This window comes from Hyla sarda, chromosome 11, assembly GCF_029499605.1.
Source record: "Hyla sarda isolate aHylSar1 chromosome 11, aHylSar1.hap1, whole genome shotgun sequence".
In the NCBI taxonomy this organism is placed as follows: domain Eukaryota; kingdom Metazoa; phylum Chordata; class Amphibia; order Anura; family Hylidae; genus Hyla; species Hyla sarda.
Window position 1 is genome coordinate 9,196,424 of NC_079199.1, and position 134,988 is coordinate 9,331,411.

Consider the following 134,988-nt stretch of genomic DNA (forward strand, 5'->3'; position numbering starts at 1 on the left):
AGTCCCCTGTCTCATGTGTCACCGCGCTGACATTCCTCCCTCATACAGAGAGATGTATAGATTGGGAACTATGGGAATAATTACAGATGACGGCAGCGAGTGAGAGTCTATGTGTCACTGCCGAGAGCTCGCTGCCACCTCCGCAGCATGTGGGCACGTATCTACATGGAGCTTATAAAGCCGATCTCTGCTTTATTACAAATACTTCTTCATTAACCAGTAAATGACTGGGCCCCACCAATAAGCAGAACATGAGGACCTGTGGAGGTCCCCACATTGTATAGATGAGATATGAGAAGCTGTTTGGTGGGTCCTCACATTGTATAGATGAGATATGAGGAACTGTTTGGTGGGTCCCCACATTATATAGATGAGATATGAGGGGCTGTTTGGTGGGTCCCCACATTATATAGATGAGATATGAGGAGCTGTTTGGTGGGTCCTCACATTATATAGATGAGATATGAGGAACTGTTTGGTGGGTCCTCACATTATATAGATGAGATATGAGAAGCTGTTTGGTGGGTCCTCACATTGTATAGATGAGATATGAGAAGCTGTTTGGTGGGTCCTCACATTGTATAGATGAGATAGGAGGGGCTGTTTGGTGGGTCCTCACATTGTATAGATGAGATATGAGGAACTGTTTGGTGGGTCCTCACATTGTATAGATGAGATATGAGGGGCTGTTTGGTGGGTCCCCACATTATATAGATGAGATATGAGGAGCTGTTTGGTGGGTCCTCACATTGTATAGATGAGATATGAGGGGCTGTTTGGTGGGTCCTCACATTATATAGATGAGATATGAGGGGCTGTTTGGAGGGTCCTCACATTATATAGATGAGATATGAGGAACTGTTTGGTGGGTCCTCACATTATATAGATGAGATATGAGGGGCTGTTTGGAGGGTCCTCACATTATATAGATGAGATATGAGGAACTGTTTGGTGGGTCCTCACATTGTAGAGATGAGATATGAGGGGCTGTTTGGTGGGTCCTCACATTATATAGATGAGATATGAGGGGCTGTTTGGAGGGTCCTCACATTATATAGATGAGATATGAGGAACTGTTTGGTGGGTCCTCACATTATATAGATGAGATATGAGGAACTGTTTGGTGGGTCCTCACATTGTAGAGATGAGATATGAGGGGCTGTTTGGTGGGTCCTCACATTATATAGATGAGATATTAGGAGCTGTTTGGTGGGTCCTCACATTGTAGAGATGAGATATGAGGGGCTGTTTGGTGGGTCCTCACATTGTATAGATGAGATATGAGGAGCTGTTTGGTGGGTCCTCACATTATATAGATGAGATATGAGGGGCTGTTTGGTGGGTCCTCACATTATATAGATGAGATATGAGGAACTGTTTGGTGGGTCCTCACATTATATAGATGAGATATGAGGAACTGTTTGGTGGGTCCTCACATTGTAGAGATGAGATATGAGGGGCTGTTTGGTGGGTCCTCACATTGTAGAGATGAGATATGAGGGGCTGTTTGGTGGGTCCTCACATTGTATAGATGAGATATGAGGGGCTGTTTGGTGGGTCCTCACATTATATAGATGAGATATGAGGAACTGTTTGGTGGGTCCTCACATTGTATAGATGAGATATGAGGGGCTGTTTGGTGGGTCCTCACATTGTATAGATGAGATATGAGGAGCTGTTTGGTGGGTCCTCACATTGTATAGATGAGATATGAGGAGCTGTTTGGTGGGTCCTCACATTATATAGATGAGATATGAGGGGCTGTTTGGTGGGTCCTCACATTATATAGATGAGATATGAGGAACTGTTTGGTGGGTCCTCACATTATATAGATGAGATATGAGGAGCTGTTTGGTGGGTCCTCACATTGTATAGATGAGATATGAGGAGTTGTTTGGTGGGTTCTTACATTGTATAGATGAGATATGAGGGGCTGTTTGGTGGGTCCTCACATTATATAGATGAGATATGAGGACCTGTGGAGGTCCCCACATTGTATAGATGAGATATGAAGAGCTGTTTGGTGGGTCCTCACATTGTATAGATGAGATATGAGGGGCTGTTTGGTGGGTCCTCACATTGTATAGATGAGATATGAGGAGCTGTTTGGTGGGTCCTCACATTATATAGATGAGATATGAGGGGCTGTTTGGTGGGTCCTCACATTATATAGATGAGATATGAGGAGCTGTTTGGTGGGTCCTCACATTGTATAGATGAGATATGAGGAGCTGTTTGGTGGGTCCTCACATTATATAGATGAGATATGAGGAGCTGTTTGGTGGGTCCTCACATTATATGATTGAGATATGAGGAGCTGTTTGGTGGGTCCTCACATTATATAGATGAGATATGAGGGGCTGTTTGGTGGGTCCTCACATTGTATAGATGAGATATGAGGAACTGTTTGGTGGGTCCTCACATTGTATAGATGAGATATGAGGGTCTGTTTGGTGGGTCCTCACATTGTAGAGATGAGATATGAGGGGCTGTTTGGTGGGTCCTCACATTATATGATTGAGATATGAGGAGCTGTTTGGTGGGTCCTCACATTGTAGAGATGAGATATGAGGAGCTGTTTGGTGGGTCCTCACATTGTATAGATGAGATATGAGGGGCTGTTTGGTGGGTCCTCACATTATATAGATGAGATATGAGGGGCTGTTTGGTGGGTCCTCACATTGTATAGATGAGATATGAGGGGCTGTTTGGTGGGTCCTCACATTATATGATTGAGATATGAGGGGCTGTTTGGTGGGTCCTCACATTATATAGATGGGATATGAGGAACTGTTTGGTGGGTCCTCACATTGTAGAGATGAGATATGAGGGGCTGTTTGGTGAGGCCTCACATTATATAGATGAGATATGAGGGGCTGTTTGGTGGGTCCTCACATTGTATAGATGAGATATGAGGGTCTGTTTGGTGGGTCCTCACATTATATAGATGAGATATGAGGAGTTGTTTGGTGGGTCCTCACATTGTATAGATGAGATATGAGGGGCTGTTTGGTGGGTCCTCACATTGTATAGATGAGATATGAGGGGCTGTTTGGTGGGTCCTCACATTATATAGATGGGATATGAGGAACTGTTTGGTGGGTCCTCACATTGTAGAGATGAGATATGAGGGGCTGTTTGGAGGGTCCTCACATTGTATAGATGAGATATGAGGGGCTGTTTGGTGGGTCCTCACATTGTAGAGATGAGATATGAGGGGCTGCTTGGTGGGTCCTCACATTATATAGATGAGATATGAGGGGCTGTTTGGTGGGTCCTCACATTGTATAGATGAGATATGAGGAACTGTTTGGTGGGTCCTCACATTGTATAGATGAGATATGAGGAGCTGTTTGGTGGGTCCTCACATTGTATAGATGAGATATGAGGGGCTGTTTGGTGGGTCCTCACATTGTATAGATGAGATAGGAGGGGCTGTTTGGTGGGTCCTCACATTATATAGATGAGATATGAGGGGCTGTTTGGTGGGTCCTCACATTGTATAGATGAGATATGAGGGGCTGTTTGGTGGGTCCTCACATTGTATAGATGAGATAGGAGGGGCTGTTTGGTGGGTCCTCACATTATATAGATGAGATATGAGGGGCTGTTTGGTGGGTCCCCACATTGTATAGATGAGATATGAGGGGCTGTTTGGTGGGTCCTCACATTGTATAGATGAGATAGGAGGGGCTGTTTGGTGGGTCCTCACATTGTATAGATGAGATATGAGGGGCTGTTTGGTGGGTCCTCACATTGTATAGATGAGATATGAGGGGCTGTTTGGTGGGTCCTCACATTGTATAGATGAGATATGAGGGGCTGTTTGGTGGGTCCTCACATTGTATAGATGAGATATGAGGGGCTGTTTGGTGGGTCCTCACATTGTATAGATGAGATATGAGGGGCTGTTTGGTGGGTCCTCACATTGTATAGATGAGATATGAGGGGCTGTTTGGTGGGTCCTCACATTGTATGAGACATGAGGATGTTTCTATTCATTGACAGCAAGCTGGGATCCTGAAATAGTTTTTCTATGTTTCGTTCATGATAATTTGCCATACTCCGCTCTTCTCTTCTTTGTGTGTCTCTGTATCTTTACATTTATGTAAATTTCAGCCATAAACATTACTATGCAGATTTATAGACTCCAGGCGCTGATGTAGTGCTGGCTCCCCGCGGTGTTCCGCCTTAAGCCTAGCCTGTTTATTTAGTAATGTCTTATTACGGGGTTGGGGGACTTTATAAGTGAGATCCACCACGGAGTCTATGGCAGGAGAATAAACGCATGTAAAGGACGGATGATCCCTCCATGGCTGTTATAGGCCTCGTCTGCGCAATTTTTATATCACACTGAGCTCTTAAACAAAGTCATATAGTGTGAATGAAGACGAATGAGATGATTCCTCAACACAAAAAAAACATGAGGGGCTTCATCCGAAAACCAAGAATCTTCAAGACATAAGTCATAACATTGTTATTCCCTTTGTGTATATTGGAACTAAACCAAAAAAGGGAGGAAAAAAGCAAATTGGACATAATGTCACCAAACTCCAAAAATGGTCTGGACAAAATTATTGGCACCCTTTCAAAATTATGGAAAAATAAGATTGTTTCAAGCATGTGATGTTCCTTTATACTCACCTGGGGCAAGTAACAGGTGGGGGCAATATAAAAATCAGACCTGAAAGCAGATAAAAAGGAGAGAAGTTCGCTTAGTATTTGCATTGTGTGTCTGTGTGTGCCACACTAAGCATGGACAACAGAAAGAGGAGGAGGGAACTCACTGAGGACTTGAGAACCAAAATTGTGGAAAAATATCAACAATCTCAAGGTTACAAGTCCATCTCCAGAGATCTAGATTTGCCTTTGTCCACAGTGCGCAACATTATCAAAAAGTTTGCAACCCATGGCACTGTAGATAATCTCCCTGGGTGCGGATGGAAGAGAAAAATTGATGAAAGGTGTCAGCGCAGTATAGTCCAGATGGTGGATAAGCAGCCCCAAACAAGTTCCATAGATATTCAAGCTGTCCTGTAGGCTGAGGGAGCATCAGTGTCAGCGCAAACTATCCGTCGACATTTAAATGAAATGCTATGGAGGAGATCCAGGAGGACCCCACTATGGAGGAGACCCAGGAGGACCCCACTATGGAGGAGATCCAGGAGGACCCCACTATGGAGGAGACCCAGGAGGACCCCACTATGGAGGAGACCCAGGAGGACCCCACTATGGAGGAGACCCAGGAGGACCCCACTATGGAGGAGACCCAGGAGGACCCCACTATGGAGGAGACCCAGGAGGACCCACTATGGAGGAGACCCAGGGGGACCCCACTGCTGACACAGAGACATAAAAAAACAAGACTACATTTTACCAAAATGAACTTGAGTAACCAAAATCCTTCTGGGAAACCGTCTTGTGGACAGATGAGACCAAGATAGAGCTTTTTGGTAAAGCCCATCATTCTACTGTTTACCGAAAACGGAATGAGGCCTACAAAGAAAAGAACACAGAACCTACAGTGACATATGGGGGAGGTCAGTGATGTTTTGGGTTGTTTTGCTGCCTCTTATTTACAATTGGTCACTAGGGTGACCACAAGAATCCATTTTTGCCATTCACTTACTATGTAAAACGTAACTTTTATTGCCAACGAATTTAAAAGATACCTAACACACAGTTCTCTTAGGAATTAGTAATTGAAAGGCAGCGGCTGTGCCGCACGCGGACTTGCGGTATTAAAGTGGTATAGCTGCAGTCTATATCTCACTTATTATTAGAGAACTGTGGCAGAATCAGAGACGCTTAACCCGTCCGACTTTCGCAACAGGCAGTGGCTTTGTCAAGGACTTGAGGGCAATACCATTGCTCATAGCAGCCGGGGACCAGCCGGTAATGGCCGACATCTGTGATCGCGCGGATGTCCGCCATTAACCTCTCAGATGCCGTGATCTGTACAGATCACGGCATCTGCGGCAATGCGCATAATAAAATAGATGATCAAATCGCCTGCAGCGCTGTCGCGACGATCCGATCATCTGTAATGGCGGCCAGAGGTTCCCTCACCTTGCACCGGCCGTCTCCCGGCGTCTCCTGCTCTGGTCTGAGATCGAGCAGACCAGAGCAGAAGATGACTGATAATACTGATCAGTGCAATGTCCTATACATAGCACTGAACAGTATTAGCAATTTGTCCAATTTGCTTTTTTTCCTCCCTTTTTTGGTTTAGTTCCAATACACACAAAGGGAATAAACATGTGTATAGCAAAACATGTGTTACTGCAATCCTTTCCTGTGAGAAATACTAAATTTTATAGAAAAATTTCAGGGGTGCCAACATTTACGGCCATGACTGTATGTGATCATATATATACACTGCTCAAAAAACTAAAGGGAACACATAAACACCACAATGTAACTCCAAGTCAATGACACTTGTGTGAAATCCCACAGTCCACTCAGGAAGAACACTGATTGACAATCAATTTCACATGGAACAGACAACAGGTGGAAATTATAGGCAATTAGCAAGACACCCCCAATAAAGGAGTGGTTCTGTAGGTGGTGACCACAGACCACTTCTCAGTTCCTATGCTTCATGGCTGATGTTTTGGTCACTTTTGAATGCTGGCGGTGCTTTCGCTCTAGTGGTAGCATGAGACGGAGTCTACAACCCACACAAGTGGCTCAGGTAGTGCAGCTCATCCAGGATGGCACATCAATGCGAGCTGCGGCAAGAAGGTTTGCTGTGTCTGTCAGCGTAGTGTCCAGAGCATGGAGGTGCTACCAGGAGACAGGCCAGTACATCAGGAGACGTGGAGGAGGCCATAGGAGGGCAGTAACCCAGCAGCAGGACCGCTACCTCCGCCTTTGTGCAAGGAGGAGCAGGAGGAGCACTGCCAGAGCCCTGCAAAATGACCTCCAGCTGGCCACAAATGTGCATGTGTCCACTCAAACAGTCAGAAACAGACTCCATGAGGGTGGTATGAGGGCCCGACATTACAGCCCAACACTGTGCAGGATGTTTGGCATTTTCCAGAGAACACCAAGATTGGCAAAATCGCCACTGGAGCCCTGTGGTCTTCACAGATGTAAGCAGGTTCACACTGAGCACATGTGACAGACGTGACAGAGTCTGGAGACGCCGTGGTGAACGTTCTGCTGCCTGCAACATCCTCCAGCATGACCGATTTGGCGGTGGGTCAATAATGGTGTGGGGTGGTGTTCCTTTGGGGGGCCGCACAGCCCTCCATGTGCTTGCCAGAGGTAGCCTGACTGCCATAAGGTACGAGATGAGATCCTCAGACCCCTTGTGAGACCATATGCTGGTGCGGTTGGGTTCCTCCTAATGCAAGAAAATGCTAGACCTCATGTGGCTGGAGTGTGTCAGCAGTTCCTACAAGAGGAAGGCATTGATGCTATGGACTGGCCGCCCATTCCCCAGACCTGAATCCGATTGAGCACATCTGGCATGCTGGCAGTTGTAGTTGTGCAACAGCTAGAGGCACACTGGTTAGAACAAGTTATTAAAGCTTTTTGGGTCAATAGACCAAGGTCCCTAGATCTGGACTACAATCAGTTACCTGAAGTGGCTACAGAGAGGTCTGGAGGACCTGACGCTGTAATACTGCATTTCTCCTGTGGGGGTGCTGTAGGGAAAATGAACAGTTGTTCCTAGATTGCCATAAAGACATCCTTTTTTTAAAGTGGTACACCTCTCCTATGTTCCCACTCGTATACAGCTCTGCTATATCCACACTCATATACAGCTCTGCTATATCCACACTCATATACAGCTCTGCTATATCCACACTCATATACAGCTCTGCTATATCCACACTCATATACAGCTCTGCTATATCCACACTCATATACAGCTCTGCTATATCCACACTCATATACAGCTCTGCTATATCCGCACTCATATACAGCTCTGCTATATCCACACTGATATACAGCTCTGCTATATCCACACTCATATACAGCTCTGCTATATCCACACTCATATACAGCTCTGCTATATCCACACTCATATACAGCTCTGCTATATCCGCACTCATATACAGCTCTGCTATATCCACACTCATATACAGCTCTGCTATATCCACACTCATATACAGCTCTGCTATATCCACACTCATATACAGCTCTGCTATATCCACACTCATATACAGCTCTGCTATATCCACACTCATATACAGCTCTGCTATATCCGCACTCATATACAGCTCTGCTATATCCGCACTCATATACAGCTCTGCTATATCCACACTCATATACAGCTCTGCTATATCCACACTCATATACAGCTCTGCTATATCCGCACTCATATACAGCTCTGCTATATCCACACTCATATACAGCTCTGCTATATCCGCACTCATATACAGCTCTGCTATATCCACACTCATATACAGCTCTGCTATATCCACACTCATATACAGCTCTGCTATATCCACACTCAAATGCAGCTCTGCTATATCCGCACTCATATACAGCCACGATCTGGGCAGCGGGACGCCGCAGTAACGGTCCCTGTTTACTATGTATGTTTATGGGGAAGCGTATTAACCTTGGGATGTGGCAGGATGGCGTTGCTGTTCCTCGGAGAGATTGCGGCTCCACAATTACGCACGTTTTTTTTTTTTTTTTGTCACGTCAGGCCCATAACCATTATCGGCTCCGGAACGACTGCGGGAGATGGATTTCACAAGGGTCATTAAGTTTTCCCATTTTATCAGCCGATCGATGCTACTAAATGCCTGAAAATAATTACGAGCGAGCGCAACTTATCTAATCCGTCGCCACCGCGCCATTCGCTGCGGGGATCCGATCATCTAACATGGTGGCCGGAGGTCCCCTTACCTGCTTCGGCCGTCATCCCAGGGTCTTCTGCTCTGGTCTGAAAATGTGAAAAATCCCCTCCCTCAATACAAATTTTAATGGCCCCTTTTTCCTATTTTATCCCAAAAAAGCGTAACATTTTTTAAAATAAATAAATAAACATATTTGGTATTGCCGCATGCGTACATCAAAATATAATGTTAATTATCCTGTATGATGAACGGCGTAAATGTAAAATAAAACAAAAAAAATGTCAAAAATTGTTGCTTTTTTGTCACATTTTATTCCAAAAAATAAAAAAATTATCAAAAGTGATTAAAAAGATAAACATAAGCAAAAAAGGTACCAATAAAAACTACAGATCTAGAAAAGCACATAACATGGGTGTCATTTTAATCGTATTGACCCACAGAATAAAGAACACGTCATTTTTACCGTAAAGTGTACAGCGTGAAAACGAAACCTTCCAAAATTTGATAAATTGCGGTTTTCTTTTCAATTTCCCCACAATAATATTTTTTTTTTTGGTTGCGCCGTAAACTTTATGGTAAAATGAGTGATGTCATTACAAAGTAAAATTGGCCACGCAAAAAACAAGCCCTCATACTCGTCTGTGGATGGAAATATAAGAGAGTTATGATTTTTAGAAGGCGAGGAGAAAGAAAACGAAAAAAACGAAAAAATAAAATTAGCCTGGTCCTTAAGGGGTTAAATCACGATGAAAAAAAGAAATAAATGTCCGCAAAATGTTCTATATCCCTTACAGCGACTGAATACATATTTGCATAATTATTCAACCTTCAGTGCAGTGTTTCCCTAACCAGTGTGCCTCCAGCTGTTGCACAACTACAACTCCCAGCATGCCCGGACAGCCTTTGGCTGTCCGGGCATGCTGGGAATTGTAGTTTTGCAACAGCTGGAGGCACACTGGCTAGCAAACACTAGGCTCTAGGATGGTTTTGCCCAGCCAGCGAGCCTCCAGCTGTTGCAAAATGAAATCTCCCATTGTGTCCCGACAGCGTAAAATGTTCAAGGCATGCTGGGAGTTGTAGTTTTGCGCCAGCTGGAGAACTACAGGTTGCAGAATGCTGCTCTAGGTAGTAGCATCTGGTTGGATGGGTAGGTTGGTGTAAATGCGCCTTATTTTCGACTTCCTATATGACCTGATAGTTTATTTACTTGGTTCTTTGGCTCTTTATTTTTATGCTTTGTCTGTTTTTATTGTCAATTTTATGTGACCTGACCTGGAAAATTGTCTCAACCTTTCATTATGTGTCTATTGTGTTCACTCCGGCTCCATTAAAGGTCTGACCTTTATAGAAGGACTGTAAATGTCTCACTTACCGGGAGCGGGATGGATGGTGCGTTCTCCCAGGATGACGTGTAAATGTTATATCGTGTATTATACTCCAGAGCTGTACTCACTATTCTGCTGGTGAGGTCACTGTGTACATACATTACATTACTTATCCTGTACTGATCCTGAGTTATATCCTGTATTATACTCCAGAGCTGTACTCACTATTCTGCTGGTGAGGTCACTGTGTACATACATTACATTACTTATCCTGTACTGATCCTGAGTAATATCATGTATTATACTCCAGAGCTGTACTCACTATTCTGCTGGTGAGGTCACTGTGTACATACATTACATTACTTATCCTGTACTGATCCTGAGTTATATCATGTATTATACTCCAGAGCTGTACTCACTATTCTGCTGGTGAAGTCACTGTGTACATACATTACTTATCCTGTACTGATCCTGAGTTATATCCTGTATTATACTCCATAGCTGCACTCACTATTCTGCTGGTGAGGTCACTGTGTACATACATTACATTACTTATCCTGTACTGATCCTGAGTTATATCATGTATTATACTCCAGAGCTGTACTCACTATTCTGCTGGTGAGGTCACTGTGTACATACATTACATTACTTATCCTGTACTGATCCTGAGTTATATCATGTATTATACTCCAGAGCTGTACTCACTATTCTGCTGGTGAGGTCACTGTGTACATACATTACATTACTTATCCTGTACTGATCCTGAGTTATATCCTGTATTATTGTTACGCCGAGCGCTCCGGGTTCCCGCTCCTCCCCGGAGCGCTCGCTTCACCTCCTCCGCTGCAGCGCTCCGGTCACGTCCTCTGACCCGGGGCGCTGCGATCCTGCTGCTAGCCGGGATGCGATTCGCGATGCGGGTAGCGCCCGCTCGCGATGCGCACCCCGGCTCTCCTACCTGACTCGCTCCCCGTCTGTTCTGTCCCGGCGCGCGCGGCCCCGCTCCCTAGGGCGCGCGCGCGCCGGGTCTCTGCGATTTAAAGGGCCACTGCGCCGCTGATTGGCGCAGTGGTTCCAATTAGAGTTATCACCTGTGCACTCCCTATATTACCTCACTTCCCTTGCACTCCCTTGCCGGATCTTGTTGCCTTAGTGCCAGTGAAAGCGTTCCTTGTGTGTCCCTTGCCAGTGTTTCCAGACCTTCTGCCGTTGCCCTTGACTACGATCCTTGCTGCCTGCCCCGACCTTCTGCTACGTCCGACCTTGCTTCTGCCTACTCCCTTGTACCGCGCCTATCTTCAGCAGCCAGAGAGGTGAGCCGTTGCTAGTGGATACGACCTGGTCACTACCGCCGCAGCAAGACCATCCCGCTTTGCGGCGGGCTCTGGTGAAAACCAGTAGTGGCTTAGAACCGGTCCACTAGCACGGTCCACGCCAATCCCTCTCTGGCACAGAGGGTCCACTACCTGCCAGCCGGCATCGTGACAGTAGATCCGGCCATGGATCCCGCTGAAGTTCCTCTGCCAGTTGTCGCTGACCTCACCACGGTGGTCGCCCAGCAGTCACAACAGATTGCGCAACAAGGCCAACAGCTGTCTCAACTGACCGTTTTGCTACAACAGTTGCTACCACAGCTTCAGCAGTCATCTCCTCCGCCAGCTCCTGCACCTCCTCCGCAGCGAGTGGCCGCTCCTGGGATACGCTTATCCTTGCCGGATAAGTTTGATGGGGACTCTAAGTTTTGCCGTGGCTTCCTTTCCCAATGTTCCCTGCATCTGGAGATGATGTCGGACCTGTTTCCCACTGAAAGGTCTAAGGTGGCTTTCGTAGTCAGTCTTCTGTCCGGAAAAGCCCTGTCATGGGCCACACCGCTCTGGGACCGCAATGACCCCGTCACTGCCTCTGTACACTCCTTCTTCTCGGAAATCCGAAGTGTCTTTGAGGAACCTGCCCGAGCCTCTTCTGCTGAGACTGCCCTGTTGAACCTGGTCCAGGGTAATTCTTCCGTTGGCGAGTATGCCGTACAATTCCGTACACTTGCTTCAGAATTGTCCTGGAATAATGAGGCCCTCTGCGCGACCTTCAAAAAAGGCCTATCCAGCAACATTAAAGATGTTCTGGCCGCACGAGAAATTCCTGCTAATCTACATGAACTTATTCACCTAGCCACTCGCATTGACATGCGTTTTTCTGAAAGGCGTCAGGAACTCCGCCAAGATATGGACTCTGTTCGCACGAGGCGTTTCGTCTCCTCGGCTCCTCTCTCCTCTGGTCCCCTGCAATCTGTTCCTGTGCCTCCCGCCGTGGAGGCTATGCAGGTCGACCGGTCTCGCCTGACACCTCAAGAGAGGACACGACGCCGTATGGAGAACCTCTGCCTGTACTGTGCTAGTACCGAACACTTCCTGAGGGATTGTCCTATCCGTCCTCCCCGCCTGGAAAGACGTACGCTGACTCCGCACAAAGGTGAGACAGTCCTTGATGTCTACTCTGCTTCTCCACGTCTTACTGTGCCTGTGCGGATGTCTGCTTCTGCCTTCTCCTTCTCTACAGTGGCCTTCTTGGACTCTGGTTCTGCAGGAAATTTTATTTTGGCCTCTCTCGTCAACAGGTTCAACATCCCAGTGACCAGTCTCGCCAGACCCCTCTACATCAATTGTGTAAATAATGAAAGATTGGACTGTACCATACGTTTCCGCACGGAGCCCCTTCTTATGAGCATCGGATCTCATCATGAGAGGATTGAACTTTTGGTCCTCCCCAATTGCACCTCGGAGATTCTCCTTGGACTTCCCTGGCTTCAACTTCATTCCCCAACCCTGGATTGGTCCACTGGGGAGATCAAGAGTTGGGGGTCCTCTTGTTCCAAGAACTGTCTAAAACCGGTTCCCAGTAACCCTTGCCGTAACTCTGTGGTTCCTCCAGTAACCGGTCTCCCTAAGGCCTATATGGACTTCGCGGATGTTTTCTGCAAAAAACAAGCTGAGACTCTACCTCCTCACAGGCCTTATGATTGCCCTATCGACCTCCTCCCGGGTACTACTCCACCCCGGGGCAGAATTTATCCTCTCTCTGCCCCAGAGACTCTTGCCATGTCCGAATACGTCCAGGAGAATCTAAAAAGGGGCTTTATCCGTAAATCCTCCTCTCCTGCCGGAGCCGGATTTTTCTTTGTCTCCAAAAAAGATGGCTCCCTACGTCCTTGCATTGACTACCGCGGTCTTAATAAAATCACGGTTAAGAACCGCTACCCCTTACCCCTCATCTCTGAACTCTTTGATCGCCTCCAAGGTGCCCACATCTTCACTAAATTGGACTTAAGAGGCGCCTATAACCTCATCCGCATCAGAGAGGGGGACGAGTGGAAAACGGCATTTAACACCAGAGATGGACACTTTGAGTATCTGGTCATGCCCTTTGGACTGTGCAATGCCCCTGCCGTCTTCCAAGACTTTGTCAATGAAATTTTTCGTGATTTATTATACTCCTGTGTTGTGGTATATCTGGACGATATCCTAATTTTTTCTGCCAATCTAGAGGAACACCGCCGGCATGTCCGTATGGTTCTTCAGAGACTTCGTGACAACCAACTCTATGCCAAAATTGAGAAATGTCTGTTTGAATGCCAATCTCTTCCTTTTCTAGGATATTTGGTCTCTGGCCAGGGACTACAGATGGATCCAGACAAACTCTCTGCCGTCTTAAATTGGCCACGCCCCTCCGGACTCCGTGCTATCCAACGCTTTTTGGGGTTCGCCAATTATTACAGGCAATTTATTCCACATTTTTCTACCATTGTGGCTCCTATCGTGGCTTTAACCAAGAAAAATGCTGATCCCAAGTCCTGGCCTCCTCAAGCAGAAGACTCCTTTAAACAACTCAAGTCTGCCTTTTCTTCGGCTCCCGTGCTCTCCAGACCTGACCCTTCCAAACCCTTCCTATTGGAGGTTGATGCCTCCTCAGTAGGAGCTGGAGCTGTTCTTCTACAAAAAAATCCTTCCGGGCATGCTGTCACTTGTGGTTTTTTCTCTAGGACCTTCTCTCCAGCGGAGAGGAACTACTCCATCGGGGATCGAGAGCTTCTAGCCATTAAATTAGCACTTGAGGAATGGAGGCATCTGCTGGAGGGATCAAGATTTCCTGTTATTATCTACACCGACCACAAGAACCTCTCCTACCTCCAGTCTGCCCAACGGCTGAATCCTCGCCAGGCCCGGTGGTCTCTGTTCTTTGCCCGATTTAATTTTGAGATTCACTTTCGTCCTGCCGATAAGAACATTAGAGCCGATGCTCTCTCTCGTTCCTCGGATGCCTCAGAAGTTGATCTCCCTCCGCAACACATCATTCCACCTGACTGCCTGATCTCCACTTCTCCTGCCTCCATCAGACAGACCCCTCCAGGAAAGACCTTTGTTTCTCCACGCCAACGCCTCGGAATCCTCAAATGGGGTCACTCCTCCCATCTCGCAGGTCATGCGGGCATCAAGAAATCTGTGCAACTCATCTCCCGCTTCTATTGGTGGCCGACTCTGGAGACGGATGTTGGGGACTTTGTGCGAGCCTGCACTATCTGTGCCCGGGATAAGACTCCTCGCCAGAAGCCCGCTGGTTTTCTTCATCCTCTGCCTGTCCCCGAACAGCCTTGGTCTCTGATTGGTATGGATTTTATTACTGATTTACCCCCTTCCCGTGGCAACACCGTTATTTGGGTGGTCGTTGATCGATTCTCCAAAATGGCACATTTCATTCCTCTTCCTGGTCTTCCTTCTGCGCCTCAGTTGGCTAAACAATTTTTTGTACACATTTTTCGTCTTCACGGGTTGCCTACGCAGATTGTCTCGGATAGAGGGGTCCAATTCGTGTCTAAATTCTGGAGAGCTCTCTGTAAACAACTCAAGATTAAATTAAATTTTTCCTCTGCATATCATCCCCAGTCCAATGGACAAGTAGAAAGAATTAACCAGATCCTGGGTGATTATTTGCGACATTTTGTTTCCTCCCGCCAGGATGACTGGGCAGATCTCCTTCCATGGGCCGAATTCTCGTATAACTTCAGGGTCTCTGAATCTTCCTCCAAATCCCCATTTTTCGTGGTGTACGGCCGTCACCCTCTTCCCCCCCTCCCTACCCCCTTGCCCTCTGGTCTGCCCGCTGTGGATGAAATTTCTCGTGACCTTTCCATTATATGGAGAGAGACCCAAAATTCTCTCTTACAGGCTTCTTCACGCATGAAGAGGTTCGCGGATAAGAAAAGAAGAGCTCCCCCCGTTTTTTCCCCTGGAGACAAGGTATGGCTCTCCGCTAAATATGTCCGCTTCCGTGTCCCTAGCTACAAGTTGGGACCACGCTATCTTGGTCCTTTCAAAATTCTGTGTCAAATTAATCCTGTCTCTTATAAACTTCTTCTTCCTCCTTCTCTTCGTATCCCTAATGCCTTTCACGTCTCTCTTCTCAAACCACTCATTCTCAACCGTTTTTCTCCCAAATCTGTTCCTCCCACTCCTGTTTCCGGCTCCTCGGACGTCTTCTCGGTCAAGGAGATTTTGGCTGCCAAAAAGGTCAGAGGAAAAAATTTTTTTTTAGTAGACTGGGAGGGTTGTGGTCCTGAAGAGAGATCCTGGGAACCTGAGGACAACATCCTTGACAAAAGTCTGCTCCTCAGGTTCTCAGGCTCCAAGAAGAGGGGGAGACCCAAGGGGGGGGGTACTGTTACGCCGAGCGCTCCGGGTTCCCGCTCCTCCCCGGAGCGCTCGCTTCACCTCCTCCGCTGCAGCGCTCCGGTCACGTCCTCTGACCCGGGGCGCTGCGATCCTGCTGCTAGCCGGGATGCGATTCGCGATGCGGGTAGCGCCCGCTCGCGATGCGCACCCCGGCTCTCCTACCTGACTCGCTCCCCGTCTGTTCTGTCCCGGCGCGCGCGGCCCCGCTCCCTAGGGCGCGCGCGCGCCGGGTCTCTGCGATTTAAAGGGCCACTGCGCCGCTGATTGGCGCAGTGGTTCCAATTAGAGTTATCACCTGTGCACTCCCTATATTACCTCACTTCCCTTGCACTCCCTTGCCGGATCTTGTTGCCTTAGTGCCAGTGAAAGCGTTCCTTGTGTGTCCCTTGCCAGTGTTTCCAGACCTTCTGCCGTTGCCCTTGACTACGATCCTTGCTGCCTGCCCCGACCTTCTGCTACGTCCGACCTTGCTTCTGCCTACTCCCTTGTACCGCGCCTATCTTCAGCAGCCAGAGAGGTGAGCCGTTGCTAGTGGATACGACCTGGTCACTACCGCCGCAGCAAGACCATCCCGCTTTGCGGCGGGCTCTGGTGAAAACCAGTAGTGGCTTAGAACCGGTCCACTAGCACGGTCCACGCCAATCCCTCTCTGGCACAGAGGGTCCACTACCTGCCAGCCGGCATCGTGACAATTATACTCCAGAGCTGTATTCACTATTCTGCTGGTGAGGTCACTGTGTACATACATTACATTACTTATCCTGTACTGATCCTGAGTTATATCCTGTATTATACTCCAGAGCTGCACTCACTATTCTGCTGGTGAGGTCACTGTGTACATACATTACATTACTTATCCTGTACTGATCCTGAGTTATATCCTGTATTATACTCCAGAGCTGCACTCACTATTCTGCTGGTGAGGTCACTGTGTACATACATTACATTACTTATCCTGTTCTGATCCTGAGTTATATCCTGTATTATACTCCAGAGCTGTACTCACTATTCTGCTGGTGAGGTCACTGTGTACATACATTACATTACTTATCCTGTACTGATCCTGAGTTATATCCTTTATTATACTCCAGAGCTGTACTCACTATTCTGCTGGTGAGGTCACTGTGTACATACATTACATTACTTATCCTGTACTGATCCTGAGTTATATCCTTTATTATACTCCAGAGCTGTACTCACTATTCTGCTGGTGAGGTCACTGTGTACATACATTACATTACTTATCCTATACTGATCCTGAGTTATATCCTGTATTATACTCCAGAGCTGTACTCACTATTCTGCTGGTGAGGTCACTGTGTACATACATTACTTATCCTGTACTGATCCTGAGTTATATCCTGTATTATACTCCAGAGCTGTACTCACTATTCTGCTGGTGAGATCACTGTGTACATACATTACATTACTGATCCTGTACTGATTCTGAGTTATATATCCTGTATTATACTCCAGAGCTGTACTCACTATTCTGCTGGTGAGGTCACTGTGTACATACATTACATTACTTATCCTGTACTGATCCTGAGTTATATCCTGTATTATACTCCAGAGCTGTACTCACTATTCTGCTGGTGAGGTCACTGTGTACATACATTACTTATCCTGTACTGATCCTGAGTTATATCCTGTATTATACTCCAGAGCTGTACTCACTATTCTCCTGGTGAGGTCACTGTGTACATACATTACATTACTTATCCTGTACTGATCCTGAGTTATATCCTGTATTATACTCCAGAGCTGTACTCACTGTTCTGCTGGTGGGGTCATGTGATCATCTCTATCTGAGTACAGGGATAACTTCCCTTCATCATCTCATCCACAGGAGACAAGAAACTATATGCGTAAAGCACCGATAACACTGATCAGTGCTATGCTATGGCGTAGAATTGCACAGTACAAGCAATGGAAAGATTGCTTAAAAAAGTTCCCTATTTAGAGCGAAAAAAAAACAATAAAAATAATGTTCTTAAAAATATAAATAAAGTGAAATCATGAAAACAAAAATATACATAAATATGTGGTATCGCCTCATGCGGAAATATTCAAACTAATAATTTTTAACATTAATGAAACCGCATGGCGAACGGCTTCAACGTAAAAATAACAAAAGCCAGAATTGCCAATGTTTAGTCACTTCATATATTCGAAAAAACTTTCAAAACATCAAAACAAAAATGGTACCAATAAAAACGATGGATCCTGGTGCAAAAATATTCCACATATAGAATAATAAAAACGTTGTAATGGTCAGAATACGACAATTTTAAGTATAACTAATTAAAAAAAAATAAAAAAATTAAAAATTAATAAATATATATATATATATATAAAAATAACAAAAATAAAAACATATATAAATTGCGTATCATTTAAATCGTATTGATCCACGGAATAAAAATAAGAAGGCATTTTCACCAAAAAGTGTAAAAACGGAAGCCCCCAAACGTTGCACTTTTTTTATGAATTTCACACCCCAAATAATTTTTATTTTGCCTTTGTCGTAGATTTTGTGGTAAAATGAGCGATGTCATTATTAAAGTAAAAATGGTGGCACACAAAAAACGAGCCCTCCTGTGGGGTCTGTAGGTGAAGAGTTAAAATAGTTAGGACTATTAGGCTTCAAAATCACGCGGAAAAATTGCAGAATAAGAAGTTCGTCCAGCACTCGGGATATGCAGATAAAATCAACGCTTTCTTTATTGAAAATCTTCGGACAGGAATCACAACGGAGATATTGTCTGACGCGTTTCGCACCTGAGTGCTTCATCGTGTACTACACCGAAAAATTCAGCTGGTAATTTCGCAAAATTTAAAGCACACTGTCCGTGTTTAATGGGGATCCCGCTGTCTTATTCACACGGCAGAATTTCCGCTGGAGAAATTACGCATTCCCGGAAAAACAGAACACCTGTTTCATTTTTGTCGAATTCCGCGGCGGAATTTAGGGTTTTCATCACGCAGAAATTCCGGCGAAAATTCTCCAAATCTGAAGAAAAATGGTGGCGTTGTCGAATTTCTGCCGTGTAAACATAGCCTTAGGAGGCGAGGAGGGGGGGGGGGGGGGGAAACAACAGAAATGCAAAAATTAAAATTGGCATCATTAAAGGGTTAATGGTTTTTTAACGTGAGATGCAACTAAATTAATACAGTTGTTTCCCAACCAGGGTGCCTTCAGCTGTTGCAAAAACTACAACTCCCAGCATGCCCGGACAGCCTTCGGCTGTCCGGGCATGCTGGGAGTTGTAGTTTTGCAACAAATTGCAATAAGGTTTTTGGCAGCGGTTTCTCCCGTATGATGGAGAGGAGGGGGCGGGTGCTGATGTTGCTCAGCATCCTTTCGCCCCGCCCCTTGATTTGATTGACACGAGAAGAACCAATGACCCAGCCCGAGCAGGAGGCTGATGCTGCTGAGCATCCTTTAGCCCCGCCTCACATCCCGCTCTAACCAATGAGTGCGCAGCGCAGGCAGGCGGCCCGCCAATAGCGTGTGAGCTCGGGGGTGTCCTCCCCGCTTCGGCTGCTTCTCCCCGCAGTGTCGCTGCAGCAGCAGCACGGGGCGGGTAAAGTACCCTATGGAAGAGATGGAGGAAGAGCTGAAGTGTCCCGTGTGCGGCTCCTTTTACCGGGAGCCCATCATCCTGCCATGTTCCCACAGCCTGTGCCTCTCCTGTGCCCGCAACATCCTGGTGCAGACGCCCGACTCGGAGTCCCCGCAGAGCCGCCGGGCGTCCGGGCTGTCCGACTACGACTACCTGGACCTGGATAAGATGAGCCTGTACAGCGAGGCGGACAGCGGCTACGGCTCGTACGGAGGCTTCGCCAGCGCCCCCACCACCCCCTGCCAGAAATCCCCCAACGGAGTGCGGGTGTTCCCGCCGAGCATGCCCGCTCCGCACCTGCCGCACCACCACTCCTCCGGGGCGCTGCTGCCTCCCCCGCCCGCCCGCAACCAGTGCCTGACCTGCCCGCAGTGCCACCGCTCCCTGCTGCTGGACGACCGGGGGCTCCGCGGCTTCGCCAAGAACCGGGTGCTGGAGGGGGTGATCGAGCGCTACCAGCAGAGCAAGGCGGCCGCCCTGAGGTGTCAGCTGTGCGAGAAGAACCCCAAGGAGGCCACGGTGATGTGCGAGCAGTGCGACGTCTTCTACTGCGAGCCCTGCCGCCTGCGGTGCCACCCGCCCCGGGGACCCCTGGCCAAGCACCGCCTGCTGCCCCCCGCACAGGGCAGGGTGAGCCGCCGCCTGAGCCCCCGCAAGATCTCAACCTGCACCGACCACGAGCTGGAGAACCACAGCATGTACTGCGTCCAGTGCAAGATGCCCGTGTGCTACCAGTGCCTGGAGGAGGGCAAGCACAGCAGCCATGAGGTCAAGGCCCTGGGGGCCATGTGGAAGCTGCACAAGGTGAGGGGCAAGGGGGGTACTGAGGGTGGAGGGGCTGCTGTGGGGGTGCAGAGGGTGGAGGGGCTGCTGTGGGGGTACAGAGGGTGGAGGGGCTGCTGTGGGGGTACTGAGGGTGGGGGGGCTGCTGTGGGGGTACTGAGGGTGGGGGGGCTGCTGTGGGGGTACAGAGGGTGGAGGGGCTGCTGTGGGGGTACAGAGGGTGGAGGGGCTGCTGTGGGGGTACTGAGGGTGGAGGGGCTCATGTGGGGGTACTGAGGGTGGAGGGGCTGCTGTGGGGGTACAGAGGGTGGAGGGGCTGCTGTGGGGGTACTGAGGGTGGGGGGGCTGCTGTGGGGGTACAGAGGGTGGAGGGGCTGCTGTGGGGGTACAGAGGGTGGAGGGGCTGCTGTGGGGGTACTGAGGGTGGAGGGGCTCATGTGGGGGTACTGAGGGTGGAGGGGCTGCTGTGGGGGTACAGAGGGTGGAGGGGCTGCTGTGGGGGTACTGAGGGTGGAGGGGCTGCTGTGGGGGTACAGAGGGTGGAGGGGCTGCTGTGGGGGTACTGAGGGTGGAGGGACTCCTGTGGGGGTACTGAGGGTGGAGGGGCTGCTGTGGGGGTACAGAGGGTGGAGGGGCTGCTGTGGGGGTGCAGAGGGTGGAGGGGCTGCTGTGGGGGGTACTGAGGGTGGAGGGGCTGCTGTGGGGGTACTGAGGGTGGAGGGCGCTGCTGTGGGGGTACTGAGGGTGGAGGGGCTGCTGTGGGGGTACTGAGGGTGGAGGGCGCTGCTGTGGGGGTACTGAGGGTGGAGGGGCTGCTGTGGGGGTACTGAGGGTGGAGGGGCTGCTGAGGGGGAACTGAGGGTGGAGGGGCTGCTGTGGGGGTACTGAGGGTGGAGGGGCTGCTGTGGGGGTACTGAGGGTGGAGGGGCTGCTGTGGGGGTACTGAGGGTGGAGGGGCTGCTGTGGGGGTACTGAGGGTGGAGGGACTCCTGTGGGGGTACTGAGGGTGGAGGGGCTGCTGTGGGGGTACAGAGGGTGGAGGGGCTGCTGTGGGGGTGCAGAGGGTGGAGGGGCTGCTGTGGGGGTACAGAGGGTGGAAGGGCTGCTGTGGGGGTACAGAGGGTGGAGGGGCTGCTGTGGGGGTACAGAGGGTGGAGGGGCTGCTGTGGGGGTACTGAGGGTGGAGGGGCTGCTGTGGAGGTACAGAGGGTGGAGGGGCTGCTGTGGGGGTACAGAGGGTGGAGGGGCTGCTGTGGGGGTACTGAGGGTGGAGGGACTCCTGTGGGGGTACTGAGGGTGGAGGGACTCCTGTGGGGGTACTGAGGGTGGAGGGACTCCTGTGGGGGTACTGAGGGTGGAGGGGCTGCTGTGGGAGGTACTGAGGGTGGAGGGGCTGCTGTGGGGGGTACTGAGGGTGGAGGGGCTGCTGTGGGGGGTACTGAGGGTGGAGGGGCTGCTGTGGGGGTACTGAGGGTGGAGGGGCTGCTGTGGAGGTACAGAGGGTGGAGGGGCTCATGTGGGGGTCCTGAGGGTGGAGGGGCTCATGTGGGGGTCCTGAGGGTGGAGGGGCTCATGTGGGGGTCCTGAGGGTGGAGGGGCTCATGTGGGGGTCCTGAGGGTGGAGGGGCTGCTGTGGGGGTACTGAGGGTGGAGGGGCTGCTGTGGGGGTACTGAGGGTGGAGGGGCTGCTGTGGGGGGTACTGAGGGTGGAGGTGCTGCTGTGGGGGTACAGAGGGTGGAGGGGCTGCTGTGGGGGGTACTGAGGGTGAAGGGGCTGCTGTGGGGGTACTGAGGGTGGAGGGGCTCATGTGGGGGTACTGAGGGTGGAGGGGCTGCTGTGGGGGTAATGAGGGTGGAGGGCGCTGCTGTGGGGGTACTGAGGGTGGAGGGGCTGCTGTGGGGGTACTGAGGGTGGAGGGCGCTGCTGTGGGGGTACTGAGGGTGGAGGGGCTGCTGTGGGGGTACAGAGGGTGCAGGGGCTGCTGTGGGGGTACAGAGGGTGGAGGGGCTGCTGTGGGGGTACAGAGGGTGGAGGGGCTGCTGTGGGGGTACAGAGGGTGGAGGGGCTGCTGTGGGGGTTCTGAGGGTGGAGGGGCTGCTGTGGGGGTACTGAGGGTGGAGGGGCTGCTGTGGGGGTACTGAGGGTGGAGGGGCTGCTGTGGGGGTACTGAGGGTGGAGGGGCTGCTGTGGGGGTACTGAGGGTGGAGGGGCTGCTGTGGGGGTACAGAGGGTGGAGGGGCCGCTGTGGGGGCACAGAGGGTGGAGGGGCCGCTGTGGGGGCACAGAGGGTGGAGGGGCCGCTGTGGGGGCACAGAGGGTGGAGGGGCTGCTGTGGGGGTACTGAGGGTGGAGGGGCTGCTGTGGGGGTACTGAGGGTGGAGGGGCTGCTGTGGGGGTACTGAGGGTGGAGGGGCTGCTGTGGGGGTACTATTGTGGGGTACAGTACAACCCTGGGGAGAATCTTAGAGCAGAGGACCTTACTGTGGGGTATAGTACAACCCTCGAGGGGGGGTTCTAAGAGCTGTGGTCACTACTGTGGGGTACAGTACAACCCCTGGGGAGCCTAAGGGTAGAGGGTACTACTGTGGGGTACAGTACAACCCCTGGGGAGCCTAAGGGTAGAGGGTACTACTGTGGGGTACAGTACAAGCCAGGGGAACCTAAGAACAGTGGGCACTACTTTGTGGGATGGTACAGCAGAGGATATTACTGTGGGCTACAGTACAACCCTAGGGGGTTCCTAAGAGCTACGAGCACCACTACAGAGTAAAGTACAACCCAAGGAGAAACTAAGAGCTGAGGGCACTACTGTGGAGTACAGTACAACCCTGGGGGCCAATGAGCTGTTGGGCAATGCTTTCCATGCTATGTATAGATAGGGTACACAGGAGCACATATGGGGTACACTGGGACATAAAGGAATGGGCATTAAAGAGCTGAGGGCACTGCTGGACATGTTATGGGGGCACAGGGGCACATGACATTAATGACTCCATAGGGTACCGTGGGCCATGAGGACTGTGGAAGATGGCAGCAGGTGGTAAATGGTGCTGGACAAGCCAAGGTCTGGGGACACCTAGGAGCTGATGGGCACTGCGGGTCATAAGGACTCTGAGGGATTACAGCTGGTGTGGCATTAGTGTTTATTGGTGGTACTCTACCTAGATGCGCCTAAAATGGTATTGGTTCTGATAATGCCACATTATATATGCTGAGCCACAGTGGTTAGACTGGCAGCACCTCATGAGGCCTGTGTTCTGCTGACCCAACCCCCTTTAATGGACCCTACCGCCCACTATGGACTGCCCCAACCCACTGTAATGTACCCTACCACCCAACATGGGCTGCCCCAACCCCCTGTAATGGACCTTAGTGCCCACCATGGGCTTCCCCAACCCCCTGTAATGGACCCTACCGCCCACCATGGGCTGCCCCGACCACCTGTATTGGACCCTACCGCCCAACATGGGCTGCCCCAACCCCCTGTAATGGACCCTACCGCCCACCATGGACTGCCCCAACCCCCTGTAATGGACCTTAGCGCCCACTATGGGCTGCCCCAACCCCCTTTAATGGACCCTACTGCCCACTATGGACTGCCCCAACCCCCTGTAATGGACCCTACCACCCACCATGGACTGCCCCAACCCCCTGTAATGGACCCTACTGCCCACCATGGGCTGCCTTAACCCCCTGTAATGGACCCTACCGCCCACCATGGACTTCCCCAATCCCCTGTAATGGACCCTACCACCCACCATGGGCTGCCTTAACCCCCTGTAATGGACCCTACCGCCCACCATGGACTTCCACAATCCCCTGTAATGGACCCTACCACCCACCATGGACTTCCCCAACCCTCAGTAATGGACCCTACTGCTCACCATGGACTGTCCCAACCCCCTGTAATAGACCCTACTACCCACCATGGGCTGCCTTAACCCCCTGTAATGGACCCTACCGCCCACCATGGACTGTCCCAACCCCCTGTAATGGACCCTACCGCCCACCATGGACTGTCTGACCCCCTGTAATCGCTCCTGCCCACCTGTTGAGCTGAGCTTCATGGTTTCCTGTGATCCAATCACTATAGATCAGTGTTTCCCAACCAGAGTGCCTCCAGCTGTTGTAAAACTACAACTCCCAGCATGCTCGGACAGCCGTAGGCTGTCCGAGCATGCTGGGAATTGTAGTTTTGCAACAGCGGGAGGCACCCTGGTTGGGAAACACTGATCTATAGAGGTTGCAGAGTCACATGATGCGATTCGGATACAATTAGTTACATGATTTCTCTTCCCATCCACAGGGATATTCTGCCCCGGCTGCTGTGGGTAAAGCTGTCACTGGCATCTGCCAGGCCTCAGTGGGAATGTAGCATGTAAGAGAGGCAGCCCCTGCAGCTACTATGTGGCCCCTGAGGGCCCGTCCCATTCTAACCTCATTTCTATATTCTATGGGCAGCATGAACCTGCCCCTACAGAAAAGATGGTGACACCCGGTGGGCCGCGCCACCCTTCTCTCCTGCACCCTTTGTGTCCTTGGTTGGTGGGATGATCCAGAGCAGTTTGGAGCCCCGGGGGCCCCTTTGTTCTATGTAGGTCACTAGCTTGTTACATTGGCTGTAATAGTTCTGGATCAGTGCCAGGAGTCTCACAATATGTGCCAACCACTGCCAAAAAGATGCCATTGGGGTGAATGGGTTCAGCTGGGTTTCTATACTGATGTCTAGTGATGAGCGGCAGGGGCCATATTGGAATTATGTTCGCAAAATTCCCATATTCGCTATGTTTGTTCTCTTTTTTTTTTCCATGCAAAAATTTGTAATGAAATTCGCAAAGTGCACATGCGCAATTATATCTCACCTAAAAGAAGGGAGGGGTCAGTGTCCAGTCTGGAAGTGACGATATTTGCATAAATGAATATATATCAAGTGCCGATATTCCCGGTAAAAATTTGCATAAATATTTGCATACATTTGTATTAAAAAACAAAAATAACATAAACGAATATTCGTCATTATGAGTATATATCACTATAGTCTAAATATTTGCGAAATCGCAATGTGCCGATATTCGCGGAAAAAATTTGCATTTCGAATATTTGCGCTCAGCACTATTGATGTCTAGGGGAACCAGCGTCTCTTTGCGGGGGTGACACTGGCGTCGTTCATGGGGCATTAGTGGCGGTTGCACTGTAAGGGCCATCAGGTGAGCCGCCATTTGCATTGTGCCCATGTGCTATGGTGTCTGTTCCAGTCTAGGGGGTGGAGGAGTGTCAGTGACCCAGGGTGAGGGCACAGGGGGTGTGGGGGAGGCGCCTCTTATAGGTGGTCTCTTGTAGTGCACCATGTTCTAGCAGTTTATCTACGACCAAAAGCCAATTTAGTTATTATATTATTGGAGAGCGCTGATCTGATGCAATCGCTCCGAGCAGCGACCAGAGCCGCGTCTCACCACGTACAGTCCGCGACCGCCGCGCTCTCTCCTGCCCGCGCTCTCTGGGAGTGATGGGTGATACTGAGGTGTGTTATGAATTATTTATACTGCAGAGCGAGGGGCCGAGGAGCAAGAGTCTCCCTGCTAGAAAGGGTGATGGATGTAGCAGAGCCCAACGTGTGTGTTATTCCTGATGCATCATTCATGCTTGACGTAAGAAAATGCTGAGATATCTGCAGTCCTATGTAAAATCAAAGAAGATCAAGTAGATATCTCAATTATCTTTCTATCCATCTCATATCTCTCTATCTCATATCTATCTATCTATCTCATATCTATCTATCTATCTATCTCATATCTATCTATCTATCTATCTCATATCTATCTATCTCATATCTATCTATCTATCTCATATATATCTATCTATCTCATATCTATCTATCTCATATCTATCTATCTCATATCTATCTATCTCATATCTATCTATCTCATATCTATCTATCTCATATCTATCTCATATCTATCTCATATCTATCTATCTATCTCATATCTATCTATCTCATATATATCTATTTATCTCATATCTATCTATCTCATATCTATCTATCTCATATCTATCTATCTATCTCATATCTATCTATCTATCTATTTATCTCATATCTATCTATCTCATATCTATCTATCTATCTATCTATCTCATATCTATCTATCTCATATCTATCTATCTCATATCTATCTATCTCATATCTATCTATCTCATATCTATCTATCTCATATCTATCTATCTCATATCTATCTATCTCATATCTATCTATCTATCTATCTATCTCATATCTACATATCTATCTATCTATCTCATATCTATCTATCTCATATCTATCTATCTCATATCTATCTATCTCATATCTATCTATCTATGTCTCATATCTATCTATATATCTCATATCTATCTATCTCATATATCTATCTATCTATCTCATATCTATCTATCTCATATCTATCTATCTCATATCTATCTATCTCATATCTACATATCTATCTATCTATCTATCTCATATCTATCTATCTCATATCTATCTTTCTCATATCTATCTATCTATGTCTCATATCTATCTATCTCATATCTATCTATCTATGTCTCATATCTATCTATCTATGTCTCATATCTATCTATATATCTCATATCTATCTATCTATGTCTCATATCTATCTATATATCTCATATCTATCTATCTATGTCTCATATCTATCTATCTATCTCATATCTATCTATCTATCTCATATCTATCTTTTCTTGGTATATATATATATGTGTGTGTGTGTGTGTAGGGGGTATACAGGGACAGGTCCCCTGATGACCTCAGCGTATACATTTGGCGGTATATTATATTGCTCTCCGCTGGATTAGATGTGACATCTGTCCCTCCAGTGTTTGGGGATTTGTATGAGTGACAGGAATAATTCGTAGTCTTCCTCTTGTCCTCGTCCCTATGGCTGACACATCCGGACCCCCAGCGATAGCCGCCCCCTCACTCCTGTTACCTCATCAGTCACCGCTGGGGGGGGCACAGAGGAGGAGGATGGTAAATCATCGTGTGTCCCAGCATCACACGGAGCGGCCGATCCCATCAGCGTCTCTGCTCGCGGTGGATAGACTATTAGTCGCTGCCTATAAAATATTCCGGGTGCGGCCCACCCTCCCCTGGAGCTGCAGGGAAATACATTTCTAGGTGTTAATTGAAACCTCCCCCCAGGGCGAAGATGGATCGGTCGCCTTGATTATTCCATCTTGCGCCGCGGCTAGTGACTTTCTTGCTTTGCTTTTAGTAGAACACATGTAAATGTCTTTTTCACGTACAGATGTAGCAGAGCTGGACTAGTTGTTCCTGTGTATTAGTTTAACTCTATGTAGATTTACCTGCAGTCCTATGAAAAACAGGTAAAACTTCATACGTATTGTGGGGCCTTACAACTAACTCAGCTCTGCTACATCTCATTTTCATTAACCCCTTAACAACGCAGGATGTAAATGTACGCTCGCGTCACGCGTGGCAGGTCCCGGCTGCTATCAGCAGCCAGGGACTTGACGGTAATGGCGCACAGCGATCGCGCTGATGTCCGCTATTAACTCCTCAGATCCCGTGATCAATACAGATCACAGCATCTGCAGCAGTGCGGTCACTAAAATGCATGATCGGATCACCCGCAGCGCTGCCGCGGGGATCCGATCATACAGAATGGAAGACAGAGGTCCCCTCACCTGCCTCCGTCACCTTCCTCTGCTCTTCTGCTCTGGTTTGCGATCGAGACAATCAAGTGATTGCTATAAAAAGTCCCCTATGGGGACATAAAAAGTGAAAAAAAAAATGTAAAAATTAAAGGAAAAAAATTTGAAAAATCCCCTCCCCCAATAAAAATGTAAATTGTCCCTTTTTCCTATTTATGCCCAAAAAGTGTAAAAAAAAAAAAAAAATCAATAAACATATTTGGTATTGCCGCGTGCGTAAGTAACCGAACTATCAAAATATAATTTTAATGAACCCGTACGTGAACGGCGTAAATGTAAAAAAAAAAAAAAAATAGTCCAAAATGCTGTTTTTTTTTGGGCACATCATATGCCCAAAAAAATTTATAAAAAATTGACTAAAAGTTTTATATAAGCAAATGTGGTACCAATAAAAAGTACACATCACGGCGCAAAAAATGAGCCCTCATACCGCCATTTATACAGAAAAATGTACAGAATTTGAAATGTACTAATTTGGTTATAAAGTTTGAGATTTCTTTAAAGTGGTACAATAATAGAAAAGAATGTAATCATGGGAATCATTTTAATCGTATTGACCCACAGAATAATAAAAACATGTAATTTTTACCGTAATGTGTACAGTGTGAAAATGAAAACTTCCAAAATTTGCTAAATTGTGGTTTTCTTATAAAATTCCCCACACAAATAGTATTTTTTTGGTTGCGCCGTACATTTTATGGTAAAATGAGTGATGTCATTACAAAGGAGAACTGATTGCACAAAAAAACAAGTCCTCGTACTTGTCTGGGGATAAAAAAGTTATGATTTTTAGAAGGAGAGGAGGAAAAAATGAAAATGCAAAAATAAAATTTGCTGAGTCCTTAAAGCGGTACTCCGGCCCCTAGACATCTTATCCCCTATCCAAAATATAGGGGATAAGATGTCTGATCACGATAGTCCCGCTCTGTGCGGTGATGACAGCCGGGTGCCGCATCTGAGACCGCGAGGGTCCTGCCGCTTGGTGCCCCCGCGATCTCAGCTGCGGCACCCCGCTGTCATCACTGGAGGTATCCTTTGGATAGGAGATAAGATGTCTAGTACCCCTTTAAGGGATACAAAGCAATCCATTCCCTTCCCTGAGCAGATACAACATGAGGGGCAACTAAAAAAAAACCCACATGAATTGCCCCGATGATGCCTCATGTACTGGGGGCACTTTAGTGGTCATGTTGCTCCTCTGCGATGAGATTTAAGAATGTTCTAGATTGGTGAAGGAGTTGTCCCACTAGGACCATACCTGCCCATCTACTGTGATGTCATAGGGGAGGGTCCTCCACCCAGAGACCCCATCGGACAGCCACAGCTCGGAGGACTTTGCCCCAACATGTATTCCATGTATGTCCATTGGTCCCAGTCGGCCCCATTCATGCCACTTCTTTTTTGACCAACCCACTTGTTCGGAGCCACAACTTCAGCCCATGTTTCCTTATAAAACTGATAAGTTAGGCTGGAGGTGGGTGACATCATGATAAGACTATTGTACCCGGCGTCGGGGGCGATGGGTGAACGAGTCCGGGAGAAGCAGCAGAGTCACATGGTTCAGGGTCGTATTATACCAGTGACCCTGTCTTGGTCCGAGATGAGAATTAAACATGTCAGAAGACAAATGTGGAGTAAAAAAAAAGTCTAACCCCGTAAACCCAGACCCTATGGACCAAGAAGGCTGGGTCCTTAGGGGCCACACAATCTCGGGATTCAATAAATATTCGGGGAGATTTATCAAAACCTGTCCAGAGGAAAAGTTGCTGAGTTGCCCATAGCAACCAATCAGATCGCTTCTGAAAGAAGCGATCTGATTGGTTGCTATGGGCAACTCAGCAACTTTTCCTCTGGACAGGTTTTGATAAATCTCCCCCATTGTGTTGAAAATGAAAGTATAGGCTCTGGCGGTAGATGTTTGTGGCACAGAGTTGGTTCTTCTGATTCTCCACTGTTCCCCCTTCGTGTTGAGTTTTATTACTCGCGTTCTCTCGGGTCTTGTTGGGTTTGTTATATGTCGACTATAAGCCTCAATGATAGAAGATGAAGACTGATGTTCTCGTTGGGTTCAGACACTTTGGCCCTGATTTACTAAGAGTGGAGTGTAGGTTTTGTTGTGTTATTTGGCTGTTCCAACCTTTTTTTTCCATGGTGTTTACTCATTTACTCTGCTTTCGGAAACTTTATACATGCTTTAAAGGGTTTTCTTTCACATGATTTTCAGAGTGATTTTGGATGAAATGTAGGGATCGCGCCTCTCTTCCCAAAAACCACACCCATTTTGTCGTTTTTTTTTTTTTTTTTTTTCAAACTCTGAGTGATTCTGATTCTGTCAGGTTTCATTCTGGCGCACATTCTGTTGCATGGTCTGTGCGGCAGAATTTAGGCGCAAAACCTGACAAAAAAGCATAGGAATCCTGTTGGTAAATGAGGGCCTTTATTTCAGTAAAAGGGACATTTTGATGTTACATTTCAGACATTGTGGAGGATTCTGAACTTCTTGTTCCTGTGTAATACTCTTTCACTGTGTAATACTCCTTCGCTGAAGGAGCAGCCTCAACCACCTAACTATAGGTCCAGCCTCCTAACTATAGGTCCAGCCTCAACCTCCTAACTAAAGGTCCAGCCTCAACCATAACTATAGGTCCAGCCTCAACCATAACTATAGGTCCAGCCTCAACCTCCTAACTAAAGGTCCAGCCTCAACCATAACTATAGGTCCAGCCTCAACCATAACTATAGGTCCAGCCTCAACCTCCTAACTAAAGGTCCAGCCTCAACCTCCTAACTATAGGTCCAGCCTCAACCATAACTATAGGTCCAGCCTCAACCATAACTATAGGTCCAGCCTCAACCATAACTATAGGTCCAGCCTCAACCATAACTATAGGTCCAGCCTCAACCTCCTAACTAAAGGTCCAGCCTCCTAACTATAGGTCCAACCTCAACCATCTATCTATAGGTCCAGCATCAACCATCTAACTATAGGTCCAACCTCACTGATGTCATTGTATGTCCAATCTTACCGACCTTCCTAGAAAACAAACCTCACTAGAAGTCTTACCAAACTTACCTTTCATAAAGTCCAACCTCATTGACCTCATTGGAGATCCAATCCTACCAACCACATACACTATCATATGTCAATAATGGGCCAACCTGCCTCATCTCAGTAGATGACCTTACCTCAGCAGAGGACCTTCTTCACTTACTTCAGCTGGGGACCTTCCTCATTTACTTCAGTAGAGGACCTTCCTCACTTCAGTAGAGGACCTTCCTCACTTCAGTAGAGGACCTTCCTCACTTCAGTAGAGGACCTTCCTCACTTCAGTAGAGGACCTTCCTCACTTCAGTAGAGGACCTTCCTCACTTCAGTAGAGGACCTTCTTCACTTACCTCAGTAGAGGACTTTCCTCACTTACCTCAGTAGAGGACCTTCTTCACTTACCTCAGTAGAGGACCTTCCTCACTTACCTCAGTAGAGGACCTTCCTCACTTACCTCAGTAGAGGACCTTCCTCACTTACCTCAGTAAAGGACCTTCCTCACTTACCCCAGTAGAGGTCCATCCTCACTTATCTCAGTAGAGGTCCATCCTCACTTATCTTAGTAGAGGTCCATCCTCACTTATCTTAGTAGAGGTCCATCTTCACTTATCTTAGTAGGGGTCCATCCTCACTAATTCCATTAGCGGTCTAGCCACACTGGTCTCAATGGAGGTTTGATCCTACCAATCCCAACTCGTTAGAGGACCAATCTCACTTACCTCACTAGAGGACCTATCTCACTCTTCTTGCTAGAGTACCATTCTCACCTCACTAGAGGACAAACCTGTACAGAGTGAAGTAATATAGCTATGAAAGGTGGACATCTTCTTATATACAAATGCTGCCCACATTATTGCTTCCTCTTCAGTGACGAGTATGTAGTCAGTCGGTGCGCTGCCTGTAATATTCCTAATTGTTCGGCATTGGGAATGAAGTCCGGGCGGGGGCCCTGAGGCCAAACCTTTTAGGGATGAAGCCTTTATGGCAGTAGGAAGTGGAGGATGATCAGGCGCTGTGGAGGACGCCTTCGCTTTGTGAGGGAATCGGGGCAGAAATGATTTAGATGCAGGCGGACGGCTGAACCCGATCATGTTTACAAATGAAGCAATTCCAGTCTCGGTGGTCAGCAAATGGTGCATTGTGCTGCTTAGATTCAGATAGATGAGCTTATGGCGCCGCGCGGATACGGGGAAGGCTTTAATGCCGAGGCGCACATGCCCCGTCCGGGGATATTTATGCGCCTTATGTTCCTGCCTCGGAAGCCTCATTGATGCTGCCATTAGATTGATAGATTGTGGTAGGGAGAAAGGAGCTAATACAGTGTTTTTTAAACAGTGTGCCTCCAGCTGGTGCAAAACTACAACTCCCAACATGCCCGGACAGCCTTAGGCTGTCCGGGCATGATGGGAGTTGTAGTTTTGCAAGAGCTGGAGGCACATTGTTTAGAAAACTCTGATTTAATAAAAGCCCCCCTCCCCGTAATAACAACCCCGCCATATCCAGCTCAGCTGCCTCTAACCCTAATACATCCACAGAAGCCTATTGATTGTCATATAGAGAAATGGGGGAGGGGGGCTCCATTATAGGGTTGAGTGCCGCCATTCTCAGCCACGACCAGAGACCCTTCAGCTCTTCCGTAAATACTTGTCTAATGGCAGCTATCAATAAAAATATTTACTTGTATATACAGGTATTATAGTAGTTATATTATTGTATATAGGAGCAGTATTATGGTAGTTATATTCTTGTATATAGGAGCAGTATTATTGTAGTTATATTCTTGTATATAGGAGGCAGTATTATAGTAGTTATATTCTTGTATATAGGAGGCAGTATTATAGTAGTTATATTCTTGTATATAGGAGCAGTATTATAGTAGTTATATTCTTGTATATAGGAGCAGTATTATAGTAGTTATATTCTTGTATATAGGAGCAGTATTATAGTAGTTATATTCTTGTATATAGGAGCAGTATTATAGTAGTTATATTCTTGTATATAGGAGCAGTATTATAGTAGTTATATTCTTGTATATAGGAGCAGTAGTATAGTAGTTATATTCTTGTATATAGGAGCAGTATTATAGTAGTTATATTCTTGTATATAGGAGCAGTATTATAGTAGTTATATTCTTGTATATAGGTGCAGTATTATAGTAGTTATATTCTTGTATATAGGAGCAGTATTATAGTAGTTATATTCTTGTATATAGGAGCAGTATTATAGTATTTATATTCCTGTATATAGGAGGCAGTATTATAGTAGTTATATTCTTGTATATAGGAGGCAGTATTATAGCAGTTATATTCTTGTATATAGGTGCAGTATTATAGTAGTCATATTCTTGTATATAGGAGCAGTATTATAGTAGTTATATTCTTGTATATAGGAGCAGTATTATAGTAGTTATATTCTTATATATATAGAAGGCAGTATTATAGTAATTATATTCTTGTACATAGGAGGCAGTATTATAGTAGTTATATTCTTCTATATAGGAGCAGTATTATAGTAGTTATATTCTTCTATATAAGAGCAGTATTATAGTAGTTATATTCTTCTATATAGGAGCAGTATTATAGTAGTTATATTCTTGTATATAAGAGCAGTATTATAGTGGTTATATTCTTGTATATAGGAGGCAGTATTATAGTAGTTATATTCTTGTATATAGTAGGAGTATTATAGTAGTTATATTCTTGTATATAGGAGCAGTATTATAGTAGTTATATTCTTGTATATAGGAGCAGTATTATAGTAGTTATATTCTTGTATATAAGAGCAGTATTATAGTAGTTATATTCTTGTATATAGGAGGCAGTATTATAGTAGTTATATTCTTGTGTATAGAAGCAGTATTATAGTAGTTATATTCTTGTATATAGGAGCAGTATTATAGTAGTTATATTCCTGTATATAGGAGGCAGTATTATAGTAGTTATATTCTTGTATATAGGGGCAGTATTATAGTAGTTATATTCTTGTATATAGGGGCAGTATTATAGTAGTTATATTCTTGTATATAGGAGCAGTATTATAGTAGTTATATTCTTGTATATAGGAGCAGTATTATAGTACTTATATTCTTGTATATAGGAGCAGTGTTACGCCGAGCGCTCCGGGTCCCCGCTCCTCCCCGGAGCGCTCGCTACACTTCCCTCACTGCAGCGCCCCGGTCGGTTCCACGGACCCGGGGCGCTGCGTTACCACCTCCGGCCGGGATGCGATTCGCGATGCGGGTAGCGCCCGCTCGCGATGCGCACCCCGGCTCCCGTACCTGACTCGCTCCCCGTCAGTTCTGTCCCGGCGCGCGCGGCCCCGCTCCCTAGGGCGCGCGCGCGCCGGGTCTTTGCGATTTAAAGGGCCACTGCACCGCTGATTGGTGCAGTGGTTCCAATTAGTGTTTACACCTGTGCACTTCCCTATATCACCTCACTTCCCCTTCACTCCCTCGCCGGATCTTGTTGCCCTAGTGCCAGTGAAAGCGTTCCTTGTGTGTTCCTTGCCTGTGATTCCAGACCTTCTGCCGTTGCCCCTGACTACGATCCTTGCTGCCTGCCCCGACCTTCTGCTACGTCCGACCTTGCTTCTGTCTACTCCCTTGTACCGCGCCTATCTTCAGCAGCCAGAGAGGTTGAGCCGTTGCTAGGGGATACGACCTGGTCACTACCGCCGCAGCAAGACCATCCCGCTTTGCGGCGGGCTCTGGTGAAAACCAGTAGTGACTTAGAACCGATCCTCTAGCACGGTCCACGCCAATCCCTCTCTGGCACAGAGGATCCACCACCTGCCAGCCGGCATCGTGACAGTAGATCCGGCCATGGATCCCGCTGAAGTTCCTCTGCCAGTTGTCGCTGACCTCACCACGGTGGTCGCCCAGCAGTCACAACAGATTGCGCAACAAGGCCAACAGCTGTCTCAACTGACTGTTATGCTACAACAGTTACTACCACAGCTCCAGCAATCATCTCCTCCGCCAGCTCCTGTACCTCCTCCGCAGCGAGTGGCCGCTTCTGGAATACGACTATCCTTGCCGGATAAATTTGATGGGGACTCTAAGTTTTGCCGTGGCTTTCTTTCCCAATGTTCATTACACTTGGAGATGATGTCGGACCAGTTCCCCACTGAAAGGTCTAAGGTGGCTTTCGTAGTCAGCCTGCTGTCTGGAAAAGCCCTGGCTTGGGCCACACCGCTCTGGGACCGCAATGACCCCGTCACTGCCTCTGTACACTCCTTCTTCTCGGAAATTCGAAGTGTCTTTGAGGAACCTGCCCGAGCCTCTTCTGCTGAGACTGCCCTGTTGAACCTGGTCCAGGGTAATTCTTCCGTTGGCGAGTATGCCGTACAGTTCCGTACCCTTGCTTCAGAATTATCCTGGAATAATGAGGCACTCTGCGCGACCTTTAAAAAAGGCCTATCCAGCAACATTAAAGATGTTCTGGCCGCACGAGAAATCCCTGCTAACCTACATGAACTCATCCATCTTGCCACTCGCATTGACATGCGTTTTTCCGAACGGCGTCAGGAGCTCCGCCAGGATATGGACTCTGTTCGCACGAGGCGTTTCTTCTCCCCGGCTCCTCTCTCCTCTGGTCCCCTGCAACCTGTTCCTGTGCCTCCCGCCGTGGAGGCTATGCAGGTCGACCGGTCTCGCCTGACACCCCAAGAGAGGACACGACGCCGCATGGAGAATCTCTGCCTGTACTGTGCTAGTACCGAACACTTCCTGAAGGATTGTCCTATCCGTCCTCCTCGCCTGGAAAGACGTCCGCTGACTCCGCACAAAGGTGAAACAGTCCTTGATGTCTACTCTGCTTCTCCACGTCTTACTGTGCCTGTGCGGATGTCTGCCTCTGCCTTCTCCTTCTCTGCTGTGGCCTTCTTGGACTCTGGATCTGCAGGAAATTTTATCTTGGCCTCTCTCGTCAACAGGTTCAACATCCCGGTGACCAGTCTCGCCAGACCCCTCTACATCAATTGTGTAAACAATGAAAGATTAGACTGTACTATACGTTTCCGCACGGAGCCCCTTCTAATGCGCATCGGATCTCATCACGAGAGGATTGAACTGTTGGTCCTCCCCAATTGCACTTCTGAAATCCTTCTTGGACTTCCCTGGCTTCAACTCCATTCCCCAATCCTGGATTGGTCCACTGGGGAGATCAAGAGTTGGGGGCCCTCTTGTTCCAAGGACTGCTTAAAACCGGTTCCCAGTAAACCTTGCCGTGTCCCTGTGCTTCCTCATGTAACCGGTCTCCCTAAGGCCTATATGGACTTTGCGGACGTTTTTTGCAAAAAACAAGCTGAGACTCTACCTCCTCACAGGCCTTATGATTGTCCCATTGACCTCCTCCCGGGCACTACTCCACCCCGGGGCAGAATCTATCCTCTGTCCGTCCCAGAGACTCTTGCCATGTCTGAATACGTCCAAGAAAATTTAAAAAAGGGCTTTATCCGTAAATCCTCCTCTCCTGCCGGAGCCGGATTTTTCTTTGTGTCCAAAAAAGATGGCTCTCTACGTCCTTGCATTGACTACCGCGGTCTTAATAAAATCACGGTTAAGAACCGCTACCCCCTACCCCTCATCTCTGAACTCTTTGATCGTCTCCAAGGTGCCCATATTTTTACCAAACTGGACTTAAGAGGTGCTTATAATCTCATCCGCATCAGAGAGGGGGATGAATGGAAAACGGCATTTAACACCAGAGATGGACACTTTGAGTATCTGGTCATGCCCTTTGGTCTATGCAACGCCCCTGCCGTCTTCCAAGACTTTGTTAATGAAATTTTTCGTGATCTCCTATACTCCTGTGTTGTTGTATATCTGGACGATATCCTGATTTTTTCTGCCAATCTTGAAGAACACCGCCAGCATGTCCGTATGGTTCTTCAGAGACTTCGTGATAATCAACTCTATGCCAAAATAGAGAAATGTCTGTTTGAATGCCAATCTCTTCCTTTTCTAGGATACTTGGTCTCTGGCCAGGGACTACAAATGGACCCAGATAAACTCTCTGCCGTCTTAGATTGGCCACGCCCCTCCGGACTCCGTGCCATCCAACGTTTTTTGGGGTTCGCCAATTATTACAGGCAATTTATTCCACATTTTTCTACCATTGTGGCTCCTATTGTGGCTTTAACAAAAAAAAATGCCGATCCCAAGTCTTGGCCTCCTCAAGCGGAAGACGCCTTTAAACGACTCAAGTCTGCCTTTTCTTCGGCTCCCGTGCTCTCCAGACCTGACCCATCTAAACCCTTCCTATTGGAGGTTGATGCCTCCTCAGTGGGAGCTGGAGCTGTCCTTCTACAAAAAAACTCTTCCGGGCATGCTGTTACTTGTGGTTTTTTTTCCAGGACCTTCTCTCCGGCGGAGAGGAACTACTCCATCGGGGATCGAGAGCTTCTAGCCATTAAATTAGCACTTGAGGAATGGAGGCATCTGCTGGAGGGATCAAGATTTCCAGTTATTATTTACACCGATCACAAGAACCTCTCCTACCTCCAGTCTGCCCAACGGCTGAATCCTCGTCAGGCCAGGTGGTCTCTGTTCTTTGCCCGATTTAATTTTGAAATTCACTTTCGGCCTGCTGATAAGAACATTAGGGCCGATGCTCTCTCTCGTTCCTCAGATGCCTCTGAAATTGAACTCCCTCCTCAACACATCATTCCTCCTGACTGCCTGATTTCCACTTCTCCAGCCTCCATCAGGCAAACTCCTCCAGGAAAGACCTTTGTTTCTCCACGCCAACGCCTTGGGATCCTCAAATGGGGTCACTCCTCCCATCTCGCAGGTCATGCGGGCATTAAGAAATCTGTGCAACTCATCTCTCGCTTCTATTGGTGGCCGACTCTAGAGACTGATGTGGTGGACTTTGTGCGAGCCTGCACTATCTGTGCCCGGGATAAGACTCCTCGCCAGAAGCCCGCTGGTTTTCTTCATCCTCTACCTGTCCCCGAACAACCTTGGTCTCTGATTGGTATGGATTTTATTACTGACTTACCCCCATCCCATGGCAACACTGTTATTTGGGTGGTCGTTGATCGATTCTCCAAAATGGCACATTTCATCCCTCTTCCTGGTCTTCCTTCAGCGCCTCAGTTGGCTAAACAATTTTTTGTACACATTTTTCGTCTTCACGGGTTGCCTACACAGATCGTCTCGGATAGAGGCGTCCAATTTGTGTCTAAATTCTGGAGGGCTCTCTGTAAACAACTCAAGATTAAATTAAATTTTTCTTCTGCATACCATCCTCAATCCAATGGACAAGTAGAGAGAATTAACCAGATCTTGGGTGACTATTTACGACATTTTGTTTCCTCCCGCCAGGATGACTGGGCAGATCTTCTACCTTGGGCCGAATTCTCGTATAATTTCAGAATCTCTGAATCTTCCTCCAAATCTCCGTTTTTCGTGGTGTACGGCCGTCACCCTCTTCCCCCCCTCCCTACCCCCTTGCCCTCTGGTCTGCCCGCTGTGGATGAAATTTCTCGTGATCTTTCCACCATATGGAAAGAGACCCAAAATTCTCTCTTACAGGCTTCTTCTCGCATGAAGAGATTCGCAGATAAGAAAAGAAGAGCTCCTCCCATTTTTTCCCCTGGAGACAAGGTATGGCTCTCCGCTAAATATGTCCGTTTCCGTGTCCCGAGCTATAAGTTGGGACCACGCTATCTTGGTCCTTTTAAAGTTTTGTCTCAAATTAATCCTGTCTCTTACAAACTTCTTCTTCCTCCTTCTCTTCGTATCCCTAATGCCTTTCACGTCTCTCTTCTTAAACCTCTCATCCTCAACCGTTTTTCTCCTAAATCTGTTCCTCCCACTCCTGTTTCCGGCTCCTCGGACATCTTCTCTGTCAAAGAGATCTTGGCTTCTAAAAAAGTCAGAGGAAAAACTTTTTTTTTAGTGGATTGGGAGGGTTGTGGTCCAGAAGAGAGGTCCTGGGAACCTGAGGACAATATCCTGGACAAAAGTCTGATCCTCAGGTTCTCAGGCCCCAAGAAGAGGGGGAGACCCAAGGGGGGGGGTACTGTTACGCCGAGCGCTCCGGGTCCCCGCTCCTCCCCGGAGCGCTCGCTACACTTCCCTCACTGCAGCGCCCCGGTCGGTTCCACGGACCCGGGGCGCTGCGTTACCACCTCCGGCCGGGATGCGATTCGCGATGCGGGTAGCGCCCGCTCGCGATGCGCACCCCGGCTCCCGTACCTGACTCGCTCCCCGTCAGTTCTGTCCCGGCGCGCGCGGCCCCGCTCCCTAGGGCGCGCGCGCGCCGGGTCTTTGCGATTTAAAGGGCCACTGCACCGCTGATTGGTGCAGTGGTTCCAATTAGTGTTTACACCTGTGCACTTCCCTATATCACCTCACTTCCCCTTCACTCCCTCGCCGGATCTTGTTGCCCTAGTGCCAGTGAAAGCGTTCCTTGTGTGTTCCTTGCCTGTGATTCCAGACCTTCTGCCGTTGCCCCTGACTACGATCCTTGCTGCCTGCCCCGACCTTCTGCTACGTCCGACCTTGCTTCTGTCTACTCCCTTGTACCGCGCCTATCTTCAGCAGCCAGAGAGGTTGAGCCGTTGCTAGGGGATACGACCTGGTCACTACCGCCGCAGCAAGACCATCCCGCTTTGCGGCGGGCTCTGGTGAAAACCAGTAGTGACTTAGAACCGATCCTCTAGCACGGTCCACGCCAATCCCTCTCTGGCACAGAGGATCCACCACCTGCCAGCCGGCATCGTGACAAGCAGTATTATAGTACTTATATTCTTCTACATAGGAGCAGTATTATAGTAGTTATATTCTTGTATATAGGAGCAGTATTATAGTAGTTATATTCTTGTATATAGGAGCAGTATTATAGTAGTTATATTCTTCTATATAAGAGCAGTATTATAGTAGTTATATTCTTGTATATAGGAGCAGTATTATAGTAGTTATATTCTTCTATATAGGAGCAGTATTATAGTAGTTATATTCTTGTATATAGGAGCAGTATTATAGTAGTTATATTCTTGTAAATAGGAGGCAGTATTATAGTAGTTATATTCTTGTGTATAGGAGCAGTATTATAGTAGATATATTCTTGTATATAGGAGCAGTATTATAGTAGTTATATTCTTGTAAATAGGAGGCAGTATTATAGTAGTTATATTCTTGTGTATAGGAGCAGTATTATAGTAGATATATTCTTGTATATAGGAGCAGTATTATAGTAGTTATATTCTTATATATATAGAAGGCAGTATTATAGTAATTATATTCTTGTACATAGGAGGCAGTATTATAGTAGTTATATTCTTCTATATAGGAGCAGTATTATAGTAGTTATATTCTTCTATATAAGAGCAGTATTACAGTAGTTATATTCTTCTATATAGGAGCAGTATTATAGTAGTTATATTCTTGTATATAAGAGCAGTATTATAGTGGTTATATTCTTGTATATAGGAGGCAGTATTATAGTAGTTATATTCTTGTATATAGGAGGAGTATTATAGTAGTTATATTCTTGTATATAGGAGCAGTATTATAGTAGTTATATTCTTGTATATAGGAGCAGTATTATAGTAGTTATATTCCTGTATATAGGAGGCAGTATTATAGTAGTTATATTCTTGTATATAGGAGCAGTATTATAGTACTTATATTCTTCTACATAGGAGCAGTATTATAGTAGTTATATTCTTGTATATAGGAGCAGTATTATAGTAGTTATATTCTTGTATATAGGAGCAGTATTATAGTAGTTATATTCTTCTATATAAGAGCAGTATTATAGTAGTTATATTCTTGTATATAGGAGCAGTATTATAGTAGTTATATTCTTGTATATAAGAGCAGTATTATAGTAGTTATATTCTTGTATATAGGAGCAGTATTATAGTAGTTATATTCTTGTACATAGGAGGCAGTATTATAGTAGTTATATTCTTGTGTATAGAAGCAGTATTATAGTAGTTATATTCTTGTATATAGGAGCAGTATTATAGTAGTTATATTCCTGTATATAGGAGGCAGTATTATAGTAGTTATATTCTTGTATATAGGGGCAGTATTATAGTAGTTATATTCTTGTATATAGGGGCAGTATTATAGTAGTTATATTCTTGTATATAGGAGCAGTATTATAGTAGTTATATTCTTGTATATAGGAGCAGTATTATAGTACTTATATTCTTGTATATAGGAGCAGTATTATAGTAGTTATATTCCTGTATATAGGAGGCAGTATTATAGTAGTTATATTCTTGTATATAGGGGCAGTATTATAGTAGTTATATTCTTGTATATAGGAGCAGTATTATAGTAGTTATATTCTTGTATATAGGAGCAGTATTATAGTAGTTGTATTCTTCTATATAAGAGCAGTATTATAGTAGTTATATTCTTGTATATAGGAGCAGTATTATAGTAGTTATATTCTTCTATATAGGAGCAGTATTATAGTAGTTATATTCTTGTATATAGGAGCAGTATTATAGTAGTTATATTCTTGTAAATAGGAGGCAGTATTATAGTAGTTATATTCTTGTGTATAGGAGCAGTATTATAGTAGATATATTCTTGTATATAGGAGCAGTATTATAGTAGTTATATTCTTGTACATAGGAGGCAGTATTATAGTAGTTATATTCTTGTATATAGGAGCAGTATTATAGTAGTTATATTCTTGTATATAGGAGGCAGTATTATAGTAGTTATATTCTTGTACATAGGAGGCAGTATTATAGTAGTTATATTCTTGTGTATAGGAGCAGTATTATAGTAGTTATATTCTTGTATATAGGGGCAGTATTATAGTAGTTATATTCTTGTACATAGGAGCAGTATTATAGTAGTTATATTCTTGTATATAGGAGCAGTATTATAGTAGTTATATTCTTGTACATAGGAGGCAGTATTATAGTAGTTATATTCTTGTGTATAGGAGCAGTATTATAGTAGTTATATTCTTGTATATAGGAGCAGTATTATAGTAGTTATATTCTTGTACATAGGAGGCAGTATTATAGTAGTTATATTCTTGTATATAGGAGCAGTATTATAGTAGTTATATTCTTGTACATAGGAGGCAGTATTATAGTAGTTATATTCTTGTGTATAGGAGCAGTATTATAGTTGTTATATTCTTGTATATAGGAGGCAGTATTATAGTAGTTATATTCTTGTACATAGGAGGCAGTATTATAGTAGTTATATTCTTGTGTATAGGAGCAGTATTATAGTAGTTATATTCTTGTATATAGGGGCAGTATTATAGTAGTTATATTCTTGTACATAGGAGCAGTATTATAGTAGTTATATTCTTGTATATAGGAGCAGTTTTATAGTAGTTATATTCTTGTACATAGGAGGCAGTATTATAGTAGTTATATTCTTGTGTATAGGAGCAGTATTATAGTACTTATATTCTTCTACATAGGAGCAGTATTATAGTAGTTATATTCTTGTATATAGGAGCAATATTATAGTAGTTATATTCTTGTATATAGGAGCAGTATTATAGTAGTTATATTCTTCTATATAAGAACAGTATTATAGTAGTTATATTCTTGTATATAGGAGCAGTATTATAGTAGTTATATTCTTGTACATAGGAGGCAGTATTATAGTAGTTATATTCTTGTGTATAGGAGCAGTATTATAGTAGATATATTCTTGTATATAGGAGCAGTATTATAGTAGTTATATTCTTGTACATAGGAGGCAGTATTATAGTAGTTATATTCTTGTATATAGGAGCAGTATGATAGTAGTTATATTCTTGTACATAGGAGGCAGTATTATAGTAGTTATATTCTTGTGTATAGGAGCAGTATTATAGTTGTTATATTCTTGTATATAGGAGGCAGTATTATAGTAGTTATATTCTTGTACATAGGAGGCAGTATTATAGTAGTTATATTCTTGTGTATAGGAGCAGTATTATAGTAGTTATATTCTTGTATATAGGGGCAGTATTATAGTAGTTATATTCTTGTACATAGGAGCAGTATTATAGTAGTTATATTCTTGTATATAGGAGCAGTATTATAGTAGTTATATTCTTGTACATAGGAGGCAGTATTATAGTAGTTATATTCTTGTGTATAGGAGCAGTATTATAGTAGTTATATTCTTGTATATAGGAGCAGTATTATAGTAGTTATATTCTTGTACATAGGAGCCAGTATTATAGTAGTTATATTCTTGTGTATAGGAGGCAGTATTATAGTAGATATATTCTTGTATATAGGAGCAGTATTATAGTAGTTATATTCTTGTATATAGGAGCAGTATTATAGTAGTTATATTCTTGTATATAGGAGCAGTATTATAGCAGTTATATTCTTGTATATAGGAGGCAGTATTATAGTAGTTATATTCTTGTATATAGGAGCAGTATTATAGTAGTTATATTCTTGTATATAGGAGCAGTATTATAGTAGTTATATTCTTGTACATAGGAGGCAGTATTATGGTATATTTCTTAATCTTATTAGTTTTTCCAGTGTTTTTTTTTTTTTTAGTTTATACATTTTTTTCTTAATCGTATGCTGAATTTTACTATTGAAATTAAACTGACTAATTTCTCATCTTGTAATTTTCTGAATAAGATACAATAGTCTATAACTTTCCACATTGTTTATGGGGCGGACTGAATGCAGCAGATGGTGATAAGACGTCGGCCCCTCATTCCTGTGCCCTAGCAACATTCCTTTATAAGAGGAGCCCTATAGCTGCTGTGGTCCCCTCGTATCTCCATCCCCCGCTGCTTTCTACCCACGTCCTCACCCCCCGTGATATTGTTCTCAGACGTCAGCGGAATCCCATCTCCTCCTCTACAGCCCGATCTGGCGCACATTGTCCCGTCCCACCTGTGGCTCTTGATGTTAAAGTCCCGCTGTGTATTCAGATCGCAGCTCCGCCGTGTGCTCGTATCAACCTCGTCTCACAGGAGAGGGGGATTGAGTTCTGTAACTTCATATCCGTCACCGGTCGCAGATGTCGACAGTAATTTGTGAGTCGGTGCAAGGGCGGGCGACATTATTTCGTTTTTAGGACAGTGTTTTCCAACCAGGGTGCCAACAGCCGAAAGCTGTAGTTTTACAACCTTTCCTACTACCCTTCTACTGCAAGCCTGCCCAGAGTTGATGAAGAACATCTCAAATTACAGCAGGCAGTCAGTGAGGCTGCAGCACCTGCTCTTCATTCTCTGTCTGCTCCTCTGCCTTTTGCCCAGCATGCTTTAACCACACCTTACTTTCCCTAAATGTCCAAATAAAGATGTATATGTGTAGATGACAGGAGGATGGTGATGTAGCTATAGGGGGTGGTCAGAGGTAATGACATCACTCAGGAGGAGGGGGCTAGACATCATAGTCAAAATCCAACCATGCCTCCGGAAGATTAAGATGCGTTATCTCGGGAAAGAGGGAGTAGCTAGGGCGACTGCTGATACAACACTAATAATGAGAGGACTGCACAACTTCCTGTCAGTATAGAGGGAAAAGCTTGAGAGCTGCTGAGACAACACCACACTGACAATGAGAGGACTACACAACTTCCTGTCAGGAGAGAGTGGGTAACTGCTGAGACAACACCTCATTGACAATAAGAGGATGACACAATTTACGATTAGCAGAGAGGGAAGAGCCAGGGAGCTGCTGAGACAACACTGCACCAATAATGAGAGGACTGCACAACTTCCTGTCAGTATAGAGGGAGAAGCTGGAGAGCTGCTGAGACAACACCACACTGACAATGTGAGGACTACACGACTTCCTGTCAGGAGAGAATGAGTAGATGCTGAGACAACACCTTATTGGCAATAAGACGATTACACAATTTACAATTAGCAGAGAAGGAAGAGTCGTTAAGCTGCAGAAACAACACAACACTCACAATGAAAAGATTACACAACTTCCTGTCCTGGGTGAATCATGCAGAATAATACTGAAGCCAATACAACGTTTGATAACACTTAGTTATTAATAAGTGATAGTGTTATTGAAAAAACAAATTTTTGATGCCGGAATACCCATTTAACAGGGCCCCCTCAACTCTGATGAAGGCGAAATATGCCGAAACATTATATTTGTTATTGAAGTTTTGCAATTTAATACATGTGCCATACGCATCATTTGTAAGTGCTGAGTTGTTGTTACTATGGTGATTAAACTACCCTACTGTGGCGTCCTCCATTGCTCCAAGATGTGTTTTCCAAGCAGTGTGCCTCCAGCTGTTGCAAAACTATATATTGTCTACAAGGCCTGGCCCATAGGGAACTGGGACTAATCTATTGATCACTGTCCCTCACAGAGATCTTCACCTAACACCTGCTATCTCTAAAATGGCTTGCAAAAAGCCTTTGGCTGGGGGCGTGGCCTGGACGCTGAGCCGAACGGACGCATGTTGAACTAGCTCCGCTCTGAACCGTGTTGTTTAGCATCCTGTTTCCATCCTGGACCTCAGAACTTTGCCTCAGAGACTTCGGAACCGCAGTGGATCGGTGGGGTCCATCATGCCAGCTAATAAGAGCGGTGTGGCGGCAGCCGCGAAGTTGCAGGGTTTCGCGCGCGGCCAAGACCAAGATGGCGCCGGGCCTTCTTCCTCCGCTCCTGCTGAGCCGGTCGCTGACTCCTGCCCTGAGACTCCCTCTACACTGGCCGCTGCCCCGGGGGAGATGACCCTAAGCGAGGTATCTGCGCAACTTCTGGCTGCCATTACTATGTGCAAAACTTCCCTGACGAGTATGCTGGAGGAGGTGAAGATTGATATTGGCCTAATCAGGCAGGACCTGCACAATCTCCGAGACAGGGTGAGACAGGCTGAAGCTCGTATCTCCTCAGTCGAGGACTCGGTGGCGCCCTTACCAGCAGCGATCTCAGACCTTGAGCGCACTGCGTCGCAATGGAAAGAGAAGGCAGACGACCTGGAGAACCGGCTGCGGAGGAACAACCTCCGAATTGTTGGCCTGCCGGAGCACTCTGAGGGACAGGACCCCGGCTCCTTTGTCGAAAAATGGCTGCGTGAGCTGTTGCCTGATGCCCCGTTCACTACCACCTTTGCGGTGGAGAGGGCACACCGGGTCCCGACTCGCCCCCTCCCGCCAGGGGCCCCGCCGAGGCCGCTTCTAGCCAGAATGCTGAACTGCAACGACCGGGACATCGCCTTACGACTGCTCCGTCGCCTGCCAGAGCTCACCTTCAATGGGTCTCCGGTATCGATATTCCCTGACTTCTCCCAGGACCTGCAGAAGAAGCGTGCCACCTTCCAAGCAGTGAAGCGGAAGCTGAGGGACATGGCGATACCCTATTCCATGGTGTACCCAGCCCGACTGAGGGTCGTGGACGGTGAGAGGGCCATCTTCTTCATTACCCCGCAGGAGGCTGACGAGTGGGCCTCAAGGAGGCGCAATGTGAGGCGCTGAGGTCCTGAACGCCATTTGGGCCCGGCTGGGCCTTGCTGTTTATCGCACTGTCTGGAGCTCCCGGATTGCCGGTGGACTGTGAGTACTGCTGTCTACAGTGACTTGCTTTTGGGCCCCCTGGTGTACCCCTGCACCCATCTCCCGGTCCCCTCATGGCCTACTCCCCCTTGAGCATTTACACTCTGGGAAGCACCCAACTGCCACCTTTACCCGTGGACTTTTACTCTCCGTACCTGCATACCCCACCTGGATTCCCCACCCGACCTTGCCGTCTTACCCCCCCCTCCCCCCCCGTGGACTGCCCCTCAGTAACTGTATGCTCCCTCTCATGCCGGACCCATACAGACCCCTTCCTCATGCTGTCCTGTGCCCAACGAACCCTGCATCCTCTCTGTACCGTTTATCCCTTCCCCCTATGCTGGACTTCCCCGCAGGGGACCTGGTAATACACTGGTGACTGCTGCCATACACCCGCGACTGCAGCAGTTCTGATGACCCGCTACCACTCTGCTGAAGGGACTTGGAGCCCGGTTGCTACCTCGGGACTGCATGTTACTCTGACCTGCTCATACTCGCTACACTGTGCGGCATATTGCCCGGATTATGGCCCACCCGTATTTTCCCTTGTTTATGTACCCTAGTTAATTGATGGTGCTGCTGTTTGTCCCTGGTGGCAGATTGTGAGGTCTCGTTTCCCTGCGACCTTGATACACACGGTTCCCCCCGTATTATACATCTTCTCTGGGCCCTAGGCCATTGGCCTTTTGCATGTTGCATCTGTTTATGACCCTCTTGTTTTGTCTTTGTCTAGTGTTTTGTGTCTGTTTCGTTTTGTGTACGTCCCGGTCGGGCTGCCTGCCCTTTTTCCCTCTCCCCTGCGTTCCTTCTCTGTGGTTTCCCTGCTCCTCCACTCCCTTCTGTCGCTTCCCTACTTGCCCCCTCCTCTACTTTCACGTCGTGTACTCGTTTTACCCCTGTTCCTCTTCTCTCACCATCCCTTTCATTTCAGCTTCACTCTCTCTACATGGCGAACGTTAGGTATCTTTCGTGGAATGTGAGGGGTCTTGGCTGTCCTCGTAAGCGGTCTCTGGTGTATGCCACTATACGTAAGTACCAACCTACTGTGGTTTGTTTGCAGGAGACGCACTTAATTGCTCCTAACACTCGGTGGTTGTCTAGGCCCTGGGTGCAATGGACGCTACACTCTTGCCACACCTCGCATTCCAGGGGAGTCTCTTTTATGATACACAAATCCCTGAGATGGGAGGCGAGGCACACTCGGGTTGACTCTGAGGGCAGGTTTGTTTTCATTTTTTCACTTATTGACAATTCCCCATATGTCCTCTTGGGTATTTATGTCCCTCCTCCTGGTGCCCTGGAGGTTCTTCACCAAGCTGCAGTTTTCGCTGCCTCTTTTCCAGGGGCTAGAGTTCTCTGCATGGGTGACTTCAATAATGTGTTGGATCCGGCTCTGGATAGGAGAGGGGTTGGCATTGTTCCTTCCTCTTCCCCGACTCCGCTAAGCGCCCTGGTTCAGGAGCTAGGTTGGAGGGACACTTTTCGACATTTGCATCCCCATGCCCGCGTATATTCTTGTCAGGCCGCTAGCGGCAATTCCCTTTCACGTATAGATATGATGTTGGGTAACCCACTTGTACTCCCTATGGTTCAGGCTGTGGCGTATGTTACTAGGGGGGTCTCCGATCACTCCCCTCTCCTACTGACCCTACAGACCCCTGGCCCTTCTAATATTCGGAGCTGGAAATTAAATCCTTATTGGCTGTCCTTATTTGGCCCTCATGATGGTATACCTGTACAACTATCCATGTTCTTCGTAGATCATAATGGGGTTGACGACCTCATTTTAGTATGGGAAACCGCTAAAGCATTCCTACGGGGGTGTCTACAATCGGCCATATCTTATATTAAAAGGGAGGCGATGAGGGAGGAGTCTGAGCTGGGGGATCGCTGTGCTGACCTGGAGAGGACCTACATCACTGACCCGACCGATGACAATAAAACTGTATGGCTGCATGCGGGGCGACAGTATCTACATTGTTTGCAGGAGAAAGCGGCTCGTAAGCTTTTTTTTACCCAACAGAAGGCCTTTGAGATGGGAAATCAGTCCAGTAGATTGCTAGCCCACCTTATACACCAGAACGCCCAGTCTCCGACGGTACTACAGGTCCGTTCGGTGGATGGGACTGTATTGACCACTACTTCCCAGATATCTGACAGATTTGTCTCTTTCTACTCTGATTTATACACCTCTCAGGCCACATACTCCTCACGGGAACTGTCTGACTACCTGGATGACATCACATTCCCTCGACTGTCCGCTGTTAGTGCCTCCTCTCTGGAGTCGGAGCTGACTATAGAAGAACTGGAGGATGCCTTGGGTGCCCTGGCGAGAGGTAAATCGCCGGGCCCCGATGGCATTCCAGTGGAAGTTTACCAGCAATACAAGGAGCAGCTGGCTCCGGTGTTGCTGGCCATGTATAACTGTGCGTTTGCCTCTGACGTGCTGCCTGAGTCCTTTTATGATGCTACTATAGTGGTCATTTTGAAGCCGGATAAGGATCCTCTGGAATGTTCTTCGTATAGGCCCATTTCCCTCCTCAACTTAGATTATAAGTTGCTCGCTAAAATACTCTCCCTCCGGCTGAATCGCGTTATTTTGGAAATCATTCATGCAGATCAATCAGGCTTTATGCCTGGGAGGTCCACATCTGATAACATCAGGAGGGTCCAGACACTCACCCAATTAGGTGCTACTGGGGGGAGGGATTGGGCGCTGGCCTCTTTAGACACGGCTAAGGCTTTTGACTCCGTTGAGTGGTCCTTCCTGCTGGAAACTCTTGGGAGATTTGGATTCGGACCTAACTTTATAAAATGGATTTCCCTTTTATATAGATCCCCAAGGGCGCGCATGTCCATCAACGGTGCTCTTTCTCCTTATTTTTCCCTGGGCAGGGGCACGCGACAGGGGTGCCCTATCTCTCCCCTATTATTTGCTATTGCTATTGAACCTTTGGCCCTTCGGATCCGTCAGCATCCGGGATACGCTGGTATAAGCATTGGCTCGAGGGAGGATAGGGTAGGCCTGTATGCTGATGACATGATCTTATTCATGTCTGATCCTGCGTGCACTCTGGCTTTGGGGATTGACCTTATTGACAAATTTGGGGTTTACTCGGGTCTTAGGATCAACTGGAGCAAGTCGGTGTATATGCCCATCAGAGATTCTCCGGTAGGGAACTGTTTACATGGCCTACGGGTTGTAGATCAGTTCAAATATTTAGGCATCATTATCAACAGGCGGTTTGGGGAGGATCACCAGACGAACATTCTACCTCTTCTATCCTATGTCCGTGCCAAATTCCGGACCTGGGCTGCCCTGCCCCTTTCTGTTGCGGGCCGCATTAATCTCATCAAAATGGTGGTCCTCCCCAGGTGTCTTTATCTGTTAGAACATGCGTCAGCCATAGTACCAGTCTCCTTTTTTAAGCAGCTGCATTCTCTCTTTCCTCCGTTTATTTGGGGCTCTAATAGATCCAAGCTGAAACTGACCACATTGCAACGATCTAGAACTCAGGGAGGTATGTCACTACCCGATCTACAGCTATACTACATGGCTGGCCAGCTCAGGTATCTTAGACACTGGGTTTCCTTGCAGCCCCTCCCCAATAGTGAGCATCACCTTGCCCACAGTCTACACCTCTCTCACCTGTGGCCCGTCTTAGAGGGTAGGGTTGGCCTGGGGGGCCCTTGGCTTCCTTTGCATAGACTGGCCCTGAAACTCTGGACCTATGCTAAACGTTTATTTGCCTTTACGGACAACCTGCTGGATAGACAACTGTGGCATGATCCTACGTTGCCGCACTTCTCTGACCAACTGGATCCGCACTTTTGGAGGTCCTATGGTGTGATCTCCGTTGGTGATGTCTATGATGGCAGTGCCTTTAGGGACTTCCAGTACTTTATTGACGTTAAATCTGTCCCCAGACGATCGTTTTACCGATACCTCCAGCTCAGACACGCCTTCCAAGTACAATTCCCTGGGTCTAGTGCTCCATTCTCTCGCTTCCCGGTTATTGGGGTGTTCACCACTCAGGGGCCCCGGGGACTTATATCGGCTCTATATACTGCCCTTTTGAATGCTAAGATGGGGGGGGAGCCGCTGTCGGTTGAGGCGCGCTGGAGGAGCTGTGTAGCTGACATGACTGATGAGGAGTGGGATGATGCCCTCTCCTCACACCTGTACGTCTCACCCTCTATCAACAACAGACTAATTCAGCTGTACATGTTCCACCAGTCGTACCTCACCCCGATACGCTTGACTAAAATGGGTAGGCGCCCAGACTCATCTTGCCACCGTTGTGGACATCCTGACTCTGACTTTATGCACATGATGTGGTCCTGCCATTATATAGCATCATTCTGGTCCGAGGTGACACAGTTTCTTACTTCCTTAACTCGACGACCGGTGCCGATGCTCCCGAGGCACTGCCTTTTGGGTCTTTTTGATGAGGAACTGTGGTCGCCAACTGAGATCATCTTCCTCAGGGAGGTCCTCTTCCTTGCACGCAAGGCCATAGCATTGCGTTGGATGGACTCTAGGACTCCCACGGTTGCTGGTTGGAAGGCCCTCGTGAACACCTCAGTGAACTATGAGTATCTGGTTTACAAACATCGTAAGAACCCTGCCAAGTTCTATAAAATATGGGCGTCCTGGTGTGCCTCCCCCCATGCTCAATACACGGTATCCAGGTTCTTGGCAGCAAGAGACCTCATTCTATCACAGTCTTCTCCCCCGGCTACTTGATTTCTCTTTTCTCGTCTGACCTAGGCTGATCTTTCCCCCCCTTCTTTGTTTCTCTTTCTCCTTTCCCCCTTACTTTCTCTTTCCCCCCCCCCCCCCCTTTTTTTTTTTTTTTTTTTTTTTTTTTTTTTACTCATCTCCCTCTTCCTCTTCCCTGACCTGGACGGATTTGTGTGATGTTTTTACGTTTGTAGTGTCTCGTCTTTGTGTTTGTCTTTGTTTCCCTTTCCATAGTTCTTGAGTTCCCACCAAACGGTGGTTGGTTTTAATGTTTTCTGTGTTTTAGTTGATTCATTGCTGATGTAACTGCTCGTGTCATGCTGATGAATGATTATCCTTCTTCCGGCACGGTGTCGGATGATACCTGTATTTCTCACCGCCAGCTTTTGATACTTTTCGTATGTATTTATTGTGTTGAGCACTTACATTGCAATAAAAACAGTTTAAAAAAAAAAAAAAAAAAAAAAAAAGCCTTTGGCTGTCCGGGCATGCTGGGAATTGTAGTTTTGCAACAGCTGGTGGCAATACCGGTTGGGAAACACTAGGTTGTGGGATTCCATAATACAAAGCTGAGGATGGGAAATGACCAGCTCCCAGGCTATGCAAATAGCAGGAGGTCACCATTGGACAATGGAAGGTGATGGGCCGATCTAAGCTCTATAGATGTAGTTGTATGACCCCCAGGGCTCCTCCATTACTATATACTTTATATATGCACTTATTAAAGATTAACTTTTCCCACTTTTCGCACCATTAAACTTACAAGAAAAAAAAAATGAAAAAAATTAATTTTAGGAAACTAGTGCCAAGGGATGAGCAAGTTCACGTCCCATCGCACAAACAATGCTTCCATATAGTTTACTCTGGTCGTCCCTGGTTACAGGCGGTCACCAAGGAGCCTTAGAATTGTCTGCTGAGAAACAGCCCGAAAATCTTTAGTTTCCTCCATCGTCACTTTCTACATCATTTCTTTCATCTTGAAAAAATTTGACAAATATTGTATCCTGTACTGATCCAGAGTTATATCCTGTATTATACTCCAGAGCTGTACTCACTATTCTGCTGGTGGGGTCACTGTGTACATACATTACATTACTTATCCTGTACTGATCCTGAGTTATATCCTGTATTATACTCCAGAGCTGTACTCACTATTCTGCTGGTGAGGTCACTGTGTACATACATTACATTACTTATCCTGTACTGATCCTGAGTTATATCCTTATTATACCCCAGAGCTGTACTCACTATTCTGCTGGTGAGGTCACTGTGCACATGCATTACATTACTTATCCTGTACTGATCCTGAGTTATATCGTGTATTATACTCCAGAGCTGTATTCACTATTCTGCTGGTGAGGTCACTGTGTACATTCATTACATTACTTATCCTGTACTGATCCTGAATTATATCCTGTATTATACTCCAGAGCTGTACTCACTATTCTGCTGGTGAGATCACTGTGCACATACATTACATTGCTTATTCTGTACTGATCCTGAGTTATATCCTGTATTATACTCCAGAGCTGCACTCACTATTCTGCTGGTGAGGTCACTGTGTACATACATTACATTACTGATCCTGAGTTATATCCTGTATTATACTCCAGAGCTGTACTCACTATTCTTCTGGTGAGGTCACTGTGTACATACATTACATTACCTATCCTGTACTGATCCTGAGTTATATCATGTATTATACCCCAGAGCTTCACTCACTATTCTGCTGGTGAGGTCACTGTGTACATACATTACATTACTTATCCTGTACTGATCCTGAGTTATATCATGTATTATACCCCAGAGCTTCACTCACTATTCTGCTGGTGAGGTCACTGTGTACATACATTACATTACTTATCCTGTACTGATCCTGAGTTATATCCTGTATTATACTCCAGAGCTGTACTCACTATTCTGCTGGTGAGGTCACTGTGTACATACATTACATTACTTATCCTGTACTGATCCTGAGTTATATCCTGTATTATACTCCAGAGCTGCACTCACTATTCTGCTGGTGAGGTCACTGTGTACATACATTACTGATCCTGAGTTATATCCTGTATTCTTCCTGTTCTTATATTATGGAAGTGTAGCTCGGAGAGACCATGACACAGGGGTACAGTCTTCACATTCAGGCACAAAGGGACAAAATAAATCCTGCTTGTCAAAACATTAGCTAAACATTTGGGGGGAGATTTATGAAAACCTGTCCAGAGGAAAAGTTTCTGAGTTGCCCATAGCAACCAATCAGATCGCTTTCACTTTCATTTTTCAGAGGCCTTTTCAAAAATGAAAGAAGCCATGTGATTGGTTGCTATGGGCAACTCAGCATCTTGTCCTCTGGCCTACCAGTCACCCAAGAGCCTGCAGACCACAGACTTTCTCAACTTTTTATTTCCCAACCAGTGTGCCACCATCTGTTGCAAAACTACAACTCCCAGCATGCCCGGACAGCCGTTGGCTGTCCGGGCATGCTGGGAGTTGTAGTTTTGCAACAGCTGGAGGACCACAGTTTGGAACCCACTGCTCTTGGGTATAGTGGTTACTACCAGATCTGCTACAGAATATTCTACATTGGCTCTTACAACTAGAAGAAGCCAAATCCCCGACCAGCCGGCGCCGTATCCCACCGTTTTCCAGGAAGCGCCGTCGGAGGATCTCACAGACAGATCCAGGTCAGTGTTACAGTCGGCGGGAAATGTATCCGGCTCTAATTCCCTCGCCACCTGCAGGCATGACAAGTCCCATTACGGAAAACACGTGCGTAGTGGCGGGAGCCCGGCCTGCTCGAGTACGCGGGGAGAGATGAGACGCGCCATGATCAAGGGAATACAGTCACAGCAAATAAAACATTCGCTCCTGACAGAGTCGCCGGAGGGGGGATTGATTTAAAGCGGTGATCTCCAACCTATATCTCTCCAGCTTTTGTAAAACTACAACTTCCTATAAAAACATTTGTTACCGACAAAGTCACTGGAGGGTGGATTGGTTTAAAGGGGTACTCCTCTGGAAAACATGTTAAATAGGTTTGTAAATTACGTCTATTTAAAAATCTTAATCCTTCCAGTACTTATCAGCTGCTATTTGCTCCACAGGAAGTTATTTTCTTTTTGAATTTCCTTTTCAGTCTGACCACAGTGCTCTCTGCTGACACCTCTGTCCATTTTAGGAACTGTCCAGAGCAGGAGAGGTTTGCTATGGGGATTTGCTCCTACTCTGGACAGTTCCTTAAATGAACGGAGATGTCAGCAGAGAGCACTGGGGTCAGACAGAAAGGAAATTCAAAAAGAAACAAACTTCCTGTGGAGCAAATAGAAGCTGATAAGTACTGGAAGGATTAAGATTTTTTTAATAGAAGTAATTTACAAATCTGTATAACTTTCTGGCACCAGTTGATTTAAAAAAAAAAAAAAATGTTTTCCAGGGGAGTACCCCTTTAAGGCAGTGATTTCCAACTGTGGCAAAACTACAACTCCCATCAATTTAAACATTCACTCCTGACAAAGTCGCAGGAGGGTGGATTGATTTAAAGCGATGATCTCTAAGGCCGGGTTCACACCACCTTTTTGCAATACAGTTTCCCATATCGGGTTCTTGATAAAAAAAAACGGATTCCTCAAAACCGCACTAAACTGAATTAAAACGTGTAAAAAAAAAATATCCGTATACGGTTTGGAAAATGTCCAGTTGCATCTGTTTTTTAATTAAAAAAAAACTTATGTTTTTAACATTTCACTCCATTATGAATAGTTTCACTTTATTTATTGATTTAAAATTCCAAGAAAATGTGCAAAGTCAAAAACCGTATGGTGGAAACTGGATCTAACCGTACGCACATACAGTTCTGTATGGTTCCTAAAAAAAAAAACATACGTTTCAATACGGTTTTCCACCCGAACCAATAACCGCAGTAGGCTACGGTTTTGGGTACGGGAAAAAAAAAATGACAAAAACGTACAGGATGCAAAACGGACACAACCTGCTTCATCTTTTGGCGTACGGTCTTCAATGGAGAGTCAATGCATGCGGTTTTCAATACGGTTCCGTATGGTTTTCAAATTGAAAATGTATACGGGAACGGTACTGCAAAATTTTGGTGTGAACCCACCCTAAGGCAGGGATCACATCACGTTTTTCCCAATACGGGACCGCATATGGCGACCGCATATGCCCCCGACACGGAGTGAACATGCATCGGGGACTGATTATAACGGGGTGCTGCGTGCATGATATGGGAACGCATACTGCTGGGGGGAGCTAAAACCTTGCGCTCCCGTATCCCTGCCGTATGCTGCCCGTATATAATGTATTTCAATGAGCCGACCGGTTCATTTTGCCCCGTATGCGGCTTCCCCACCGCACCTAAAATCGTGGTTGACTACGATTTTAGGTCCGGTGGAAAACCGCATACGGGGCAAAATGAACCGGTCGGCTCATTGAAATACATTACATACGGGCAGCATACGGCAGGGATACGGGAGCGCAAGGTTTTAGCTCCCCCCAGCAGTATACGGTCCCGTATCATGCACGCAGCACCCCATTATAATCAGTCCCCGGTGCATGTTCACTCCAGGTCGGGGGCATCAAACTTTTAGCTATTTTTATGGGGGGGGGGTAAAGCAAATGTTTGGGAGCCAAATTGTTGTCCAGCGCTAAAATCTAATGGTCAGATGATTGAGGTTTTTATTGAGGAGGGTGCGGGATCGATGGCGATGAGTTGTGATACAGACGCGCAGGCGATGGTGATATTCTGTATGAAATGACTTCCATATTGATTAACCATAAGGTTCCGGTGGGGGAGGGGAGGTTGTCTATATACGAAATCAATTAATGCAGCGGAGGAAAAGCGAAATATTATCGGAGTACAATGTACGGGTCAGCCATATGGCAAATGTACAAATGGAGGGGTAATCCGCCAGATATGGACATTAGCCGCACATTAAACCGCAGTTTGGTCGGATATTTGTTATGTGGCTTCTAGAAAGGAGAAGATTAAATATCTATTAAGTATTGATTATTCTGGTGGCAGCGGCCATTTTTCCACCTTTGTGCAGTCCCTAATATAGATCCTTTTCTCTGGGGTCTCTACTACAGATCCAAGTCCTGTTTCCTGGGGTCCCGTATACAGATCTGGGTCCTTTGGTCGGAGTCCTGGATACAAATCTGTGGCCGGGGGTCCCTAATACAGATGTGAGTTCTGTGGCCGGGGGTCCCTTATACAGATGTGAGTCATGTGGCTGGGGGTCCCTAATACAGATGTGAGTTTTGTGGCCGGGGGTCCCTTATACAGATGTGAGTCATGTGGCTGGGGGTCTGTACTACAGATCAAAGTCCTGTTTCCTGGGATTCCTAACATCGATCTAAGTCCTGTGGCTGGGGGTCCATAATACAGATCTAAGTCCTGTGGCTGGGGGTCCATAATACAGATCTAAGTCCTGTGGCTGAGGGTCCATAATACAGATCTAAGTCCTGTGGCTGAGGGTCCATAATACAGATCTAAGTCCTGTGGCTGGGGGTCCATAATACAGATCTAAGTCCTGTGGCTGGGGGTCCATAATACAGATCTAAGTCCTGTGGCTGGGGGTCCATAATACAGATCTAAGTCCTTTGGCTGGGGGTCCATAATACAGATCTAAGTCCTGTGGCTGGGGGTCCATAATACAGATCTAAGTCCTGTGGCTGGGGGTCCATAATACAGATCTAAGTCCTGTGGCTGGGGGTCCATAATACAGATCTAAGTCCTGTGGCTGGGGGTCCATAATACAGATCTAAGTCCTGTGGCTGGGGGTCCATAATACAGATCTAAGTCCTGTGGCTGGGGGTCCATAATACAGATCTAAGTCCTGTGGCTGGGGGTCCATAATACAGATCTAAGTCCTGTGGCTGGGGGTCCATAATACAGATCTAAGTCCTGTGGCTGGGGGTCCATAATACAGATCTAAGTCCTGTGGTCGGAGTCCCTAATACAGATTTGAGGCCTGGGTTCCCTAATACAGGTTTAAATCCTGTGGCCGGGGGTCTGTAAAAGATCTGTGGCTGGGGGGTTCCTAATATAGATCTTGTAGTTGGGGTCCCTAATCCGGATGAGTCCTGTGCCCTGGGGTCCCAGATACAGTTCTGAGTCCTGTGGTCGGAGTCCCTAATACAGATCTGAGTCTCGTGGCTTAATACAAATATGAATCTTGTGGCCGAGGTCAATAATACAGATCTGTGGCGGGTGTGTATAAAACAGATGAGTCCTGTGTTTGGGGGTCCCTAATACGGATCTGACTCCTGTGTTCGGGGTCCCTAATCCAGATCTGAGTCATGTGGCTTGGGGTCCATAATACAGATCTTGGAAAGCCCATATGATGTACAGCACGAGCGGATGACAATATCATTAGTTTGTTTTGTGACCAAATCCTCGTAATACTGTACTAGGACATATGGACATCATAGAGGGGGTCCTCACTAAGAATGTAGACTCCTGCTCTGGGGGCGGTAACTCACTCTGGTTCATGTAATACCACATTTACCCTATAGAGGCCACTGCAGGTAAAACGTACAGCTCCCCCTGGAGGTCGAGTCTGTCCGACAGAATTAAAGGGGTACTCCGCTGGAAAACCTTTTATTTTTTTTTTAACAACTGGTGCCAGAAAGTTGAACAGATTTGTAAATTACTTCTATTTAAAAATCTTAATCCTTCCAGTACTTATCAGCTGATGTATGCTCCATAGGAAGTTCCTTTCTTTTTTAATTTCCTTTCTGTCTGACCCCAGTGCTTTCTGCCGACATCTCTGTCCATATCAGGAACTGTCCAGAGCAGGAGTGGTTTGCTATGGGAATTTGCTTCTACTCTAGACAGTTCCTAAAATGGACAGAGGTGTCAACAGAGAGCACTGTGGTCAGACAGAATGGAAATTCAAAAAGAAAATAACTTCCTGTGGAGCATACAGCAGCTGATAAGTACTGGAAGGGTTAAGATTTTTAAATAGAAGTAATTTAAAATGTACAAAACTTTCTGGCACCAGTTGATTTAAAAAAATAGCTTTCCACCGGAGTACCCCTTTAATAACATTATGGACTCTTGAATACCAAATTAAAAGATATGGGCTAGCCACTGAATATTTGGTGACCAGCCAATTGAACTAACACATAGAAGCCATGTCAGCGGCCATCTTGCCAATACACAATGATGTTGCTAGACAATGGTGCCTGAGCCCATAATTAAAGGGGTATTCCAGGAATTTTTTTTATTTGACTATGCTACAGGGGCTGTAAAGTTAGTGTAGTTCATAATATAGTGTCTGTACCTGTGTGTGACGGTTTTCTCACAATTCTTCTGTGATTTTCACTCCAATATTTATTTTTTACAGCATACAAAATGACTGTTGTCTCAGATTTTTCCCAGGTTGCAATGCAGCTGAGACCTGACTCACTAGTCAGCTGATGACAGGGAGCCTGTCTGCTTCAATGGGTGGAGAGATCAATCTACAACTAATGCAACAGCTGTAGGCACCCTGATTGAAAACCACAGGTCTTTTGAATGGATGCTGCTCATTTATGTTTCAATGGATGGGGTGGCTGATGTGTGGGAGGGAGGAAAATGGAATTATGGGATTTGTAGGCAAAAAAAGAAAAGTCAAGCAGGAAATACCAGTTCACAAAAAGCCACAGTGTTATGGTAATCTCACAACATAGTCATTTATCCCCAAGACAAGTGCAGATCCTTCCTAAGCATGTCCATTACTGTCTGCCAGGTACATACTAAAATTACCTTATTGCGGAGAACCCCTTTAAATTGTGAAAAGCTTCGTTACTTTCTTTCAGGTGCTTAATCCTAACTTAAACTTGGCCATCGGCAAGGAACCCTGATAAGGCTGAACTAGTTGATAAAGTGGAATGACTTCCGATGAGGTGTCAAAAATAAATGTCTGCCGAAATTATCCACAAAATTGCATCTGAATTCTGATGGGATGGGGGAGGGGGGGAATTATAATTTATATGCAAATTGGAAGTGTTTCCCTTTAATAAACCTCACACAAGTAAATAATAATATACTTGTGGTTCTATAACTTTGCATCTGTGACCATGGTTACAGCGAGAGCAGCCATCACTTCCCCCGGCTAAATATAGTGATTAATCATACGGGAACAGGAGCCGCCCGCCAACGCTCTCCGATGAGGCTGCGAGGGAAATGCTGGGAATTTACTTCATGACCTCCTGGTCTCTGACCGCTCGCAGCTCGAGTACTATGTTTAGTCGGTGGTGGTAATACTACAGGCTGTAGTGACATGTTAACCTTAAGCCTTAGACCAGTGGTCTGAAACTGTAGCCCTCCAGATGTTGCAAAACTTCAACTCCCAGCATGCCCGGACAGCTGAAAGCCTGTCTGCCTTCTCCAGAGGATCCACATTGTCCCTGAAAGGTAAATCAAGGCTTCCCTCTCTTCCCATTCCTTTGTGCAGTGCTCTTCAAACTGCAGTCCTCCAGATGTTGCAAAACTTCAACTCCCAGCATGCCGAACAGCTGAAAGCCTGTCTGCCTTCTCCAGAGGATCCACACTGTCTCTGAAAGGTAAATCAAGGCTTCCCTCTAATCTCATTCCTTTGTGCAGAGGTGTTCAAACTGCAGTCCTCCAGATGTTGCAAACCTTCAACTCCCAGCATGCCTGGACAGCTGAAAGCCTGTCTGCCTTCTCTAGAGGATCCACACTGTCCCTGAATGCTAAATCAAGGCTTCAATCTAATCTCATTCCTTTGTGCAGAGGTATTCAAACTGGAGTCCTCCAGATGTTGCAAAACTTCAACTCCCAGCATGCCCGGACAGCCGTTGGCTGTCCGGGCATGCTGGTAGTTGAAGTTTTGCAACATCTGGAAGGCCACAGTTTGAGACCACTGCCTTAAACAGAGGAACCAAGATGGAGGTTACTGATGGAACCAAGAGGGATGCCGCCTTCACCTTACCTCGTGCTATGTGTCAAGATAAGACAAGACGGGCCACTCACACTTGTTACCTCCTGAGACAGACAGAGGTGTCAGCAGAGAGCACTGTGGTCAGACTGGAAAGAACTACACAACTTCCTGTGGAGCATACAGCAGCTGATAAGTACTGGAAGCATTAAGATGTTTAAATAGAAGTCATTTACAAATCTGTATAACTTTCTGGCACCAGTTGATTGGAAAAAAAAAATTGTTCCCCTTTTAAGAACTACCTGCACCACTTGGTTGTTCTGGATCAGCCCAATGTTTAGGGGATGAGTATTCAAATGTTTTTAGTGGGAATTTTCGGTATGATGACCAGGTCCTTCTCATTGCTCCGGACAGATATTGATTTTTCTCTATTGTCTGGTTAAAACCATCCTCTGACCAAAATGGCAAGATCTAATCTAATGTAGAGTTTCTTGTGTATGCATTTTTCTTACATCTTTTTACTGATGTGGAAGGCATGGGAAAAGGCTCCATTTTGGTTTACAGTTATGTGGGGTGTATAATGCAGCCTACATTTCCCATGAATCCTCTGGATTTGGGTGGGGTGTTTGATCATTGCACCAGGTCATCTCATGACATCCCAGGCTTCTGGCGCTGGAGGTCACTCAGGTGAGTTGGGGTCAGTTCACATTATGTGCAGTTCTGATTAATTTTTTTACTCCCAAAGTGAGTTTTTAGAGAACTTTTGCCATAAGTAGGAAGTGTTTTTTGACCTATAATCACCACTGAGGTCTTTTATGAAGATTTGCAGTCTTTACAAATGTTTCCCCAAATTTTTTTTTCACACATTTTGAGATTTTAGGAGTTTTTGCACCGATTTTCCAAAATTGTGATAAAAGTTACAAGTTTTTACCATATTCTGCAGAGTTGGAGTGCAGTCTCCATTTCTGCCATGATTTTTTTTTGGGGGGGGGGGGGATTTCTCTCCCGAATGTCCCATGATGGTGAGGTCCCCTACAATAGGTGTCATCAGTATTATGTCTATGTCGCTCTTGTACGGTCTTTAGTCCTCCTTTGGATGTTCTGCAGGCTGCATACTTCTGGTTGCCTAGCAACCTCTTGTCTTCCTGTCTGGGTTACCGATATTTGTGTTACTCTCTATGCCCGATTTCGGCACCGTCTCGGTGAGTGGTCATGATTCCGGACAACAGACTTGGTTGGTTTCCAGGCAACTGGATGCTTCTTCTTCTTATCCTCTCAGCCTCCACTATGGCCCCACTGCTGGGGATAATGTAGCCTTAGGTCGCAGGATGACTGGTGGAGATGACGTCAGACCAGGTGGCCTATATCTCTGCTCTTAAAGGAGTCCTAAGGATAGGGGATAAGGTTCAGTTCGCAGGGGTCCGACCGCTGGGGCCCCCCACAATCTAATGTATGGGGGTGCTGCATTCAGCAGCCTCCGACTCTGCCATAAAGATGTATTGAGGGGGAGTGTTGGCCGCCACTTCATGCAGTGGTCGAAATGCACTATTTCTGCAAAGAGCCGGGGGCCCCGAACGGGAGATCGCGGGGGGCCCCATCGGTCAGACCCCCCATAATCAGAAACTTATTCCCTATCCTTAGAATAGGGCATAAGTATTCATATTCCAGAGTTCTCCTGGGGTTACTCGGCTCCCCAACAACCGGAACATTGAGTTCCACATGCTGGGTGCGGGGTTCCGTGTTCACACCCGCCCCCTCGTGACATCACACCCCGCCCCTTGATGAAAGTCTATGGGAAGGGGGTGCTACGGCCATCACGCCCCCTCCCATAGACTTGCATTGAGGGGGCGGGACGTGAATGAGCCCTAAGAAATGTTGCAGCAAGAACCTGCAGAAGGTGCAGCTTCCTTCTAGATGCTTCTCCAGAAGGTTTGCTGTATACAGACGTCACCCGTTCTCCCCCGGCAGGAGGCTTATGTTTTTTCTTGTCTTCGTTCTTATTGATCGCCGCTCTTTGGAATTGTTTACCGCCTCTGTATGAGTTTCTCTCCTTCCGCTGGGGCTGGAGAAGAGTCGCTCTGCCGTAAGTGCGGCCCGTATCCTCCTCAATTATTCAGCAAAAGCTGGAAATGTTTAATTCATCTATTTGGTCAATGAGACCATTCAGGTTTCACATTCAAAAAGCTGAAAGCCTTTAAAGGGGTACTCCGCCCCTTGAAATCTTATCCCCTATTCAAAGGATAGGGGATAAGATGTCTGATCGCAGGGGGCCCACCGATGAGGACCCCAGTGATCTCGGCTGCGACACCCCAGACATCTGGTGCACGGAGTGAACTGATCCTGATCTCATAGAGATTGCAGCAGTATACAGATAGAGCTGGAGGAGAGGTGCATATGTACTATATATTCTGGTCCCATAGAGATACCAGCAGTATACAGATAGAGCTGGAGGGGAGGTGTATAACTACTATATATCCTGATCCCATAGAGATAGCAGCAGTATACAGATAGAGCTGGAGGGGAGATGTATAACTACTATATATCCTGATCTCATAGAGATAGCAGCAGCAGTATACAGAGCTGGAGGAGAGGTGTATATCTACTTTATATCCTGATCTCATAGAGATAGCAGCAGTATATAGATAGAGCTGGAGGGGATGTATATAATTACTATATATCCTGATCCCATAGCGATAGCAGCAGTATACAGATAGAGCCGGAGAGGAGGTCTATAACTGCTTTATATCCTGAACCCATAGAGATAGCAGCAGTATACAGATAGAGCTAAAGGAGGGGGGTATAACTACTGTATACACAGTACATCCTGATGCAACCTCCTTAATGCATTGCCATAGTTAGGCACCGTATAGCAGACTATTATTAGGGACTGTGGGGACTCCCAAGGGTTGTTGGTTATAGATATCACATATATTGTACATAACTACAGATACATTTACATCCAATACCCGTGACATCTCAGGAGCCGCGTAGCTGCCGCCATCGCCCCTACAGAGGATGACCCTGAAATGTGCCACTTGGGTTCAGCGGGGCATCTGCTATCCATTTAGCCAAATTATGGACTCGATGCCCCCGATGTCACCGCCGGTGTAATTATTCAGCCCCTGTAATTGCTTATGCGGCTGGATAGCGGCTTCTCCCGCCTTGATAATAGACTTCTCCCCGCCGGCGCCCGTAAATCGCCTGCCCGTCATTAATAGATGATAGCGGGTCATGTAATCCTGTCTGGGAGAATCTGGATCACGTATGTATAAGCTATTATCGCCAGAGAAATCACAAAGTACTGTGACAATGTTACCGCCTAAGTGCCAATACCGATCCTGCGTAAGTGGCACCAGAGGACACTTATCTATCACCGCACTTCACCCTGCTAAAACATCACACAGAATGGGCAGGTCTATGGGGCAACCATATTGTTATGGTTTTAACAATATAGGTTTCGGGATTAAAGGGGTACTCCGGTGGAAAAAGTAGATTTTTCTTTTTATTTATTATTTTAATCAACTGGTGCCAGAAAGATAAACAGATTTGTAAATTACTTCTGTAAAATAAAAATCTTAATACTTCCAGTACTTATTAGCTGCTGAATACTACAGAGGAAATTCTTTTCTTTTTGGAACACAGAGCTCTCTGCTGACATCACGAGCACAGTGCTCTCTGCTGAAATCTCTGTCCATTTTAGGAACTGTCCAGAGTAGGAGAAAATCCCCATAGCAAACATATGCTGCTCTGGACAGTTCCTAAAATGGACAGAGATGTCAGCAGAGAACACTGTGCTCGTGATGTCAGCAGAGAGCTCTGTGTTACAAAAAGAAAAGAATTTCCTCTAGTATTCAGCAGCTAATAAGTACTTGAAGTATTATGATTTTTTTTTTATAGAAGTAATTTACAAATCTGTTTAACCTTCTGGCACCAGTTGATAAAAAAAAAAAGAAAAAAAAAGTTTTCCACCGGAGTACCCCTTTAATATACTATTGGTCCTGGTGGCTCAGTGGTTAGGTGACTGAAGCCAAGAGTTTGTTACCTGACCATACCACATCTGCATAGAGCAGTGTTTCCCAACCAGTGTGCCTCCAGCTGTTGCAAAACTACAACTCCCAGCGTGCCCGGACAGCCGTTGGCTGTCCGGGCACGCTGAGAGTTGTAGTTTTGCAACAGCTGGAGGCACACTGGTTGGGAAACACTGGCAAAGAGTTTGCATGTTCTCCGTTAAAGGGGTACTCCGCTGAAAAACATTTTTTTTTTATCAACTGGTGCCAGAAAGTTAAACAGATTTGTAAATTACTTCTATTTAAAAATCTTATTCCTTCCAGTACTTATCAGCTGCTGTATGCTCCACAGGAAGTTCTTTTCTTTATTAATTTCCTTTCTGTCTGACCACAGTGCTCTCTGCTGACACCTCTCTCCATGTCAGGAACTGTCCAGAGCAGGATAGGGTTTCTATGGGGATTTGTTCCAACTCTAGACAGTTCCTAAAAGGGACAGAGGTGGGAGTAGAGAGCAGAAAGGAAATCTTCATCTGGAGCATACAGCAGCTAATAAGTACTGGAAAGATTAAGATTTTTAAATAGAAGTAATTTACAAATCTGTTAAACTTTCTGGCACCAGTTGATTTAGATTTTTTTTTTCCAGCGGAGTACCCCTTTAAGAACTGCACAATTGGTCAAACAACAACTCTGTAGTTATGGGTATGTGCACCAGATGGCAGCACACAAGTGCTTATGTTTCCATGTGTTGCCATCACGCCCCATGCGTTTACTATGTTGAAATATAGCCATTGGTGAACAAATGATTTGTTTTTGGCGTTCACTAGCATGTGGGAATGCGGCCTTAGTCGACAAGCTTGTCATCATCATTATCATCAGCTGCAGTTCAGTTCCTAATGCAACCCTTTCCTTTCTGAGCTGCAGCTGTTTTTTTTCTTCGTTTCTACCACATAGCACATTGCAAACCCTCCACATGCCGTCTATCATCCCCCAGCACTGTCCATGCCGTGGCAGTCCAGTTGCCAGTCATGATCATTAGCTGCAATTCAGTGTTTAGTGCAACCCTTCCCTTGCTGAGCTGCATCTGTTTCTTTCATTCCTGCCACATAGCACATTGCAAACCCTCCACATGCCGTCAGCCATCCCCAGCACTGTCCATGCCTTGTCAGTCCAGTTGGCAGTCATCATCATTATCATTAGCTGCAATTCAGTGTTTAGTGCAACCCTTTCCTTTCTGAGCTGCAGTTGTTTCTTTTGTTTCTATCACATAGCACATTGCAAACCCTCCACATGCCGTCAGCCATCCCCAGCACTGTCCATGCCTTGTCAGTCCAGTTGGCAGTCATCATCATTATCATTAGCTGCAATTCAGTGCTTAGTGCAACCCTTCCCTTGCTGAGCTGCAGCAGTTTCTTTAGTTTCTGCCACATAGCACATTGCAAACCCTTCACATGCCGTCAGCCATCCCCAGCACTGTCCGACCCTTGTCAGTCCAGTTTCTCCAGCACTATATCGTGGCACAGCAGAGAGGAGTAGGGGCTGTACTTCATGGCCGGCATCATCTGGTAAAGAAGTAAGCTGGCATACTGCTGCTACCTGGAAAAGAGCCCTTTCTATCATAGGATCCCTCTCCCCTGAGTCTGGGGCATCATGTGAGCTGTCCATATCTGGACCCAGATACTCATCCCTATTTGGCATAACCTACATCTTGCAGCCATATTTTCAATCATTTCCTGTCCAGCTTCTTAGGTCCCCTGATGAACCCCAATATTATTATTATTTAAGCAAGGGAGAAACATGTTGGGACAGATTCAGTAATGTTCTGTGTTTTATGAGCAGGAATACCTTTATTTGAATTTTCTGGGGCAGTGATGCAGGTTTACTTAGATGACTATTTGCTGGGTCTGACCCCCCTTACTTATCTATACAAACACTGACCTCTTCTTGTTTGTGTGTTTTCACAATTGTACATAAAAGTGTTGGAGGAATTAGTATTTTAATACAGTTTGATTTAATGTTACCTTTTAGTGGAGCTAATATATCCTGTGCTTGGCCAGAGAAGTAAGGGAAAGGAAGTGCTTGTATGTGTACTGCTGGCAAATAGCCCAGCTCTGGTCCTGAATCTGGAAATATTGTGAAACATTTGTTACATGCTGATTTTTTTTCTCCTTGTTCAATGCAGACATTTTCCAGAACACGCGGGTGGCATTTAGGCATTTACGGGGCCACATCCACAAACACACCAAGTCCAAACTCCTTCTGTGTATTTTTCTATTGGGCAGCAGAAATACAAAGCATACCCTTTGGATTTCTGATGTATGTTTGCAGTTTGTCAAGGTTTCGGCTGTGGATCTGTTCGTGTCCTGCTTTGCAGATGCATTTTCGGTGCAGAAATAAGTGACATATTGCAGTGTGAACTGCGCGGAAATTCCACTTGAGTCCTAATGTTTTCAATGGGATTTTACTGCTCTGTGCACACTGAGGATTTTCTGCAGGACTGCATTGCCGCCTATAAGACGACGCATGTCTGTGTGGTCCTACTGCCATTGTTTTCGTTGGCATCTGCTGCAAGCTGAATGTCCGCAGTGTGAACAGGACCTCAGAGCTCCTCATGCTTCCATTTATTATCGGACGCTGCTTCTGGTTTTATGCAAATGAGTTTTCAGACGAGATTCCTCCCCGTCACATGTGGCAGCGATGTCCGCGTTCTCCCATCACATCCAGGCGCCTTCTTTGTTGCGCCGGTTTTCATTAATCTTTAAGTGCTGTGATTCCTGCTGCAGCCGCCCCCTCCCCCCACCATCCGCTCCACTAATTCCCTTCCATCCCGGCATCTGATTCCCCCGCAGATAACTAATTACATTCAGGCCGACCGGAGAGGACATGCAATATTAATTCCAATCACAAGCAACTTGAAGGTCATTTTTGTAGGATTACCGCGGCTGACGGTATTAACCCCTTTCCTGCCACGTATTTCTTACTGGCAGCTATGGGGTTAATGGGGGATTTGTTCGCCTTTCGGTTTTCTTTCTACGTTTAGAATGTAATTGAAATAGTTTCTTAAAGCTAAACCGACAGCAGGTTACAGTACACGTGGTTACCCGGCATCCCTGCCTCCGCCCGACCTCAGAGCCCCTCACATGTGCGATGGGGGTTTCATGAATATTCAGAGGGGGCGGAGGCTGCTGGGTATGCTGGGCCCCGCCTCCATTGCGTAGAGCTGGTGATTAACATATTCTAGCGCCACTTATCTTGGTTGTACTTGTATAGCTGTAAGGCAGGGTTTCCCAACCAGTGTGCCTCCAGCTGTTGCACAACTACAACTCACAGCATGTCCGGACAGTCGAATACCATTGTTATTGTGCAGTTATGTCCCCCCCCCCCCCCCCCCGATGAACCCTGCATTTTGAGGGGGAAACACGTTGGGACCCTTTAGTTGTTTCCGGGAGTATTTTTTTAGGGTCAGAGTCCAGAACTGTTTTTGGGGGCTAGTGGTCCCTGCTTGCAAAATTAATATATTTATTTTTGGACACTTAAGATTCTATAGATTCACCAGCCTGTTATCCATCATTCATTACCTTAAATCAGTGTTTGCCAACCAGCGTACCTCCAGCTGTTGCAAAACTACAACTTATAGTGTGCTCAGGTAGCCAAATACCATTATTATTGTGCAGTTATGGTCCCCCCTGCATTCTGTGGGAGAAACTTGTCGAGACCCTTTTATTGTTTTCTGGGAGTACTTCTTGAGGGTGGGTGGTCAGGGTCCATACCTGTATTTGGGCACCCAAGATTGATTTATTACTTTTGGGACACTTAAGATTCTTTAGATTCACCAGCCTTCCATCCGTCATTTATTACCTAAAATCAGTGTTTCCCAATCAGCACCTCTGCTGCTGTTGCTAAACTACAACTCCCAGCATGCCTGGACAGCTGAATACCAATGTTAGTGTGCAGTTATTGTCCCCTTGATGAGAGCCTTGCATTTTGAGCGATAAACATGTTGGGATCATATGCATGTTCCCCACCCTGCGTGCCTCCAGGTGTTGCAGAACTACAACTTCCAGCCTGCCCGACAGCTGAATACCATTGTTATTGTGGTTATTGTCCCCTTGATGAGCCTTGCATTTTGAGCAGGAAACACGTCGGGATCATATCCGTGTTTCCCAACCTGCGTGTCTCTAGCTGTTGCAAAACTAAAACTCCCAGCATGCCTGGACAGCTGAGTACCATTGTTATTGTGCATTTATTGTCCCCCTGATGAACCCTGCATTTTGAGGGGGAAACACGTCAGGATCATATCCGTGTTTCCCAACCTGCATGCCTCCAGCTGTTGCAAATCTACAACTCTCAGCATGCCCGGACAGCCAACGGCTGTCCAGGCATGCTGGGAGTTGTAGATTTGCAACAGCTGGAGGCACTCAATTTGGGAAACTCTGCATTAGGGCCTGAAGAAGAATAGTTTTTCCTGCTCGATATCAGTTCTCGCTTTAATTAAGACTCCATAATTCTCTGTATAAAGCACCGGTCTGGTAGGTAAGATGGAGCTGTCACATCCACGGACTTAACTTATCGGAATAATACAGCGCAGGGATTAGCTGGGGGTCCGCAGACGGTGCGGGAGGGTCTGGGAGGACGGACCATCTAAGACGAGATGACTAATGTGGATTCTGCTAAGTACCTGGCGCAGGTTGGGAGATAATCCTGGGGGCCGCGTACTTTATGCACGGGGGGGGGGGGGGGGTTCTCACAAAAGCCACTTTATAGATAGGAAAAGCTTTTATGTTCCCGCGCCGCTCTTTATAATATCAGTCTTTGTGTTTCGGCTTCTCCTACAGAGAGTTCCAAATCCGAAACGTAATTCATACGATTTAAAGTGAACATTCTCTATTCTATCGCTTTGGGCTTAAAGGGGTACTCCGGTGGAAAAAAACTTTTTTTTTTTTTAAATCAACTGGTGCCAGAAAGTTAAACAGATTTGTAAATAACTTCTATTTAAAAATCTTAACCCTTCCAGCACTTATCAGCTGCTGTATGCTCCAGAGGACGTTGTGTTGTTCTTTTCAGTCTGACCACTGTGCTCTCTGCTGACACCTCTGTCCATGTCAGGAACTGTCCAGAGCAGGAGAGGTTTTCTATGGGGATTTGCTCCTACAGTTCCTGACACGGACAGAGGTGTCAGCGGTGAGCACTGTGGTCAGACAGAAAAGAACTACACAACTTCCTCTGTAGTACACAGCAGCTGATAAGTACTGGAAGGGTTAAGATTTTTTAATAGAAGTAATTTACAAATCTGTTTTACTTTCTGGCACCAGTTGATTTAAAAAAAAAATGTTTTCCACTGGAGTACCCCTTTATAGAGCTATTCCAGCTGGGAATTGGTTATAATGGGGCCTGATGTAATATTTGTTAAAGGGGAACTCTATCTCGGTGCAGCATGGTGTATAGACGGAAAACATCTGCAGGGATCCAAATAAGTGTTGCCTAAACTGTCGCTCTCTAGTTGTTGCAGAACTACAGCTCCCATCATGCCCGGACATTGCTTTCTGGTCATGCTGGAAGTTATAGTTTTGCAACAGCTGGAGGCACCCCTGGTTGGAAAACACTGATTTACGGTAATATATCAAACTTGGACGCAGGCACCAATAGTGCCCAAATACAGTTATGGACCCTGACCACCCACCCTAAAGAAATACTCCCAGAAAACAACAACAAAGGATTCCCGACATGTGTCTCTCCTATAAAATGCAGGGCTACATCAGGGGGACACTAACGGCACAACAGCAGTAGTATTCAACTATTGGGAATTGTAGTTTTGCTACAGCTGGAGGCACCCTGGTTTGGAAACACTGGTCTACATGAAGGCCTGACAATTGAAAATTCTCTAGCTATAGCAGAACTACAACTCCCATCATGCCTACAGAATCAAAATCTCTCCTGCTGATGCAAGACTACAACTCCAATTGTGCACCGACAGTCCGAGCTGTCCTCTCCCTCATGCCCTTACAGCCTAAAGCTATTGTTCTGTTTCAGTACTACAACTCCCATCGTGCCCTGATGGCCAATACTTTCCCAGGGAGCTTGACTTTAAGCACTGAGGTGAAAATTTGTGTAAAGGTGGAAATCCCAGCGACCACTAAGAGTTAAATCTTGCAATATCTGGTTAGCCTTTATCTATCAGGGCATGATGGGAGTTGTAGTTTTGCAAAATCAAAAGAGCCTTTTTGGGTCTCAGGACTAGGTTGCATCTGGTATTGCATCTCAGCTCTGTTAAACTGAATGGGGCCAAGATGCAATACCGCATGCAGCCTGTGCACAGTAGTGGCGCTGTTTCTGGAAGAAAGCATCCATGTCATTCTAATTCCGGATACTCCTTTGAGATGCGTTTCAGAGAGAAATCAGAGGAAGAAAAGTATCAGTTCCTCCTCCCTGATTAAGTGTTTTTTCCCCGACGAGGGAGCGAATCCGCCGCACATCACAAACCGCTGCAGTTTCTTGTTAATTAATCTTCAATTAAAAAGGGGGCACGGAGGTTAATTCATCAGAGATCTGTCGGGAAATGTTTCGTTCGTTCGTTAAAGTAACGCAAGTACGAACCGGACTGAAAACAAACCGTTATCAGTCAGGTTCCTGCATCGCGCAAAACCACAAACGAACGTCAAGGGGTTAAATCGCAAAAAAGTCAGGAGGAAGGAGGAAGAGAGAAACGTCTTAGTTTGATGAAAAAGTTACTTTTCTAGTCGCCCAGTATGCAAATGAGCACAGCAGATTTGCATAAAGGGGCAAAGGGGGGCAACTAGTCAAAACTAATTGCCCAGGCGAGAAGTTCTTGATTCCCATTTATCTGATAACAACATCTAAGGCAGTGTTTCCCAACCAGGGTGCCTCCAGCTGTTGCACATCTACAACTCCCAGTATGCCTGGATAGCTTTATACTGTACAGTAATTGTCCCCCCTGATGAACCCTGCATTTTGAGGGGGAAATATGTCGGGACCCCTTTGTTGTTATTTCCTGAGAGTATTTTTTTAAGGGTGGGTAGTAACAAAACTACAACTTCCAGCATGCCTGGACAGCCGAATGCCATTGTTATTGTGCAGTTAGTGTCCCCCTGATGAACCCTGCATTTTTACAGGAAAACACGTCGGGACCCCTTTGTTGATATTTCCTGGGAGTATTTTTTGAAGGTGGGTAGTAGCAAAACTAAAACTCCCAGCATGCCCGGACAGCCAACGGCTGTATGGGCATGCTGGGAGTTTTAGTTTTGCAACGACTGGAGGCACCCTGGTTGGAAAACACTGATTTACAGAAATATATCAATCTTGGTCACATACGGCAATAGTGCCCAAATGTAGTTATGGACCCCGACCTCCCACCCTCAAGAAATACTCCCAGAAAGGGTTCCCGATGTGTTTCACCCCTTCAAAATGCTAGGCTCATCAGGGGGACACTAACTGCACAATAACAATGGTATTCAGCTGCACCTAGGGATCCAGGTTGGTTGGGATACAATGCAATAAGACCGATTCCTGCCATATAATCCTCTATAATGTATCGTTTGTATCTTTGCAGAGTCAGCTTTCCCAGGCCCTGAATGGACTCTCAGACAGAGCAAAGGAAGCCAAAGAATTCCTCGTCCAGCTTAGAAACATGGTCCAGCAAATCCAGGTACAGTTGTCACCTGACAAAGAATCAAATCACAAGGTTAATACACAGTTTGTAATGTTATTTTCTCATCATAATGATATTGTGGCCTGCAGCTTTGTGGTTTGCCTGTGCAACTAGATATACTCTATTCCCTATGTACAGGAATATAAGTGCTATATTACTGCCCCCTGTGTACAAGAATATAACTACTATAATAGTGCCCCTATATACAAGAATATAACTACTATAATACTGCCCCCTATATACAAGACTATAACTACTATAATACTGCTCCTATATACAAGAATATAACTACTATAATACTGCTCCTATATACAAGAATATAACTACTATAATACTGCTCCTATATACAAGAATATAACTACTATAATACTGCTCCTATATACAAGAATATAACTACTATAATACTGCTCCTATATACAAGAATATAACTACTATAATACTTCTCCTATATACAAGAATAAAACTACTATAATACTGCTCCCTATATACAAGAATATAACTACTATAATACTGCTCCTATATACACGAATATAACTACTATAATACTGCCCCTATATACAAGAATATAACTACTATAATACTGCTCCTATATACAAGAATATAACTACTATAATACTGCCTCCTATATACAAGAATATAATTACTATAATACTGCCCCTATATACAAGAATATAACTACTATAATACTGCCCCCTATATACAAGACTATAACTACTATAATACTGCTCCTATATACAAGAATATAACTATTGTAATACTGCCTCCTATGTACAAGAATATAACTACTATAATACTGCTCCTATATACAAGAATATAACTACTATAATACTGCTCCTATATACAAGAATATAACTACTATAATACTGCTCCTATATACAAGAATATAACTACTATAATACTGCCTCTTATATACAAGAATATAACTACTATAATACTGCTCCTATATACAAGAATATAACTACTATAACACTGTCTCCTATATACAAGAATATAACTACTATAATACTACCTCCTATATACAAGAATATAACTACTATAATACTGCTCCTATATACAAGAATATAACTACTATAATACTGCTCCTTTATACAGGAATATAACTACTATAATACTGCTCCTATATACAAGAATATAACTACTATAATACTGCTCCTATATACAAGAATATAACTACTATAATACTGCTCCTATATACAAGAATATAACTACTATAATACTGCCTCCTATATACAAGAATATAACTATTATAATACTGCCCCTATATACAAGAATATAACTACTATAATACTGCTCCTATATACAAGAATATAACTACTATAATACTGCTCCTATATACACGAATATAACTACTATAATACCGTCCATATGTACAACAATATGTCTGCTGTAATATGTTGTCTGTGAGGTCAGTTTTTTGGGGTAACCAGTGCCTCTCTTGTCCCGGGGCTGTGTCTAGCTGTAGGTAGTATTGGGTCATATGTAATTTGGTGATGGTACATCTGGTGATATGTTATTTTGCGCATGATTCTCTGCTGACCGGTAGAAGTGGGTGGAGATGAGCGGCAGTACCCGAGTGTCACCAATACACAGTATACAGCGCTGAGGCTTCTTAATGATGTACATTATGTATATTCAGGGTTTCAGCTCTCTGGTAGTCCTTAGGTTTCGGCACCATGCCAGGATGATATTGATGGCCTATACTCAGCTCAGCTCCAGGCTCCGTGTCCTGTTGCAGATTCCCTTTAGGAGGCTGGTAGGACCTTGGACAGCACTTGGGGCACTTACGCTGAGGCCTCCATTGTCCTTTTTACCTCCAGCATCTCCAAGACTCATCACATTATTTAGATGCAGAACCAGAGCTCAGGTTTCTCTTTTTCAGGGTTTCAGCACCATATTTGTTAAGTTTGAATTGTTCATGCCATATGGCAGTGTTTTCCAACCATTGTGCCTCCAGCTGTTGCAAAACTACAACTCCCAGCATGCCCGGACAGCCGTTGGCTGTCCGGTCATGCTGGGAGTTGTAGTTTTGCAACAGCTGGAGGCACAATGGTGGAAGAACACTGCTGTAGGGACATGACGATTGCACTGATCTACAAGACTGAGAAATAAAGAATGTTCCGTGTGTGTTCCGTGTCCACGTACTGACTGCTGTTCCCCCATTGTAATCTTAGCACCGCGTCTTGTGTTTTGCAGGAGAACAGTGTGGAGTTTGAGGCCTGTCTGGTCGCCCAGTGTGACGCCCTCATCGACGCCCTGAACCGAAGGAAAGTGCAGCTACTATCGAGGGTTAATAAAGAACATGAACACAAACTAAAGGTCAGAAATGACACGGTATAAACCCTGTGCTTATTGTTTACTGCAAAGTATTATTTATCTGTCTGTCTAACTATCAACCTATCTATTTCTCATATCTATCTATCTCATATCTATCTATCTATTTCATATCTATCTATCTCATATCTATCTATCTCATATCTATCTATCTATCTCATATCTATCTATCTCTCATATCTATCTATCTCATATCTATCTCATATCTATCTATCTCATATATATCTATCTATCTATCTATCTCATATCTATCTATCTATCTCATTTCTATCTCATATCTATCTATCTATCTCATATATATCTATCTCATATCTATCTATCTATCTATCTCATAACTATCTATCTATCTCATATCTATCTATCTATCTCATATCTATCTATCTCATATCTATCTATCTCATATCTATCTCATATCTATCTATCTATCTCATATCTATATATCTATCTATCTCATATCTATCTATCTCTCTCATATCTATCTCATATCTATCTCTCTCATATCTATCTCTCTCATATCTATCTCTCTCATATCTATCTCATATCTATCTATATCATATCTATTTATCTATCTATCTATCTCATATCTATCTATCTATCTATCTCATATCTATCTATCTCATATCTATCTATCTCATATCTATCTATCTATCTATCTACAGCACAGGAAAATTAGAGCAGCACGTCCCACAATGATATGATAGCGGTGCAAGCAGCGAGTGGAGCCCCGGTCAAGGCAATTCAGACATCTAGGAAGGATGCCGCAGCACAGATTAGCAACGTTTCTGCTGCCAATGCAGCCTTTGTCAAGCAACAAAATGGTGACCATACAAAGTATTTATATGCAAATGAACAAACAAATCAATCAAGTCAATTAATGTGAATACAGTGTAAAAAATACATTTACGATATAGGGTAATTAAAACCACTATAATATACATATTGCACAAGTGCTCTACAGTGAGTTAAAATCAATGTACATATGCAAGGACTGCAAATAAAGTTATAAACAGTATAACATTGTAAATAGTCTAACAAGATTACATGTGTACCTAATAATTAGAAGCGGGGGCTGAGTGGTCACATGATCCCGACTCGTCTCCATGCGAACCGCCGTTGCTGTGGGTAACAGCAGAGCTGTAGTGTATATTGGTAATCGCAGGACGCCAGGAGCGGCCGCGCGGCTCCACCGTGTCAGCTGACCAGGGTGTCACGTGACCGCTCCTCCATCCGTGCATGCGTACTGGAGAAAATGAACGTTGTACTGCCATGGTGGTTAAGGGAAAAAGGGAATCTAATCTATCTAGCTGAAGTCTATCAGGGCAAAAAACAAAAGGATCCTATGTATGTATATAGTGGATAGAAGGTCAGGTGTATAGGCATTAATACCCTGGATATATCATCAGAAGAAAGGGTATATATAAAAAAATATATATAGAGAGAAAGAAAAAGAAAGTGCAAGTTGAAAATAAATAGAAAATAAATAAATATGAGATGATAGATAAAGAAATATACAAAAATGGGGAAAATAAAAAGAAATATAGAAAGATGAAGAAAAATAAATAAATAAAAAATAAAATATAAATAGAGAGATATGGATATAAAGAATAGATATTAAAATAAATATGTAGTCGGAAAAATAATAAATGATACAAATAGAATAAAAAATGTTTTAATAAATATAAGTGTAAATAAAGATAGTTTTGATTTTGGACTGTAATCTAGCCCGGCTCCATACATGATTAACACGCACATCGGGCTATAAAGGCCCAACACCTCAGTTGCCCGTGCTCACCCCAATATTATGGGGGAGTCACTCTGGGGTACCCAACGGCGTCAACCGTAAAATTTAGGTCCCCAGTAACAGGCCTATGGAGGTGGGAATCCACCAAGGGCAGCCCCGCATTCGTTTTCTCACACACTGAGCACGGGTATGTTAGTGATTACTGTTATCTATAGTAAGTATGAGGGTACTCCATATATATGGATTTATTCCTTGCACAAGCAAAAGGATAATAAATGATAATAATGATGATAAAGATAACAAATAAATATTTAAATGGGAAGGATGAAAAATAATAAAATGCGTAAAGTAAAAATAATAATAATAAGAATAAATAGAAAAAGAATGAAGAGAATTGGAGAAAGGTAAGAAAATTAAATGAGAAAAGGAAAATAATAAGATGAAAAACATAGTAAGTGTGTGAATGTGTGAAAGGATGAAAGAAAATGTGTGGATTAAATGAAATGTGCCTCAGTTATTACTTCACCATGGCAGAATTAGTCACCAATCAAATCATTATACAGTTTATTCAGAAAGGCGGCAACTGACAAGCAGGGACATTGATGACCACCCTCTGCCCACGTATATCTGTAAGAAAAAAATACAATACAAAAGAATTAGGAATAAAATTATGTCATAGTAAATATGGTTGTTACATACATAAAGGTCACCTTTCCTACTATAGGGTTACATCGAAATATTCTATCATCATAATTATGCATTATAAATTTGAGGTGTAATGCTAAAGTCAACATTAAGTCCTTTAGGCCGAAGTGCCTGTGTCTCAAAAATCCATTTGAGTTCCAATTTTCTCAGTTTGTTAATGCGGTCGCCCCCCCTCTTTAATGGGGGGATATGGTCCACAAGAACAAACTTGAGATCCCATTCCGAGTGGCCTTTTTCTGTGCAGTGTTTAGACACCGGTAGGTCTAGTCGTTTTTTGCGAACAGTATAGCGATGGTGATTGATGCGAGTTTTGAAATCCCATGTGGTCTCACCAACATAGATGAGACCACATGGGCACACCAAAATATAAATAACAAATGAAGAGGTACATGTTAGATAGTGTTTTAAGTGATAGACCTTGCCATTGTACGGGTGTACAAATTTAGGTCCCTTCAACATCTGTGGACAATTAATGCATTGGCAACAAGGATAAGATCCTTTATTCTGTACTGTTAAGTATCGTTGTGTAGAGAGTTGTCTCGATATGTCTGTCTTCACAAGTCTATCCCTGAGGTTGCTCGACCTCCTGTAGGACATCAGAGGGCGACCGGCAAACTCAGGGATATTTGGGAAACTTTCTTGTAGAATTTTCCAATGACGATTAATGTACCTACCCCCCACGACTATTGAGAGAAAGTAAGAAAAAAGTGATGGACATGAAACGACAGGACCTTATTCACAGATCCAGGAATCAGACATCCAATTCTAGAGTTGCATGTGTGACCACATTTGGATCACACTCCAGCCAGATTGCCAAAACCATTAATCGTCATTGGAAAATTCTACAAGAAAGTTTCCCAAATATCCCTGAGTTTGCCGGTCGCCCTCTGATGTCCTACAGGAGGTCGAGCAACCTCAGGGATAGACTTGTGAAGACAGACATATCGAGACAACTCTCTACACAACGATACTTAACAGTACAGAATAAAGGATCTTATCCTTGTTGCCAATGCATTAATTGTCCACAGATGTTGAAGGGACCTAAATTTGTACACCCGTACAATGGCAAGGTCTATCACTTAAAACACTATCTAACATGTACCTCTTCATTTGTTATTTATATTTTGGTGTGCCCATGTGGTCTCATCTATGTTGGTGAGACCACATGGGATTTCAAAACTCGCATCAATCACCATCGCTATACTGTTCGCAAAAAACGACTAGACCTACCGGTGTCTAAACACTGCACAGAAAAAGGCCACTCGGAATGGGATCTCAAGTTTGTTCTTGTGGACCATATCCCCCCATTAAAGAGGGGGGGCGACCGCATTAACAAACTGAGAAAATTGGAACTCAAATGGATTTTTGAGACACAGGCACTTCGGCCTAAAGGACTTAATGTTGACTTTAGCATTACACCTCAAATTTATAATGCATAATTATGATGATAGAATATTTCGATGTAACCCTATAGTAGGAAAGGTGACCTTTATGTATGTAACAACCATATTTACTATGACATAATTTTATTCCTAATTCTTTTGTATTGTATTTTTTTCTTACAGATATACGTGGGCAGAGGGTGGTCATCAATGTCCCTGCTTGTCAGTTGCCGCCTTTCTGAATAAACTGTATAATGATTTGATTGGTGACTAATTCTGCCATGGTGAAGTAATAACTGAGGCACATTTCATTTAATCCACACATTTTCTTTCATCCTTTCACACATTCACACACTTACTATGTTTTTCATCTTATTATTTTCCTTTTCTCATTTAATTTTCTTACCTTTCTCCAATTCTCTTCATTCTTTTTCTATTTATTCTTATTATTATTATTTTTACTTTACGCATTTTATTATTTTTCATCCTTCCCATTTAAATATTTATTTGTTATCTTTATCATCATTATTATCATTTATTATCCTTTTGCTTGTGCAAGGAATAAATCCATATATATGGAGTACCCTCATACTTACTATAGATAACAGTAATCACTAACATACCCGTGCTCAGTGTGTGAGAAAACGAATGCGGGGCTGCCCTTGGTGGATTCCCACCTCCATAGGCCTGTTACTGGGGACCTAAATTTTACGGTTGACGCCGTTGGGTACCCCAGAGTGACTCCCCCATAATATTGGGGTGAGCACGGGCAACTGAGGTGTTGGGCCTTTATAGCCCGATGTGCGTGTTAATCATGTATGGAGCCGGGCTAGATTACAGTCCAAAATCAAAACTATCTTTATTTACACTTATATTTATTAAAACATTTTTTATTCTATTTGTATCATTTATTATTTTTCCGACTACATATTTATTTTAATATCTATTCTTTATATCCATATCTCTCTATTTATATTTTATTTATTTATTTTTATTCATCTTTCTATATTTCTTTTTATTTTCCCCATTTTTGTATATTTCTTTATCTATCATCTCATATTTATTTATTTTCTATTTATTTTCAACTTGCACTTTCTTTTTCTTTCTCTCTATATATATTTTTTTATATATACCCTTTCTTCTGATGATATATCCAGGGTATTAATGCCTATACACCTGACCTTCTATCCACTATATACATACATAGGATCCTTTTGTTTTTTGCCCTGATAGACTTCAGCTAGATAGATTAGATTCCCTTTTTCCCTTAACCACCATGGCAGTACAACGTTCATTTTCTCCAGTACGCATGCACGGACGGAGGAGCGGTCACGTGACACCCTGGTCAGCTGACACGGTGGAGCCGCGCGGCCGCTCCTGGCGTCCTGCGATTACCAATATACACTACAGCTCTGCTGTTACCCACAGCAACGGCGGTTCGCATGGAGACGAGTCGGGAACGTGTGACCACTCAGCCCCCGCTTCTAATTATTAGGTACACATGTAATCTTGTTAGACTATTTACAATGTTATACTGTTTATAACTTTATTTGCAGTCCTTGCATATGTACATTGATTTTAACTCACTGTAGAGCACTTGTGCAATATGTATATTATAGTGGTTTTAATTACCCTATATCGTAAATGTATTTTTTACACTGTATTCACATTAATTGACTTGATTGATTTGTTTGTTCATTTGCATATAAATACTCTGTATGGTCACCATTTTGTTGCTTGACAAAGGCTGCATTGGCAGCAGAAACGTTGCTAATCTGTATTATCATGGAATAAACCACTGTTTACACTTTTGAATCTTCCGTGTGCTGCGGCATCCTTCCTAGATATCTATCTATCTATCTATCTCATGTCTATCTATCTATCTATATCTATGTAATATCTATCTTTTTATCTTTCCCCCCTCATTGTGTTCAGTATATTGGGGTGTATTAGGGCCTTCGGTGTTTAGTATTCTATGTGAACAGAACCTTATCCTCTGTGAGAACAAATAGCATCTGCTTCATAACATTAAAAGCCAGCAACAATATTGAATCCGGCTGCGGGGGGCGCTCTCCGGGGGAATCAGACATCCAGCGTCTCTTTCTCCTGGACCTTTCATGTTTTCCTGTGTTCCTGGTCCCCGGTGTGTAATCCATTTTCTGTACGGAGGAGAACTATCCATTACAGCGCTCACCTCGTGTTACTCCTGAGCGCCTCCGCCGCCGCGATGCCATATAATTAATCTTATTTTATCGCGTTTCCTGGAGACGGAATCCTAAATGATTTTATAAATGTGAAGGCGGATAAACCTGAAGCAATCCCATTCTGCTTCTTCTGTTTTTACTTGTTCCTAAATCTCCTTGAGAGATTTGTAGTAATGTGTCCATATTCACAACCAGGCAATCACTGCTCTAATGCAGAGGCTCCCAACCTTATGTCAGAGTACCCCTTGGCAGCTTATTTCCAAAAACTAAACCCCCCCCCCCCTATATTTGTAGGCCCCCATATAGATAAAGGCACCCCACACTGCTCCCATATAGTTGTATGCCTCCTCTGTGCCCCCATATAGTTGTAGGCCCCCATATAATTGTAGGCCCCCCACACTGCCCCCATATAATTATAGGCCCCCACACTGCCCCCATATAAATGTAGGCCCCCCACACTGCCCCCATATAAATGTAGGCCCCCCACACTGCCCCCATATAATTGTAGGCCCCCACACTGCCCCCATATAATTGTAGGCCCCCACACTGCCCCCATATAATTGTAGGCCCCCACACTGCCCCCATATAATTGTAGGCCCTCACACTGCCCCCATATAATTGTAGGCCCCCCACACTGCCCCCATATAATTGTAGGCCCCCCACACTGCCCCCATGTAATTGTAGGCCCCCACACTGCCCCCATATAATTGTAGGCCCCCACACTGCCCCCATATAATTGTAGGCCCCCACACTGCCCCCATATAATTGTAGGGCCCCATATATAGTTTGCCCCCTCGGTGAACCAAGTAGTTGTAGGCTCCTACACTTTCCCTATATAATTGTACACCCTCACACTGCCCTCATATAGATGTAGGCCCCCACACTGCCCTCATTTAGATGTAGACCCCCACACTGCCCTCATATAGATGTAGACCCCCACACTGCCCCTATATAGTTGTAGGCCCCCACACTGCCCCTATATAGTTGTAGGCCCCCATATAAATGTAGGCCCCCACACTGCCCCCATATAGTTGTTTGCCCCCACGGTGAACCAAATAGTTGTAGGCTCCTACATTTTCCCTATATAATTGTAGACCCCCACACTGCCCTCATATAGATGTAGATCCCCACACTGCCACCATGTAATTGTAGGCCCCCACACTGCCCCCATATAATTGTAGGCCCCCACACTGCCACCATGTAATTGTAGGCCCCCACACTGCCCCCATATAATTGTAGGCCCCCATATAGTTTAATGCTCCCTCTGTGAACCAAAGAGTTTTAGGTTCCTACACTTTCCCTATATAATTGTAGGCCCCCACACTGCCCCCATATAGTTGTAGGCCCCCACACTGCCCCCATATAGTTGTAGGCCCCCACACTGCCCCCATATAGTTGTAGGCCCCCACACTGCCCCCATATAGTTGTAGGCCCCCACACTACCCCCATATAGTTGTAGGCCCCCACACTGCCCCCATATAGTTGTAGGCCCCCACACTGCCCCCATATAGTTCTAGGCCCCCACACTGCCCCCATATAGTTGTAGGTCCCCATATTTCCCCGCATCGGTGCTACACTTCTCCTTAGGCCCAGGGACCTATGTCCCATAGCAGTAGATCCCTGATACAAGAGTTACTGTCCTCCTCTGCATCCTCCTGATCCACTTCTTGGGGCAGCCGCTGCTCATATCTCATAAGGTCGCCCTCTGCCACATTAAGATCAGGTAGCATGGGCTGTGGTCATTTTAGAAGCAGTGACGCCGACCCCTTTACTGATTTTTGTTTTTACATGTACCCCCTGGAGAACTGCTAATTACCCCTGGGGGTATTTGTACCCCAGGTTGGGAACTTCTGCTCTGTTGCTTCTTCAATGTAAAATAAAGAAGATGGTTTATGATAAATGTGCATGTATACAGCGACTAGGCTGACTTATGTGTCTCCATGGTAACAGACCCTATGTCTTCTGATAATACAACCATACTTCATTCCATCTGTCCCCTAAATGTATTGGTAAAAGGGAGGAAACCTGAAATCAGCATAACTGCGATCGGGGACTTGGCTTCTGGACATATCTTTCCTAAAACTCTGAATTGAGGTAAATTGTCATTCAGGCCTCTAGGAAAGTTGGATAATAATCCTGTATCAATAGCCATATTCGTTGTCACCCATTTCCAATTTATTCTACAAAAAAGAAAAATAGATCATGTGAATGCCCCAAATTCTGGCATCCAGAACTTTCTAATAATTTAGAGAAGATATAAAGAAGCATATACAGTGATCCCTCAACATACGATGGTAATCCGTTCCATACGGACCATCGTTTGTTGAAACCATCGCATGTTGAGGGATCCGTGCAATGTAAAGTATAGGACGGTGGTCTACAACCTGCGGACCTCGAGACGTTGGCTGTCCGGGCATGCTGGGTGTTGTAGTTTTGCAACATCTGGAGGCCCGCAGGTTGTAGACCACTATTAGAGGAAGTTGTACTCACCTGTCCCCGCCGCTCCGGACCGTCACCGCTGCCTGGGATGTCGCCGTCCATCGCTGTCGCCGCGTCCCCGGGGTGTCCCCAACGCTCCGGCAAGGCCTCTGCTTCCCCGGCATCCGCGCTCTCCGTCGCTGCCATCACGTTGTTACGCACGCTGCTCCTATTGGATGACGGGACGGCGTGCGCAGCGACGTGATGACGACGATGGAGAGCCAACGATGCAGGGGATCCCGAAGAGGACGCTCCGGAGCCCCGAGGACAGGTAAGTGATCGTCAGCGGACCACATGGGGCACCGTAAACGGCTATCCGGTGGCAGCTGAAGCAGTCTGCGCTGCCGGATAGCCGTTTATGGCCCATCGTAAGTCGAGGGGTCACTGTAGTAGTATTATAGAATAATATAGAGCAGTGTTTTGCAAAAGGGTTTGCATGCTGGGAATTGTAGGTAGGAAACCTACCATCAGGTAGAAGCCCCTAATAGGTAAGTAGGTAACCTACTGTTAGGTAGAAGCCCCCAGTAGATAGGTAGAGAACCTACTATTAGATAGAAGCTCCCAGTAAGTAGGTATGGAACCTATTATGAGGTAGATGCCTTTTAGGTAGGAGCCCCCAGTAGGTAGGTAGGGATCCTACTATTAGAGCTTAGAATCTCACAGATATATTAGATATTAAATTATTAATTTTAATTTATACATTTTTCATCATTATTAAAAATTAAATGTAACCTAGATGAAATCTTACTGTACCTTATTGTACCTATAGAATTTTACTATATAATTATAAAATCACTACTCATTTTTCTATAGATTTAAAATGTAAATTGAAAAAAATGATACATTGTAAAATACCAATATACCGATTTCATAAAATGTTCATTTTTCCTTGACTCCTAGTTGATATACACCCAGATTATACAGCACCACTATGTGAGGGCGACCATGTATATTGCTGCATCCCCTGTAAGAATAAGTAACTGAATGAAATACGATTGGCTGGCCGTCACGCCCCCTCCCATAGGCTTGAATTGAGGGGGCGGGGTGTGACATCACACGGGGGCGGAGTCGTGACGTCACGATACCCCAACACTGTGGTCGTCACGCTGCACACTCTGAGCCTCCAGCGCTGTGGAGAGCACGCAAAGGAGGGTGCTGAATGACAGATTGTGGGGGTCCCCAGGTGCGGGACCCCCCACATTCAGACATCTTATCCCCTGTCTTTTGGATAGCGGATAAGATGCATTAGGGCCAGAGTACCCCTTTAAGTAGAGGCCTTTTAGGTAGAACCTAGTACAGTGGTCTCCAACCTACGGACCTCCAGATGTTGCAAAACTACAACTCCCATCATGCCCGGACAGCCAACGGCTGTCCGGGCATGCTGGAAGTTGTAGTTTTGCAACATCTGGAGGTCCGCAGGTTGAAGACTACTGCCCTAGTAGGTAGGTAGGTAATCCATTGTTAGGTAGAAGTCCCCAGTAGGTAGGTAGGGAACCTACCATTGGGTAGAAGCCCCTAGTAGGTAGGTAGGTAATTTACTGTTGGGTAGAACGCCCCAGGTAGGTAGGTAGGTAGGGAACCAACCATTAGGTAGAAGCCCCTCGTAGGTAGGTAACCTATTGTTAGGTAAAAGCCCCAGGTAGGTAGGTAATCTACTATTAGGTAGAAGCTCCAGTAGGTAGGTAGAGAACCTACTATTAGATAGAAGCCCCCAATAGGTAGGTATGGAACCTACTATTAGGTGGAAGCCCCCAGAAGATAGGTAGGAAACCTAGTATTAAGTAAATGCCTTTTAGGTAGGAGCCCCCAATAGGTAGGTAGGGTAGGGATTCTACTATTAGATCTTAGAATCTCCCTGATAGATTAGATATTAGAAGCTCCCAGTAGTTAGGCAGGTAAGTAGGAAACCTTAGGTAGATGCCCCCATTAAGTAATTTCCCCTCCCCCTCCCTCTGTCATGGCTGCTTCTTATTGATTTGTGTACAGGACGTGGAGATCATCTAAATTCTTCCTTTCCTTATGTTCCTCTTCAGGTCGTACGGGATCAGATCTCTCACTGCACGGTAAAGCTGCGGCAGACGACCGGATTGATGGAGTATTGTCTGGAGGTGATAAAGGAGAACGACCCCAGCGGTTTTCTTCAGGTCAGTGGATGTGTGAAGAAAAAAGTATAAAAAAATACAAAAATAAAAAGTCAACGTCTATAGCAAAACTTCTAGGAAAGATAGAAAAGATAAAATGATGGCTGCATACAGGGCAGTGTTCCCCAAGCAAAACTACATCCCCCAACATGGAAAATAACAGGAGGCGTGGCTGGATCTTGTCTCTGAGCTTCAGTCCCTCCCCTAAGTGATGTCATCACCTCTGACCAGCCCCTTCAGCTACGTCACCATATACATATATATCTTTATTAGAACATTTAGGGAGAATGAGGTGTTGTTACAGAATGCTGCCATGTGCTGAGCAATGCCACAGGCAGAGGAGCAGACAGGAAATGAACACAGCCGGTACTGCAACCTCACTGATTGTGTGACAGTCTACTGTGAAATTAAATTATGTCGGAGTAACCCTTTAATGTGAGTCCTAAAAATCTGTATGCAGTAAGCTGCCCCCTAGTGTCAGCTCTGGGCAGACATTAGATGAGAGGAAGCAGTTTAGCGTCATAGCCCAATTGGACTAGTAGTCTACATTATGGCTTAATCTAGGACCATGAAAAATATTCCCCATCTCTCCCCTCCTCAGGTGGAGATAACCCCCAGTCCCAACACAAAATGTTTGCAAAATCTATTTTCTTTTACATAGATATCCGACGCACTTATACGAAGAGTCCACCTGACTGAGGATCAGTGGGGTAAAGGAACTCTCACCCCAAGGATGACCACTGACTTCGATCTAAACCTGGACAGCGCCCCCCTCCTGCAGTCCATCCATCAGCTGGACTTTGTGCAGATGAAAGGTAATCATGTTCTGATTCTGCTGGTTGCCCTTGGAAACAGACAACACTTTAGCTCTGCTGCTGCTGTCAGACATGTGACCTAACACTAATAACGGTAGCTTCTAACTGTAATCTGAGCTCCCATGATGCACTGCTCTCTGGTTATGGCAAAAAGAAATCATTGTATAAATCAAAAATGATACCAAGAGCTACAAAAGTTACTCAGCATGGTATGAAGGTTTTAACTGTGGATTTTTGAAAAGTAGTGTTCTACCTTTAAAGGGGTACTCCACTCCTAGACATCTTATCCAAAAGATAGGGGAAAGATGTCTGATCGTGGGGGTCCTGCTGCTGGGGACCCCTGCGATCTCCCTGCTGCGTGTCGGGTGCAGCGTCAGAGGCTCGTGATGTCACGTCCATGCCCCCTAAATGCAAGTCTATGGGAGGGGGCGTGACATCCGCCTTGCCCCCTCCCATAGGCTTACATTGAGGGAGCGTGGCCATGACATCATGAGGGGGCGTGGCCATGTCACAATCCTCCTGACTTGCATCACCGGTCATCCAGCACGGAGTGAAGTTCGCTCCATGCACTGAATGACTGGGATGCCGCAGCCAAGATCGCAGGGGTCCCCAGCGGAGGGACCCCTGCGATAAGACATCTTATACCCTGTCCTTTGGATAGGGTATACAATGTCTAGGGGTGGAGTACCCCTTTAAGTTAAAGGTAATCTGTCAGCTGTATTTGCTTCTAAACACTGCAGACACCATTGGATAACTTTTAGGGTATAAAAGCAAAGTGGACCTTTCCTAGAGCTGATGGTGGTTGCCAATCTTAAAAAATCACCTTTTTATTTCTCAGTAAAGAGTCCTAGAGGCGGGGTTAAGCTTAAGTGCCACAGCCTGGCACACTTCCTGGCTTTCCCTCGCCCCCCCAGCCTCTCCATGATTAACGTACCTGTCTCTGTTTATTAGTCAAGGAAGTTCTGGGAGGAGAGGGCAAGGTAGGAGGCGTGCCAAACTGTGGCACTTAAGCAACTTAGCCCCTCCTCCTTGACTCTTGGCTTAGAAAGGGGATTATATAAGTTTTGCTACCAAAGCCAACTAAAGCTCCAGGAAAGGAACCATTTGTTTTTATACCCTAAAAACTATTAAAAGGTATCTGCATCTCTTAACCACAACCAAGGGGGTGCTCCACTGAAGACTATAGCAGTTATTTGCAGGTATCACCAATTTTAGTCTACAGGGAAGATTAGAAAATGGGGGTATTCCCTTATTATCATGTTTGGGAGTCATGGCTGTGAACCCCAGTAGGGGGCATACCTGTATACAGTAAGGTGAGGAGGCGGGCATCGGTAACTGAGTTTACCTTGGCTGTAGATGCAGGTTTGGATGTCGATGCCTTAGTAAATATTTCTCCCCTCGCTCTGCCAAGGCTGCCTGACAAAACATTTTATCTTTGGAGTTCAGCCGAGGACGCCGATTGTTCTGAATTGTGCAGTGTCATGCGTCAGTCAGCACGCGCCCGCTGCAGAGCCGCCCTATTGTCTTCTATGCGAGCAGCGCCGGCGTTTATCCATCAGCCGAACATACTTGTGGAAAATAGAAGAATTGCCTGAGATGCCCATTAGATCTGGGAGACAGCAGCTGAGCCCGTCCATTAAAGGGGTTATCCAGGAAAAAACTTATATATATATATATATATATATATATATATATATATATATATATATATATATATATATATATACTGGCTCTAGAAATGTAAACAGATTTGTAAATTACTTCTATTAAAAATCTTAATCCTTTCAGTACTTATGAGCTGCTGAAGTTGAGTTGTTCTTTTCTGTCTAAGTGATCTCTGATGACACGTGTCTCGGGAACTGTCCAGAGTAGAAGCAAATCCCCATAGCAACCCTCTTCTACTCTGTGCAGTTCCCGAGACAAGCAGAGATGTCAGCAGAGAGCACTGTTGTTAGACAGAAAACAACAACTCAACTTCAACAGCTGATAATTATTGGAAGGATTAAGATTTTTTTAATAGAAGTAATTTACAAATCTGTTTAACTTTCTGGAGCCAGTTGATATAAAAAAACAAAAATAGAGAAGCGTGCAAGAGCACATTCTATTGATCAGTCGGGGTCTGAAAACTCAGACCCCGAAGAATTTTTGACATGTAAAAAGTTTTTTTTACAATGGCAGGTGCTCTTTAAGGCAGCGTTTCCCAACCAGGGTGCCTCCAGCTGTTGCAAAACTACAACTCCAGCATGCCAAGTCTGTCCGGGTTCCAAATGGTGATGGTTGGAAGTGAATTGTTCAGAGTTTTCATTGGGGCCCAGTAGCTTCCAGGTTCACCGTTTGTTTCCTCTAGTCACCAAAGAATGTTAAAGGAGCACTCCGGTGGAAACCCTTTTTTTTTTTTTTTTTTTTTTTTTTTTTAAATCAACTGGTGCCAAAAAGTTAAACAGATTTGTAAATGACTTCTATTAAAAAAATCTTAATCCTTCCAGTACTTATTAGCTGCTGAATACTTCAGAGGAAATTATTTTCTTTTTGGAACACAGAGCTCTCTGCTGACATCACGAGCACAGTGCTCTCTGCTGACATCTCTGTCCATTTTAGGAACTGTCCAGAGCAGCATATGTTTGCTATGGGGATTTTCTCCTACTCTGGACAGTTCTTAAAATGGACAGAGGTGTCAGCAGAGAGCACTGTGCTCGTGATGTCAGCAGAGAGCTCTGTGTTCCAAAAAGAAAATAATTTCCTCTGTAGTATTCAGCAGCTAATAAGTACTGGACGGAATAAGATTTTTTAATAGAAGTAATTTACAAATCTATTTAACTTTCTGGCACCAGTTGATATGAAAAAATAAAAAAAAGTTTTCCACCGGAGTACCCCTTTAAGGATTTGCCCCTCCCCCAGTAGTCAGAACAGAGTTGCGCCTGAAGTTACACCCTGGGGGGGGGGGGGATTACATCATCTCATATAGAGACATTTTATAGTAACCGTTTATCCCTCTTACTTTACCTTAGCCCCCTCTTTAGTACCTGCACCCCCAATCCTGCAGATGGAAGAGTGCTGTACCCACAACAACAGTGCCACCCTGTCCTGGAAACAGCCGCCCATGTCCATGGTGCAGGCGGAAGGATATATCCTGGAGCTGGATGATGGCAACGGAGGACAATTCAGGGTAAGAGCCAAAGAGGAGTCTTATTAGATCAAATGGTGTTATTTAAAGGGGGATCCCTGACCAGGACACCCCCACTATGATCTATAGCTTAAAGGGGTACTCCAGGGGAAACTTTTTTTTTATTTTATTAAATCAGAGGAAATTCTTTTCTTTTTGGAACACAGAGCTCTCTGCTGACATCATGACCACAGTGCTCTCTGCTGACATCTCTGTCCATTTTAGGAACTGTCCAGAGTAGGAGAAAATCCCCATAGCAAACATATGCTGCTCTGGACAGTACCTAAAATGGGCAGAGAGGTCAGCAGAGAGCCCTGTGCTCGTGATGTCAGCAGAGAACTCTGTGTTCCAAAAAGAAAAGAATTTCCTTTGTAGTGTTCAGCAGCTGATAAGTACTGGAAGGATTAAGATTTTTTTTAATAGAAGTGATTTACAAATCTGTTTAACTTTCTGGCACCAGTTGATTTAAAGAAAAAAATAAGTTTTCCACCGGAGTACCCCTTTTAAATAATAATAATAATGGAAATCAGACCGGATGTTGTGTATTTAATTGTAAATGTAACTAGAGAAATACGATGTAGCTGCATATAAAATAGCGTCATTTATTATTTAAATACATAGACTGATATCTGGGCAGGGCCCTTGCTCCAGATCCAGTAATAAAGAGTTAATAATAAAAAATAAAAAAAAATAATGATAGGATTAAGAAAACAAATATAGGTATAAAATAAAACAAATTAAGTACATAGGAATGACAGGGATGTGGGAATTGTTTCGTCATGCAGTTCCGGGCGCCGGGCGGGTGAATTCTTCAGGTATTTAACCCCTGCTAAGGGCAAACAGCGCTAAATGGCAGAAGAATTCACATATGACGGGGATAGACTGTCTTGCCCGTCACTAAACTGCTATAGACCGCAGCCTATAGCGAGCCTTCCTGGCGGAGGTGTGTGCGGTGAGTGATGTCATTGTACGTGCCGCGCAGGACGCCGGGATGCTGACGCCCTGCGCGGCGCTTGTGATGACGTCACTCACCGCGCGCACCTCCGCCAGGAAGGCCCTGCAGGGAACAGGGAGATGTAAGTAGAAGTGAGTTACCTACTGAAACTTGGCTACTTACTACATAAGGGAGGACCTACCTACCACAAGGGGCTAATCTATCTACTCAGGGCAGTGCGTCCCAACCATAGTGCCTCCAGCTGTTGCAAAACTACAACTCCCAGCATGCCCGGACAGCCAAAGGCTGTCCGGGCATGCTGGGAGTTGTAGTTTTGCAACAGCTGGAGGCAGCCTGGCTGACTTAGGTGGTATAATTGTTTATAATTGTTTAAATGGGAGCCCTACCAGCTGGGGGTCATATCTATCTAGGGGCCTTTCTAATCATCAGGTAGGGCTCCCCAGTAGGTAGACAGACCCCCAGATAGATATGACTCCTATCAGTGATGGGGGTCATATCTATCTGGGCCCTGTGTACCTATTGTGGAGCCCTACCTGATGGGGGTCATATCTATCTGCGGACCTGTCTACATATGGGGGAGCTCTACCTAATGGGGCACATATCTATCTGGGGGCCTGTGTACCTACTGGGGAGCCCTACTTGATGGGGGTCATATTTGTCTCAGGGCCTGTGTACCTACTGGAGAGCCCTACCTGATGGGGGTCATATCTATCTGCAGACCTGCATACATATGGGGGAGCTCTACCTGATGGGGGTCATATCTATCTGCAGACCTGTATACATATGGGGGAGCTCTAACTAATGGGGGACATATCTATCTGGGGCTCTGTCTGCCTACTGGGGGAGCCCACCCTTTCTACCAACTGGGGGGGGGACATATCTATCTGGGGCATTATTTTCTTACTAGTGGAGCCCTACCTACCTGATGAGGGGACGGACCTACCTGATAAAGGGAAATACAAAGGGGGAGGGCTACCTACTTAATGGGGCGGACTTACTTATCAGGGGCCCTATCCACCTAATGGGGTGACATACTGGTCTGCCTATTAAGTTTCTCTTAATTAAGATCTTATTTAAAGGGGTACTCCGGTGGAAATATATATATATATATTTTTTTTTTTTAAATCAACTGGTGCCAGAAAGTTAAACATATTTGTAAATGACTTCTATATAAAAATCTTAATCCTTCCAGTACTTATCAGCTGCTGTCTACTACACAGGAAGTTGTGTAGTTCTTTCCAGTCTGACCACAGTGCTCTCTGCTGACACCTCTGTCCATGTCAGGAACTGTCCGGAGCAGGAGAGGTTTGCTATGGGGATTTGCTCCTGCTCTGGACAGTTCCTGACACGGACAGAGGTGTCAGCAGAGAGCACTGTGGTCAGACTGGAAAGAGCTACACAACTTCCTGTGTAGTATACAGCAGCTGATAAGTACTGGAAGGATTAAGATTTTTATATAGAAGTAATTTACAAATCTGTTTAACTTTCTGGCACCAGTTGATTTAAAAAAAATAAATAAAATTCCACCGGAGTACCCCTTGAAGTCTTTCGGCGGAATACGATCGACATTGTCCGCGTGGTCCTAGTGCTGACTGATTTAGTCAGTGCCGGTCACCCTATGAATATTGGAGTTTCCGTAACGTGAATCCATCCCAAGGCGATGTTCACATGGCGGAAATCCCTTGTGGAAATTTTGCTTTCTGGATTCTACAAAAACATTGAATATGGAGGAGATTTATCAAAACCTGTGGAAAAGGAAAAGTTGCCCAGTTGCCCATAGCAACCAATCAGATCGCTGCTTTCATTTTTAACAAGGCCTCTGCAAAATGAAAGTAGCGATCTGATTGGTTGCTATGGGCAACTGGGCAACTTTTCCTTAGCACAGGTTTTGATAAATCTCCCCCTAAGGGTATGTTCACTTGGCGGAATGTCCGTCTGGAATTCCGCCGGAATATTCCGCACTGACATTCCGCCGCTGCAGAGTCCCATTGATTTCATTGATTGCACACGGTGGAATTTCCGCACCAGATGTTTCTGCCACGGAAATCCAGATTCCAGCGTCCGCAAAAAGAATAGACTTGTCTATTCTTTTTTTGCGGATTTCGCTCGGACATGCATTGCCGTCTATGAGATGGCGCATTTCCTTGCGGTCCTAGTGCCTGCCAGATTATTTAAATGTGCGTTGAATGTCCGTCCGTGTTTTCCGGCCAGACATTCCGCACATTTTACGCCGTGTGAACATGGACTAAATGGGGCTTTGAATTTCGTCAGAATTCTGTGTTTTGAGCACATAGAAACTCTGCCGAAATTCCGCTAAATTGCAGAAATTCTGCAGCAAGCTTTGCAGAACAGAATTTAAGGGGAATAGCAGAATTTGCGCTGTGTGGACATAGTCTTACTGTCAATATAGAGCAGTGTTGCCCAACCAGGGTGCCTCCAGCTGTTGCAAAACTACAACTCCCAGCATGCCCGGACAGCCGAAGGCTGTCCGGGCATGCTGGGAGTTGTAGTTTTGCAACCGCTGGAGGCACCCTGGTTGGGAAACACTGATATAGAGGAAGTGACCTGTACACCTTATCTATAAATCATCATGGCAGTTCTTAGTCATGAACCCTGAAGATCAGGATGAACTTTACAATGTTGTGATCCTTGCACAAAAGATCTATATACATATACATACATATATACATATATATATATATATATATATATATATATATATATATATATATATACACAAATACAGAATCCAATCAGACATGATTCATAACTGAAGCGAGGCTGCAATACAGTCGGGACTAGAGGACCTCTGGTTTCCATTGTATATTGATGACCGCATTATATACGACGACTCGCACAGATTCCGCCTCCTTTGTTCGTCAGGGAGGTTGCACTAAGTACCTTGCATAGCGTTCTGCAGATTGGCGAGGTGATAGAACACGCCTTAGATTTATTTAAGAAATGGTTAACGGGTGACATATAGCGCAATCAATTTCCCCGAGTCTATACAGCCCAGCATCTGCGCAGGGGCCGCGGTCGTAAATCCCCCGTACTGGAGTCTATAAACCTTCAACCCCACGGCAAGCAGTCAGTCAATAGACATCGGCCGGCTAATAGGACCATAAAAGTCCTTAAATCCCCCCCCTTATTGAGGCTCATGTCCTGCAGTCTGAGGCTATCTTCCCAAAGATAAGGACCATAAATAGGCATTTTTGGTGCTCTAGCTTTTGCTAGATCCCAATTAATGCTTTAGGCTGAGTTTCCTGTGTTTGGCGTTTTTTTCTTGCGTTTTTTCAGACCTTTTTTTGCCTTTGAGTGGAAATTGCATTTTTGGCCCCTTTGCCGTTTTTTTTTTTCAAAATTTGTTGGGTACAGAAAGAAATAAAAATATTTAAAAAAAGGATGAAGTAGTGATAGAAAAAAATTAAATTAACGAATTTATATTTTTTATAGCAACATTTTTATACATTTTTAAACGGGTCAATTTATGTGGGCGGGCAGGGCACTAAAAATGTAGCCGACAAGAATAAAGATGTAGTGTGTGTTTTTCACTTTTTTTTCTCCTATATTTTTTAGGTAGCACTACTACTTCCAGCATGGAACACTCTGTTCCATGATGGGAGTAGTAGTTCCTGTACTAGTAGACAGATCGCCCCGGGTGTCACTCCGGACACCTGATGCAATCGTCCATAATATAGCAAAGATGCAGAGCGGCTCTATACAGCACTCACATCTCTGCTCTGTACTCCGGCCAGTGAATAGAACTTCACTCATTCATATTTTCCGCCCAGAGTGGGGATTGGCCGGATGGTTGCAGCCAATCACAGCTCTCAGCGGGAAATATGAATGGTGAGTGGCCGGCTGGAGTACAGAGCAGAGAGAAAGCCGATCCTCATCCCAGGGATGAAGGATGATCGCAGCAGGTATCAGGAGTGACACCCGCTGTGATCTGTCCTTAACTGCAGGTACTACTTCTCCCAACATGGACCAGAGTGTGCTCCATGTTGAGAGCAGTAGTACCTGCCGTTAAGGACAGATCACAGCGGGTGTTACTCCTGACACTCGCTGTGATCCTTCTGTATAATGTATAGATGCGGCCAGCCACTCTTTTATGGTCTCCTTCACTCGTGTATATATATATATATATATATATATATATATATATATATATATATATATATATATATATATATATATACACACACACCTATTCATATTTCCTGCAGAGAGCTGTGATTGGCTGGAACCATCTGGCCAATCCCAGCTCTCTGCGGGAAATATGAATAGGCAGTGCAGGGGACCATAGAAGAGCGTCTGGCCCCCTGCATCTATACATTATACAGGAGGAATGCAACAGGTGTCAGAAGTGACACCAGGGGCGATCTGTTAATTAGTACAGGTACTACTACTCCCATCATGGAACAGTAGATTTTAGGTTTTCTGCGTGTAAATGCATAAAAATACTCAATATTGCAAGTAGAGATGAGCGAAGTTATAGTAAATTCGATTAGTCACGAACTTCTCGGCTCAGCAGTTGATGACTTTCCCTGCATAAATTAGTTCAGCTTTCAGGTGCTCCGGTGGGCTGGAAAAGGTGGATACAGTCCTAGGAGACTCTTTCCTAGCACTGTATCCACCTTTTCCAGCCCACCGGAGCACCGGAAAGCTGAACTAATTTATGCAGGATAAAGTCATCAACTGCTGAGCCGAGAAGTTCGTGACGAATCGAATTTACTGTAAGTTTGCTCATCTCTAATTACAAGCGAAGACCTGATTTATATTACACGGAAATGTGAAATGTGTAAAAAAAATAAATAAAATAAAATAGAAAATAAAAACACTTGAATAGTTAAAAATTCAAGGCTCATTTTGCTTATGACCCCTGGAAGCAGGAAGTTATTCCGAACAGGACGTCGGGGCGGGCGTTCTCGTGGTCCCTCGGTGTGGTCTTACATCATGTGGGTATTGGTCACCGCAGCCTTTTACATGTTTTGTTGTGCACTTTATACTTTGGGGACAATAGATCTATCCCCTTGTCATTGCGCTGGATGGGTGTAGCATGAGATCATATATGTATCCTATATACATGTACCACTTCTGATTATTACCCCACCTTGGTGCCCGAGTACGCTTACCTTTCAGTTGCTGACATTTTGCCCTTTTGCTGTCTTTTTTTATGCTGATTTTATACCTTTTTGTCTAATAAAGGTTGTTATATTTTTTAGTATTATTTTCTGCTGCCTCCGTTGTTGTGCTTTGTCGGTTTGCGTTGTAAATACAAACGTAATACACTGTTTGAACATAGCCTTGGGCTCTGTTCACACGTTGCGGCTAATTAGCGGTGCCGGAACGAATTATCGCCTGTAAATTATCGTCATGTAACACATTCTGTTCGCCGTTGCAGGAAGTGTTTGTCGGGAAGGAGACGATGTGCACGGTGGACGGGCTACACTTCAACAGTACGTACAACGCCCGGGTGAAGGCCTTCAATAAAGCGGGGGTCAGCATGTACAGTAAGACCCTGGTGCTCCAGACCTCCGAAGGTAACCAGTTCCATAATGCTCGCCAGGTAAAGCGTTGTAGCGCCCTCTGTGGGCAAGACAATATTACATGCAGATGATGAGAGTTCCTTTAAACCGGTGTTTCCCCACCAGGGTGCCTCCAGCTGTTGCAAAACTACAACTCCCAGCATGCCCGGACAGCCTTTGGCTGTCCGGGCATGCTGGGAGTTGTAGTTTTGCAACAGCTGGAGGCACCCTGGTTAGAAAACACTGCTTTAAAGGGGTACTCCTCAACTGGTGCCAGAAAGTTAAACAGATTTGTAAATTACTTCTATTAAAAAATCTTAATCCTTCCTGTACTTATTAGCTGCTGAATACTACAGCGGAAATTCTTTTCTTTTTGAAACATAGAGCTCTCTGCTGACATCACGAGCACAGTGCTCTCTGCTGACATCTCTGTCCATTCTAGGAGCTGTCCAGAACAGCATATGTTTGCTATGGGGATTTCCTTTTACTCTGGACAGTTCCTAAAATGAACAGAGATGTCAGCAGAGAGGACTGTGGTCATGATGTCAGCAGAGAGGACTGTGGTCATGATGTCAGCAGAGAGCACTGTGCTCATGATGTCAGCAGAGAGCTCTGTTTCAAATGAAAAAGAATTTCCACTGTAGTATTCAGCAGCTAATAAGTACAGGAAGGATTAAGGTTTTTTAATATAAGTAATTTACAAATTTGTTTAACTTTCTGGCACCAGTTGATTTAAAAAAAAAAAAAAAAAAAAAGGTTTTCACAGGAGTACCCCCTTTAAACCACAGTTGCTGTCTTCCAGAAACAGCGCCGCTGTTTTTCCTCAGGTTGTGTGCGGTATTGCAGCTCAATTCTGTGTATGGAACCGAGTTGTAATACCGCACTCCACCTGAGGACAGTTTTTTTGGAAGAAAGTAACTCTTCTAATCCCGGACTGATACGTTTTACCTGCACTGATACATTGTAGCAAACTTTCAGGGCAGAAGAGACACTTGTGCTGCTGATGTATGGAAAGTCTAGACTGGGTACAGCAGTAGCAAATCCTCAGCTGTGTAAAGTACTAGTTTAGGATTTAGGGTACGTTCATACGTGCAGATTGTGCTGCAGGTTTTGCGCATCTGATTTTTACTACCCATTATAGTCAATGGGTAGCAAATGAGCTGCAGAAAATCTTCAGCAAAATATGCACATGTGAACGTACCCTTAAAGGGGTTATCCAGGAATCAAAAAACAGACCAATTTTTTTTTCAAAGACCACTCCCTGTCTGTCTCCACTTTGAGTGCGGTATTACAACTTGGCTCCATTCACTTTCATGGAACTGAGCTGCAGGACCACACCCAACCTGGAGACAGACAGGGAGCGGTCTTCTAACGAAATTATCTGTTTTTCGGTTCCTGGATAACCCCTTCCTACACTGGTGGAAAACTTTTTTTTTTATCAATTGCTGCCAGAAAGTTTAACAGATTTGTAAATTACTTCTATTAAAAAATCTTAATCCTTCCAGTATTTATTAGCTGCTGAATATTACAGAGGAAATTAATTTCTTTTTGGAACACAGAGCTCTCTGCTGACATCACGACCACAGTGCTCTCTGCTGACATCTCTGATCCATTTTAGGAACTGTCCAAAGCACCATGGCCCAGATTTATCAAACTGTGTGAGGGAAAAAGTGGAGTGACTTTCCCACAGTAACCAATCACAGCTCAGCTAAGGAGCTGAGGTAAAGTGAAAGCTGAGCTGTATTTGGTTGCTGTGGGAAAATCTCTCCACTTTCTCCCTCACACAGTTTGATAAATCTGGGCCCATATGTTTTCTATGGGGATTTTCTCCTACTGTGGACAGTTCTTAAAATGGACAGAGGTGTCAGCAGAGAGCACTGTGTTCCAAAAGGAAAATCATTTCCTCTGTAGTATTCAGCAGCTAATAAGTACTGGAAGGATTAAGATGTTTTAATAGAAGTAATTTACAAATCTGTTTAACTTTCTGGCACCAGTTGATTAAAAAAAAAAAAAAGTTTTCTCCCGGAGTACCCCTTTAAGCCTCTGGGTGAATGTTCAATGAAAGCATGCAGAGATTTTGAATGGATTTGTTCAGGATTAGAGGAACAAGGCAGTTTTTTCTTCTTAAAACAGCACCACACCTGTCCACAGGTTATGTGTGGTATTGCATCTCAGCTTCATTCACTTAATAAAAAAATAAAAAAAAGCTGAGCTGCAATACAACCCATGGACAGGTGTGGCGCTGTTACTGGAAGAAAGCAGCCATGTTTTCCTAGTCATCTTATTCATACTGTCATTCACCTCAGTCTTATATGCAAGTCAGTTGCAGCGGAGGAGGGAATAGCATAAGAAAACGGACATGGCCAACATGGCCGATACAACCAAGAATTACGGATTGCGCCAATATCTGTCAATGTTGATAGGCGGTTTCTTATTTCCATTATTCTGTGTAACTTCAGGTGTCTCTGTTGTCTAAGTTTCCGTCTCATATTTTATGTAACCAAAGCAAAAGACAGAAAAAAAATCACACATACAGGGGGGAAACTGTAGGGGGCGCAATGGTGACACTGTAGGGGGGGGGATGGTTGCAATGGAATCATCCACTATCCCATAATTAGACACTGTGGTAGGAGGGGTCCCATACAAATTTTAAATGCAGGGGTGCAGGATCTTCAATTTAGTTTCTTTATCCTTATTTATATGGATAGCGCTGACAGTTTGGAATGGTAATTCCTTGCGGTAGTGCCTTGGTGTAAAGATACCCTAAGGGTGCGTTCACACGGGTGGATTTATTTGCGGGTTTCCCGCTGCGTATATTCTGTAAATTCCGCCACTGAAAATCTGCTGCGGACAGCCGAGAAGAGCCCACCCCCTTTCAAATATGCTGCGGGAAACCCGCAAATAAATCCTCCCATGTGAACATACCCTAAAGGGGGGGGGGCGTTTCACACGGGCAGTTTACCTGCAGATTTTCCACAGCGTATTTGCTGCAGAAAATCCACTGCAGATTTGGGTCAGCAGAAAATCCGCAGTAGATGTAGATTTGCAGATTTTCCATCGGGCCCATTGAAGTCAATAGTAGCAAATACGCAGCGAAAATTCCGCAGGTAATCCGTCCATGTGAACGGACCCATAGGCCACGTTCACAGGATGGAATGTCCGCACGGAAAATCTCAGTGCGGACATTCCTTACAGTGCTGGGCGCCGGCAGATTCTGCTAGGACATGGAAAAAGGAATTTCCATGCTGAAAACATCTGTCACGGAAATTCCGCCGTGTGCACAGAGCAGCAGAATCCCGTTGAATTCAATGGGACTCTGCTGCAGCGGAAATTCCGCGCGGACATTCCAAGCCGAAGTCCGCATGGAATTTCCACCGTGTGAATGCGGCCTTATATGGAATCATGTGATCAAGAGAATCCATTTTTAGTATCTCATTTAGCCTCCTTGCCTTACCTCAAGTTAATGGCAATTTTGGCTAAACAATGCAGACCTGAGTCATCTGAGACAGTCTGGTTGCTATGGACTTTCAGCCTAGCAACCCAGTGTCAAAGGCTGTTTTCCATAGCAACGAATATTGTCTAAATGATGTAGTTCTTTATCCTGTCACTGTACTGCTTGTCAGCCATCATGTTGAGACTTTAGTAGTCTCCAAACGGTGGACCTCCAGCTCCTGCAAAACTACAACTCCCAGCATGCTGAGAGTTGTAGTTTTGCAATAGCTGGAGGTCCACCTTTTGGAGACCACTGTCCTACATGTTGCAGACCTCCCAAAATTCCAGGACTTTTGTGGGATGACAAAGAAGTGGAGCCTGTACGGAGCTGCAGGTATCATTCCTAAAATATCCTGCAATTTGGGGGTGGAAATCTGAGGAGGATTCTGCAGTTCAACTAAAGGGGTTTATACATGAATAGAAAAAAAAGCTAATTTCTTGCTAAAACTGCACCACACCTGTCCTCAGGTTGTGTCTGGTATAACAACTTAGCTACAATATTTTCAATGGAAATGAGTTGCAATACCACACACCACCTGAGAACAAGAGTGGCACTGTTTTTTTAAAGAAATCAGCTGTTTTTTTTCCTCCTGGATAGCCGCTATATGTCTCGCTTTTTTGTGCATTTTATATATATTTTTATGTACATTGTTATCATTGTACGATTTAGCAGCTTATTATGTCTGTGTGGTGTCCAGACTGTATTTTAAAAAGAGTTCAATACTTTCGTCTGATTTCACGTTATCAATAACGTCATCGTGGCCTATATATCCGCTGCATGTTTTTTTTTTTTGTTCTGTTGTTATCGTTCGTAGCTTTCGGCGGTCATACGACTTTTGTTATTTGTTTCTTTTGGTGAATGATTCCATGTTTTTGATTTTTAAAATTTTATACTCTATTGTTTTCTATTAATTTGGACATCGAGGAACCGACCTAGGTCATTTTTGACGGCCCACCGACATTCATTTACCTAAGGCATGAAAGTCGACGATGCATTTTCCCTTTGCTAAAGTTGACATAGCATCTACCGACCAGCAGAGGCGGCCATTTTTGTGTGCTATTTGGAAGGACAGGTAGAGACAGGATTGAAGGAATAAGCACATCCTTCAAGGCTCCATATCTGGCCATGTTCATGTATATTAAGCAATCTACCAAAATGGCCGTCTCCAGGTTACAGTGATCATCCCATCTGCCAACACCTGTGACTGCCATTTTGTGGGATACTGCACGTGATGACTGGGGAGAAAAATATATATATGTGCATTTACCAATACAAAATGGCTGCCTCCCAGGTGACACCACCACCTATGTCTGATATGTATGTTTACTAATGCACGCTTGGATTGCTGACATTTCTATGCATGTCTTTGCTTGTGCTAGGTCCCTATCCTCGAATGTCCGCCTCTCTCACCTCTCGCTTGCAAATCAACACCATGCCCTCTCCTCTCGAATTCCTCCAAAACTCAGAACAGGAAACTTGTGTGTCTCCAGGTAATGGCTCCCCTCCTCCTTCCCCCCAAAATCATTGTTCCTGGATTCGGTGTCACCAATCGCTAAATACTATTGATCAGAATTGTCTCAGGGTGTGTTCACACGTTGCGGCTAATTATCGGTACCACAAAGAATTAACGCATGTTTTTTTTTTTTTTTTCTGTCAAGTTTTACCACAAACGACTGAAATTGTGGTTAATATTATGCTTTTGCGGTAAAACACATAATTTTTACCACAAAAAGTCAAATGCGGTAATTGTAGTAATGCTAATTAACTGCACAATTTTAACACAGCCTGAGCTTAGCAACCAATCAGAGTCACTGTTGAAAATGAAAGCTGAACGTTGATTGGTTGCTACCGGAAACAATGCCTCTGAGGCAGCTCTTGTAAACAAGGCCTTACCCTTCTGCACTCTGTCTCACAGAGGCGGCCATATTGTTGTTTTTCTTTACCTCAGTGTTTCTAGCGTAGTTGGTCACAACCAGTTGGTTCACACTTTACATATAATAAAAAGAAGTGTTTTATAAACGGATACCATACAATATTATATGGTATTACGGCCCAGTACATCATACACTTTATTGCACGTCTTCCTGCTATATCCTTCCCGTATTCCCTCATCTGCCATCACCTCACAGCGGTTACAGACATTACACTTGACGTTGGCGATCCCGGCAGGATTGACAGGCGATAATTGAGTCTCACAAGTATCTGAGGTGATGAGAGCCGCAAGATTAACAAGCGGACTAATTGTTATCATGTGGATAATTCGTCTCTGGTGCGAAAATCTGCATTTCACCCGGGTCCGACACAAATGTTTTTTTGGGATTCATTCCATCGTGTGGCGTTCTGTGATTGTCATAAAAAGGCCTGTCTGACATAAGGGTAATATGTCCGCATTCGTTAATATTAGGGCCACCAGTCCCAGGCTGACCATGGATCTGATGACCCGAAGGAACAGCACCATAGAGATGTATTTGCCCTTTTTAGATCGGCAGTTTTGCCTTTGGAACATATTAGACGCGAAAGTGTTTTACAGTTATATGTATTATTAAAATAGGCCTCCATATTTGCTGTATGACATTATTGTGGGGCTAAAAATGCTGCAGCTAGAAATGCCAGACCAACGCAGCATTTTTTTTTTCTTTTTCGTTTTTTTTTTGTTGCGTTTGTAGGTTCAGGGCTTGTTTTCCCAAAATGGACTTTAGGTAATTTTTCAATGATATCTTGGCTTTTTTTTTTTTTTTACTCATAGAGATCTATTGGAGGGGGAAAAATGGCACAAAAAACACAAGTTTTATTTCAAATTGGCGTTTTTTTTTTTTTAACATAAGAAGTCAGCATTGGCTTTTACTCTTAGAATATCCTTTATCCCTTTTACGTAGTATTTTCTACACCGATTCTGAATGATTTCCTCTTCTCAGACGTTTCATCCCTGGCTGATATCCGCACGTCACCGGTGCGCAGTGAGACGTCACCCGGCGATTTGTCTGGATCCACCGCGCAGGAGAAGGGATAAGGGAGATGAGGCGAGCTTTGTGAAGTAGACGCTACGTTAACGCCTCACGTGCTGGAAAGCTCCACACCGCTATTACTGTCTGCCATGTCGCTGTGTGAAGATTGTCACGATTCCTATCAGTCCCTGTCTCCAGTGAGGCTCACGATCTAATATCCTTGTCCCAAGCGCCAATTTAATAGGAGGCTAAATTCCCAGGATGGTTTCGGAGCGAGGTGACGGGCCCAATCAAATTCAGGGAGAAAACATGAGAGGGAATGTATTAACTGCATGCGCAGTGTGTATTTACTTTTGCGCATTTTGATGTTGTCTGCGCTGGCTTCATCATTTTTCTTGTTGTGCGCTTCCAGGGGGTGTGGTTACCCGATGCGCAAAAATAATTTTGTACTCCAGTGACAGACTGGCATAGGAATGTGTGTGAGCTGTTAGGTATGTATCGGCAGTATAGCGCTGACATTCGCCACAAAATGCCGAGCCTTTGTATGCAAAAGGGACCGAACATCAGAACACTGGGCCTTGTTGCCCATAGCAACCTATTTTCCCAAAGAAATTTAGGCCTGAGCTTTAGTTGCTAAGGGCAACAAGACCAGATTTTCCATTTGACATTTTGATCAATAAGGCCCACTACATAAACCAGTGTTTCCCAACCAGGGTTCCTCCAGCTGTTGCAAAACTACAACTCCCAGCACGCCCGGACAGCCTTTGGCTGTCCGGGCGTGCTGGGAGTTGTAGTTTTACAACAGCTGTAGGCACCCTGGTTGGGAAACACTAGTAAAAACTGTGCTAGTCTTTGTTTTGAAGCATTTTTTCATATATATATATATATATATATATATATATATATATATATATAGATCTCATACACATTTCTACAACAGCCGGTCACCGGAGTACATTTGCGCAAAAAGAATTGTGGAAATTCTGCTAACCACGCCACCCTGAAAGTGCACAACATGAAAAAACGATGAAGCCAGCGCAGACTAAGACGATAATTTCGGTAAAGTGCGCACAATTTTTAAACATTACAACAAGTTTGAAGTTTTTTTTTTTCCACTTTTTTTTTTTCCACTTTTTTTTTTATCTTTTCGTTTTTTTTGTACCTGTACAGATGTAGCAGAGTTGAATTTATCAGTGTAGGGGACAGTGTTATGTGCAGCTTTACCTAGGACTGCTGCCAAACGTGTATTGTTGGTTTTTCGTACGTGGTTATTTGAGATCAGCATTGAAGATGAGGGCGCGAGTCGTCACCTGTGTTGTTTTCAGAAAAGCCGCCTCGCTGTGAGGGAGAAAATAGAAATACGTTTTTCATTTTGGCGGCAGCGCAGACCCTTGTCACTGGAAGACGTCTTTATTTTCCTGCAGATAGCTGCCGGGGCTAATGGCTGTGTGTGGGAATCGAGGCCTAGAGCGGTTTCCACGGAAACACGCAAGATACTTCATCACTCATACCTCAACCCTCGGCGTCGGGGAGAACAGAAGCCGCCTCACGGTGGGCGCAGGAGAAGGAAAGAAATGTGCCTCCATTACAGCTGTATGACATTTGTAGGATCACAGCGAGGGCGCAATTACTAGAAGAGCAGATATGGCGGCGGTGGTTTTGGGGCCTCGTAACTGAGGGGGAGGGGGATGGGTATACCGGTGACAAGCTTGGTGGTGAGGGGCAGTTCGTGATCGCTGCGTTACCATAGAGAAAAATGGAGGATAAGGAAAACTGGGGGTGCAAGAGGGGAAGAGGGTAACGCCATGTACATAGCAGAGACCAAGACTAATCGCTTGTTAACCCCTTAAGGACACAAAGATTTTTTCATTTTTGCGTCTTCATTGTTTCCTCCTCACCTCTTAAAATCCAGAACTCTCAATTTTCCACTTACAGACCCATATGAGGGCGTTTTATGCGGAACCTCATTTCATGACCTCATCACAACAGAATCTATGGTGAATCTGGCAAATTATTTTAAGACAAAATTTTTTCTTTTTTTAAAGTTACGTATATGGGACTGTTTGAGGGCTCATCTTTTTGCGCCGTGATCTGTATTTTTTTTTTTTGCTACTATTTTTTCTGATCGCTTTTAATGTATTTTTATGTTCTGGTATATGAAATAAGCCAAAAATTTGCAATTCTGACTTTTGCGTTTTTTTTTTTTTATGTTTACGCTTGTCACTGTACGGGATCATAAACATATTTTAATAGCTCGGAAACATATCGCATATGGTGATACTGAATCATTATTATTATTATTTTTCCAATTTTGTATAAAAATTTTATTATGGGAGGGGCTTATTTATATATATATATATAAAAAAAAAACTTTTTAATTATTTGTCACATTTTTTTAATAGGGTACTGTGAAAGTAAACCAGATTTGTAAATTACTTCTATTTGAAAATCTTAATCCTTTCAGTACTTATCAGCTGCTGTATGCTCCACAGGAAGTTGTGTAGTTCTTTCCAGTTTGACCACATTGCTCTCTGCTGACCCCTCTGTCCATTTCAGGAACTGACCAGAGCAGGACAAATCCCCATAGCAAACCTGTCCTGCTCTGGACAGTTCCTGACATGGACAGAGGTGTCAGACTGGAAAGAACTACACAACTTCCTGTGGAGCATACAGCAGCTGATAAGTACTGGAAGGATTAAGATTTTTAAATAGAAGTAATTTACAAATCTGTTTTACTTTCTGGCACCAGATGATCTAAAAAAAAAAAATAATAATAATAATAATGTTTTCCACCAGAGCAACAGTACCCCTTTAAGTTCTCCTAGTGGACTATTTATACTAGTACAATTTAGTACTATGCAATGGCTCCTGAGCTCTCCTCAAAATCCCTTAGTGCACGCAGGGCGTACATGTACACCCTGTGTTGTCTAAGCGTTAAAGGACACCACTATTGCAACATACGGACATCATAGAGGTAGAGGGGTCTCTGCCCCTCCATTAAAGGGATACTCTGGTGGAAATTATTATTATTTTTTTTTAAATGAACTGGTGCCAGAAAGTTAAACAGATTTGTAAATTACTTCTATTAAAAAATCTTTATCCTTCCAGTACTTATTAGCAGCTGTATGCTACAGGAGAAATGATTTGCTTTTTGAATTTCTTTTTTGTCTTGTCCACAGTGCTCTCTGCTGACACCTCTGTCCGTGTCAGGAACTGTCCAGAGCAGCATAGGTTTGCTATGGGGATTTTCTCCTGGTCTGGACAATTCCTGATACGGGCATCAGGTGTCAGCAGAGAGCACTGTGGACGAAACAAAAAAGAAATTCAAGACAAAAAAGAAATTCAAAAAGAAAAGAATTTCCTCTGTAGCATACAGCTGCTAATAAGTAATGGAAGGATAAAAATGTTTACAAATCTGTTTAACTTTCTGGCACCAGTTGATTTAAACATTTTTTTTAAAGGACACCACTATTGCAACATACGGACGTCATAGAGGTAGAGGGGTCTCTGCCCCTCCATTAACCATAGAGCAGTGGTCCCCAAACTGTGTATCTCCAGCTGTTGCAAAACCATAACTCACAGCATTGCCGGACAGCCAACGGCTGTCCGGGCATGCTGGGAGTTGTAGTTTTGCAATTCAAGGATTTTTGTTTTCATAGCTTAGATGCAGAAATGATTGATTGTTCCAAATTTCGTAGAGACGCGGCCTCGGTTGCGGTTGTCACCGTCAGATTAGCTGCGTGTAATCACCTATGAGGCGCACACAGTCTTTACAGCGGCAGAAACATCTTTTGATCTATGATTTCCTTTACCCGTCTCGTCTTTTGTGGAGTATCTGAGCTGACATTGATGGCGGATCCCGGCCCTGTGATACGGTCCCATTAGACTCGTGTTGGTAAATTCTATCTAGGGAATTTTCTATAATCAGGATAACACGAAGCTGCTGGTGGTAAGAAGAGAATTTCTATTTATCCCGTCCTGGAAGATCATAAAATCTGCAGCACCCATTTAAAATACATTATATTCCCTTGGAGAATAAGGAAAACATGGCCGAAAACAGCGCCAATCCTGTCCGCAGGATGAATGTGGTATTGCAGGTCTGAACCCTGAATGTTTTCAGACATTATTATTACTGACAGGAGATTCTAGACACGATTATGATTCCCTAGATTGGGTGTGAAGAGACACAGGTCCACGCTGGGCCATATAGTTGCCATGGCAACCGTACGTCACTGGGCGCACGGGTCCATTTGTAATTAATGGGGTTTGTGCACGAAACTCGCCGCGCATCATACGATCGTCTCGGCCACCCAGCGAGTCGCGTCTCTCCGTGTGGATTCTAATGATCAGTGAGAGAGAAGCTTTAGATGTGTAATAGAAGTCTCACCCTCAAATATTATATCATATATATTAACAATCTCCATGTAGATACAGTGCCCCGTGAGCAGTGCCAGACACAGTGCCCCCATGTATAATGCCAGACACAGTGCCCCCATGTATAGTGCCAGACACAGTGCCCCCATGTATAGTGCCAAATACAGTGCCCCCATGTATAGTGCCAGACACAGTGCCCCCATGTATAGTGCCAGACACAGTGCCCCCATGTATAATGCCAGACACAGTGCCTCCTTGTATAGTGCCAGACACAGTGCCCCCATGTATAGTGCCAAATACAGTGCCCCCATGTATAGTGCCAAATACAGTGCCTCCATGTATAATGCCAGACACAGTGCCCCCATGTATAGTGCAAGACACAGTGCCCCCATGTATAATGCAAGACACAGTGCCTCCATGTATAATGCCAGACACAGTGCCCCCATGTATAATGCCAGACACAGTGCCCCCATGTATAATGCCAGACACAGTGCCCCCATGTATAATGCCAGACACAGTGCCCCCATGTATAATGCCAGACACAGTGCCTCCATGTATAGTGCCAGACACAGTGCCCCGTGAGCAGTGTCATAGTGCCCCCATGTATAGTGGCAGACACAGTGCCTCCATGTATAGTGCCAGACACAGTGCCTCCATGTATAGTGCCAAATACAGTGCCCCCATGTATAGTGCCAGACACAGTGCCCCCATGTATAGTGCCAGACACAGTGCCTCCATGTATAATGCCAGACACAGTGCCTCCATGTATAGTGCCAGACACAGTGCCTCCATGTATAGTGCCAGACACAGTGCCTCCATGTATAGTGCCAGACACAGTGCCTCCATGTATAGTGCCAGACACAGTGCCTCCATGTATAGTGCCAGACACAGTGCCTCCATGTATAGTGCCAGACACAGTGCCTCCATGTATAATGCCAGACACAGTGCCTCCATGTATAGTGCCAGACACAGTGCCTCCATGTATAGTGCCAAATACAGTGCCCCCATGTATAGTGCCAGACACATTGCCTCCATGTATAGTGCCAGACACAGTGCCCCCATGTATAGTGCCAGACACAGTGCCCCCATGTATAGTGCCAGACACAGTGCCTCCATGTATAGTGCCAAATACAGTGCCTCCATGTATAATGCCAGACACAGTGCCTCCATGTATAATGCCAGACACAGTGCCTCCATGTATAATGCCAGACACAGTGCCTCCATGTATAATGCCAGACACAGTGCCTCCATGTATAATGCCAGACACAGTGCCTCCATGTATAATGCCAGACACAGTGCCCCCATGTATAGTGCCAGACACAGTGCCCCCATGTATAGTGCCAGACACAGTGCCCCCATGTATAGTGCCAGACACAGTGCCTCCATGTATAGTGCCAGACACAGTGCCCCCATGTATAGTGCCAAATACAGTGCCCCCATGTATAATGCCAGACACAGTGCCTCCATGTATAATGCCAGACACAGTGCCTCCATGTATAATGCCAGACACAGTGCCTCCATGTATAGTGCCAGACACAGTGCCCCCATGTATAGTGCCAGACACAGTGCCCCCATGTATAGTGCCAGACACAGTGCCTCCATGTATAGTGCCAGACACAGTGCCTCCATGTATAGTGCCAGACACAGTGCCCCCATGTATAGTGCCAGACAGTGCCCCCATGTATAGTGCCAGACACAGTGCCCCCATGTATAGTGCCAGACACAGTGCCCCCATGTATAGTGCCAGACACAGTGCCCCCATGTACAGTGTCCACATGTATAGTGCCAGACACGTTGCCCTATTTGCAGTGACACACAATGGCCTAATGATAAAGTGTTATTGTATTTTATAGTTTATAGGTCAAATTTGCAGGATATAACCTTGTATCATGTTTTAACCCTTAGTGTTTCAGTCTTCACCTGATCACTTGCCATATGGGTGCCGTGTCCCTACTTTTGTATTAAAGCTTCTGGTCTGAGCTGCTACAATTTTGGCTCAATGGGCTACAAGCATAAGGCCAACCTAAACAGTTATCACTGGGGACCCAATCCTCAAGTCTGTAGATTCCTGTAATAGAGACAATACGAGCAAAGGTGGAACAGAAACGTGGTGTTACTAGTTCTTCATGAGTTGCGGTGCAGTAACCTACTAACCTCCTCTTTCTACCCTGCATGCTCCTCATTGGACATCCCACAGTAGACATAAAAAAGCTGGTGGCAGGTATGATCTGAAGCTTGTGCATGTCAGTCCTGGATGGTGCATGGCTTGCATGCGGACCTGTGCTGGTTACTTGTGCTGACTATTGTTCCCTCTAAGCTTCGGCAGCTGCTGAGTGGACTGGGTAGAGAGCTGGGCTATTATCCAGCCAAGGTGGACGAACTAAAAACCATAAAAAACATCAGTACATCAGTCAAAACGCTAATATAGAATAGTAATACCCCACCTGTGCCCCACATAGTAATATTGTTCACCAGTGTCCTTATATAGTAATAAAGCCTCCTATGCCCATGTAGTAGTAATGTTTCCCAGAGCCCCCATAATAGTAATAATGCCCCCTGTGCCCCATTTAGTAAAAACATCCCCTGTGCCCCCATAAAAAAATAATGCCCTCCTGTGCCCCACATAATTATGTTTCATAGTTCCCCATATAGTAATAATGCTTCCTGTGCCCCAATATAGTAATAATGCTTCCTGTGCCTCCATATAGTAATAATGCTTCCTGCGTCCCATATATCCCAGTAATAACGCCCCCATATGATAATAATGTCCCCTGTGCCCCACAATATTCCCAGTCCCCCATAAAGTAATAATGCCTCCTGTGCCCCCATAAAGTAATAATGCCTCCTGTGCCCCATAAAGTTATAATGTCCCTTGTGCCCCCATATAATAATAATGCTTCCTGTGTCCCCATATAGTAATCATGCCCCCTATATAGTAATAATGTCCACTGTTCCATATATAGTAATATTGGGGGAGATTAATTAGGACCTGTGCTGAGAAAAAGTTGACCAGTTGCCCATAGCAACCAATCAGATCACTTTAATATTCCCCTGTGCCCCCATATCGTAATAATGTTTCCCTCTGCTCCCATATAGGAATAATGCCCCCTGTTCCCATATATTAATAATGTTACTCTGTGCCCCATATAGTGATAAATACCCCCTGTGCCCCCATACAGTAATAATGGCCCCTGTGCCCTCATATAGTAATAATGTCCCGTTGCCCCCATATAGTAATAATGCCCCCTGTGCCCATATTGTCCCTGTGCCCCCCTACAGTAATGTCCCCTGTGCCCCCATATAGTAATAATGGCCCCTGTGTCCCCATATAGTAATAATGGCCCCTGTGCCCTCATATAGTAATAATTGCCCCTGTGCCCCACATAGTAATAATGGCCCCTGTGCCCTCATATAGTAATAATGTACCTGTGCCTCCATATAGTAATAACGCCCCTGTGCACCAACAGACATTTTGTTTATCCCTCTAGTCCTGGTTCCCATGGTGAATGAAGTGGCTTTTCTCTCTGGCCAGCAGCCTATGGGGCTGACGGCTCTACTGAGCTATAAATTGGGTGCTATTACTCCCCGAACGCCCAGTGTTAGCAACCCCCCCCCAACCCCCCCCCCCCCCTTGCTGAGTGGACTGAAGATTAGAGTGAGCGGGTAACCGTCTGTGTAGCTTAAAGGGAACATTGGTGCTGACATTTCTGGTTGCCCATGTGGAGTCACCATCATCAAAAACTATTTCGTCTAGTGATGTGATAAACCCCTCTTCTTTTAGGATAGGGGTCTTACAGAGTGCGGAGGAAACTATGTCCACGTACAGTGCGCTACGTCTGCACAGTTCTACCAGTAAAGCTTATGTATTACCAGAAAAACTGTGCAGCCATTGGCCACCGCATGTGGGTGAAGTATTGTCCCCAGGCAGTAGCTGCAGAACACACACACCAAAATCTGTGATGTTTTTAGCAGAATTGACCCCAAATGTTTCGCACTCTGGTACAGATGCATCGAAACTTACAGCAACTTATCCTCACTCTGCATCTTCATTGCAAATGAATGGGACGTGCCTGTGGAGTCAACTCTTCATTTAGGACAATGGGGCATCTCGATAATTCCCATTTGTCCACATTGCATACAGTAACTGATGTATTATTGGCTCCTTAAAAAAGGACAACTCCAGCCAAAATTAACTTATCGCCTATCCACAGGATAGGGGATAAGTATCTGAATCTGTGGGGCCAGACCGCTGGGTATGCGATTTTATGAGAAGGCCCCAGTTCTCAGTGAGGAGTGCATGTGGTAGACTGCACCCATTCCATTCATTTCTATGGGAGCGCCATTGGCGTTCCCATAGAAATGAATGGAGTGGGTGCCGTCTACCGGTAGACGACACACGATCCTCACTGAGAGCCGGGGTCCCATTCCGAAGATTGCTGGTGTCCCATCGGTCGGACCCACCACGATCAGCTACTAAGCCCCTATCCTGTAGATAGGGGAATAAGTTAAAGGGAATGTGTCACCAAATGTGGTTATTTTTTTAAATAAGGTTAAATAATTTTTCTCCTTTTTTAAAATAGTTTTGGAAATATTAAAAAAAATGTTTTACTTGTCACAAAATATGAAAAATTAAATAATAACTTGTCATCTCTCCCACTGTTGACCAACAGAGGGAGCTAACATGAGGAATCTGGTGAAAGCAAGCAACTTGTCTGGCTGCTACAAATTAGACCTCGCCCGTCTACCTTCCTCCTCTGTCTATGTGCAAAAGGAGAGGGAAGAGGGGGTTTTGTATTTTTTTTTTCAATTCCACTGTCACCATTTTGTTGGTGTCTGAAGAGTGGTAAAGAACAGACTAGACGTCTCTTGTTTTTATCATTGTAGGTGTAAGTGAAGCATTTTTTTACACCCTTTTTTTGTGCGCTGTAATGTGTAGGAGAACCAAATGTATTAAATGTTCACAGAGCATTTGATGCATTTTGTGCAGGTCACATTTTCTGAAATTTCTCTCTTCACATACACCAAAAAGCTACGCCAGGTCTGGGATGGTGTAGTTTTAGAGACTTTTCAGTGGCTTTGCGCCTTTTTACAAAAAGGCGCAGTTCCTAAATTTCAGTCCCCGGCATACGCTGAATTGAAAGCGTGTACTGCTACTCCAAAACATCTGGAATGACTAAAATATTCTACCACCAAAAGGCGCAAAATAACACACAGTGCGCCAAAATATCGCCTTTTGTACGGAGAAAAAAAGGTGTAAACTCATTGATAAATGTCGGCCTCTGTCTTAACTTTCTTATGTCCTGTGCCTGCCATAAAGCAAATGTATAGGTGTTGTGAAGTGACACACCTCAAAGAGGCTACAGTAACGTCAGCCCCCAGAACACACTTTATTAATCAATAACATTAAAAGTACATTGTCCTAAAACTTAATACAGAAATGAAATGCGTTATCTTGCTAGAATAATTTTATTTATTAAAAAAAATAAAATGGTGACACATTCCTTTTAATTTTGGTTGGAGTTCTCCTTTAAACTGAAGTATTATATAAAGTGTGAGGGTCATACAATGGGTCGGTACACTCCTCCATTACCGTCTTGTCTCTCTTGTGACTCCAGTGGCCTGGTTCGCCTTCGACCCCGGTTCAGCACATTCAGACATCATCTTCTCCAACGACAACCTGACTGTCACGTGTAACAGCTACGACGACAGGGTAGTGCTGGGGAAGACCGGCTTCTCTAAGGGAGTTCACTACTGGGAGCTGACCATTGATCGGTACGACAATCACCCGGATCCTGCCTTCGGCGTGGCCCGGGTGGAGGTGATGAAGGACGTCATGCTCGGAAAAGATGACAAAGCCTGGGCCATGTACGTGGACAACAACCGCAGCTGGTTCATGCACAACAACTCCCACACGAACAGGTACCCAACTACTGTACTCATCGGGTTGTATGTTTGACGCCTTCACGGCCATGATAACTAATATGATGTCCTCTGCCATCTCTCATAGGACTGAAGGAGGCATCACCAAGGGTGCCACGGTGGGTGTCCTCTTAGACTTCACTAGGAGGACATTGACCTTCTCCATCAATGAGGAGCAGCAGGGGCCCGTGGCCTTCGAAAACATGGAGGGGTTGTTGTTTCCTGCTGTCAGTCTCAATAGAAATGTGCAGGTACTGATACTTTGTTTACATGTAGACTTATGGAAGTATCGGTTTTATGTGATGTTCCTTAAAGTGGTACTCCGGTGAAAACCTTTTTTTTTTTTTTTTTTTTTTTTTTTTTTTATAAATCAACTGGTGCCAGAAAGTTAAACAGATTTGTAAATTACTTCTATTAAAAAAATCTTAATCCTTCCTGTACTTTTTAGCTGCTGAATACTACAGAGGAAATTCTTTTCCGTTTGAAACACAGAGCTCTCTGCTGACATCATTAGCACAGTGCTCTCTGCTGACATCTCTGTCCATTTTAGGAACTGTCCAGAACAGCATATGTTTGCTATGGGGATTTCCTTTTACTCTGGACAGTTCCTAAAATGGACAGAGATGTCAGCAGAGAGCACTGTGCTCATGATGTCAGCAGAGAGCTCTGTGTTTCAAACAGAAAAGAATTTCCACTGTAGTATTCAGCAGCTGATAAGTACTAAAAGGATTAAGATTTTTTAATAGAAGTAATTTACAAATCTGTTTAACTTTCTGGCACCAGTTGATTTAAAAAAAAAAAAAAAGTTTTTCACCGGAGCACCCCTTAAGATGTTTTTCGGTGGATTATACATTTAATCTCCTATATAAAGGATAGGGGATCAGATGACTGATTGTGGGGGTCTCGTCGCTGGGAACCCCCCAATCTCCGACGTAGCCCCCCAGTCATCCATCCATGAATGGAGCTCAATCCGTTCCGTGCCGGATGACTGGCAACTACAGCCGTCACTCCCCCTCCATTCATGTCTATGGGAGGAGACGTGGCGGCTACGTACTAGCTGTCATGCCCCCTCGCATAGACATTAATGGAGGGGTGTGGCATGACGTCACAAAAGCGGAAGTTCCAAGCTTATGCGCAGGATAGGGGACAAATGTCTGATCGTGGGAGTCCGACCACTGGCACCCCCTGCGATCTCCCGTACAGAGACCCGGCATTTACTGCGGCTAATGCACATGTCCCCCATTCCCCCCCCCCCCCCCCCCCCTCCCTCCCCTAACAGGTCTATGGGAGATGTGGGGATGCACAAACGCCTCATTTTCGCCTCTCCCATAGAGATACATGGAGGGGGGTTTCGTCCGCGGGTCATGCTGCTGCCGCCGACACACCTCTTACACGGCAGATCCGGGTCCCCATTCGGGAGATCGTGGTGGTCCCAGCATTCGGACCCCCTGCGGATAGGGGATAACACTGCAGATCTCCTTTTTAAGTCCTCATTCCAAGTCATATGTCAGATACCAAGACGTGTAAACTTTCACTAGAGAATCCCCCAAAAAATAAAACAAATGAATATTTCGTTTGCTGTTCTTCTTCTCTTTCCTGTTCTTTGTGATACTAATACTATTTCACATTGTTATTTGTAGGTAACGCTTCACACCGGTATGCCAATCCCCAGATTCTACTCATCCAGGGCATCCATAGCATCTTAGAAGTGCCATAAGGACTGAAACCGCTCTCAAAGTCCCTGACCGCCATCACATTGGACTCCAAAGAGCAAATGATTCTTATGAGAACGAAGAATGTTTATGTGCAAGACAGTGTAAATACATAGGAAGGATGGGATATAGGGGGCGCTAACGTCTCTGTACAGGGTGTTCACACAGGACCTTCTCCCAATGACCAGTGCTTCTCCATTGTGTCCACCCAAACAATCCATTACCTATTCCCTAGATCCATGTTGGTATCATTCTTCTCTATGGCGTCCACCTCTGTCCTGAAGGTTGAAGCTACATATCTCCATGAAGTCTACTTGGTGCCAGCTGTATCCAGTGTTGGCGCGATATCTATTTCTAACGTTCAGCTCTCCATGGTGCCCATCTCTGTACAGGGTATTCTCCTGAAATATATCCATGAAGTCCAGACCTTCTCTGTCCATGACTGTGTTTCCCAACCAGGGTGCCTCCAGCTGTTGCAAAACTACAACTCCTAGCATGCCCGGACAGCCAAAGGCTGTCCGGGCATGCTGGGAGTTGTAGTTTTGCAACAGCTGGAGGCACCCTGGTTGGGTAAACACTGTTCCATGATGTCAGATGTTTTTACCGTTTGGCATCCATCTCTGTCCTGGAGGTTGAGACCACATACCTGGTATTTTCAGTGTTGACGCTATATCTCTCCGAGACGTCTAACTTTCATCTCTACCATGGTGTCCAACGTTGTACAGGATATTTTGCTGATGCTTGTCCATTAAGTCCAGACATTACTTGTTCACCACGTCCCATGTTTGTATCATTCTTCTCCATGTTGTCAATTTCTGTCCTGAAGTTTGAGGCTACACATCTCTGTGACGCTCTGGTTCTCAAGTCAACATGAAGCTATTGCCGCCATAGCTCTCAAAGATGTCCAACTTTCATCTCTCCATGGTGTCCAACTCTGTACAGGATATTCTGCTGAAACCAGTCCATGAAGTCCAGACATTCACAAAGTCCCATGTTTGTATCGTTCTTCTCCATGTTTTCAATTTCTGTCCTGAAGTTTGAGGCTACAGATCTCTGTGACGCCCTGGTTCTCAAGTAAACATGAAGCTATCGGCACCATATGTCTTCAAGATGTCCAACATTCAACTCTGATTGGCGTTCAACTCTGGTCTAGATGTTGGCACCACATCTTCCTTATGATACCCAATTCTTCATAGTGCCAATCTACATCCAGGGTGAGGAGTCCATGCCACTCTGTCCATGAAGTCCAGACATTACCTGTTCACTAAGTCCCATGTTTGTATCGTTTTTTTTTTCCATGTTGGCCATTTCTGTCCTGAAGTTTGAGGCTACACATCTCCGTGATGCTCTGGTTCTCAAGTCAACGTTCAACTCTCCATGGTGTCCAATTCTGGCCTGGATGTTGGCACCACATCTTCTTTATGATGCCCCATTCTTCATAGTGCCAATCTACATCCAGGGTGATGAGTCCATGCCACTCTCTAGACTATATTTTTTGCCGTACATCTTTGTGATGCTCTGGTTCTCAAATCAACATTGAGCTATCGGCACCATATCTTTCCAAGATATCCAACTCTGTACGGGGTATTCTGCTGATACCTTTCCATAAAGTCCAGACATTACCTGTTCACCATGTCCCATGTTTGTATCGTTTAAGGCTACACATCTCCATGATGCTCTGGTTCTCAAGTCAACATGAAGCTATCGGCACCATATCTCTCCAAGATGTCCAACATTCAACTCTGGCGGTCAACTCTGGCCTGGATGTTGGCACCACATCTTCCTTATGATTCCCAATTCTTCATCGTGCCAATCTACATCCAGGGTGATGAGTCCATGCCACTCTCTAGACTGTTTTTTTTGCCATACATCTCAGTGATGTTCTGGTTTTCAAGTCAACATGGAGCTATTGCTGCCATATCTCTCCAAGATGTCCAACGTTTATCTCTCCATGGTGTCCAGCTTTGTACAGGATTTTCTGCTGAAACATGTCCATAAAGTCCAGACATTACCTGTTCACTAAGTCCCATGTTTGTATCGTTTATTTTTTTCCATGTTGGCCATTTCTGTCCTGAGGTTTGAGGCTACACATCTCCATGTTGCTCTGGTTCTCGAGTCAACGTTCAACTCTCCATAGTGTCCAACTCTTGCCTGGATGTTGGCACCACATCTTCCTTATGATGCCCAATTCTTTATAGTGCCAATCTACATCCAGGGTGATGAGTCCATGCCACTCTCTAGACAATATTTTTTGCCATACACCTTTGTCACGCTCTGGTTCCCAAGTCAACATGGACCTATTGGCACCATATCTTTCCAAGATGTCCAACGTTCAACTCTCCATGGTGTCCAACTTTGGCCTGGATGTTGGTACCACATCTTCGTTATGATGTGCCAATCTACATCCAGGGTGATGAGTCCATGCCACTCTCTAGACTATTTTTGGCCATACATCTTCATAATGTCCATCTTTTTACAAGCCGTTCTTCCTCACCGTGTCCATGCCATCCCAAGATGTTCACTTCACAACTATTATTTAGTATCCAGCTCTGTACAGGGTATTCACCACCATCTTATGTCAAGTCCTGGTGGTGCCCAGGGACGATGAGATCCTCAGACTGAATGGTTCCTCCCCCGGATCTGGGCTGGGTCATTGCTATTTATTTGATTCCTCAGACTTCCCATTGCCGTGTATATACATTGTTGCTATTACTGTTGTTTTATTCCGCTGCTGCTACCCCCCCCCCCCCTTCCGAGGACCCTAAAGCTGTAAACGAAAACTTATTGTTACTTCAGTCCCAGTTTTGAGCCAAAAGATGGGACAACTCCATGGGCACTAGTTATACGCCCTAGATCGGAACGCCATCTTGGTAAGGAGGACTTTATCTTGGATTTGTCCGAAATTGGGATGAAACGGTAACACTGGCTTCTAAGTATATATATTTCCTAACAACTCGCTCCTATGAGGAATGTAAGGTGACATCCCCGATACTGTCGTCTTTATGGTGCTCGTAAAAGAAAATTAGGGATTTCAGTGTCTTACAGATTTCTATAGGATTTTCTAATGATTAAAGGAGTGCTCCGAAGTAATTCAGTGAGTGCACTTGTATATAGAGATTGTCCCTATTAGATATTATAGACCAAGGATGTATGGGGAGGTGGAAAGTACTTCGATTGGTGCATTCTAAGTCAGTGTTTCTCAACCAGGGTGCCTCCAGCTGTTTCAAAACTACAACTCCCAGCATGGCCGGACAGCCTTTGGCTGTCCGGCCATGCTGGGAGTTGTAGTTTTGCAACAGCGGGAGGCACCCTGGTTGGGAAACACTGTTCTAAGTTGACCATTGTATGTCTATAGTTGCCATATATCCTTCAGATACCTTGTTAGGATGTCTTAGAAGGAGATATACAGTATCTTTGCTGAATGTGACTTATTTTGTCCATTCTTTGCAATTGCACAGGATACAATCAGGATTTAAAGGGCAAGTCCACCCAAAGCATATCATTCCCTATTGCATATCATTCCCTATTACAATTTACATGGCCTGCAAAGGATAATATTAGACCAGTGTTTCCCAACCAGGGTGCTACCAGCTTTTGCAAAACTACAACTCCCAGCATGCTCAGCTTTGTCGAGTGGGCATGTGTTCCCCATATTGTGCATTCAATACGCATGTACGCTTAGCCAAGCAGAGTGTGCATGTGTATGGGATTGATAGGGATAACTGTTGGCAATGAGGGTGTCCCTACATGTTGACAGCTATCCTTACCAATCCCCTGTACAGATGGACGCTCAGCTTTGCCGAGTGGGCATATGTTCTAAATGGCGAGACTTCAGGACACGTGCAGGCACAGCCGAGCAGAGTGTGCATGTGTAGTGGATTGATAGGGATAACTGTTGGAAATGAGGGTGTGTCCCTACATTTTGACAGCTATCTCCCTACCAATTCCCCATACACATGCACGCTCAGCTTGGTCGAGTGGGCATGTGCTCTGAATGGTGAGCATTCTTAATACATGCACGCTCGGCCAAGCAGAGTGTGCATGTGTATGACATTGGTAGGGATAGCTGTTGGCAATGAGGGTGTGTCCCTACACGTCGACAGCCATCCATACCGAATCCCCTGTAAACATGCATGCTCACGTTGGCCGAGTGGGCATGTATTCTGAATTGTATATTGGGTCAATCAGAGTGTGTATGGGATTGATAGGGATAACTGTTGGCAATGAGGGTGTGTCCCTACATGTTGACAGCTATCCCTACCAATCCCCTGTACGCATGCTCAGCTTTGCAGAGTGGGCATGTGTTCTAATTGGTGAGACTTCAAGACACATGCACGCACAGCCGAGCAGAATGTGCATGTGTATGGGATTGGTAGGGATAGCTGTTGGCAATGAGGGTGTGTCCCTACTTGCCGACAGCCATCCCTACCCAATCCCCCTGTACAGATGCACGCTCAGCTTGGTCGAATGGGCATTTGTTCTGAATGGTGAGCAATCTGAACACATGCACGCTCGGCCAAACAGAGTGTGCATGTGAATGACATTGGTAGGGAGAGCTGTTGGCAATGAGGGTGTGTCCCTACACATCAATTTGAATGATAACACTACATTTATTCACACATTTCCGTGAAGAGTTACAGAGGAACGTCATAATGCAGAATTCTATATATATAAAAAAAAAATATGGTGAATTTTTTTTTAAAATGGGGAGTTGAGCAAGCGCCTCCTCCTGGCAGGACCTAAAAGTGCCAACATAAATCCCAGCCAGTCATTATATAGTTGGCATGTTATTTCCGCATGCACCCCCTACTCCGACCCCCACGGATGCCAGTCCTGAAACGGCTGCCTTTCCAACAAGTGTGTCAATATGGCCGCCTACTGTATATCTGCTTGATGCATCCAGACCCCCCCCCCCCCCTCCCCAATTATAATGGTCTCTTGGAAATGATAACCAGCAATACAGCCCCTACCAATGCACCAATAATACAGCCCATAACAATTCCCCAAATGAATGTAAATAGGTGATTTTAGCCGTGTGTGTGTGTGGTGGATATCTAGGTAGAGAGTTTACCCCGCTAAATTATTCCGATAGGTGCTAATCTGTCCGCCGACTGTACCATTAGCCGATCTTAGCTCCAGATTATCTCTGTTGCGGGACAACGCTGACGTTTATTTTTGTGATGAGAAGCAATGGCTGGGCCACTGTGAGCTTCTGCGCCCCCTAGTGGTGAGTAGTCGTCCTGACGAGGCTTTATGGCAGTGTTTCCCAACCAGGGTGCCTCCAGCTGTTGCAAAACTACAACTCTCAGCATGCCCGGACAGCCGTTGGCTGTCCGGGCATGCTGGGAGTTGTAGTTTTGCAACAGCTGGAGGCACCCTGGTTGGGAAACACTGGCTTATGGGATCCCTAGTGAGTTGTATCGCATAGTCCATCTGTATATGTAGCTCTATCGCCCTCTGCAGACGCTGTATCCACACAACAATGATGTTCGCTGTTACCAATAAATGAATTTTATGAAGAAAACTGAGGCCATCTGGATGCCTTTTTATTTGTCGCTCAAGGGACCTACCTCTTCACGGATAAGTGGTTGAGGCTTTGTTCCCAAAAAATTTGATTTTTTTTTTTTTACAAAATTCTGTAAAATCACATGAAAAAAAAAAAAAAAAAAAACCCACGGGATAAATGCCAAAGGAAAACACTCATAATAAAACACAATAAAACTGCCTCTTAGAAGTGCAAAATGAGGGCGCAGTTGTGTAGAATCGCAGCCTTAGGCCATGTTCAGACAGCGGGATGTCCACAATTCTGTAGAATTAATTGCGGATGAATTTCAGCGGAATTCTGTGTTCTTAAAACACTTAAAGGGTTATTCCAGGAAAAAAAAAAAATTTTTTTATATATATATATATATATATATATATATATATATATATATATGTATATATCAACTGGTTCCAGAAAGTTAAACAGATTTGTAAATTACTTCTATTAAAAAAAAAAATCTTAATCCTTTTTGTACTTATGAGCTGCTGAAGTTGAGTTGTTCTTTTCTGTCTAAGTGCTCTCTGATGACACCTGTCTCGGGAACTGTCCAGAGTAAAAGCAAATCCCCATAGCAAACCTCTTCTACTCTGTGCAGTTCCCGAGACAAGCAGAGAGCACTGTTGCCAGACAGAGAACAACAACTCAACTTCAGCAGCTGATAATTATTGGAAGGATTAAGATTTTTTAATAGAAGTAATTTACAAATCTGTTTAACTTTCTGGAACCAGTTGATATATAAAAGTTTTCCTGGAATACCCCTCTGCTTGTCTCAGGAACTGCACAGAGTAGAAGAGGTTTGCTATGGGGATTTGCTTTTACTCTGGACAGTTCCCGAGACAGGTGTCATCAGAGAGCACTTAGACAGATAAGAACAACTCAACTTCAGCAGCTCATAAGTACTGAAAGGATTAAGATTTTTTAATAGAAGTAATTTACCAATCTGTTTAACTTTCTGGAGCCAGTTGATACATAAATAAAAGTATTTTTTTCCTGGATAACCCCTTTAAAATTCTGTTGTCTGAATATGGCCATAAAAAATGAATTTCCAGACATAGCTGATACTTGCATCATTGATGGGGTTAACCCCCCTAGAGCTATGTTCACACAGCTGAATTTCCGAGCGGAATCCGGCGGAATAATAATAATTTTACTCGAAATTCTGTTGCAGTACAGTCCTATCGTTTTCAATGTCATTCCGCCATGGAAATTCCACATTTCGGATTGCGCAAAAAGACCTATCTTTAATTTTGTGGAATCCCATTAAAGTCAATGGGGCTTTTGAATTTCGAAATTCTGCAAAACTGCAAAAAATCTGGCGTCTGCTTTTCCTTGTGGAATTTAAAGAGTACGTCTCAGGATCTTGATAAATTTTATATTCCTCCCAGGTCACTGCCCCCGTCATGATAAACCACCCCCTGCCTTTATTTTTATTATTTTTTAGTTTTCTACGATAAAGGGGAACTCAGGTGGAAACAAGTTTTCAAATCAACTGGTGCCTGAAAGTTGAACAGATTTGTAAATTACTTCTATTAAAAAATCTTAATCCTTCCAGTACTTATTAGCTGTTGTAAAAAAAAAGAGACATTTGTGAATTTCTTTTCTGTCTGACCACAGTGCTCTCTGCTGACACCTCTGTCCATGTCAGGAACTGTCAAAATTATAATCATATCCCCACAGAAAACCTCCTGCTCTAGACAGTTCCTGACATGGACAGAGGTGTCAGTAGAGAGCACTGTTGTCAGAAAAGAACTTCACAAATTTCTCTGTAGTATACAGCAGCTGATAAGTACTGGAAGGGTTAAGATTTTTAAATAAAAGTAATTTACAAATCTGTTTAACTTTCTAGTACCAGTTGATTTAAAAAAAATAAATACATTTCCGCCGGAGTTCCCCTTTAATATTGCTCTGTATTTTCTGCTCAGTTTGTCAGATTCACAGGTGTTCCCCAGCAGGCATGACATCATCTGAAGCCATACAGGGGAGAACTTCCTCCCTCACTCTGCTACACACAGCCCAGAGAAGTTCAGTGTGAGATGAGCTATAATTGGCTAAGGCTGCACACACACCCCTCAGCATTTCCTGATTTTAGATTTCTGCCAGGCCAGCAGTCTGTGCCAGAGATCCCCCAGAGAATGTGCTCTGGACAAGTAGGGAGACACCTAGTGGCAGCTTTTTTTAAACACAAATAAAACATAGAAAACTTAATTATTATTTTTTTTAAACAAAGTACATTAGAAAGATCTCTTATTTACCATTAGGAGTGCAATAGCAAAAATTAGTACTAGGGTGCGTTCCCACCTGGCGTATACGCAGCGTATTTCACGCTGCGAAAAATTTGCGGCAGCAGCGTGAAAAACACTGGGTGTTCCTCGCTCCCTATACATACAGGGCTTTCTGGTGGCAGCCCTATACGTGTAGTGAGTTTTGGAGGCGGAGCTGCGCGTCATAGACACTCCGGCACACGGCCCCGCCTCTAAAACTCACTACACACATAGCGCTGCCGCCGGAAAGCCCTGTGTGTATAGTGAGCGAGGAATACGCAGCGTTTTTGCGCAGCGTGAAATACGCTGCGTATACACCAGGTGGGAACGCACCCCTAATGAGAGTGCCCATTTAAGCGGAAGTACAGAAAAACACGATTTTGGTCATTTGCAGTAAAAACTTTGACAAAACACCTGCGGTAATTAGTTGCAGTACCGCTAATTAGCCACAAGGGGTAAACACAATTTATAAGGCGCAGTGATTGGCCGATTCACAAGCAAATGGTTGTTTGTATGGCTGAAAAATCGTAGCTTGTTGGCCGCACATGGTAATAGGTGATGTGGGGCCGACAAATGATGGACGTATAGGCCGCACAAATGAATGGTCCAGCAATATTTTGCGCAGCCCTGGTTGTCCCATAATAGGCTCGGAAAACGAGTGAGGATTTAGGTCAGGATCTAGTAAAGGCCTAATTAACCTCTTCAGTCACATCACAATCCCATGTGGATTCGGCATTGAGAGCCATGCGGTGACTGGTTGCTAGGGGCAACAGAGAGCGGTTCTTTTTTTAGGGCAGTGGTCTCCAAACTGTGGACCTCCAGCTGTTGCAAAACTACAACTCCCAGCATGCCCGGACAGCCATCGGTGAAAGTCGCGGTTTTACAACACTTAGGGGGAAATTTATCAAAACCTGTCCAGAGGAAAAGATGCTGAGTTGCCCATAGCAACCAATCAGATCACTACTTTCATTTTGCAGAGGCCTTGTTAAAAATGAAAGAAGCGATCTGATTGGTTGCTATGGGCAACTGGGCAACTTTTCCTCTGGACGGGTTTTGATAATTCTCTCCCTAAGGGTCTATTCATGCGGCAGAATTTCTGCTTGTGGAATTCTGACTCAAATTAAAGGAGATCTCCAGTGGTGAAAAACGTATGCCCTATCCTAAGAATAGGGGATAAGTTTCAGATCACGGAGGGGTCCGACCGCTGGGGCCCCCCACGATCTCCTGTACGTGGCCCCGACAGCCCGCGGGAAGGGGGCGTGTTGACCACCGCACGAAGCGGAGGCTGACAAGCCCCCTCAATACAACTCAATGGCAGAGCCGGAACGCTGCCTTCTGCAATCTCCGGTTCTGCCATAGCGATGTATTGGGGGAGCGTGCTGGCCGGTAGCGAGCCGGGGCCCCGTACAGAGAGATCGCGGCGGGCCCCAGCGATCGGTTTTTTACCACTGGACTACTCCTTTAAAGCCCATAGACTTCTATGGGATTCCGCACTCCCATTCACACTTCTGAATTTCCGCTTGCGGAAATTCAGAAGTGTGAATGGGAGTGCGGAATCCCATAGAAGTCTATGGGTTTTAGGGTGCGTTCCCACATGGTGTATACGCAGCGTATTTCACGCTGCGCAAAATTTACAGCAGCAGCGGGAAATACGCTGCGTATTCCTTGCTCCCTATACACACAGGGCTTTCCGGCGGCAGTCCTGTGTGTTTATTGAGTTTTGGGGGCGGAGCTGCGCGTCACAGTCACGCCGGCACACGGCTCCGCCTCTAAAACTCACTACACACATAGGGCTGCCGCCGGAAAGCCCTGTGTGTATAGGGAGCAAGGAATATGCAGCATATTTCCCACTGCTGCCATAAATTTTGCGCAGTGTGAAATACGCTGCGTACACGCCGTGTGGGAACGCACCCTAAATGTGAGGGGAAATTTTGCAAGTGGAAATTCAGAAGTGTGAATGGGAGTGCGGAATCCCATAGAAGTCTATGGGCTTAACTTTGAGGGGAAATCCTGCCCTGTGAATAGACCCTTACTGAGCGGCAGGCTGCGGTTATCTGCTGCAGTGCGTCGTCATTGCCTAATACACAGGTATCCGAATTAAGAATGCGTGACCGCCAACTGCTGGATATTCTAGTTATATCCTTCTTCCAGCAGAAAACCTTTATGGTCTGTCCTCAGGATAGGCCATGAATGAGTTGTCAATAAGACACCACCAGCCATTCGCCTGCAGCGCCCCCTCTTGTTGGGGCAGTGCATGGGTACAGCTGATATCTAGGAGTCTTGGATAGACGGCTGTGTCTGAAGGAAGGTTGTCTATAGTGAACGCGTGCAGATGAGGACACGACCCCAGACGCAGCCTGTCGTAGGTCCTGAGGATGATGAAGCTGCGAGGCCGAGCACCAGAAACATCTACATAATCTGAATAAATTCCTGACTGCAACTAATGCGCCCGACACGTGAGCGGAGAAGATAAAACATGAACAGGTGGAGGCTCCTGTATAGGCCGGATCCATCAGTGCAGGAGAAGCTATGAATTGTGATTACGTTAGATGCTGTACATGTATAATATAGTGATCCTCATGATCTACCGCCATATATATACCATATAGTGTCCTCATGATCTACCGCCATATATATACCATATAGTGTCCTCATGATCTACCGCCATATATATACCATATAGTGTCCTCATGATCCACCGCCATATATATACCATATAGTGTCCTCATGATCTACCGCCATATATATACCATATAGTGTCCTCATGATCTACCGCCATATATATACCATATAGTGTCCTCATGATCTACCGCCATATATATACCATATAGTGTCCTCCTGATCCATATAATACATGTACCATATAGTGTCCTCCTGATCTATATCATACATGTACCATATAGTGTCCTCCTGATCCCATATCATACATGTACCATATAGTGTCCTCCTGATCTATATCATACATGTACCATATAGTGTCCTCCTGATCCCATATCATACATGTACCATATAGTGTCCTCCTGATCTATATCATACATGTACCATATAGTGTCCTCCTGATCTATATCATACATGTACCATATAGTGTCCTCCTGATCTATATCATACATGTACCATATAGTGTCCTCCTGATCCATATCATACACGTACCATATAGTGTCCTCCTGATCTATATCATACACGTACCATATAGTGTCCTCCTGATCCATATCATACATGTACCATATCGTGTCCTCCTGATCAATATCATACATGTACCATATAGTGTCCTCCTGATCTATATCATACATGTACCATATAGTGTCCTCCTGATCCCATATCATACATGTACCATATAGTGTCCTCCTGATCTATATCATACATGTACCATATAGTGTCCTCCTGATCTATATCATACACGTACCATATAGTGTCCTCCTGATCTATATCATACATGTACCATATAGTGTCCTCCTGATCCCATATCATACATGTACCATATAGTGTCCTCCTGATCTATATCATACACGTACCATATAGTGTCCTCCTGATCTATATTATACATGTACCATATAGTGTCCTCCTGATCCCATATCATACATGTACCATATAGTGTCCTCCTGATCCATATCATACATGTACCATATAGTGTCCTCCTGATCTATATCATACACGTACCATATAGTGTCCTCCTGATCTATCATACACGTACCATATAGTGTCCTCCTGATCCCATATCATACATGTACCATATAGTGTCCTTCTGATCTATATCATACATGTACCATATACTGTCCTCCTGATCCCATATCATACATGTACCATATAGTGTCCTCCTGATCTATCATACATGTACCATATAGTGTCCTCCTGATCTATATCATACATGTACCATATCGTGTCCTCCTGATCCCATATCATACATGTACCATATAGTGTCCTTCTGATCTATATCATACATGTACCATATATTGTCCTCCTGATCCCATATCATACATGTACCATATAGTGTCCTCCTGATCTATCATACATGTGCCATATAGTGTCCTCCTGATCTATATCATACATGTACCATATAGTGTCCTCCTGATCTATATCATACATGTACCATATAGTGTCCTCCTGATCTATATCATACATGTACCATATATTGTCCTCCTGATCTATATCATACATGTACCATATAGTGTCCTTCTGATCTATATCATACATGTACCATATATTGTCCTCCTGATCCCATATCATACATGTACTATATAGTGTCCTCCTGATCTATATCATACATGTACCATATAGTGTCCTCCTGATCTATATCATACATGTACCATATAGTGTCCTCCTGATCTATAACATATATGTACCATATAGTGTCCTCCTGATCTATATCATACATGTACCATATAGTGTCCTCCTGATCCATATCATACATGCACCATATAGTGTCCTCCTGATCCATATCATACATGCACCATATAGTGTCCTCCTGATCCCATATCATACATGTACCATATAGTGTCCTCCTGATCCATATAATACATGTACCATATAGTGTCCTCCTGATCTATATCATACATGTACTATATAGTGTCCTCCTGATCCATATAATACATGTACCATATAGTGTCCTCCTGATCTATATCATACATGTACTATATAGTGTCCTCCTGATCCATATAATACATGTACCATATAGTGTCCTCCTGATCTATATCATACATGCACCATATAGTGTCCTCCTGATCCATATCATACATGCACCATATAGTGTCCTCCTGATCCCATATCATACATGTACCATATAGTGTCCTCCTGATCCCATATCATACATGTACCATATAGTGTCCTCCTGATCTATATCATACATGTACCATATAGTGTCCTCCTGATCTATATCATACATGTACCATATAGTGTCCTCCTGATCCCATATCATACATGTGCCATATAGTGTCCTCCTGATCCCATATCATACATGTACCATATAGTGTCCTCCTGATCTATCATACACGTACCATATAGTGTCCTCCTGATCCATATCATACATGTACCATATAGTGTCCTCCTGATCTATATCATACATGTACCATATAGTGTCCTCCTGATCAATATCATACATGTACCATATAGTGTCCTCCTGATCTATATCATACATGTACCATATAGTGTCCTCCTGATCTATATCATACATGTACCATATAGTGTCCTCCTGATCAATATCATACATGTACCATATAGTGTCCTCCTGATCTATATCATACATGTACCATATAGTGTCCTCCTGATCCATATCATACATGTACCATATAGTGTCCTCCTGATCTATATCATACATGTACCATATAGTGTCCTCCTGATCTATATCATACATGTACCATATAGTGTCCTCCTGATCCCATATCATACATGTACCATATAGTGTCCTCCTGATCCCATACCATACATGTACCATATAGTGTCCTCCTGATCTATATCATACATGTACCATATAGTGTCCTCCTGATCCATATCATACATGTACCATATAGTGTCCTCCTGATCTATATCATACATGTACCATATAGTGTCCTCCTGATCCATATCATACATGTACCATATAGTGTCCTCCTGATCCATATCATACATGCACCATATAGTGTCCTCCTGATCCCATATCATACATGTACCATATAGTGTCCTCCTGATCCCATATCATACATGTACCATATAGTGTCCTCCTGATCCCATATCATACATGCACCATATAGTGTCCTCCTGATCCCATATCATACATGTACCATATAGTGTCCTCCTGATCCATATAATACATGTACCATATAGTGTCCTCCTGATCTATATCATACATGTACCATATCGTGTCCTCCTGATCTATATCATATATGTACCATATAGTGTCCTCCTGATCCCATATCATACATGTACCATATAGTGTCCTCCTGATCTATCATACATGTGCCATATAGTGTCCTCCTGATCCATATAATACATGTACCATATAGTGTCCTCCTGATCTATATCATACATGTACCATATAGTGTCCTCCTGATCTATATCATACATGTACCATATAGTGTCCTCCTGATCTATATCATACATGTACCATATAGTGTCCTCCTGATCCATATCATACATGTACCATATAGTGTCCTCCTGATCTATATCATACATGTACCATATAGTGTCCTCCTGATCTATATCATACATGTACCATATAGTGTCCTCCTGATCTATATCATACATGTGCCATATAGTGTCCTCCTGATCCCATATCATACATGTACCATATAGTGTCCTCCTGATCTATCATACACGTACCATATAGTGTCCTCCTGATCCATATCATACATGTACCATATAGTGTCCTCCTGATCTATATCATACATGTACCATATAGTGTCCTCCTGATCAATATCATACATGTACCATATAGTGTCCTCCTGATCTATATCATACATGTACCATATAGTGTCCTCCTGATCTATATCATACATGTACCATATAGTGTCCTCCTGATCAATATCATACATGTACCATATAGTGTCCTCCTGATCTATATCATACATGTACCATATAGTGTCCTCCTGATCCATATCATACATGTACCATATAGTGTCCTCCTGATCTATATCATACATGTACCATATAGTGTCCTCCTGATCTATATCATACATGTACCATATAGTGTCCTCCTGATCCCATACCATACATGTACCATATAGTGTCCTCCTGATCCCATACCATACATGTACCATATAGTGTCCTCCTGATCTATATCATACATGTACCATATAGTGTCCTCCTGATCCATATCATACATGTACCATATAGTGTCCTCCTGATCTATATCATACATGTACCATATAGTGTCCTCCTGATCCATATCATACATGTACCATATCGTGTCCTCCTGATCAATATCATACATGTACCATATAGTGTCCTCCTGATCTATATCATACATGTACCATACAGTGTCCTCCTGATCTATATCATACATGTACCATATAGTGTCCTTCTGATCTATATCATACATGTACCATACAGTGTCCTCCTGATCTATATCATACATGTACCATATAGTGTCCTCCTGATCCCATATCATACATGTACCATATAGTGTCCTCCTGATCTATATCATACATGTACCATATAGTGTCCTCCTGATCCCATATCATACATGTACCATATAGTGTCCTCCTGATCTATATCATACATGTACCATATAGTGTCCTCCTGATCCATATCATACATGTACCATATAGTGTCCTCCTGATCAATATCATACATGTACCATATAGTGTCCTCCTGATCTATATCATACATGTACCATATAGTGTCCTCCTGATCTATATCATACATGTACCATATAGTGTCCTCCTGATCTATATCATACATGTACCATATAGTGTCCTCCTGATCTATATCATACATGTACCATATAGTGTCCTCCTGATCTATATCATACATGTACCATATAGTGTCCTCCTGATCTATATCATACATGTACCATATAGTGTCCTCCTGATCTATATCATACATGTACCATATAGTGTCCTCCTGATCCATATCATACATGTACCATATAGTGTCCTCCTGATCTATATCATACATATACCATATAGTGTCCTCCTGATTCATATCATACATGTACCATATAGTGTCCTCCTGATCTATATCATATATGTACCATATAGTGTCCTCCTGATCTATATCATACATGTACCATATAGTGTCCTCCTGATCTATATCATACATGTACCATATAGTGTCCTCCTGATCTATATCATACATGTACCATATAGTGTCCTCCTGATCCATATCATACATTTACCATATAGTGTCCTCCTGATCTATATCATACATGTACCATATAGTGTCCTCCTGATCCCATATCATACATGTACCATATAGTGTCCTCCTGATCTATATCATACATGTACCATATAGTGTCCTCCTGATCTATATCATACATGTACCATATAGTGTCCTCCTGATCTATATCATACATGTACCATATAGTGTCCTCCTGATCAATATCATACATGTACCATAAAGTGTCCTCCTGATCCATATCATACATGTACCATATGGTGTCCTCCTGATCCCATATCATCCATGTACCATATAGTGTCCTCCTGATCTATATCATACATGTACCATATAGTGTCCTCCTGATCCATATCATACATGTACCATATAGTGTCCTCCTGATCTATATCATACATGTACCATATAGTGTCCTCCTGATCTATATCATACATGTACCATATAGTGTCCTCCTGATCTATATCATACATGTACCATATAGTGTCCTCCTGATCTATATCATACATGTACCATATAGTGTCCTCCTGATCCCATATCATACATGTACCATATAGTGTCCTCCTGATCTATATTATACATGTACCATATAGTGTCCTCCTGATCCCATATCATACATGTACCATATAGTGTCCTCCTGATCTATATCATACATGTACCATATAGTGTCCTCCTGATCTATATCATACATGTACCATATATTGTCCTCCTGATCCATATCATACATGTACCATATAGTGTCCTCCTGATCCATATCATACATGTACCATATAGTGTCCTCCTGATCCATATCATACATGTACCATATAGTGTCCTCCTGATCTATATCATACATGTACCATATAGTGTCCTCCTGATCCATATCATACATGTACCATATAGTGTCCTCCTGATCAATATCATACATGTACCATATAGTGTCCTCCTGATCCATATCATACATGTACCATATAGAGTCCTCCTGATCTATATCATACATGTACCATATAGTGTCCTCCTGATCTATAACATATATGTACCATATAGTGTCCTCCTGATCTATATCATACATGTACCATATAGTGTCCTCCTGATCTATATCATACAAGTACCATATAGTGTCCTCCTGATCCATATCATACATGTACCATATAGTGTCCTCCTGATCCATATCATACATGTACCATATATTGTTATTATCTTTGTCTTATTATCTCAGGCTTTGACTATCTTTAGTATTTATGTTCTTTAGCCAGTATAGTCCCCTGATGATCCCGGGACCACTCGGGGAGAAACACGTCTGGAATTAGTTATTAAATTTCGTCCATAAATATATATTTTTTTCACTGCTTCGGGCATATATGTTTTTTTCTTTTTTTTTTTTTTTTTGGGGGGGGGGGGGGGGGGGCTGATACTGCATGCTGAACCATATTTCCACGGGCCTTTGGCGGCCAATGCTAATCATCTTGGTACCCTGTGAAATCATAGCCCATTGTTTCCAAACATGGGTACCTTTAGCTGTTGCCCAACTACAACTCCCAGCATTCCTCCAGCTTTTGCAAAACTACAACGCCAAGCATATCCGGACAGCTGGGAGTTGAAACAAAGTGCCTCCAGCTGTTGCATAACTACAACTCCCAGCATGCCCGGACAGCCGTTGGCTGTCCGGGCATGTTGGGAGTTGTAGTTTTGCAACAGCTGGAGGCACCCTGGCTTGGAAACACTGCAATAGGATATTGTCAGTAAATCCTATTTGCTTTAGATCACTTTCCAGACACGAGTCCTGCTGGGACTTGTAGTCCCACAGCTGCTGGACAGTAACAAACTGTCTCTGCTTTCACACAGCAGCGAAAATAAGAAGAATTATGTCTATTGGTCATGTGACGCTATAAACCACATCTCCCGTAGCGTCTCACTGCGCTCCGAGATATACGGAGACAACTCTGCACCGTAACGCGTATATATATTACACCGCGGCCGAGCGTAACGACCACAATCCATTCTCCTGGTGACGTTTTTATGAATTGTGTATAATACACGAAGCCCCCCGCACTAAATTACACAAAGTATTTTCTTACTCGGTAGTAAGCCTGGCGTTACGTTATCTGATCATCCGCCATTCGATGACTCCCAGATTATTAAAGCGGTTATAAATGAATCCTAAAATTCTGTATTGATGGGTCCCCAGATTATCTATAGTGATATATTGTAACATTGTACATAACAGGGATTGGCCAGCGCAGGTTTTCAGCTTCTGCCTAAAAAATACATGTTTTCATTCACTAACAGCAAGCAGAGATCTTGAAACACAGTAATGTAAATAAGAAATCTCATTTATTAAGCTTTATTTACATAAGACTGGACAAACCCATTAAAAGCAAGAAGGAATATTTGCTATAACTATAATGGGATTGTTTAATCTAAAAGGCCTCGCCTGTGTAATGTACCCGGGAGGGTTCAGGTGCAGTGATCAGGGGACTTGTATATAAGGAAGGAGAGCAGCTGTGTCATAGTGATGGCGTCCGATCAGACCGTCATGTTCACCGACACTCACCGTAATGACTCCAGTGATGGACAATGTAAATGTTATAGACAACAAATCTGTATAAAAAGTATAAAACTTCTACAATACTGCTCCTATATACAAGAATATAACTCCTATAATACTGCTCCTATATACAAGAATATAACTACTATAATACTGCTCCTATATACAAGAATATAACTACTATAATACTGCTCCCTATATACAAGAATATAACTACTATAATACTGCTCCTATATACAAGAATATAACTACTATAATACTGCTCCTATATACAAGAATAGAACTACTATAATACTGCTCCTATATACAAGAATATATCTACTATAATACTGCTCCTATATACAAGAATATAACTACTATAATACTGCTCCTATATACAAGAATATAACTACTATAATACTGCCTCCTATATACAAGAATATAACTACTATAATACTGCTCCTATATACAAGAATATAACTACTATAATACTGCTCCTATATACAAGAATATAACTACTATAATACTGCTCCTATATACAAGAATATAACTACTATAATACTGCTCCTATATACAAGAATATAACTACTATACTGCTGCTCTTATATACAAGAATATAACTACTATAATACTGCTCCTATATACAAGAATATAACTACTATAATACTGCTCCTATATACAAGAATATAACTACTATAATGTGCAACACAAAGAAGAGAAACACAGCCGCACATCCACCATTTGTATTTTGATCTATTTGCTTCTCAGCATAATTTCAAAATCTAACAGGTTGTTATTATACATTTTGATCAAAAAGTACAAGCCCACTCGCCACATCAATGCCACCTGGTTAGAGTGGGTCCCTAACCTGACACTGGTGTAGCGCCCGGCGGCGACCACTGCCTCCAAGACCCCATGCCCAATGGGGGGAGCGACCCAGTGGCCGGCAGTCCCACTACTGTCCGACCAAGCCCCTGGCTCTGGGCCACTCCACCCCACAGACAAAGCATCACAGAAACAATGGCCGCCACAGAGAACCGCACCAGTATGAAACCTACCATGTGCTCCCTGCCAGAGGGCTGGGGGAATGTTAGGAGGAAACCCTTTCATACTGGTGCGGTTCTCTGTGGCGGCCATTGTTTCTGTGATGCTTTGTCTGTGGGGTGGAGTGGCCCAGAGCCAGGGGCTTGTTCGGGCAGTAGTGGGACTGTCGGCCACTGGGTCGCTCCCGCCATTGGGCATGGGGTCTTGGAGGCAGTGGTCGCCGCCGGGCGCTACGCCAGTGTCAGGTTAGGGACCCACTCTAACCAGGTGGCATTGACGTGGCGAGTGGGCTTGTACTTTTTGATCAAAATGTATAATAACAACCTGTTAGATTTTGAAATTATGCTGAGAAGCAAGTAGATCAAATTACAAATGGTGGATGTGCGGCTGTGTTTCTCTTTTTGTGTTGCACATAACTACTATAATACTGCCCCCTATGTACAGGAATATGATGACCCATCATACATATAGTTGTACCTGTGTCATGCCCTACAGGTGTTTTGGGCCAATGTGTCTGTGCGCCAGTTACTTCCACAATGTACACACCGCACCTTCCAGTGAAAGTAAATCCAGCAGGGTGTGAACATACGGAGTAGTCAGGTATAATTATGACTTGGGTGATCAGGTATGGGGCATGGTGGCACACCTACTGCCGCTATAAGCTGTGATAAGGACTGAGCGTGTCGTACCACGTCCTGGTTCTTTTCAGCTTATTGTGTTATTAATGCTGTACATTCCCTGTTCTCTGGGAAGGGGCGGCATAGGTAAGTATCATGTATCTTCTAGATAGCAGAATTACAAAAACTGTACATTTGTACCAACCTAATATATCAAATCCCAGAACTAATTCAGATGTTTAAAAAAAAATTTATTCAGACCTTAAACTGGGCCCAAAAGGGATATTCCGAGTTGTTTTTCTCTATTATTGTAAAATGCTGAGCCTGGAGGGGGACATTAAAGCAATATACTTACCTTCCCTGCTCCCGCTGCTGCTGTTCTCTGGAGCCAGTCCCATTTTACAACACAGGTTGTGTTTGGGGGTCAGCGTGTGTACTGCCTATTCAGCAGGTAAGAGGTCGCAACGGTGTCTCTCCACAACCTCTGATTGGCTGATGTGCAAGCACTGTGCAATGGGATCGTTGGTGGTGGCAGGAATAAAAAAAGGTAAGTATATGATTGTTTTACCTTGACTGACTGCCATTAGGTACCAAGATGTGATCCTCAGACCCCTTGTGAGACCATATGCTGGTGCGGTTGGCCCTGGGTTCCTCCTAATACAAGACAATGCTAGACCTCATGTGTCTGGAGTGTGTCAGCAGTTCCTGCAAGAGGAAGGCATTGATGCTATGGACTGGCCGCCCGTTCCCCTGAATCCGATTGAGCACATCTGGGACGTCTCGCTCCATCCACCACAGACTGTCCAGGAGTTGGCGGATGCTTTAGTCCAGGTCTGGGAGGACATCCCTCAGTAGACCATCCTCCACCTCATCAGGAGCATGCCCAGGCATTGTAGGGAGGTCATACGGGCACATGGAGGCCACACACACTACTGAGCCTCATTGGGACTTGTTTTAAGGACATTACATAAAGTAGGATCAGCCTATAGTGTGGTTTTCCACTGTGATTTTGAGTGTGACTCCATATCCAGACCTCCATGGGTTGATACATTTAATTTCCATTGATAATTTTTGTGTGATTTTGTTGTCACATTCAACTATGTAAAGACGAAAGTATTTCATACAATTAGTTCATTTATTCAGATCTAGGATGTTTTATCTTAGGGTTCACTTTATATTTTTGAGCAGTGTATATAATTCCGGACCAGACACTAAAATCATTTCAGACTTCAAATCAAAATGAATTCAGTCACCAGACTAGACCCCTTAAATAACTCAATTTAAATAAGAACCCTAAAGTGTATTCAGACCCCACATCAGACCCTAAAATTTATTCAGATTCCATACCAGACCACGAAATGACCCTGGAGCCGGCTTTAAAATGAGTTCAGACCCCAGACTATACTCCTAAACTAACTCAGATCTTAAATCAGCAGGACCCTTAAATTAATTCAGACCACAGATCAGACCCTAAAATCTATTCAGAACCCA

General features: G+C 44.6%; 1 protein-coding gene across 13 annotated transcripts; it reads left to right on the plus strand.

The window, feature by feature from the left end:
• Window positions 1-19,422: 19,422 nt before the first annotated feature.
• On the plus strand, window positions 19,423-114,209 carry TRIM9 (tripartite motif containing 9). 13 transcript variants are annotated; one of them, XM_056547378.1, is made up of 13 exons: window positions 19,423-20,294; window positions 71,740-71,871; window positions 74,032-74,154; window positions 84,713-84,823; window positions 85,482-85,635; window positions 88,644-88,801; window positions 94,643-94,711; window positions 95,158-95,296; window positions 100,154-100,264; window positions 108,291-108,314; window positions 111,709-112,012; window positions 112,101-112,263; window positions 113,653-114,209. In XM_056547378.1, the coding sequence occupies exons 1-13, from the start codon at window positions 19,464-19,466 to the stop codon at window positions 113,716-113,718; spliced, it is 2,385 nt and encodes a 794-aa protein (XP_056403353.1). In that variant the 5' UTR covers window positions 19,423-19,463; the 3' UTR covers window positions 113,719-114,209. The 13 variants fall into 13 exon arrangements, with proteins under 13 accessions (XP_056403353.1, XP_056403355.1, XP_056403356.1 ...); XM_056547380.1 differs by having other exon boundaries at window positions 108,294-108,314; XM_056547379.1 differs by having other exon boundaries at window positions 19,424-20,294; window positions 94,646-94,711.
• The last annotated feature ends 20,779 nt before the right edge of the window (window positions 114,210-134,988 follow it).

Bases quoted from the DNA above. Each gene is read 5' to 3' on its own strand.
- TRIM9 (XM_056547378.1), top strand. From the start codon at position 19,464: ATGGAAGAGATGGAGGAAGAGCTGAAGTGTCCCGTGTGCGGCTCCTTT. The intron at 85,636-88,643 runs GTAATCATGTTC...ACTTTACCTTAG, and splicing joins GGACTTTGTGCAGATGAAAG to CCCCCTCTTTAGTACCTGCA. The intron at 100,265-108,290 runs GTAATGGCTCCC...GACATCCCACAG, and splicing joins GGAAACTTGTGTGTCTCCAG to TAGACATAAAAAAGCTGGTG.